This window comes from Oncorhynchus masou, chromosome 9 (genome assembly GCF_036934945.1).
Source record: "Oncorhynchus masou masou isolate Uvic2021 chromosome 9, UVic_Omas_1.1, whole genome shotgun sequence".
Taxonomy (NCBI): Eukaryota; Metazoa; Chordata; class Actinopteri; order Salmoniformes; family Salmonidae; genus Oncorhynchus; species Oncorhynchus masou.
This window is the reverse complement of record NC_088220.1, coordinates 66,764,991-66,909,169: the sequence shown is the minus strand read 5'-3', so window position 1 is coordinate 66,909,169 and position 144,179 is coordinate 66,764,991. Positions and strand designations below refer to the sequence as shown.

The 144,179-nt window shown below is 43.3% G+C and overlaps 4 protein-coding genes and 2 pseudogenes across 5 annotated transcripts; 3 read left to right on the top strand and 3 right to left on the bottom strand.

Annotated features, from left to right (window-relative positions):
- Positions 1-54,239: 54,239 nt before the first annotated feature.
- Positions 54,240-68,667, bottom strand: LOC135546517 (bromodomain and WD repeat-containing protein 3-like). Of its 2 annotated transcripts, none has more exons than XM_064975006.1 (41): positions 68,451-68,667; positions 68,290-68,348; positions 68,152-68,181; positions 67,873-67,932; positions 66,862-67,009; positions 66,642-66,740; positions 66,332-66,492; positions 66,007-66,228; positions 65,597-65,697; positions 65,446-65,516; positions 65,112-65,212; positions 64,890-64,930; positions 64,691-64,792; positions 64,448-64,601; positions 63,988-64,122; positions 63,763-63,891; positions 63,448-63,673; positions 63,039-63,206; positions 62,589-62,778; positions 62,336-62,426; positions 62,090-62,233; positions 61,920-61,990; positions 61,607-61,808; positions 61,360-61,476; positions 61,023-61,130; positions 60,750-60,874; positions 60,563-60,645; positions 60,312-60,423; positions 60,139-60,200; positions 59,894-60,049; positions 59,529-59,775; positions 59,377-59,446; positions 59,241-59,288; positions 59,029-59,154; positions 58,794-58,946; positions 58,423-58,592; positions 58,025-58,326; positions 57,779-57,934; positions 57,260-57,613; positions 56,969-57,124; positions 54,240-56,854 (listed from the first exon to the last, which is right to left on the bottom strand). In XM_064975006.1, the coding sequence occupies exons 1-41, from the start codon at positions 68,485-68,487 to the stop codon at positions 55,440-55,442; spliced, it is 6,702 nt and encodes a 2,233-aa protein (XP_064831078.1). In that variant the 5' UTR covers positions 68,488-68,667; the 3' UTR covers positions 54,240-55,439. The 2 variants fall into 2 exon arrangements, with proteins under 2 accessions (XP_064831078.1, XP_064831079.1); XM_064975007.1 differs by having other exon boundaries at positions 56,975-57,124.
- Positions 68,668-75,471: 6,804 nt separating this feature from the next.
- Positions 75,472-78,729, bottom strand: LOC135546515 (high mobility group nucleosome-binding domain-containing protein 3-like). The gene is made up of 6 exons (XM_064975005.1): positions 78,531-78,729; positions 77,160-77,183; positions 77,044-77,073; positions 76,883-76,921; positions 76,666-76,797; positions 75,472-76,452 (listed from the first exon to the last, which is right to left on the bottom strand). Exons 1-6 carry the CDS (start codon positions 78,546-78,548, stop codon positions 76,387-76,389), a joined length of 309 nt encoding a protein of 102 aa, XP_064831077.1. The 5' UTR covers positions 78,549-78,729; the 3' UTR covers positions 75,472-76,386.
- Positions 78,730-79,205: 476 nt separating this feature from the next.
- On the top strand, positions 79,206-90,759 carry LOC135546513 (guided entry of tail-anchored proteins factor 1-like). Its single transcript, XM_064975002.1, has 5 exons — positions 79,206-79,325; positions 81,025-81,190; positions 89,937-90,004; positions 90,159-90,273; positions 90,587-90,759. Exons 1-5 carry the CDS (start codon positions 79,236-79,238, stop codon positions 90,658-90,660), a joined length of 513 nt encoding a protein of 170 aa, XP_064831074.1. The 5' UTR covers positions 79,206-79,235; the 3' UTR covers positions 90,661-90,759.
- Positions 90,760-91,266: 507 nt separating this feature from the next.
- LOC135546514 (lebercilin-like protein) lies at positions 91,267-96,652 on the bottom strand. The gene is made up of 9 exons (XM_064975003.1): positions 96,377-96,652; positions 95,951-96,267; positions 94,759-95,036; positions 94,158-94,400; positions 93,794-93,931; positions 92,942-93,011; positions 92,709-92,842; positions 92,444-92,534; positions 91,267-92,151 (listed from the first exon to the last, which is right to left on the bottom strand). The coding sequence occupies exons 2-9, from the start codon at positions 96,240-96,242 to the stop codon at positions 91,538-91,540; spliced, it is 1,860 nt and encodes a 619-aa protein (XP_064831075.1). The 5' UTR covers positions 96,243-96,267; positions 96,377-96,652; the 3' UTR covers positions 91,267-91,537.
- A 650-nt stretch (positions 96,653-97,302) lies between these two features.
- On the top strand, positions 97,303-115,099 carry LOC135546512 (SH3 domain-binding glutamic acid-rich protein-like; annotated as a pseudogene).
- Positions 115,100-119,833: 4,734 nt separating this feature from the next.
- On the top strand, positions 119,834-138,830 carry LOC135545074 (uncharacterized; annotated as a pseudogene).
- Positions 138,831-144,179: the final 5,349 nt, after the last annotated feature.

Below are 144,179 nucleotides of genomic sequence, written 5' to 3'. Positions count from 1 at the left end.
CGCTACAATCGACCTGTTCACTACGTTCCTGCACCCAACCCACACAAAGTGTCAGAGCACATTGTAACAAAGGGTTGAAGGATGATCAAAACGTAGACCAATGTTCTCCAGAAGTTCCACTACATGAAGAACTAAAACGAGAAACATTTGAGAAAAGGGTAAAAGATAAGTCACAAGGACTAGACGGGGAATTACCGGACACCAGGTCCGCAGGAATTAACACCCATAGCAAGGACGTTAAAATTCAAATCTCTCCCTCTCTCACTCGAGACCCTATCCAGGGCCCGCTTGATCAAGAAACAAGCCTACAGGCTTTGTCTATAGACTCTGATACAAAGGTTGCGAAGAAAAAGGTCAAACGCTTCGTTAAAGCCAAGCCCACTCAAAATCGAAAAAGTCAAACTGCTTCCACATTGAACAGAAATGACGCATCACGTCGTTGTGAACGACCACTCCACTTTGTGGGGAATATGTCCACTAAACACGAATCGAAACGCCCATACCTGGAAACAGTCCTGGAGGACTGCTTAACTTGTCATGCGCTAATTGATTCGAATGCGACAACATCACTTATCTCTCAAACATCGTTTGATGATCTAAAAAGGGCTTTGAAGCCAACTAAACGTTGGTTAAAAGTGGAACGATGCAACACAACACTTCGAAGGGTCACCCAGACTACCTCGCCTCTCACATTGAGAGTCATGCTGAAACTACACTTCAAGGACGTATCGCTCGTCCACCCTGTGTATGTTACCAGCCTCAGAACTGTACCCCTGCTACTTGGAGCAGACTTGATGGATCGGTTACTCCCAATGATGGATTGGAAAACCAACCAGGTAGGGTCACAGGCTTCAGTGCCTTCTCCACCAACCACACTGTCTTCCCCTAACGCCAGCTGCAACGCAGTCATTCACGAGGGGTATCTGTCAAAAGCACCCCTTGGGGAAAAGACATTTAGAAACCTCTTGGTGCAGAATCCAATCCAAGGAGATATTACGATATCTCGACACATTCCATCAGCCAATCTGATTGACCATTCTTGTCATGATTTCGAGCCAGCTGTCTCTGTGAATGAGCAACTTCCTCCTCCTTGCAGTCGTGCAATACGGTAGTTGAGATGAACTTATCTTGCCCTTTGGACACTTCCGCAAACACGGCGGCCGTTTCAGCAAGAAAAACATTGATGCACAGAGTATACTCTGCTTCCGATGACACACCTTCCGCTTTGTGGGGGACTGGCAACCCTTACAATGACACTAATGGCGTCAGTCCAGCAACTGACCCGATGACTGCCACTGGTGAAACACTTTGCAATATCACAGACCGATATCCTCGTCTCAGTTCGCAGGTACTGAAGAGGTTGCCACATGCGGACGTGGTTGTGACTGACATGCCTCTACAGCCACTGAGGGTGTTGAAGCACAAACACCAGGAGATTTGGTTGAAAGGTTACAGCCACTTTCATAATAATGCAGCCATTGACAACTCGTACATAGGGTCCGAACCTTTCATTTGCGCCTCGGATACCAACACCACATACTGGTGGGGGGGATCCCGAGACAGAAATGGAGGGAATAGTAGCCCAGACCCATGATGAGCATTATCGAGGCCGGTGGGGGGGGGTTGAGACTACGGACAACACCGTATGAGGCCGCCAGAGCATAAATCAAATCTAGTTGTAAACTCCCCTTTGAGAACAGTGAGGAGCAGACATGCCCCAAGACAGGGATTATCTTAGAACACATCTAAGATAGTACTGAGGTGTACCACACTGGTCGTAAAGGAAGTCCAGTGGACTTGTCCACCTCCAAAACAAATGGCAACAATAATCATTCCTTGCCATGTGTAGTAGTCACTACAAGACAACTAGTAAAATGCCCTAATCATGTATTCCTGTAGGATAACATTTCAGAATAAATCGGTAGGACAACTGGACCCCTTGAGTACCAGTACCAATACCACAGTCAGTCCAGCAACACTCAGTAAGAGGATTAGTAACCTCACAAGTTAAATGGCTTTTGATAACAGCAACATAGGAGTCACTCAGAGTGCAACACCCTAAGCAACACCCCGCAAATTAGGAAAGCCCTAGATATGACATTAGACAATGCCATGATAAGGTCATTTTGCCAAGACCATGGACGTAGATAGAATACAGTCCAATTAGATGATTAAGGTGGCATAACTATATTTTGTTTTGTTTATGCTTTAATTCATTTTGTTTCATTTTCTTCGGCACGTAGAACGTGATAGAGCCATAAACAACTTTCCCATACAACCATCAGGTAGTGCCACAACGCCGCTCATTTGGGAGGAAATGTAATGATATATTTCATGAGTGTGTGTGCGTTGTTAACATCTGCCTAAGTTACTTCCCAGACGACATTACTACAATGTATTCAATTGACAATTGGCAACACGGCCTTCCATCTACCACCAACCTACTAAAGCGCAGCTCAGAGTAAATATTTATTGCATTTTCCTTTTCCAAATGGGCGGTAATTTAGAATGCATAAGATACTTTATTTACGATAGTACAGCTTCGCCTTTGTTCCTGTCTTCCCGCTCTTTCACTCAACCCAGGCCCTTTTCCTTTGTGTAACAAGCCGTCATATTTGTTCCGCCCGCTCCGGACATTTTCCTTTATGACGTAATTTAATCAAGTTATGAATAATTGTGTGTATGTGAATTCTGTGTGATTAGTTAGGTATTTAGTAAATAAATAATTAACCACAATTTTGTATTACTGATTCAAATTGTTAGCCAGGGTTCAGGTTATTCAAAAGATAACAGCTCTATAAATATTATTTTGTGGTGCCTGACTCTCTGGTTAATTACATTTACATGATTAGCTCAATCAGGTGATATTAATTACAGAGAAATTATTTTGTAGAATAGCATGTCTTATCAATTAATCCGGCATAGCCAAAGACACGACACCTGATTGCAAGTTGGCGTCGTAACCAACTTCAGTGGGCAAATGCTCACCTTCGATGGCCACTGGCATGCTGGAGAAGTGTGCTCATCACGGATAAATCCCGGTATCAACTGTACCGGGCAGATGGCAGACAGCAGGGCCCTTTGATGGCGGTGGGGTTAGGGTATGGGCAGGCATAAGCTACGGACAGCGAACACAATTGTATTTTATCGATGGCAATTTGAATGCAGAGAGATACCATGACGAGATCCTGAGGCCCATTGTCGTGCCATTCATCCGCCACCATCACTTCATGGTTCAGCATGATAACGCACGGCCCCATGACACGAGGATCTGTACACAATTCCTGGAAGCTGAAAATGTCCCAGTTCTTCCATGGCCTGCATATTTACCAGACATGTTACCCATTAAGCATGTTTCGGATGCCCTGGATCAACGTGTATGACAGTGTGTTCCAGTTCCCGCCAAGATCCATCAACTTCGCACAGCCATTGAAGAGGAGTGAAAAAACATTCCACAGGGCACAATCAACAGCCTGATCAACTCTATGCAAAGGAGATGTGTCGCGCTGCATGAGGCAAATGGTGGTCACACCAGATACTGACTGGTTTTCTGATCCACGCCCCTACATTTTTTAAGGTATCTGTGACCAACAGAAGCTTATCTTTATTCCCAGTCATTTGAAATCCATAGATTAGGGCCATAATGAATTTATTTCAATTGACTGATTTCTTTATATGAACTGTGACTCTTTGAAATTGAAATTGTTGCATGATGCATTAATATTGTTGTTCATTGTAAATAGCTAGAATACAAAAATTGCATAAAAAAGAAACATATGTTTACAGTGACTGCATTTGAAAGGATTAGTAATCAATTGTGGTGGGCCGTCTCTGCAGCATCCCTGTGTCACAAAGATACAGACAGTGATTGAGCAGATTGCCCTCTAAAAAAGGTTTATATGCTGTCACAGTGAAGTAAAACACTTACAATGAATTGAAGTTGAACACCGGGTGAGAATTCAAAAGCAGAATGTCCAGTTAAATAAGATATAGCCTATGGCCTGTAGTGGATGTCAGCTAACACAGAGCCAATTCTATAAAATACAAGATTACAGGGAATTGTATTAATGTACCTATAAAGTTATGCTTAAGAGTAAACACTCCTAAACTCTCATTTGTTGTTTCACCACTGCAACAGTACAAACTTCAAAAGGTGTAATATTTTGAGGGGGTAGAGTGTCTTTATACACACACATATAATCTCCTAGCTGGCCTAGTGTAGGGCAGATATAGCTCCAGTATGTTTCTAGCAGGTCATTCTGAGCAGCTCTGGGAATATCTGTCTGTGTTATGAGAGTCTGTCTGGTAGCTCATGCATGGAACGCACACTCTCTTCACAATTCCACTCCACTCTCACTTTGAAGTCAGTTCATTTCCCTTTGTGTTGCTGCCAATGTAAATAGGCACTCCCCCCTCCTTCCTGCATGGGTCACCTCCAACACACATACACAATAGACGGGCGCTAAAAATAAAATATAGATACTATTTTTTATCAAAATACAGGAACAAACACTTGCATTCACAACTACATGCAAATGGCTCCAATAATAATCACACACACCCATACACACTCATATTCATGCATGCATTCCCACGTGCACACATACAGAGCAGAGAGTTCACCTCTGAGAAGTTCCCTTCCTAAAACTGGCTGAGCAGGTGGAAACTGAGCCCTGAGTCAGCCTGGCCCTGGCCTGCAGTAAACTGGCTGCCTCCCACACTGGAGCCTTGCATGAGAAACAGACTAAGGTTCATCTTCGCCTTTACCCAGCAGTCAAAGGCACCACCACCCAGCCCATGGGCTATTGGGTGATAGGCTTCACCCTGGCCCTCCATCCATCACAACAGATAGGTAGGAGACCCAACCTCAGCACAGCCACAAGGCCTCTGAACCAAGGTAATTCTAAACCCACATGAAGGAGGTGGTTTTCAGGCTCTCGTATGATAGGGGTTTAATAAAAACTAGATCATGCTTGATGTTCTGCTTCGTGTACGCACAATGCCGTCAGGGGTACACCGGTCCATTTAGATTTCCAACGGGGCTAAACATTTGGGTGATGTTTTTTTCTCGCCTGAGTAGCCTCACTTCACTGCTAAAAATAAACTTCAACCATCTAGTGTTCAGTGAAATAACACCACAATGTCAAATACAGGTAGCCTAGTCAAATAATGAACATCCAATCGCGTTAGCCGTTACTCTAGTGGGAAACCTTCACTCTTGCGCAGACATTAAGAAACGAAACATACCAATTTGAAAAATAAGCCAAGGGAGTTTGAGCGAGAATTAAGACAACTTTCGAGTAGTAAGACATGTATAAAAGCAACAGATACCATTAATAAGAAGGGGCTAGAAGCATCTTAAATGGTGAGCTACCAACTGGCTTGGACAGACAAGCCCCATACTATTGTGGAGGACTTAATTCTTCCTGCTGCCGCGGATATGGCTCGGACAATGCTGGGGGAAAAGGCCAAAAAAAAACTATACAGACAATGTCTTCATCAAACACCCTCAATCTACACACAATACCCAATAATGACAAAGCAAAAACAGGTTTTTAGAAAAGTTTGCCAATTTATAAAAATAAATAACTGAAATATTACATTTCCATAAGTATTCAGACCCTTTACTCAGTACTTTGTTGAAGCACCTTTGGCAGCGATTAAAACCTCGAGTCTTCTTGGGTATGCCATTACAAGCTTGGCACACCTGTATTTGGGCACACCTGAGTTTCTTCCATTGTTCTCTGCAGATCCTCTCAAGCTCTGTCAGGTTGGATGGGGAGCATTGCTGCACAGCTATTTTCAGATCTCTCCAAAGATGTTCGATTGGGTTCAAGTGCGGGCTCTAGCTGGGCCACTCAAGGACATTCAGAGACTTGTCCTAAAGCCACTGCTGCGTTGTCTTGGCTGTGTGCTTAGGGTCATTGTCCTGTTGAAATGTGAACCTTCACCCCAGTCTGAGGTCCTGAGTGCTCTGGACCAGGTTTTCATCAATGATCTCTCTGCACTTTGGTCCATTCATCATTGCCTTGATCCCGACTAGTCTCTCAGTCCCTGCCACTGAAAAACATCCCAAAAGCATCATGCTGCCACCACCATGCTTCACCGTAGGGATGGTGGCAGGTTTCCTCCAGACCTGATGCCTGGCATTCAGGCCAAAGAGTTCAATCTTGGTTTCATCAGACCAGAGAATCTTGTTTCACATGATCTGAGAGTCCTTTAGGTGCCTTTTGGCAAACTCCAAGCAGGCTGTCGTGCCACATCAGACCAAAGGACAGATTTCCACCGGTCTAATGTCCATTGCTCGTGTTTCTTGGCCCAAGCAAGTCTCTTCTTATTATTGGTGTACTTTAGAAGTGGGTTCTTTGCAGCAATTCGACCCTAAAACAATGATTCCCGCAGTCTCCTCTGAACAGTTGATGGTTAAGTGGCATTCTGATGTGTCTGTTACTTGAATTCCTTGAAGCATATATTTGGGCTACAATTTCTGAGGCTGCTAACTCTAATGAACTTATCCTCTGCAGCAGAGGTAACTCTGTGTCTTCCTTTCCTGTGGAGGTCCTTAGGAGAGCCAGTTTTCATCATAGCGCTTTATGGTTTTGGGATTACACTTGAAGAAACTTTCAATGTTCTTGAAATGTTCCATATTGACTGAACTTCATGTCTTAAAGTAATGATGGACTGTCGTTTCTCTTTGCTTATTTCAGCTTTTCATGCCATAATATGGACTTGGTCTTTTACCAAATATGGCTATTTTCTGTATACCACCCCTACCTTGTCACAACACAACTGATTGACTCAAAAGCATTAAGACAGAAAGAAATTCCACAAATTAACTTTCAACAAGGCACACCTGTTAATTGAAATGTATTCATGTAAATGTATTCATGAAGCTAGTTGAGAGAATGCCAAGGGTGGGCAAAGCTGTCATCAAGGCAAAGGGTGGCTACTTTTTTGAAGAATCTCAAATTTAAAATATATTTTGATTTGTTTAACACTTTTTTGTTCGTACAAGATTCCATATGTGTTATTTCATAGCTTGATGTCGTCACTGTTATTCTACAATGTAGAAAATAGTAAGAATAAAGAAAAACCCTTGAATGAGTAGGTGTCCAAACTTTTGAATGGTACTGAATATACAGTGCATTCGGAAAGTATTCATACTCCTTGAGTTTTTGCACATTTTATTACGTTACAGCCTTATTCTAAAAGGGATAAATAAATAAACATCCTCATCAATCTACACACAATACCTCATAATGACAAAGCGAAAACAGGTTTTTAGAAATCTTTGCAAATCTATACAATTTTAAAAAACTGATATACCTTATCTACATAAGTATTCAGACCCTGTCCTATGCAATTAAGCTCAGGTGCATCCTGTTTCCATTGATCATCCTTGAAATGTTTCTACAACTTGATTGGAGTCCACCAGTGGTAACTTCAATTGATTGGACATGATATGGAAAGGCACACACCTGTCTATGTAAGGTCACACAGTTAACAGTGTATGTCAGAGCAAAAACCAAGCCATGAGGTCGAAGGATTTGACCGCAGAGCTCCGAGACAGGATTGTGTCGAGGCACAGATCTGGGGAAGGGTACCAAAACATTTCTGCAGCATTGAAGGTTCCCAAGAATACAATGGCCTCCATCATTCTTAAATGGAAGAAGTTTGGAACCACCAAGACTCTTCCTAGGGCTGGCTGCCCGGCCAAACTGAGCAATCGGAGGAGAAGGGCCTTAGTCAGGGAGGTGACCAAGAACCTGATGGTCACTCTGATAGAGCTCTAGAGTTCCTCTGTGGAGATGGGAGAACCTTCCAGAAGGACAACCATCTCTGCAGCACTCCACCAATCAGGCCTTTATGGTAGAGCGGCGATATGGAAGCCACTCCTCAGTAAAAGTAGCATGACAGCCTGCATGGAGTTTGCCAAAAGACACCTAAAAACTCTCAGACCATGAACCCTTTGGTCTCAATGTCAAGTGTCACATCTGGAGGAAACCTGGCACCATCCCTACGGTGAAGCATGGTGGTGGCAGCATCATGTTGTGGGGATGTTTTTCAGCGGCAGGGACTGGGAGACTAGTCAGGGTCAAGTTAAAGATCAATGGAGCAAAGTACAGAGAGATCCTTGATGAAAACCTGGTCCAGAGCGCTCATGACCTCAGACTGAGGTTCACCTTCCAACAGGACAACCACCCTAAGCACACAGCCAAGACAAGGCAGCAGTGGCTTCGGGACAAGTCTCTGAATGTCCTTGAGTGGTCCAGCCAGAGCCCGGATTTGAACCAAATAGAACATCCCTGGAGAGACCTGTAAATAGCTGTGCAGCAACACTCCCTATCCAACCTGACAGAGCGTGAGAGGATCTGCAGAGAAGAACACCAAAGGTGCTTCAACAAAGTACTGAGTAAAGGGTCTGAATACTTATGTAATTGTCATATTTCATTTTTTTGCAAAAATTGTGATGTCAGCTGTAAATGGTCCTGGCCCACCAAAGAAAAAGTGTCAAGGGAAGTCAGTTTGGATTTGGTTTCACACCAATCACATCAGAAGCCAAACGTGACAGAAAAAACTTTAACTGTTGCACCTCACTGTGTTGTTGTCCTATGGTGGCTAGCTAGCTAGCTAAAAATCGTCCCTTTACAAAATTAGCCATGGATGGAGATAGAGATTTGGACTTGTAAATCTCCGTACCTGCCAATGATTATAACGGCGATTCTGATCCAACCATAAATTCATACATTGTGCCCTTGGCCCAGAGAGGATGGAAGTTCAACATGTAGCTAGACATAGTAGGCTAATGTTAACTGGTTGCCTTGTCGCCTCATTGCCCATGAAAGGAAGATTGGATAGCGAGCAAGCATTTTAGCCAGGTAGGCTAGGACAACAAAAACTTAAAGCATGTAATGTATGACAAAGTCATAGACTTTTTAGGAAACATGAGAGAAGGATGGCATTGGCGTTTCTCTACAAGTAGGTTTAGTCAACGTGTTATTTTTCTACTTGAAAGTTGATTGATTACGTCATGCAACTGTTTGTTACATGCAATATGTTTTGTAGACTTCACCAGACAGATGTTGCGCTCAGGTTTTGTTATAAACAAAGAAGTTTGAATTTATTATGCCACTGTATTTTCCTATTGTCTGGGCCTATATATATTGTCTGGGCTTATATATATCACGCTGTTAAGTATGCACTAAGACGTTATAGAGCAAACAGAAATATCACAACCCATATCCTACCGTTCAAAGGTTTGGGGTCATTTACACATTTTTTGTCCATTAAAATAACATCAAATTCATCAGAAATACAGCATAGACATTGTTAATGTTGAAAATTACTATTGTAACTCGAAACGGCAGATTTTTAATGTTATATCTACATAGGCGTACAGCTGCCCATTATCAGCAACCATCACTCCTATGTTCCAATGGCACGTTGTGTTGGCTAATCCAAGTTTATCATTTTAAAAGGCTAATTGATCATTAGAAAATAATTTTGCAATTATGTTATTACAGCTGAAACATGTTGTTCTCATTAAAGAAGCAATAAAACTTGCCTTCTTTAGACTAGTTGAGTATATGGAGCATCAGCATTTGTGGGTTCGATTACAGGCTCAAAATGGTCAGAAACAAAGACTTTCTTCTGAAATTTGTCAGTCTATTCTTGTTCTGAGAAATGAAGGCTATTCCATGTGAGAAATTTCCAAGAAACTGAAGATCTCGTACAACGCTGTGTACTACTCCCTTCAAAGAACAGCGCAAACTGGCTCTAACCAGAATAGAAAGAGTGGAAGGCCCCGGTGCACAACTGAGCAAGAGGACAAGTACATTAGAGTGTCTAGTTTGAGAAACAGACACCTCACAAGTCCTCAACTGGCAGCTTCATTAAATAGTACCCACAAAACACCAGTCTCAATGTCAACAGTGAAGAGGCGACTCTGGGATGCTGGCCTTCTAGGCAGAGTTCCTCTGTCCAGTGTCTGTGTTCTTTTGCCCATCTTAATCTTTTATCTTTATTGGCCAGTTTGAGATATGGCTTTTTCTTTGCAATTCTGCCTAGCAGGCCAGCATCCCTGAGTCGCCTCTTCACTGTTTACGTTGAGACTGGTGTTTTGCAGGTACAATTTAATGAAGCTGTCATTTAATGGGTTTGAGTAAATTAGACACATACACAAACACATACGCCAAGGTTCAACACTAAACAGGGTGAGGTGAACAAGCTATTAGGTGAACAAGATTACATTTAACCAAGTTGTCTCTTGCTGAAGGTTTTTGCAAAACCTCCTTGTTACAATGCTCCCAAGACACTCCAAAATGACCATTGTGCACTGAGGATGATTTTAAAGCAAACCAGACTCATACATCAGTGGGTCTATATGGCAGTAATATATAATCCATTACTTTTGTATTCTGAAAAGGAGCAATTTGCTGGGACAGCAGAATGATTTTGTTTCAAAGGCCTTTTATCCACTGAAAGAACAATTACTTGTCAGTCTGAGCTCAAGGAGAGCTTTCAACGGAATAACATGTTACAGTATACCAGTTGAGTAGCTGTATGAAGAATTTGTTGTACAGTGATCTTTTGTCGAACAGTTGCATAACTAACGGTGCTTAAAATAAATATGGAAGAACAAACCTTTAAAAACATTACAATTATTTAGATAAAGGCTGCATTTAGGTAGTATATGCAGCTCAGTACTATTTATTTACTTTACAGAGGGTGGTGAGGGTGGAGATGTGGCTAACAGCAAAGTATCAACAGGGTAATGAGGACTTGGGGGTGGATGGAAGGGAGAGAGACTCTCTCTCAGTAAAAACTGCCTGCATCAAGGTGCCAGGCTGAGCCACATCTGTTGATCAGCCATTAATCCCACTACTTCTAGAGTGCTCCTCTGCTGTGCCATCTGGTGCTGGGGCGGCCCGGCCACACCTTGGGGTTTAGCCTGGTCCCCGACTGACTGACTGACAATGCGGAGGATTAGAACAGAGACAGACATTAGGAACTTCCTTGGCATCGCTGAGGTAAAACATTTTATGTGTTGAAGTTATTGTTGCATGTATTAGTGTCACTTTCACCAGTAGAAAGTAATATATCACTTCACTATTGCATATTTGCATATACCATATTGCCCCTCCTACTTAATAACATCATTGTGAGTACAGCTTGAAGGAATGGGAGCCTGAGGGGATGGCTGCCGTTTTGTGGGCACCTAACCAACTGTGCTATTTTGTTAGTTTTTTCACATTGTTTGTAACTTGTGTTTTTACCTATTTTATACATAATGTTGCTGCTACCGTCTCTTATGACCGAAAATAACTTCTGGACATCAACAACAGCGATTACTCACCTCAAACTGAACGAAGATCCGACGCGAAGGATATACTGCTTTCTCGGGAACGGGTCCAAATCCCTGTCATTTGAGTGAAGAAAGTCATATGAGTGAAGAAAAGATGGAGAAAAAGGGGGCGGACATCAGGCTGCCTTCTGAAAAATCATAGGCGAGTGAGTAAACCTTCACTACCATCCATTCTATTGGCCAACGTGCAATCATTGGAAAACAAAATGGATGATATACGATCCTACTATCCTACCAAGGGCACATTAAAAATTGTAATATCTTATGTTTCACAGAGTCGTGGCTGAATGATGACATGGATAATATAGAGCTGGCTGGATTTTCCATGTATCGGCAGGACAGAGAAGCTACGAGGGGCGGTGTTGTGTGTATATTTGTAAATATCAACTGGTGCACAATGTCTAATACTAAAGAAGTCTCGAGGTATTGTTCGCCTGAAGTAGAGTATCTTATGACAAGCTGTAGACCACACTATCTACCAATAGAGTTCTCATCTATATTATTCGTTGCTGTCTATTTACTACCACAAACTGATATTGGCATTAAGACCGCACTCAACCAGCTGTATAAGGCCATAAGCAAAGAAGAAAAATGCTCATCCAGCTCCTAGTGGCCTGGGACTTTAATAATGCAAGGAAACTTAAATATGTTTTACCTCATTTCTACCAGCATGTCACATGTGCAACCAGAGGGGAAAAAACTCTAGACCACCTTTACTCCACACACAGAGTCGCATACGAAGCTCTCCCTCAGCCTCCATTTGGCAAATCTGGCCATAATTCTATCCTCCTGATTTCTGCTGACAAGCAAAAACTAAAGCAGGAAGTACCAGTGACTCGCTCAATACGGAAGTGGTCAGATGACGCGGATGCTATGCTAAAGGACTGTTTTGCTAGGACAGACAGGAATATCTTCATCCAATGACATTGAGGAGTATACCACCTCAGTCATCGGCTTCGTCAATAAGTGCATTGACGATGTCGTCCCTACAGTGTCCATATGTACATATCCCAACCAGAAGCCATGGATTACAGGCATCCTCATTGAGAAAAGGCTAGAGCTGCCACTTTTAAGGAGTGGGACACCAGTCCGGATGCTTATAAGAAATCCCGCTATGCCCTCAGACGAACCATCAAACAGCAAAGCGTCAATACCGGATTAAGATTCAATCCTACTACACCAGCTCTAACACTTGTCGGATGTGGCAGGGCTTGAAAACTATTACGGACTACAAATGGAAACCCAGACTCGAGCTGCCCAGTGACGCGAGCCTACCAGATGAGCTAAATGCCTTTCATGCACGCTTCGAGGCAAGCAACACTGAAGCATGCATGAGAGCACCAGCTGTTCCGCACGACTGTGTGATAATTTTCTCGGAAGCCGATGTGATCAAGACCTTTAAACAGGTCAATACCTACATGTTTCAAGCAGACCACCATAGTCCCTGTGCCCAAGGAAGCGAAGGTAACCTGCCTAAATCATTACCGCCCCGTGGCACCCACGTCAGTAGCCATGAAGTGCTTTGAAAGGCTGGTCATGGCTCACATCAACAGCATCATCCTGGATACCCTAGACCCATTCCAATTTGCATACCGCCCCAACAGATGATGCAATCTCAATCAACACTGCCCTTTCCCACCTGGACAAAAGGAAAACCTATGTGAGAATGCTGTTTATTGACTACAGCTCAGCATTCAACCCCATAGTTCTCACAAAGCTCATCACTAAGCTAAGGGACTAAACACCTCCCCCTGGGACTAAACACCTCCCTCTGCAACTGGATCCTGGACTTCCTAACAGTCCACCCGCAGGTGGTAAGGGTAGGCAACACCTGTTGTATTCAGCACATGTGACAAATAAAGTTTGATTTGATTTGAAAAGGCTCTTTGAACAAACAGGGTTGAGCAACATTCATTCTTATACAGTTCATAACAGATTTCTGGTTTCTGTAGCACTTCACGTTTTGCTCATAACCATTTGAAACGTGTCAAGGTGTGTAAGTTATTACCTCTTTCTAACCTGGCAGCAAAGTATCTTCTCATTGCCACTATAATTATGTCTTTGAAGTTAAGGAAGCCCGTTCTTTCTTGAAACCGCATTTAAAAACAGTAAAAATAAAAAAAAATAAAAAACATGGTAAGGGTGATGACAAACATTGCAAAGAGCTGTTTGGAGGAAGATCTATTTGAGGAGGCAAATAAATTCAGAGCATTGATTTAACTTCTGATAACTTGGTATGCCTACATCAATAGTCAACTGGCACATTTGCAACTACATAAAAGTATAGTTTATTCCACACCCTTAAATATAAATTCATAGCAAGGAGTTGAATGTGACTGTAAATCAAACCCTCCTCAGTTTATAAGGACTCATTCATACTGAACTATGTTGATTAACCTCTTGAAACTCTAGGGGCCCAATTTCATTTTTGGATGAAAACGTTCCCGTTTTAAACAAGATATTTTGTCACAAAAAGATGCTCGACTATGCATATAATTGATAGCTTTGGAAAGAAAACACTGAATTTTCCAGAACTGCAAAGATATTGACTGTGAGTGCCCTAGAACGGGAGCTACAGGCAAAACCAAGATGAAACGGCAACCAGGAAACCAGCAGGATTTTTGAGGCTCCGTTTTCCATTGTCTCCTTATATGGCTGTGAATGTGAGAGGAATGAGCCTGCCCTTTCTGTTGTTTCCCCAAGGTGTCTGCAGCATTGTGACGTATTTGTAGGCATATCATTGGAAGATTGACCATAAGAGACTACATTTTCCAGGTGTCCGCCCGGTGTCCTCCGTCGAAATTGGTGCGTCTTATTCAGCTGCTGGTATTTTTCCATGCGATTCTGAGGGGAAAGCAGGCTTCCACGAACTGCATATCAATGAAGAGATATGTGAAAAAACACCTTGAGGATTGATTCTAAACAACGTTTGCCATGTTTCGGTCGATATTATGGAGTTAATTCGGAAAAAGTTTGACGTTTTGGTGACTGAATTTTCGGTTCGTTTCGGTAGCCAAATGTGATGTACAAAACGGAGCGATTTCTCCTACACAAAGATTCTTTCAGGAAAAACTGAACATTTGCTATGCAACTGAGAGTCTCCTCATTGAAAACATCCGAAACTCTTCAAAGGTAAATGATTTTATTTATTTGGTTATCTGGTTTTTGTGAAAATGTTGCGTGCTAAATGCTACTCAAAATGCTAAGCTAGCTTAGCATACTCTTACACAAATTAGTGATTTGCTATGGTTCAAAAGCATATTTTGAAAATCTGAGATGACAGTGTTGTTAAGAAAAGGCTAAGCTTGAGAGCAGGTGCATTATTTTCATTTTATTTGCGATTTTCAGAAATCGTTAACGTTGCGTTATGCTAATGAGCCTGAGGCTTTATTCACGATCCCGGATCCGGGGTGGGGAGTATCAAGAGGTTAAAGACTCATACTATACATACCGTGATCCTCTGATTAAACTAGAGCAATACAAAGGAATAACAGACTAGAACAAGGCCAAAAGAACCAGGCTCAGGAGGTTTATTCACTTCAGGACAGGGTCATTATGCCCACACCTGATTGGGGCAACTGGGCCAGACTGAGCTGAGCTGACAGGCTGGGTCCTGGGACCTGCTCCATTGCTTAGGTAGCTCCATTGTTCCATGTACCCCTCCTGATCTGTGGTGGACAGAAGAGGCTATGGGCAACAGCGGGTCCATGAAAACCCCCTCTATCGCAGCCTGGGACCAGGGACAGAGGACTTCAGTCAGCAGCGGCCGTCAGTCGATCACCTTTCACTCTCTCTGCCGCCATTTAATCCAGGTTCTACTATTCACCACCGGCTGCCTGGGAAACATCCAGGCACAGCACGGAGCAGGCAGGGAGCGACCCAGATAAAGAAACCAGGCCGGCCTCTGAGGAGCTTCTCTGGGCCTGCTCCAGTTCCCCCTTCTTCCGGTTCCCCCTCCTGCCCCTTCACCCTTCAACTCCAATCCTCCACCCCCAGGCCTTGGGCCCATACCGGACGGAACAGCAGGGAAACGTTAGACCACTTCATCGGCAAGCTTCTTTGGGAGGGTTCGGTTTGCTCAGTGTTAGTTTATGTAAGTGTTAGATGCTATTGCTATGATGCTGTGCAGATACAAAAATCATCATAGTAAACATGTCACTTCCAATGACTAATTACTGTACTCACTCAAAATGTTCCCTGATTTCTTTGCTAGGTTCTCAGAACAAGTACTACATTTCTAAAGGCTTGAACAGACACACCTAAACAATCCTTACTTTATTACTGTAACTGAAGTGGTCATGATGATATGATAAATGATGAAAATAAGATGATGTGCAAGCACTGCTATAAGGACCTGCAGTTAAGTATGTCTGCAGAAATGTAGAGTCATTAGCATGATATTCACTGTAAAGTCGGCAACAATTGTATTCGGTGCATGTGATAAATAACATTCGATTTGAAATAGGACAACTATAGTATGATTTTTTTCCGGGGCAGTTTGGCTTGCCGCTAGATAGGCAGCCAGCATACCTTATGGAGGACCATAAAAGATAATCACAGAAGTTAATATCCTTACAGTTAATTAAAGCGACCGGACCGTTTCATTAGCACAGACTGGAATATGTTCCGGAATTCATCCTATAGCATTGAAGAGTTTACCACATCAGTCACCGGCTTCATTAATAAGAGCATCGATGATGTCGTCCCCATAGTGGCCGTACATACATATCCCAACCAGAAGCCATGGATTACATACAGGAAATATCCGCACTGAGCTAAAGGCTAAAGCTGACACTTTTAAGGAGTGGGACTTAACACCTCCCTCTGTAACTGGATACTGGAGTTCCCGATGGGCCAACGCAGGTGGTGAGGGCAGGCAACAACACACCATGCTGCTTAGTCCCCTCCTGTACTCCCTGTTCACCCACGACTACTTTGGCTGTGCACGACTCTAACACAATATCATTAAGTTTGTCAACGACACACCGGTGGTAGGCCTGATCACCGCCGATCGATGAGACAGCCTATAGGGAAGAGGTCAGAGACGTGGCAGTGTGGTCGTAGGACAACATCCTCTCCCTGAACGTCAGCAAGACAAAGGAGCTGACCATGGACTACAGGAAATGGAGGGCTGGACACGCACCCCTTCACATCAAATGGGGCTGTACTGGAGTGGGGAGAGATCTTCAAGTTCCACAGTGTGCACACCTTTCATGGTCCAAACACACCAACACGGTCGTGAAGAGTACACGACAACACCTTTTCCCCCTCAGGAGGCTGGAAAGATTTTGCATGGGCCCTCAGATCCTCAAAAAGTTCTACAGCTGCACCATTGAGAGTATGACTGCATCACCGCTTGGTATGGCTTTGGTAATTGCTTGGCATCCGACAGTAAAGTGCTACAGAAGGTAGTTTGCACGGTCTAGTACATCACTGGGGCCAAGCTTCCTGCCATCCAGGACTTCTGTGCCAGGCGGTGTCAATGGAGAGCCAGCAAAGTCATATACTGTTCTCTCTGCTATCGTACAACAAATGGTACCGGAGCGCGAAGTCTGGGACCAAAAGGCTCATGAACAGCTTCCACCCCAAGCCATAAGACTGCTGAACAGTTCATCAAATGGCTACCCTGACTGCTTTTATTGACCCTTTTTATTTGCACTGACTCTCTTGCACCAGCTCTATGCACATTCACTGGAATCTACCCACATACTACACTGACACTCCAACACACACACACACGCACACACACACACGCACGCTACTCTGTTTATTATCTATCCTGATTGCCTAGTCACTTTTACCCCTACTTACATGTTCACATCAAAACCTCAACTACCTCGTACCCCTGCACATTGACTCCATACCGGTACTACTGGTATATAGTATCTTTGTTGATATTTTATTGTGTTACTATTTCCTATTTAATTTGTAGCTAATTTTTCTCACTTTTTAACTCTGCATTGTTTGGAAAGGGCTCATAAATAAGCATTTCACAGTAAAGTTTACACCTGTTGTATTCGGCGCATGTGATTCTTTTTGCTGTTGATTTGATTAAACAGCAGCTCTAATTAACAGGGAACAGTCTCCTGGGAATTGTAATTTCATTGTTACTACGCTGGCTCCCCTCCGCTCTAAGTCCACATTGCAACGCCTTCAATTTTCATGTCCGAACATGCCACAGTGAAGGCTGCAAGGAGCCGGCAGCTTTGAGGATTGCAACTAATCACGATCCAAACACAGTCGTTAATAAAACAATGGGGACGTGACTTAAGGGGTAGGGAGGGGGTCAAAGGGTAGGAGGATGATCTCCACTCATGGCGCAGTCCCTATATACAGTGCTTTCGGAAAGTATTCAGACCCATTGACTTTTTTCACATTTTGTTACATTACAGCCTTATTATAAAATGGATTAAATCGGGTTTTTTTTGTCCTCCTCAATCTACACACAATACCACATAATGACAAAGCGAAACAGTTTTTTTTAAATGTTTGCAAATGTATTAAAAAATTTCAACGGGGAAAAAACTATTAACATAACTATTCAAAACCTTTACTCAGAACTTTGTTGAAGCACCATTGGCAGTGATTACAGCCTTGAGTCGTCCTGGGTATGACCCTACAAGCTTGGCACACCTGTATTTGGGGAATTTCTTCCATTCTTCTCTGTAGGTCCTCTCAAGCTCTGTCAGGTTGGATGGGGAGCGTCTCTGCACAGCTATTATCAGGTCTCTCCAGAGATGTTCGATCGGGTTCAAGTTCGGGCTCTGGCTGGGCCACTCAAGGACATTCAGAGACTTGTCCCGAAGCCACTCCTGCGTTGTCTTGGCTGTGTGCTCAGGGTCGTTGTCCTGTTGGAAGGTGAACCTTCGCCCCAGTCTGAGGTCATGAGCACTCTGGACCAGGTTTTCATCAAGGATCTCTCTGTACTTTGCTCTGTTCATCTTTCTCTCAATCCTGACTGGTCTCCCAGTGCCTGCCGCTGAAAAACATCCCCACATCATGATGCTGCCACCACTATGCTTCACAGTAGGAATGGTGCAGGTTTCCTCCAAACGTGACGCTTGGCATTCAGGCCAATGAGTTCAATATTGGTTTCATCAGACCAGAGAATCTTGTTTCTCATGATCTGATAGTCCTTTGGGTGCTTTTTGGCAAACTCCAAGCGGGCCGTCATGTGCCTTTTACTGAGGAGTGGCTTCCATTTGGCCACTCTGCCATAAAGGCCTGATTGGTAGAGTGCTGCAGAGATGGTTGTCCTTTTGGAAGGTTCTCCCATCTCCACATAGGAACTCTGGAGCTCTTGGTCACCTCCCTGACCTCCCTTCTCCCCTGATTGCTCAGTTTGGCCGGGCAGCCAGGTCTAGGAAGAGTCTTGGTGGATCCAAACTTCTTCCTTTTAAGAATGATGGAGGCCACTGTGTTCTTGGGAACCTTCAATTCTGCTGAAAGTTTTTGGTACCCTTCCCCAGATCTGTGCCTCGACACAATCCTGTCTCGGAGCTCTACGGACAATTCCTTTGACCTCATGACTTGGTTTTTGCCCTGACGTGCCCTGTCAACTGTGGGACCTTATATAGACAGGTGTGTGCCTTTCCAAATCATGTCCAATCAATTAAATTTACCACAGGTGGACTTCAATCAAGTTGTAGAACCATCTCAAGGATGATCAATGGAAACAGGATGCACCTGAGCTCAATTTCGAGTCTCATAGCAAAAGGTCGGAATACTTAGGTAATAAGGAATTTCTGTTTACACATTGTATTGTATGTAGATTTATTTATTTTAGAATAAGGCTGTAACTTAACTTCACTTAAAAGTGAAGCAGTCTCAGTACTTTCCAAATGCACTGTATAAGGGTTTGTGTTCTGTTATAGGTTACTTGCTACCACCATACAAGACTAACCACCAGCATACGAGGGGCTATATAGCTCTATAATGATAGAGCCCCTGTAAACACAAGGTAAGAGAGGCAGTGAAGCATGCTGGAGAGCTAAATATCCTTCGCTCTGAGGCCCCTACTGCAGACCAGACTAACCACAACAGTAGCAGGTCTGAATTAAAGGAACTACTGCTGACTCGTTCGTTCTAGTTCCACCGGGTCATCAAGGGTCACCTAGAGCAGACATACCTATTCTCTTCTAAACACAATTAATTGAAATATAGTTAGAGAAGTTGGTTGGTACCTTCATTTGTGGTCTAATGGACACTCCTTAACCTTGGGACACTAAAGAGGTAAATCCGCCTGAAGTGGGCCACTACACAATCTGCCCAGAGGCTCTCAGAGAGGTGGTGAGAGTCTCTGAAAGCACAAAGTTCAAGACCATGACATACCTTCCATGAGCATGGGCTTCCCTCCCCCATGGGCCAGCATCTCCCTACTGTAGCGCTCTCCCATGTCCCTGGGGGAGAGAGAGGAGAGATATAAGATTACAGCCATATGCATTCTCCTAAAGCAGCTCTTCTTCCCCATCCTGAGAGTCCTGGGCAATGTCTCAGCTCTCCCCTCACAGGGCTGATCAATTCAATCAAATCAAGATCAAATCAAATTGTATTTGTTACATGACCCGAATACAACAGGTGTAGACCTTCTCTTAAAAAGCTTACCTACAAGCCCTTAACCAAACAAACAAAAACAACAAATCAAAGAGCAACAAAGAAATAACAGTAAGGAGGCTATATAAACGGAGGTACCGGTCCCGAGTCAATGTGCGGGAATACAGGGTAGTCGAGGTAATTTAGGTAATATGTACATGTAGGTAGGGGTAAAATGACTATGTGTGATAAAGTGATAATTAACAGCGAGTAGCAGCAGCGTAAAAAAAGTGTGTGGGGGGGTGTCAATGCAAATAGTCCGGGTAGCCATCTAACTAGCTGTTCAGTAGTCTTATGGCTTGGGGGTAGAAGCTGTGAAGAATCCTTTTGGAGCTCGACTTGGCTCTAAAAGTACCGCTTGCCGTGATGTAGCAGAGAGAACAGCGGTAGCTGGCTGGAGTCTTTGACAATTATTAGGGCCTCCTGATGCTAGGAAACAAAGGTTCAACAACCACAGGTGGAACCAAATGTCAGAGGGAAGGGAGAGAAAGGAAGACAGAGAGAGAGAGAAAAGGGCTGCGGGGCTCAAATCTCTAAGATGAATCTCTAAACAAAGCCTTTGTGGAGTCCAAGTCAGAGCAGAGCTGATACGGAGGGCTGTGGGCTATGTAATGTAGACGCTGGTGACTCTGACTGGATTACTGTACACACCTGCCAAGCTGGTGTGGGTTTTATATTGATGTCATGTTCAATGTCAGGCGGAGAGACTTCACACGACCCAGGGAAGGTTGCTTGTGAGAGAGCATTTGCCTCAGTCTTTTTGGAAATGCAAACATGTCCTTCCAGTCAAATGTACTGTAACATTTAGTGATATAACAACAGTTGTTCATTGAATTTTGAATAACGAGTTTCTGGTGTATGATCACACACAGGCAAAAAATCTCAAGGGACACACAAAAATACATCACCAAATTGTCCTGACATTAGTAAACAAAATCTTGTTTTGCATTAAAAAAACATCATTGATTTATGACTGCCTCAGAGGAAGTTCTTTGTGTTATTACAGTAAACTGTTTTTTTTCTGTAGGGACACTGCATTTAGGTTATTGATACCCTGCATTTAGTCGTACCCTACATTTAGTCATACCCTACATTTAGTCATACCCATAAAAGTCAAGTAAGTGCTGCAGACAGCCACGCCTTGATATTGTGTGTATTTCTTGATGAAGGGTTTGTGTGAGGACACACTGAATGGCTCTCAGTCTCACCTGTTTAAAGGATTGTGAACAAAGCACTGTTTTCCCACCATGGAGGCAACAGCGTGGGACATGATATAGGAGTAGTAGTTGGCTCCATAGACAATGAGGTGGTTGAATCTCAGCTGCCATGCCTGCAAATGAAAACAAAGCATTTCACAATATCACAGCATCATTAACAACACCATAAATAAATACCCAATAAATAACCCAAATGAAACGGGCTTTCAACAGGTTCCACCGCGTATAACATGATTCATAAAGACCACCACTGTAGGTATATTGACAACGAAACATTTGATCTCAATTTTTTTTAAACATAGACAGACCGATTGAATGCAATTATCTTTCCCTTTTGAAAAAAATGCTTAATTCATGACAAATAGGAAACATTAAATGAGTTTGTTTCTACTATGTATGGTGAGAGTGAAGTTTGAATAGCAAGGCCAATTCAGCTTTGAAGGTTCCTGCTCATAAATTTTGCTGAAGGAAAAGACAAGCAGAGATATTCTTCTGTCATCATCTACTTCCTCCTCAGGAAAAGATCCAAAAGTATTCTGGGCCATTAAAGAATGTCTATTGATGTTTGTTCTAGTTACTGTCTGGTCACTGTTTTGTCTGCTTCAAAATGTATGCTACTGTTCAATTGGCCAATGATTAAATCAAATACAGACTTCGGTTTAACTGTATACATTTGACTTCAAACCTTTTACTTTGCTTTTAGAGGAATATGGAAATTCCTAAAAGGGCACACCTTTCCATTTCACCTTGTTGCCTAGAGGGTCCAACTTCCTAACTATAAAGACAACGTACTCTTTTATCATGGCTGATTTGGGACTCTGGGGAATTTCATCTGGCAAACATTCAAACAGACAGTCAGTCAGTCAGTCATTCAGTCATTCAGTCAGTCAGTCAGAAGAAAGCAGTGGTGGAATAAAACTAAATTATACCCCTGTCTCCACGGTGGTTGTAAAACACAAATGCAAAGCTAAGTACTGCAAGAATTGTATCAGAGCATTAAGGCTGTAATGCATAAGGAACCTTATAAACCTTGTTAGAGTCACATGGATATCTCCAAATGAAGTAGCCCAAAGTAACATCCAAATCTGGGCCCAGATCTTTATAAATAAATGAGTGACTAGCTCTTAGAAGGGAAAAAAAGACAACATTTTTATCTTGCCCTTTTATCCCTGACTGTGCACTTTACCATACCGTCTTGGAGAGGTGAGAGAGATAAGTTGATAGGGGCTTGTCTAAAGCACCCTGTACTCTGCCTTTGAGAGGGGTGCTGCTTATTTAAACAGCGAGCATTGTGAAAGAAGATTGTCTAGCGTGAAACAGGCTTAAGCCGCCAAGTGTCTGCATGATGTGTCCCATCTGGGCCCTAATGACTTTAATAAGGGTAAACAGTACCCCTGACAGAGGCAGTACAAGGGGGAAACCAAAACATTAGGAAAGTGAAGACAAATTGTGAAGAGAGAATTCACCAGCTGTCCGGATGGCAGTACCAGAGGCCTATAGTAGATATGGCGTCACCCTCATCCTCCTGTGGCAAGATATCTCCAACCGTATAACACCTTTGAACATGAAACAGAACGACAGGTATGACCGACAGAATGGCTGAAACATTGAGGTGGACAGTAAACACACAAACTAATCAGTTCAGACACCAGTGCTCTGCTTTATTTTTTATCCCTCTGCTTGCCTCAAATGCTAGATGTCAACTTTTGAGGAGGTCATAGCCCAGTCAAGTTAACATCTCAGGGAAAGATCTCTTTTGATCCTCACACACAAAGACAAGGAAAGTCAGAGCAGCCCTTCACTCTGTTCTCCTGTGTGTTAGATAAAAGACACTCCTGTCCTTTGTAGACCAGGCTGCTAGGCCTTTGTTCTGGGTGCTAGGGATCAACACCACATTCTGGGTGAGAAAATACCATGTCTTGACTCTCTAGGGCTCCAAGAGAACTGATAAAGACAAAGAATCATCAACACAGCAGAAGGAATGTCAGGCTTTCCAAATATTATTATTGCAGTTGCAGGGCTTTCCATTTGGTCCATGTACTCAACAACAGCTGAAAGTTTCTCTCCAGTCAGAACTGATACCCCTGGTCTATAAACCATACACATGTCACAATCACCCCAGTGTTTATCATTTGGGTCTTTCTGTAACCTATTAGCCATTCAAATGTTCAGTTTAGTGTGGAAGGTTTTGCTTCACTGCTAGGGCAGGGAGAGAGAATAAAAGACCAGAAATATCATCCTTTCAGCAGAACATAAACAAATCTGTTTTCACTTGCTCCAATCCCATGACTTATCCTTTAACAACACAATTCAGATTTTTGTAAGTGGGGCTAAAAGGAGGAAAACTACTCTTCCATCATAACATGTAATTTGAGTGAAATGTTGAATTTCGGCATGGTTTTATAATCGAAGAAGAATTACCCAGACAGGAAGGAAAGTATATAACATTAACCACACTCTGTAACGGTTTTCTTGAGGTGAAGGAGAGGCGGACCAAAACGCAGCGTGGTGGTTATTCATGGTACTTTATTAAAGACACTATACATGAATAAACTAACAAAAACAATAAACGTGAGAAAACCTAAACAACCTATCTGGTGAAAACAAACACAGAGACAGGAACAATCACCCACAAACACACAGTGAAACCCAGTCTACCTAAGTATGATTCTCAATCAGAGACAACTAATGACACCTGCCTCTGATTGAGAACCATACTAGGCCGAAACATAGAAATACCCAAATCATAGAAAAACAAACAGACTGCCCACCCCAACTAATGCCCTGACCATACTAAATAATGACAAAACAAAGAAAATAAAGGTCAGAATGTGACAGTACCCCCCTGCCAAAGGTGCGGACTCCGGCCGCAAAACCTTAACCTATAGGGGATGGTCTGGGTGGGCGTCTGTCCGCGGTGGCGGCTCTGGCGCAGGACGCAGGACGCAGACCCCACTTCACCAACGTCTTAGTCCGCCTTCTTGTCCGCTTTCTGTGGCCTCCTAACCACGGTGACCCTACTAAATGACCCCACTGGACTGAGGGGCAGCTCGGGACAGAGGGGTGGAAGCTCGGGACAGAAGCTCGGGACAGAGGGGCTCTGGCGCCTCTGGGCTGAGGGGCTCTGGCGCCACTGGCGGCCCCTGGCGGCCCCTGGCTGACTGGCGGCACTGGCGGCCCCTTGCTGACTGGCGGCACCTGACTGACTGGCAGCACTGGCGGCCCCTGGCGGCACTGGCGGCCCCTTGCAGCCTGGCGCCACTGGCGGCCCCTTGCAGACTGGCGCCACTGGCGGCCCCTTGCAGACTGGCGCCACTGGCGGCCCCTTGCAGACTGGCGCCACTGGAGGCCCCTTGCAGACTGGCGCCACTGGCTGACTGGCGGCCCCTTGCTGACTGGCGGCCCCTGACTGACTGGCGGCCACTGGCGGCCCCTGGCGGCCCCTGGCTGACTGGCGGCCCCTTGCTGATTGGCGGCCCCTTGCTGACTGGCGGCACTGGCGGCCCCTTGCAGACTGGCGGCCCCTTGCAGACTGGCGGCCCCTTGCAGACTGGCGGCACTGGCGGCCCCTTGCAGACTGCTGGCACCTGACTGACTGGCAGCACTGGCAGCCCCTGACTGACTGGCGGCCCCTGGCGGCACTGGCGGCCCCTTGCAGACTGGAGGCACTGGCGGCCCCTTGCAGACTGGCGGCACTGGCGGCCCCTTGCAGACTGGCGGCACTGGCGGCCCCTTGCAGACTGGCGGCACTGGCGGCCCCTTGCAGACTGGCGGCACTGGGCAGACGGGTGGCTCAGGCGGCGCTGGGCAGACGGGTAGCTCAGGCTGGTGCTGGGAAGACGGGTAGCTCTGATGGCGCTGGGCAGACGGAAAGCTCCGGCAACGCTGGAGAGGAAGGCTCTGGCAGCGCTGGACTGAATAGCTCTGGCGCCTCAGGAATGAGGGGCTCTAGCGCCCCTGGACTGAAGGGCGGGAGCTCTGGCAGCGCCGAACAGGCGGGAGACTCCGGCAGAGCTGGAGAGGAAGAAGGCTCTAGCAGCGCTGGACTGAGGAGCTCTGGCGCCTCTGGAATGAGGGGCGGGAGCTCTGGCTGCGCTGGAGAGGAGGAAGGCTCTAGCAGCGCTGGACAGGCGGGAGACTCCGGCAGCGCTGGAGAGGAGGAAGGCTCCGGCAGCGCTGGAGAGGAGGAAGGATCTAGCAGCGCCGGAGAGGTGGGAGACTCCGGCAGCGCTGGAGAGGAGGAAGGCTCCGGCAGCACTGGAGAGGAGGAAGCACCTGTAGGGATGAGACGGAGAGACAGCCTGGTGCGGGGGCTGCCACCGGAGGGCTGGTGCGTGGAGGTGGTACCGGATAGACCGGACCGTGCAGGCGCACTGGAGCTCTTGAGCACCGAGCCTGCCCAACCTTACCCGGTTGAATGCTCCCGGTAATCATGCCAGTGCGGCAAGGTGGAATAGCCCGCACTGGGCTATGCAGGCGAACCGGGGACACCGTGGTGCCATGTAAGCCGGCCCAAGGAGACGCACTGGGGACCAGATGCTTAGAGCCGGCTTCATGGCACTTGGCTCGATGCTCACTCTAGCCCGGCCGATACGCGGAGCTGGTATGTACCACACTGGGCTATGCACCCGCACTGGGGACACCGTGCGCTCCACCGCATAACACGGTCCCTGCCCGGTCTCTCTCGCCCCTCGGTAAGCACAGGAAGTTGGCACAGGTGTCCTACCTGGCTTCGCCACACTTCCTGTGTGTCCCCTCCAAGAAATTTCTGGGGCTGACTCTCGGGCTTCCATCCACACCGCCGTGCTGCCTCCTCATACCAGCGCCTCTCCGCCTTCTGCGCCTCTCCGCCTTCTCCGCCTCCAGCTCTTCTTTGGGGCGGCGATATTCTCCTGGCTGTGCCCAGGGTCCCTTTCCGTCCAATTCGTCCTCCCATGCCCATTCCTCCTCGCGCTGCTCCTGCTGCCTCTTCTCCTGCTGCACCTTGGGGCGGCGACACTCCCCTGGCTTTGCCCAGGGTCCTCTCCCGTCGAGGATTTCTTCCCAAGTCCAGAAGTCTTTATCGCGCTGCTCCTGCTGCTGCCCGTTACCACGCCGCTTGGTCCTGTTGTGGTGGGTGATTCTGTAACGGTTTTCTTGAGGTGAAGGAGAGGCAGACCAAAACGCAGCGTGGTGGTTATTCATGGTCTTTAATAAAAACACTATACATTAATAAACTAACAAAAACAATAAACGTGAGAAAACCTAAACAGCCTATCTGGTGAAAACAAACACAGAGACAGGAACAATCACCCACAAACACACAGTGAAACCCAGGCTACCTATGTATGATTCTCAATCAGAGACAACTAATGACACCTGCCTCTGATTGAGAACCATACTAGGCCGAAACATATAAATACCCAAATCATAGAAAAACAAACATAGACTGCCCACCCCAACTCACGCCCTGACCATACTAAATAATGACAAAACAAAGGAAATAAAGGTCAGAACGTGACACACTCCACTGAGAGGTAGGTCGCTGCATGGATAAAAGTGGAAGTAGGACTTTTAGCGAGGTTAAAGCAACTGTGGCTGGTAAGCTCAATTAAAGTGAGGAGGAATATAGTTCTGACGGAGTGCTCTCTATTCCTGATGGCCCACATAATTATAGCTGAGGATAAATGCCTTATGAAGGCCATTCCTTGCTAAATGATGGCTGTGTTTTACATTCTCTATTCCCTCCTGACTTTGTACTCTTTTGTTATTTTCTTTTCATTAAAGGACCACAGAAAGAAGAGTTTCAAATATTTCCCCCAGGGAGTGCTCATTCAAAGTATACCTCTGCTTTGTTATTTGAGCAGGGCCTCCAAAAAAGCTTTAATCCCTTAAACGGTACTGCGCCTGGGTAAGACATATAAAACCACAGAGCCAGGGAAGAAAAGCCAAAAAATAACTCCCTCTACCTCGCTCTTTCTATGCTCTGAGCTGTTTTTGTCCCTCTGTTGCACGAGAAAAGGCACACACTGTGGTAAAGGTTTGGGGATTAGGCAAAGAATGCCCCCCAAACATTCATTAACTATAAAGGCTGTACTTGAGCACATAATCAAAGATCTATAGACCACCAACTCAGTGAAGGCAAAGACCATTTTGACACTGAGGTACCCATCGTGTTTGGAGTATATGGTAGGCCGTAGAATTTATGCTGCATGTCTTTTAAGATATCACTCGTTGATCAGTTTTGGGGTTTTCCATGATAAATCTGATCCAGAGCAGAGTAGAAAATCTGTCCACAGAAAAAAGAAAATATGCTGAATCATTCATGTTACTTGTTAAACCTTAGAAATGTTTCCTAATATCCCACTTGAGTCAAGCCATTTTCTGATGCCTGAAAAAGGCTGATATCTATTAAGTCTCTACACTTATCTACCATCAATTACTCAGTCAAAGCACTGACAGGACCCTTATGTCCATTGTGTTAAAGTTAGTTTTTAAAGCAACGGTAACAATATAGGATACCTTGTTAAAAAACAACTATAAAGATGAGCAGATAAGAGTTGACAGTGTTTGCTGCAGTGCAGGTACACTTGAAATAGTTTAGGAGGACATTTGTACATTTGCATGAGAGTTCAGTGTCAATGTAGCCCATGAAAGTAAACACTGTGACCGATTTAGTTCATTGTTGTTGTGTGTCAGGGGGAGTTGTCTGTAGTTGAGTGTCTGCCACACTACACAACTTATTGGACTCACACAGACGAGCCACCATTAAGACAATAATTTCTCAGCAGAAATATTGCACCATATCTTTACAATAACCCATTTACACTGAACAAAAATATAAAACGCCACATGTAAAGTGTTGATCCCATGTTTATTGAGCTGAAATAGAAGATCCTAGAAATTTTCCATACGCACAAAATCTTATTTCTCTCAAATTTTGTACACAAATTTGTTTACATCCTGTTAGAGAGCATATCTCCTTTGCCAAGATAATCCATCCACCTGACAGGTGTGGCATATCAAGAAGCTGATTAAACAGCATGATCGTTACACAGGTGCACCTTGTGCTTGGGACACTAAAAGGCCACTCTAAAATGTGCAGTTTTGTCACACAACACAATGCCACAGATGTCTCAAGATTTGAGTGAGTGTACAATTGGCATGCTAAATGCAGGAATATCCACCAGAGCTGTTGCCAAATAATATAATGTTCATTTTTCTACCATAAACAGCCTCCAACATTGTTTAAGAGAATTTGGCAGTGCGTCCACCCGGCCTCACAATCACAGACCACGTGTATGGCGTCGTGTGGGTAAGCGGTTTGCTGATGTCAATGTTGTGAAGAGAGTCCCCCATGGTGGCGGTGGGGTTATAGTATGGGGCAGGCATAAGCTATGGATAACGAACATAAATGCATTTTATCGAGGGCATTTTGAATGCACAGGTACCGTGACGAGATCCTGAGGCTCATTGTGGTGCCATACATCCACCGCCATCACCTCATGTTTCAGCATGATAATGCACAGGCCCGTGTTGCAAGGATCTGTACACAATTGCAGGAAGCTGAAAATGTCCCAGTTCTTCCATGGCCTGCATACTCACCAGACATGTCACACATTGAGTATGTTGGGGATGCTCTGGATTGACATGCTCGACAGCGTGTTCCAGTTCTCGACAATATCCAGCAGCTTCTCACAGCCATTGAAGAGGAGTGGGACAACATTCCACAGGCCACAATCAACAGCCTGGTCAACTTTATGCGAAGGGGATGTTTCGTGCTGCATGAGGCAAATGTTGGTCACACCAGATACTGACTAGTTTTCTGATCCTCGCCAATATTTATTTTTTAAAGGTATCTGTGACCAACAGATGCATATCTGTATTCCCAGTCATGTGAAATCCATAGATTAGGGCCTCATTTATTTATTTATTTCAATTGACTGATTTCCTTATATGAATTGTAATTTAGTAAAATCTTTGAACTTGCTGCATGTTGCGTTTATATTTTTGTTCACTATAGTAACACTTTAAAACAAAACTAATATATGGCTTTGTTATCAATTTTGGGTCATCAACGTGTTGCCACAGCAAAGTTTGTGAACCTGCACTGTTTGATAATGGTTGAAAAATTGTTTCACTACTCAATAATCAGTGGCCTCCGCATAGTCAGTGGCACAACCACAGTCTCAAGTTGCTACATCTATTTCATGTAAGTGGATATCTCTCTCCATGAAATTGACATTTTGAAGTATCTTGAGTTGCTTGCTAAGGCGTATCCCTAGTCTGCATCTAACAAGTAAAGGAGCATGTAATCAATCCAATGATAACCTGTGTGGATTTCCTCACCAAACAGTATCATTCTCAATAGGATTTAACAGGCCTTTTCAAGTCTCCACACCATGACTGAACACAGAATCTATGCATGCCATTCTAACCTGTGACCATCATTATCAGATGCACTGTGTGTAACATGGCATACACAACACCAACCACTACACCAGGAGATACTGAACTAACCAACCAGTAAACCATTGCTACTGAAATCAATCTTTCTCACTATTATGCCTATTGATTTGAGAGAGCTTTACATACAGTCATTTCCAAAGACTTTCCCATATTATTATTCACATTAACAGTACAAATACATAGGGGCAATTCTATGGTAACAGAGTGATGCTGAAACTCAGATGTTTCCCTTTGTAATCTATGCCAAATAAAAACCAATGATTGCGAAGTTAAACAACCCATACAACTCTATGCTCAAGGACGACTTGGACGTTTCAGCATCACTCTGTTACCATGGAATTGCCTATAAGCACAATGTCAAGCTAAGCACAAGGTTAGAGCTGCTAAAGTTAACGGTTCATCTCTGAGATCGTCAGATGAACATGGCTGACCTGTGATGTGTTGGTAGCACGTGCGCCCTACAGCATGGAGTGCATGGCATGGCCCATCTCGCGGACCAGGTTCTCCATCATGTCAGACGTGAGTACACTCTATATGCTGTTGGTTTCAAGATCAGTCCCACAGGGCCATAGAGACCTTTTCTTCTGAACATGCCAGAAACAACAGCCATGACCGCATTTTGAACTACTGAAAACATTTTTGATCTACTGAAACTCATGTCATCTTTAAAGAAAGGCAGTTGTGCTGTGGACGTGGTGTGTGATGCTCTGTCTACCTGGTGGGGTTTATTTGCTCTGTGGAAGACTTCACAGTAGATGTATCCCAGCAACGCCTCTGTCTCATGAACTACAGCCTGGGCAGGAAGTGACGAGACAAATGAGCCAAAGTAGGAGATCACACCATAGAAACACAATTTAGACACAATATAACCACAGCAAACAAACCACAACTGTAACATTGTACGGACATTGGAATAGTTATACAAGGGTTTTTACCCGTTCGCGAACATCATATTTCCACACCTCTCCTGCACTTGGATTTTTGGACATGAGAGAGACTCCATAAAGCTGGGTGAAGAGGCTGATCAGGCCCTCCATACAAGACCCCAGGGAGAAGTAGGGACTGTTGAGGCTGGGATAAATGTTGTACCAGCAACCAAAACACAACCACAAAATGTCATGAAAACATTTTAGCCAGTCCCAGTTGTGTGACAGAGACAAGCTACTGTAGATGACTGCAGGAATCTCCTGCTAAAACCAAATTGGCACCTATTAGCAAGGTCCCATAGTTAATTATGGTGCTTTACAGATTCCTCTTATTCCCCCCTAAAGCCACTTGTTGCTCTGATTAACACTTGTCATGGTGACTCTTGGAACTAACGCTCTGAGATTTGCAGACATAAGGGGCAGCCCTACCAGTTGATTTGCAAGGCTGCTGCCAATCTTGGGAAGCATGCACAATTACTCAGTTCTGGTGTGGACAACGCATTCCATTTCAAGAAAGCAGTGCCTTCCCTGGAGGCATATACAAATGTCACTTGGATTGAATTAAAACCAGTGAGAAGCCCATTTCCTAGGCCCAGTTTTGTAAACATGACTAGGCACACAGCAGCACATGATGTGGCCTCCTTGCTTGTTGTACATGGGACAAAGTGTTACTGTACATTCTGTGCTGTATTATTTAAGTGGTGTTTCACATTGAAAGAATACTCAGGTAACACCGTATACTATGCTTCACTCAAGGGGCAACAGTAAACTTTTTCACCAAATGCTAATGGAATAGTAGCAGTAATCATGTGATCTTTCCTAAAGAGTAAATGATCTTTCCTACATACTACTAAAGGGAGTCATTTATACTATTTTGCACAACGAGGGCTTCATTTACCGAACATAATCAGAAACCGATTTCAGACGCCAGGAGAACATGACAGAGTATGAGCACCAGGAGCCATGCAGTGGTGGTGGCAACTTTGGGCATCCAGCAATCCCTGGGAACCAACCGCATTCTAAACACAACTCCATATGAAACTCCTAACAACAACATAGCACAGCACGGCATAGCACACCAAGGAGATGGAGAGGGCTGAGGGGAAAGAGATTCGGAAACAGATTTTCCTCAGTTAAAAGAACGAGGAAAAAAATACTCTCAACCACCTCCCCCTCCTCAGACAGAGGTTGTGCCTAACCCCATTGTAGAAACAGCCATTAAGTCCATCCCCCAGGAACTGAAAAGTCTGCAATAAAGCTTTAATAAACTGTTATCCAGCACATTTGGCATTTAGACTTATTGGCCTCTGGTGAGCGCCTGAGAGGAAAAGCAGTTCTTTAATAATTTCCATAAAAAAAGACGATGTGAGACAGGCGCAAACTGGAGATGCTAGATGTGACCAACCACATCTCGCATTCATTCAAAATGTTCACAGCAGATCAGGCCATTCCACTTCTCCATCTGGGAATCGTAACATTTATGAATTACCCTTGGCAATAAAGATAATACACTTAACGGCCCAAAGCCCATTAATCAGCATCAAACTGCTGACATAACACATACTAGAACAAATGAGTAGGGTCTCAACAGATAATACAACATATTGTATATGCTATTGGAGAAATCCTTTCCCGACAGACTAAAATGGGATTTATTCCTGCAATGAGTTCAGATTTAGGTTGACTTGAATACTATCTGGGTCCTCACCAATGTCCCCTTTAATTTTTTTCAGCACTGAGCAAATTTCAGGTCTGCTGTGTGTCAACTTCAACATTGTGAAAATGGTGTGGAACTTCCAGCACACGTTTACTGTGAACAGAAGCTGTACCCGTTTTAAGTTACAGTTTTAACAGTGGCCAAGTAGGCTACTGTGGCTAATTGATCATATAGTAGGCCTACCAGTGGCCTACCATCAAAAACTATAGAGAAAATGCATCCCATAACATCAAACGTTTTAGAACACCTACTCATTCAAGGGTTTTTCTTTATTTTTACCTTTTTTTAAATTGTAGAATAATACCGAAGACATAAAAAAAAACACATATGGAATCATGTAGAAACCAAAAAATGATGAAACAAATCCAAGTATATTTTATATATTTTAACAGCCTGAGACAAATAAAATAAAAAGGCTTTATTGTTGTTGTATTATTTTTTGTTGTTGAACTTTTTACCCCTTTTTACTGATATCCATTTGGTAGTTACAGTCTTATCCCATCGCTGCAACTCCCGTATGGACTCGGGAGAGAGGTGAATGTCGAGACCTGTGTGTCCTCTGAAACACCACTGCTGGCTTGCTTCTGAAGCTAAGCAGGTTTGGTTCTGGTCACTCCCTGGATGGGAGGCCAGATGCTACTGGAACTGATGTTGGAAGGCCAGTAGGAGGCACTCTTTCCTCTGGTCTAAAAAATGATCCCAATCCCCCAGGGCAGTGATTAGGGACACTGCTCTGTGTAGGGTGCTGTCTTTCAGATCGGATGTTGAACGGGTGTCCTGACTCTCTGAGGTCATTAAAGATCCCATGGCACTTATCATAAGAATAGGGGTGTTAACCCTTGTGTTCTGGCTAAATTCCCAATATCACCGTCACCCAATAATCCCCAGTTTATGATTGGCTCATTCATCCCTCTCCTCTCCCCTGTAACTATTCCCCAGGTCATTGCTGTAAATGAGAATGTGTTCTCAGTCAACTTACCTGGTAAAATAATGGAAAAATAAAAACACAACCCAGGCAAACTGCATTGTTCCTTGACAACCTTAACCTGGAAGCTAGCAGTAGCAATGTGCTTGAGGAAACACTACAACTGGTGGCTGAAGTCAGTGTGCATGTGCCCAGCCAGCCACAAGGAGTTGCTAGAGCGCAATGAGACAAGGACATCCTGGCTGGCCAAGCCTTCCCCTAATGACGCTGGGCCAATTGTGCACTGCCTCATGGGTCTCCCGGTCACAGCTGGCTGCAACACGGCATGGGATTGAACCCAGGTCTGTAGTGCCTTAGAATTTTGCTCCACTGGGGAGGCCTTTATCTTCCCTCTGTGGGCTGATATTTCTGCGCCGCAGTCCCGGGGGAGCTGTGCGGCAGTCTTGGGGCTACTGCACGTGCACAATTTAGAGGGAATATTGGTCCTCACTGTATTCTGGATGGTTCTCATCTGCGTAACACATTCAAACTGTCTTTTTATACTGTGGCATGGCAACAGTGATTCAGGTTGCATATTCTAATCCATTGTTTTTTATATTTTCTATCAAATAAGTCAAAATGACAGGGTAATTAGGATAATTAGTTGATTATATAAACGCAGATGGGAAAATCTTCTGGTAAAATGAGGTGACAGCTCAACTGAGCGAAGGAAGTTGATATAGGATAAACAAAGACTTACGCAGCTCCCATATGTATCTCCTAACACTCCTTGTAACATTTAATGCCCGAGGAGGACCAGGTAAAGAATAAAATGATGAGCAACAATGAAATATGAAGTTTGTGCCCACCCACCCAAAATACACACACACAGAATTCAAACAGATGTATCTTATTGGCAGTTGGCAGAGAATAACTGTGCCAGTTGGTTTGTTTAAATATTAGATCTAAGACTGTAATACTCCCCTTTTAGCACACAACACACCACTGAAGTATGGAGGGTCCAATAGCATGAGCTCCTATGGAAGAGAAACATGATATTACTAACTGTCTTGGTCCAAACATACCAAGACAGTTGTGAAGAGGAAACAACAACACCGTTTACCCCTCAGGAGAATGAAAAGATTTGGCATGGCTCCCCAGATCCTCAAAAGGTTTTACAGCTGCACCAACGAGAACATCACCACCTGGTATGGCAACTTCTCATCTGACCATAAGGCACTACAGAGGGTAGTGCGTATGGCCCAGTACATCACTGGTGGCCAAGCTTCCTGACATCCAGGACTGATATACTCGGCAGTGTCAGAGGAAGGTCCAAAAAATAGTAAAAGCCTATTGTGGTTCTGTATGGGAAGAGATCTACATGTCCTTGTTCTGTATGTCTTGTTTTGTATTATTTGTTTTGTACCCAGAACTCTGGGTCTTGTTGTACTTGTCTGCTCTTTTATGTTTAGATAAGAATTGTATACCTGTGTTGTATAGCTATACACCATTCTTGTGTGTGTTCAATAAAAAATATTTGAAACAAAAAAACTGGAAGTCTGAAAGTTCCAGCATATAAATTATAATTCACACATTTTTATTTTGGGATTCTTCAAATATATATATTTTTCAAACATAAAAACCTTTACTTCACAAAACTTAGAAAGCTCTGAGCAATTAACTATTTCAAGGTATTATATCGTCACCTTGTGGTAGAGAGGATACATATCATCTTTTCAAAACAAAGATGGAGAAAATATATTTCCTTCCTAGAGAACAATGGAGGTTTACTCAGTAGCAGGTCATGGTACAGATACAGTGTATGGACACTCAATCATATTTTAATGGTAAGTTTACAAACATATATTATGATCAATAGAATTGAAACTTGTATGTCATTATGGTAAACGGTGAAATAAGTATAACTAGTTATAATTCTAATGGCTTAGCATATAATAAGAAAAGACCATCAGTATTTACCTGGCTAAAAGAGAAGGACTATAATATTGTTTACAGAAACTCATTCAACAATTTTAGTTGAAGTTGTGTGGAAAAGGGACTGGGTGTGAAAAATATACTTCTCCCATGGACAAAGAAACTCAAAAGGGGTGATGCTATTAATTAACAATAATTTTGATATGAATATGCAAATTGTCCAAACAGATCCGCAAGGACCATAACAGATTTGGCTCATTAATCTATACGGTCCAAATAATGATGATCCATGCTTCTTTGAAAATATATAATAATTGATTGAGCTTATAAGCAATACAAGACTCTATTATTATGGTGGGAGATTATCATTACTGTATTTAGAAAAAATAAAATAAGAAAATCACATTACAAACTATCACCCTCATGCACTAAAGGAAATCATGAATATCATGGATATATTGAAACTAGTGGATATATGGCGGCTTAAATATACTGACCTAATGAAAAATACAAGGCAGTCTCAATCAAGCTAGTCGTTGGCACCAAAAGTTTAAAGAAAAGTGGTGATAGGGGACAGACTGCGGTCGGACCATCAAATAATTGAAATATACATTACTCTTACAGAATTTCCACATGGGTGAGGATATTGGACATTTTATCAAATCCTATTAGATAGCAACTTATTTTTAACCAGGACAGAAGAATTTATAAAATATTTTTTTCAACATGGTCATGCCCTGACCTTAGAGATCCTTTTTATTCTCTATTTTGGTTAGGTCAGGGTGTGACTAGGGTGGGTAGTCTAGTTTTTTTCATTTCTATATTTACCTGGTATGGTTCCCAATCAGAGGCAGCTGTCTATTGTTGTCTCTGATTGGGGATCATATTTAGGCAGCCTTTTCCCACTGGGTTTTTGTGGGATCTTGTTTATGTATTGTTGCTTGTGAGCACTGCATAGCTTCACATTTAGTTTTGCGCTTTATTGTTTTCTGTGAGTTTCATTTAAATAAACATGTGGAACTCTATGCACGCTGCGCCTTGGTCCAGTTATTCCAACGATCGTGACAAACATAGGTGCAGCAGATCCTCCTATTGTAATGGACACTTTTAAATGTGGCTTTATAGGCCATGCAATTCAATACTCATCTCTTTTTTTTGATCCAGGGCCCGCAATTGATCCAGCAATTTAGGTCAAAAGAGAGAAAATAGAGGGACTAACAGTCCAGATAGATAGAAAACTGTACCATAGAGGCACGGAATAAGTTAGAGGAAAAATAAAAATAACTGGAGGAACTTATTCAAGAAAGATCAAGTGTAATATATTATAAAAAAAAGCAAACTGGATGGAATATGGGGCGAAATGGGAGAAATTGATATATCACGATCGTTACAATGAGTGGACCAAGATGCATCGTGGTATGGTTTATCCTCTTTATTTTGAAGTGAAACTCAAAGAAAACAATAAATTGAAAACGAAACGTGAAGTTGCTATAGTGCTCACAGGCAACTATACATAGTCAAGATCCCACAAAGCACATTGGGAAAATGGCTGCCTAAATATGATCCCCAATCAGAGACAATGATAAACAGCTGCCTCTGATTGGGAACCATACCAGGCCAACATAGATATATATTCACCTAGATAACCCACCCTTAGTCACAACCCGACCTAACCAACATAGAGAATAAAAACTCTCTATGGTCAGGGTGTGACATGATATGATATTTTCAACAGAAATGCTACAAAAAATAATTTACTGAAACTTGTAACAAATGATGAAGTCATGATTCACCAAGTAATATTTAGAAAAAGAAGCAAAGTACGTTAAGCATATGTTTTTGTATCAGTTTCCTCCATCTCCACTAACCGAAATTAATATTAAGGATTATTTTTCTATTAATAATGTAAAATTAACAGCTGTACAGAAAGACTCATGTGAAGGCCAAATTACAGAGGAGGTACTTCTTGATGCAATTAAAGCCTTTAAGTGCGGGAAAACTCCAGGGCTGGATGGCATACCAGTTGAGGTATATCAATCCTTTTTTATGTCCTCAGAGAATTGTTATTAGCATTTTTTAACCACTCCTGTAAAATGGTAGACTATCAGATACTCAACAAGGCAGTCTGCTTTCAAATATAAATATCCAGTCCATTTAAAAAATTGGAGGTCCCTTAAATTTCAGTGTTGTGACGTAAATCTTTTTGCAAAATGCATAGCGCATAGAATTAAAAAGGTATTGTCTGATATTATTCATCCTAATCAGACAGGTTTTTTACATGGACGATACATTGGTGATAATATAAGACAAGTACTGGAAACAACAAAAGACTGAAAAATCTGGGAAACTAGGCCTGGTATTCATAGCTGACTTTGAAAAGGCTTTTGATATAGTACGTTTGGAATTTATATATAAATGCCTGGAGAATCTCATACAATGGGTTAAAGTTATGTATAGTAACCCTAGGTGTAAAATAGTAAATAATGGCTACATCTCAGAAAGTATTAAACTGTCAAGAGGAGTAAAACAAGGTTGTCCACTATCGGCATAAGTATTTAGTATGGCTATCGAAATGTCAGCTATTAAAATCAGATCCAACAATAATATCAAGGGGCTAGAAATACAGGGCTTAAAATCAAAGGTGTCACAGTTTGGATCCCTCCATAGCCTCATAGATGATCTAGATAATTTTTTCTAACCTCTGGATAATGAATATGAATTCTGAGGGCTGAAATTATTAAATATTCAAGACTTAGGCCTCTTACTAAAGGCTTCAGTTACATACTGTACTTAAATCTGAACAGGTTGTCTAGCAGATTAGTAAGAAAGGCTCACCCCGTGTTCAAGAATGGCCTTTTTCCCATTCAGATTATCTTGTGACCAGAAAAAAAAGATTTATTATACTCAACTTGAGATTTAAATCAATTGTGTTTCCTTAAAAAAAGCACAACATTTAATGCTATCTGAATTGACTCAGAAAAGTAACATAATTTGGCCTACAGTGTCACAGAGAGGTCAAACAGTGGCCCGAGGCTCTTGGACTGCGACTGAATACACCCTAGCCTGACACCTGGATGTTCCTGGCCCAATCCATCTGGCCCCACTCTATCTGGTGGATGTTGCTGCCTCCACTGGCTATATCTCCTCCTCAAGTTACTTACCAGTCTCTTTCCATCTGACCAGGGCTCTGGTCAAAAGTAGTGCATTATACAGGGAAAAGTTAAAGGGAATAGGGTTCTCTTTGGGACGCATTCAGCCTGTTGTATTTGTATTTATTATGAATCCCCATTAGCTGCTGCCAACAATTAAAAACATTACATTGCATATTTCTGTATTTTAAAGGTTACATATCTTGACCGCTGAAAAGAAAAACATTTTGGAACTAGGTCAACAAGTGTCTAATGAAACCAACACAAAACGATAGTTTTTGGTTGGAATTTTTCTTTAATTGTGTGCCCTCAGGCCACTACTCTACCACATCATATCTACAACACAAACCCATGTGTATGTTATCATGTGTGTGTATGAGTGTGTCTGTGCCTGTATGTGTGTCTCTTCACAGTTCCTGCTTTTCCATAAGGTGTATTTTTTATATATATATTTTAGCTAATTTTACAGCTTGCATGAGTTACTTGATGTGGAATAGAGTTCCATGTAGTCATGGCTCAATGTTGCCATGAGCCCCACCCGGCCTATTGTAAACTATTTATTCATCCCATTCCCCCAGTTAAGCAAACGAAGGGGAGAGGCTGGGACTGTAAGTGATGTAGTAAATTACTTTTCCTGTCAATAACTTTGTTTGATAAATGCCCTTTATTGTGTATGTGTGTCTCTTTTGAAGGTTTAATAAAACCTTCATTCAGCCAAGACATATTTTCATTGATTAAATATTATACAGACTGAACAGTCATTTACCAATGAGATGAATAAGTTGCATTGCAGTTATGTGTGGTTCTTGTTGCCATTCAGCCTCATCTAGTGTTGGTATGGAATAACTGATAACTGAAAAAGTACCTCAGCCTTAGGAAATCATTGGGGAAAGAAGTCACACTTCCAGTTTGCACTAATCTGTATTTGATTTACTGTAATACAGAGATACAGACAGTATAAAAGAATACATTCAATCTAACAATGTCTTCATTTTGTTTTAATAGAAAATGAAAGCATAGTCTTCCTTTATTCACAATTTCAAAAAGGAAAGGGCAATACCAGTATTACTGGCCAGAAGGCTCAGACAATATGCATAATGACTACAGAGAAAGTACTCACACTTTAAGACCCTATGAACCGATGGCTTTTCATAAAGTCATATGGTAAGTAATGAAATACAAGTTTCTAGGTGTGTGGGGAGTGGGTCAGTGACTTGAGGAGGAGAAAGAATCAGTGGAGGAAGCAACAGGCTGGTAGAGGGGGGCAAGGTGGGATTGGGCCAGGCACGTTCAGGTGTAAGGCTGGGGTGTCCTCAGTCGCGGTCCAAGAGCCTCAGGTCCTCCGGAAAGAGAGACAGAGAAAGAGAAAAGATGAGGGTTTGTGAGCACATGCCTAAAACCATAGTACACCACATACACTGGGGGTAGAGAATAATCAAAAGTGTTGTTGTGGACACTGGACAGTCGGACTAACACACACACACACACACACACACACACACACACACACACACACACACACACACACACACACACACACACACACACACACACACATACACACCTGTTTGACCTTGTTGTGATACTGAAGGTCTACTTATGTTACTTTTTTGAGTGAATTCAGGTAGCATTTGATGTCCTGCAATTGTGTTAACAATGGCAGCCAGCATTGTAAATGAAGAGATGTGCAGAAATATAATCAGCCTCTGTGTCATTGGATCCTTTCCCCTTAATGGATCCTTTCCCCTTAATGTATTTTTTTACATCAGCCAAGCCCATCTTTTCAAAAAGCACAATTTATTTCAATATCTAGTTGAGTGAAGAGTCTATTGCTTCAGTCCTTGTATAGTTTTGACTTCTTGTTACACTATTTATATTAATCTCTAGTTGAGTAAAAGTCACAAAATTATTTTTTTAAATGTGGTAAACAGTGCCACACTCAGGCAGAAAACGGAATGTTCTATTCTCAGCCAGGCCCATATTTTCAAAGATAAACATTTATTATATCTATATTTGATCAAAATACCTAGTTTTGTTGTGATCACAATAAAATCCTAATAATTCAGGTATAGAGCCCCACAGTCAGGCAGACACATCTGAATGTTCTATCACAAAGTTTCCCTGGCTGATATGGATTCTACTTAGAAATGCTATAAAAGTACATTAATATATGGCAGTCCCTGCTATTAACCTGTCTCCAATATAATCGCATAATTTACAGAGACTCGCCGTGGACATTCGTGTGAAAAGGTGTTCCGTGGTCTGTTTTAAACAATGGGTGGGTCTAATCCTGTACGTTGAATGTTGGTTAAAAGCGCATCCCAGCCGGTGTCTATTCCACAAGCGACCGCCAGCTAAATCTATGACGTTAAAATGGTAATTTACTATGTTCCATTTGACTGTGGAATCCACTGTCTCGTCAACCCAGCCAGGCAAATTATAAACTTGATCTCCACCATAAAAACCATCTAGACATTTTATCTCATATATTTTTTTTAATAACATTTAGTTACCAACAGCAGAGATTTGATAAACCTTGCTGTCTTCTCTCCGATATTTGCAACATTGTTTCAATATTCATTCGATATACAGCTGTCCCATAGTAATGAACGAGTCGGGACGAGATAGAAGGCAGCGTTTCTCAGCCAGACGAAATCATGAATCAGCTGGCATCACCAAAAAATGTCAATTGAAAAAAGGTAAAACGAAACGAAGTGCAGCTACTGTAGTTTGCAGTCTTTCCAGCTAAAATTGGAAGTGATTGTGTTGGCTAGCTCATCTGAACAAGTGTCCTGACGAGTGAGCACATTTTCTATTCCAAGCGAAATCGTGCCTCATTAGCTCATTGTTATGGATGAATCCAAATACATGTCACTAGAAAACAGCTTAAATAAATGCAGCTACTGTTGTTATTCTGTCTGCACTGTTTGAGGTGACTGTAAATTAACTGTAGTTGGCTAGCTAGCAAGCAACCGATAAGAACGTTGCCAGTATGACAATAGAACATTTAGAATGAACGACTGTGTCGTGCGTCCGTAGATACAGAACAAAAAGACTGAACAACTTGGTCGCGTCTCTGGCAACCGAACCAATAGAACGAACGTTGCTTGGGTAGCAACCCTAGATTGGTCTCAGGACTATATCTTGTCGAAGGATGAAATGATAAATTAATAAAATATAACGTTTTGAATGAAAATATGTCAATCATCATTTGAATAGGTTGGTAACCAGTTGTATAAAAGTGATAATGCCCTCCATGCCAGTGTTTGAAATATATATTTGCACGATTTGCGGGTGTTGTGCCGGAAATCCACCCCTGCCAAAATTCCCCCCCCCCCATTGGCGTGAACGCCCACACACTAAATTGTTCATTGCTGCTACTTGCTGAGAAGCCCCTGACTGCAGGGTGCAGTTCGCGGCCGGGCTCAATGTGGGCGGAGTCAAACGGTTTAACCCAAAATCTTCCCATCTCCTTCGAGGTCAAGCAAGTTGAGGTAAAGTCAATGGTGTCAACGAAAGCGAAGCTCAATCGAACCTAACCTACATGGATAGCACTATAAACCATGGAAGTAAGTGAGACTGGTATTATGCATAATGTACTTTGTAGCGTTAATTAGCACCCATTAGCACGTGAGTTAGCTAATTGCTCACAATAAGTGACACTTATTTGGACAAATTTGCCTACTTGAGCAGTAACGTAAACTCAAGTAAACTCGTACATCGCCTTGGTCCATACAATTGCCCTTATTTTAGCACCCCAAAAACGTAATACTTCCAACATTATCAACTGTAATGTCAATACCATTGTAAAGCACAATTTCTCCCCTTTCCAACCGAATCAATGACATAACCTAAACGCTGCCCGTTTCTGCATAATTCAAGCAGGCATTTAAAAAAATGGTGGGTGGGGAAGCGAAACTAATGCCTGATAGTGAGAAGGAGAGATGTTGTGTGGGAAAATAGCTTTTTTCCACTCGATCTGTCCAACTTATCAACTTATCGCCTCTAAAATGTAAATAAAACACTATAAAGAGTTTATATAATGTCTCATTACATACCTATTTGAAGGTTTGTGTCAAATTTGAATCGGGTTTTTAGGGCAGTGCTAAAGTGATCTTAGAAGTAAACAGCGGCTTTGAGAATGATGATCGCATGCAATGATGGCGCAAAGAAAAGACTAGGTAACCCCCCCTTACCCCTGTCACTGTCCATTTCTTGCTTTTAAAGGAAGAGAGAAGTGCTACACCTGGTGGAGAGAGATTGTAAGACAGAAATAGTTGCTTTATGTGTGTTGTACGTTACGTCGTCTAGATGTAACGGAGAGTCCGTTTTTTCAACTTTTCTCCAATACCATAGAGCCATTACCATGTCGATCAACGCTTTTGAAGTCAACACAGTCGCTACAGTCCCATTAGTTTTCTTTGTAGCCTCGTTTGAATGTTGCGGTTGCGCATATTTGTACGAAATGAGGTGAGTTTACGTTAAGCCTTGGTTTACATGTACAGTTATGTAATCAATTTGATTGTTGATTTTCTGTGTTTCTTCAATGTATGCCTTGTTTTGTTTGGCTGGCTCTAAATGTCTATCGTTGATGCCATTCCCATAGTTGCACATAGCGCGTTTACACAGCCCACACAAATTCAGCAAAAAAAGAAATGTCCTCTCACTGTCAACTGCGTATATTTTTAGAAACTTAACATGTGTTAATATTTGTTTGAACATAGAAATATTCAACAACTGAGACAAACTGAACAAGTTCCACAGAGATGTGACTAACAGAAATGGAATAATGTGTCCCTGAACAAAGGAGGGGGGGGGGGGTTCAAAGGTAACAGTCAGTATCTGGTGTGGCCACCAGCTGCATTAAGTACTGCAGCGCATCTCCTCCTCATGGACTGCACCAGATGTGCCCGTTCTTGCTGTGAGATGTTACCCCACTCTTCCACCAAGGCACCTGCATGTTCTTTGACATTTCTGGGGGGAATGTCCCTAGCCCTCACCCTTCGATCCAATAGGTCCCAGACGTGCTCAATGGGATTGATATCTGGGCTCTTCGCTGGCCATGGCAGAACACTGACGTTCCTGTTTTGCAGGAAATCACGCACAGAATGAGCAGTATGGCTGGTGGCATTGTCATGCTTGAGGGTCATGTCAGGATGAGCCTGCAGGAAGGGTACCACATGAGGGAGGATGATGTCTTCCCTGTAACACACAGCTTTGAGATTGTCTGTAATGATAACAAGCTCAGTCCAATGATCCTGTGACACACCGCCCCAGACCATGGCGAACTCTCCACCTCCAAATCGATCCCGCTCCAGAGTACAGGCCTTGGTGTAATGCTCATTCCTTCGATAAACTTGAATCCGACCATCACCCATGGTGAGACAAAGAAGAGAAATTCAGTGAAAAGTAATTTTTGCCAGTCTGGTCTACTGACGGTGGATTTGTGCCCATAGGCGACGTTGTTGCCGGTGATGTCTGGTGAGGACCTGCCTTACAACAGTCCTACAAGCCCTCAGTCCAGCCTCTCTCAGCCTATTGTGGACAGTCTGAGAAATGATGGAGAGATTGTGCATTCCTGGTGTAACTCGGGCAGTTGTTGCATCCTGTACCTGTCCCGCAGGTGTGATGTACCGATCCTGTGCAGGTATTGTTACACGTGGTCTGCCACTGTGAGGACGATCAGCTGTCCGTCCTGTCTCCCTGTAGCGTTGTCTTAGGCGTTTCACAGTATGGACATTGCAATGTATTGCCCTGGCCACATCTACAGTCCTCATGCCTCCTTGCAGCATGCCTAAGGCATGTTCATGAAGATGAGCAGGGACCCTGGGCATCTTCCTTTTGGTGTTTTTCAGAATCAGTAGAAAGGCCCCTTTAGTGTCCTCAGTTTTCATAACTGTGACCTTAATTGCCTACCGTCTGTAAGCTGTTAGTGTCTTAATGACCGTTCCACAGGTGCATGTTCATTAATTGTTTATGATTCATTGAACAAGCATGGGAAACAGGGTTTAAAGATGTTATTTGGATTTTTACTAATTATCTTTGAAAGACAGGGTCCTGAAAAAGTGAGGTTTCTCTTTTTTTTGCTGAGTTTAGTATACAATAATGAAATACATGGCAAAAGTCAAGAAAAGTCATTGCAAATTGTCCACACTGCAAAGATATTTCAAAACATATTTACGAAGAAGTCATGCACAATGCTTTGAAACAGTGTCCAAGGAAACATTTTTGGCATGTGAGTGCATTGATGTGAGAAATGGTGTGTTTGCAGTCAAATACATTTTCTGGTCCAGCAAAACCCATACAGTGCCTTGCGAAAGTATTCGGCCCCCTTGAACTTTGCGACCTTTTGCCACATTTCAGGCTTCAAACATAAAGATAGAAAACTGTATTTTTTGTGAAGAATCAACAAGTGGGACACAATCATGAAGTGGAACGACATTTAATGGATATTTCAAACTTTTTTAACAAATCAAAAACTGAAAAATTGGGCGTGCAAAATTATTCAGCCCCCTTAAGTTAATACTTTGTAGCGCCACCTTTTGCTGCGATTACAGCTGTAAGTCGCTTGGGGTATGTCTCTATCAGTTTTGCACATCGAGAGACTGAATTTTTTTCCCATTCCTCCTTGCAAAACAGCTCGAGCTCAGTGAGGTTGGATGGAGAACATTTGTGAACAGCAGTTTTCAGTTCTTTCCACAGATTCTCGATTGGATTCAGGTCTGGACTTTGACTTGGCCATTCTAACACCTGGATATGTTTATTTTTGAACCATTCCATTGTAGATTTTGCTTTATGTTTTGGATCATTGTCTTGTTGGAAGACAAATCTCCATGCCAGTCTCAGGTCTTTTGCAGACTCCATCAGGTTTTCTTCCAGAATGGTCCTGTATTTGGCTCCATCCATCTTCCCATCAATTTTAACCATCTTCCCTGTACCTGCTGAAGAAAAGCAGGCCCAAACCATGATGCTGCCACCACCATGTTTGACAGTGCGGATGGTGTGTTCAGGGTGATGAGCTGTGTTGCTTTTACGCCAAACATAACGTTTTGCATTGTTGCCAAAAAGTTCAATTTTGGTTTCATCTGACCAGAGCACCTTCTTCCACATGTTTGGTGTGTCTCCCAGGTGGCTTGTGGCAAACTTTAAATGACACTTTTTATGGATATTTTTAAGAAATGGCTTTCTTCTTGCCACTCTTCCATAAAGGCCAGATTTGTGCAATATACGACTGATTGTTGTCCTATGGACAGAGTCTCCCACCTCAGCTGTAGATCTCTGCAGTTCATCCATAGTGATCATGGGCCTCTTGGCTGCATCTCTGATCAGTCTTCTCCTTGTATGGGCTGAAAGTTTAGAGGGATGGCCAGGTCTTGGTAGATTTGCAGTGGTCTGATACTCCTTCCATTTCAACATTATCGCTTGCACAGTGCTCCGTGGGATGTTTAAAGCTTGGGAAATGTTTTTGTATCCAAATCCGGCTTTAAACTTCTTCACAACAGTATCTCGGACCTGCCTGGTGTGTTCCTTGTTCTTCATGATGCTCTCTGCGCTTTTAACGGACCTCTGAGACTATCACAGTGCAGGTGCATTTATACGGAGACTTGATTACACACAGGTGGATTGTATTTATCATCATTAGTCATTTAGGTCAACATTGGATCATTCAGAGATCCTCACTGAACTTCTGGAGAGAGTTTGCTGCACTGAAAGTAAAGGGGCTGAATAATTTTGCACGCCCAATTTTTCAGTTTTTGATTTGTTAAAAAAGTTTGAAATATCCAATAAATGTCGTTCCACTTCATGATTGTGTCCCACTTGTTGTTGATTCTTCACAAAAAAATACAGTTTTATATCTTTATGTTTGAAGCCTGGAATGTGGCAAAAGGTCGCAAAGTTCAAGGGGGCCGAAAACTTTCCCAAGGCACTGTACATGTTCCAACTTTGTTCAAAACTGTTATGAATGCTGGAGTATTAAAACGCTGTTGAATTGTACTTTTTCTTTACTTTCACATACTGTGTGTACATAAGCATTGCTCGGATCTTGTCCCCTGGACCTTGGGGGACTTTTGTGGATGATGTTCAGGTTAGACATTCCTTTAAATAATTCAACTGAAATGTAATATTTGATTTACATTCCTTTATTGAAACTTGTACCTTGTTCACACCACAGGGCCTACCAAAGTAAGGTTTCTCAAGCAACTGTGAGATGTTTGTTTTGATGGTAAGATGCTATCCAGTATATTATATTTGTCCTATTTTCTGTTACAACATATGAAAAGTTATTATTTCTGTTCTTGTAGTATGTAAAGCACACTATTGTTATTGCTCATACTTTTTATTGTTTATTGTTCTTGACAGTTTTTGGGACCTGTTTTTACATGCACAATTCATACATCAAACTCCTGCAGAGCTGGATGCCGATGTAACATGCTGTGGCTGTGACTTCTTGGGGGGGAGGGGGGGGGTTGTTGTCTCCTACATCCTGAAATATATTCCCGGTGGGGGTGGTATTATCATTATTGTTATCATAACAATCAAAACTAACACCTACTCTTTCTTAACTTACACTACACTTTGTACATTGCAATGGAAGCACAGTGTGATTTCACTGAGGTATATATAAATTATGAATTTCTCATCACTAGTGGATATGTTTTTTGGGATCCCCATCCGATTGTGTGATTTTCTTTTTCAAAGGAAAACATGTGGCAAATTAGGTGATGGTGGTGACTAGTTCTCCTGCAGAACTTTCCCATGCCATAAGTCTAGTCCTCCTGCAGAACTTTCCCATGCCATAAGACGAGTTCTCCTGCAGAACTTTCCCATGCCATAAGACGAGTTCTCCTGCAGAACTTTCCCATGCCATAAGTCTAGTCCTCCTGCAGAACTTTCCCATGCCATAAGTCTAGTCCTCCTGCAGAACTTTCCCATGCCATAAGTCTAGTCCTCCTGCAGAACTTTCCCATGCCATAAGTCTAGTCCTCCTGCAGAACTTTCCCATGCCATAAGACGAGTTCTCCTGCAGAACTTTCCCATGCCATAAGTCTAGTTCTCCTGCAGAACTTTCCCATGCCATAAGTCTAGTCCTCCTGCAGAACTTTCCCATGCCATAAGACGAGTTCTCCTGCAGAACTTTCCCATGCCATAAGTCTAGTCCTCCTGCAGAACTTTCCCATGCCGTAAGTCTAGTCCTCCTGCAGAACTTTCCCATGCCGTAAGTCTAGTTCTCCTGCAGAACTTTCCCATGCCATAAGTCTAGTTCTCCTGCAGAACTTTCCCATGCCATAAGACTAGTTCTCCTGCAGAACTTTCCCATGCCATAAGTCTAGTTCTCCTGCAGAACTTTCCCATGCCATAAGTCTAGTTCTCCTGCAGAACTTTTCCATGCCATAAGTCTTGAACATTATAAAAACTTTTCATTTGAATCCTTAAAATCACTTGTTTCACTGTAGCCAGAACGACCTGAATATATTTTCGTATTTTTTTCATTCACTCACTAAGGTCTGAAGAAGAGAGGTTGAAAGATCGAAAAAGCCAGCGAAAACAAAACACACTACAGGGAGGTGTCATATGTGGTATAGGGGTAGAGTCTTAAACCAATGTTTAAAGAAGTCACAGAGCATCCAGCTCTGCAGGATCAGGTACTGTATAGGCTATTAGCTAAAGTAAGGTGCATTCTTGTACACACATCCCTAGAGGTTACATTACTTAACTTTTTTATTTAACCTTTATTTAACTAGGCAAGTGAGTTAAGAATTAATTCTTATTTACAATGACAGCCTAGGAACAGTGGGTTAACTGCCTTGTTCAGGGGCAGAACGACAGATTTTTACCTTGTCAGCTCAGGGATTTTATCCAGCAACCTTCCGGTTACTGGCCCAACACTCTAACCACCAATAGACCACTGTCTATTTTCTTTCTAGATGATACTGAAAACAAAATGCACGGCAAACTGGGAGCTGTGAACTGGGTATGTAGTCTACTGTGTGTAATGCTGAAGACTTAATGCATGGCAAGATATAATAGTTGTGATGACTTGAGTAGTTATAGATATCACTGAAAACCCCTTTAGTAATAGGGGCTTTTGTTTGCATTGTATTGTGAAAGTGGAGTATAATTTGACTTGATCACCCAATGAGGCACTACTCTTAATATTTATTCTTCCTTTTTCTTCAAGGAAACAGATGTTCTTCTAAGGGACACCCTAGAGGCAGCAAGGTGATGTGAACTCTAAACATTTAAAGGCACTGTTCCCCTCCCTAGTGTAATTGGGATGGAAGGGGAAGACCGCATTACAACCCTTAAAGAACTACAGTTGTATGATGGCCTGGATGAAGAGAAAAAATGTTCTCCTCAAGGAACCATTCATGTTACAGAGAGATTATAAGTTGTTCTATTTGGAGGCAGTTGACAACAACAAAATGATTGTCTCTTTTGAGGAGCAAAGCAATTTTTGAGGAGTGGTCAAACTTTGTCTGCTGTGTTAATTGTCTCAATTGTTAATTGTGTTATGTTTAGTAAAGATGACGTAGAAGTCACCCGAGTCTCTGATCTCTTCACTGGAGCTGGTATAACTTAATGTACAAAGCACATTCAGCTTGTCAGTATGTCTATATGGTATAGTCTGTCTCCATACTCATGAGGAAAGTAAATAACATAAATCAGGAAGGGTAGTAACTGTGTGTATATATGCTCAATTAAATAATATAATTACAAAGTTATAACATTTATCAACACAATTTTAACAGTAAATAACAAGTCTGCTGTTCACTGCAACTATCAGGAGTTTGTCTCAAATATAGCATGAAGCAAAAAGTGTTACATCTGCTGGTACTTTATATAATATTTCTTACAATCTTCAAAAATGAAATATGTTTGTATTCAACTTGTGCCTTGCGCAAATGTATGTTACTGTCAAACATCAGATGGACAAAAAAAGGTGGGCAGGGTCAAATGTGAGCAGAGTCAAACGTTTGACTCCGCCCACATTGAACCCAGCCCCGAATTGCACACTGCAGTCAGGGGTACTTGGACTTGCTTGCTGGTTGAGATTTCTGCTCTTCACTCCATTGTCAGTTTAGCCTACATTTCACTGATCATAGTAGCAGAAAGTATTTTTTATTTGTGTCCTTCAAGGCAGCTGTCAATGATCACGTTAGGCTGTGTTTCATTTGATTTGTTATGGCGGTTTGATCGCGGAGGAGACACTAGTAATGTCTGCAGTTTTCGTTTGTCATTTTGTTTCAAATGTAGTCTAATAATAAATCTCTTCGCCAAAATTAATCTCTCCCATGTCTTATTCGACTAGTAGTTAATCTGAAATGTTTGCTTGCCTACATTTTACTCTGTTTAATATAACACACATTAAGTCAGAGGCAAGACCGAGACCGGAGGGGGGATAGACCGAGAGGTGGACAAGGGGTTCGAGACGAGTGAAGGCCGAGAGTCCAATTCAAGCCCATGATTGTCATTTTGTCAAATCACTACCATAAACAAGAGTCCAGTATTTCTGTGTTCATATTTCAGAACAACATATATATTCTTTAGACATTCAAAATAGTGGCAGGGAGGCCTGGGGGTCCTCCCCATCATTTTGGGGGGCATCTAAAGCTAATTTCCTAACTTTTTACACAATCCACAGTCTCTATTTACCAAAAATGCCCACAGTCATCAAGCTAGGTAAGAGATCATTACAAAATATGTTTCAGGGGTTAATAAGACTGAACTAGATAAAAGGTCATTTATTAATAAATATTGTGTTGCACCTTTAACCAATCGCCTAACAAATGAACAACTCTTGAAAAAATACAGTCTTTTGATTGTCTTTAATAAGACATCCTCTATATAACATTTCAGCCAGACCGACCAGCCAGCCCACATACACCACATACTGTGCCTTGCAAAAGTATTCACCCCCCTTGGCATTTTTTACTCATTTTTTCTAATCTTTACAGGAAAATGCCACGGGCACTATCCGATGTGTGGAGACATTTCACTGCAGCTAATGTAGAAAGAAAAGCTGTGTGAATTTTAGGGCTGGATGGAATCCTGTGGCGTACGGCATTAGCATAAAATAGTCTCCGCGATATGCAACTTTTCAGGGAAGTTACTAACCAATATACACAGGCAGTTAGGAAAGCAAAGGCTAGCTTTTTCAAACAGAAATGTGCATCCTGCAGTAAAGTCCATGGAGAATAAGAGCACCTCCTCCCAGCTGCCCACTGCACTGAGGCTAGGAAACACTGTCACCACCGATAAAGCCACAATAATTGAGAATTTCAATAAGCGTTTTTCTACAGCTGGCCATGCTTTCCACATGACCACCCCTGCCCTGGTTAACAGCCCTGCACCCACCACAGCAACTTGCCCAAGCCTCCCCCATTTCTCCTTCACACAAATCCAGACAGCTGATGTTCTGAAAGAACTGCAAAATCTGGACCCCTACAAATCAGCAGGGCTAGACAATCTGGATCCTATCTTTCTAAAATTATCAGCCGAAATTGTTGCAATCCCTATTACTAGACTGTTCAACCTTTCTTTCGTATTGTCTGAGATCCCCAAAGATTGGAAAGCTGCTGCGGTCATCCCCCTCTTCAAAGGGGGAGACACTCTAGACCCAAACTGCTACAGACCTATATCTATCCTACCCTGCATTTCTAAGGTCTTTCGAAAGCCAAGTTAACAAACAGATCACCGACCATTTCGAATCTCACCGTACCTTCTCCGCTATGCAATCTGGTTTCCGAGCTGGTCATGGGTGCACCTCAGCCACGCTCAAGGTCCTAAACAATATTATAACCGCCATTTTCTCTGCATATATCAATGATGTCGCTCTTGCTGCTGGTGATTCTCTGATCCACCTTTACGCAGACAACACCATTCTGTATACTTCTGGCCCTTCTTTGGACACTGTGTTAACTAACCTCCAGACGAGCTTCAATGCCATACAACTCTCCTTCTGTGGCCTCCAACTGCTCTTAAACGCAAGTAAAACTAAATGTATGCTCTTCAACCGATCGCTACCCGCACCTGCCCGCCCATCCAGCATCACTACTCTGGACAGTTCTGACTTAGAATATGTGGACAACTACAAATACCTAGGTGTCTGGTTAGACTGTAAACTCTCCTTCCAGACTCACATTAAGCATCTCCAATCCAAAATTACACCTAGAATTGGCTTCCTATTTCGCAACAAAGCATCCTTCACTCATGTGATGTCATTTACAATATCGCCTCCAACACTCTACTCAGCAAATTGGATGCAGTCTATCACAGTGCCACCCGTTTTGTCACCAAAAATGCTCTCGTTGGCTGTCCCTCGCTTCATATTCGTCGCCAAACCCACTGGCTCCAGGTCATCTATAAGTCTTTGCTAGGTAAAGCCCCGCCTTATCTCAGCTCACTGGTCACCATAGCAGTGCCCACCCATAGCACGCACTCCAGCAGGTATATTTCACTGGTCACCACCAAAAGCCAATTCCTACTTTGCCCGCCTTTCCTTCCAGTTCTCTGCTGCCAATGACTGGAACGAATTGCAAAAATCACTGAAGCTGGAGACTCATATCTCCCTCACTAACTTTAAGCACCAGCTGTCAGAACAGCTCACAGATCACTGCATCTGTACATAGCCCATCTGTAAATAGCCCATCCAACTACCTCATCCCCATACTGTTATTTTTTTTCTCCTTTGCACCTCAGTATCTCTACTTGCACATTCATCTTCTGCACATCTACCATTCCAGTGTTTAATTGCTAAATTGTAATTATTTCGCCACTATGGCCAATTTATTGCCTTACCTCCCTTATCTTACCTCATTTGCACACACTGTATATAGACTTCTTTCTACTATGTTATTGACTGTATTGTTTGTTTATTTCCATGTGTAACTCTGTGTTGTTGTTTGTTGTTGTTCCATGTGTAACACCCGCCAGCTTAACCCAGAAGCTAGCCGCACCAATGTGTCGGAGGAAACACCGTTCAACTGGCGACCGGGGTCAGCCCGCAAGCACCCGGCCCACCACAAGGAGTCACTAGGGCGCGATGAGCCAAGTAAGCCTCACTGGCCAAACCCTCCCCTAACCCAGACAGTGCTGGGCCAATTGTGCTCTGTCCTATGGTAAAGCCAGACATGGCCAGTTGTGGCACAACCCGGGAAATGAACCCAGGTCTGTAGTAACGCCTCTAGCACTGAATGTGATGCTGTGCCTTAGACCGCTGCACCACTCAGAAGGCTGCTGCCCTTGCTACTTTCATTATATTGCCATTCTCATGCTTAGTTACATTTGTAAATTTTTGTCCAGAATATTGAGTCATTGAAACTCTACCAGAGCATCCCGAAAGGAGGAAGCAATCCATTTACTTGGCCAGATAGCAATATTTTTTGGACTAGCAAGAAATGTATTGTTGAATTATATTAATCATGCATTGAACTGCATCTATCTATTCTGCCAACAATGCCTTAGTTTACGCTGATTCAAATAAAACCTATTTTTAAAACCTCTTATAAAGTTGGTTTTGTAGCATAAACTGTGTATTTAATATTGGCTGATATTACGATTGTCTGTTTTATATCTGCAAAGTAGTTCAAATTAATGCTGTCAGATCCACTTTCAACAGTTACTTTGTGTGCTAAACTTAATTTTTTTTTTACAATGGGAAGTAATAGTTGTACATTTCAATTGGGAAATGCTTAATGGTTGTGTTTTGTATTCTTATGATTGGGACCTACTGGCTTAGTATGTCTGAGTTTATGGATTGCTTAACTTTTAACATCATGCTGTATGTGACTGCTGTCTTTCCATTGGCTCTATGCAGTTGTGTAGTGGAGCCTGAAGAAGTGGGTATACTCAGATTTAGCCAAAGTTCCCCTGCGGCCACCAAGTGAAGGAAAAGCAACCTGTATGAAAAAATCCTGTTTTCCTATTATTTTTTTTAATTTAGTTTTCCTATAGATTTCTCAGACTTTCACTCTCAAAAGCACACTTTTTAAAATATAAAAAAATACAAAAATGTGTTGGTCTAAGTACACAACAATGTTAAACCACATAAATCTGATTGGGTGGGCCTGTCAGGGCATTGCTCCCCAGTGGGTGGGCCTCTGTCCACCCAGACCCGAACCAACACTTTGGACTAAACTTTTTCAATAGCTGGTTTGCATACCCATTGTTGCCTTATTTAGCATTTACTGGTAGATGAAACGTCTTTCCTACCCTACCGATGTCATTCTTCTGTGAGCTGCTCCATGCCAAAACCAGTTGAGAGCTGCACACTGGCTGCCTGCAGATGATATTCCGCTGAAACTGTGCGCGGCGGGCATGTGAATAGAGTTCACGTGCTTTGCGATTTCGTATGCTACAGGGATTAAGAAGTAATTATAAACGGGGTGGTTCAAATCCTGAATGCTGATTGACTGACAGCTGAGGTATATCAGACGTATACCACGGGTATGACAAAACATTTATTTTTACTGCTCCAATTACATTGGTATCCAGGTACATCGCGATGCGTCGTGCGTAAGAACAGCCCTAAACTGTGGTATATTAGCCATATACCACACCCCCTTATGCCTTAAGTATACGCAATAGCCACTGAAAATAAGTGGGTATACGGTTTATACTTGCGTATAAACTCCACTACACCAACGGGCCTGTGTTATACAGAGTGCACTCTCCTACATGAGTGCACTAGTATTAGGTTCCCACTGCGAACAAAAAAAAAAAACACGTATATAATAATAAATATGCTGTTAAGATACTGTATTAATGTTTCAAGGCAGAATTGTATAGGCAAAGCGGTTTTATGCAGTGACAATGGAAGCTGATCATTTGTTTCTTTACTCTGCTCTTTTCAACTGGTCTCGGGAAGAAATTACATGTCCTCACTGTCAGACTGAGCACAAATGTATCAGTACAAAATTTATCCGACAGAGACACTTAATTACGTGGTCTCGAGACCCACACTGAAATTGATAACACATACAAAATTAGCCTTGAATTGATGTCTTTATTAACCAGAAAAAAACAGCCCTCTTGCACTCCACAACCATACTGAGTACCAGGAACTTTTCCCTGTGAAATCTGTTTGTATCAAAGTATGAAAAACATTAAGCAAAAATGTCAATGCAATTGCAGTTCAAGACCCCCCCACACACACACACACACACACACACACACAACTGGCAAAAATCTCAGAAAAGGAATTTAATACTGAGCGTACATAATACAGAACAACACTAGAATGTCTTCCCAATATGAGAAATCACAGTATTTTGCAATAAGTACTTTTTGGTTTCCTGTACTTGGCAAAAGGGTACCAATTTGTGACATGTGGCAAGACAATGCATTGTAATGTCATACAAAAGGAAAATGAATACTCAAATTTAAATAAGCAATGGTTTGCTACAGAGTGATCCCCAAACCACATCACTCAATCTCATATTTACACCTCAATCAATGACTAGAATACACAACGAAATATTGCAAAATAAACAATGAAAAAATGAAGACAAAACAGAGGAAAACTAGGAATTCAAAGTTGTACATTTTGGCTCATATCAACAAGTCACCACACCATACATTAAAGGATAATTCGTGTGGATTTACAAAGGAGTGTTGAAGTCAAAAGGAGGGTGAAGAAGATTAGTTGTCTCAGCGAGTGTGCTTGGACTGAATCCGCCATCCTGGAAATGTTTATCCCTACCTACTCTAACTCCCAAGACTGCATTTCTGAGACTACGGTAAACTTAGTTGACCCCTGAGTTCCTAATGCAAAACTAGTGTATGAAATACCTCTTTACAGTGTGTTTCTTAGTGCAAACCAGCAAAATATGCTTGATTAAACAGAGGTATATTAAGATAGCACCCAAGCGGACAATGCTCCCCCGAACGGTTATTTAGCTGGCCAAATCACAAAAGCAGAATGGGAGGTGGTTTGCTCTATATATACACACACACACACTTGTGAAAACCAGCTTTTCAAATGCTTGCATTCATACATTTTTTACCTTTTTTTTCTCTCCATTTATTATGATTTTTTCATAGAAAATATAAATATCCCTGAATGAAACAGATTCACAGCATTTCCTTTTGAAAGGGCTCCAGTGCTACTACCTTAATGTGGCGATCAAGTGTCTTCAAGGTGTCCAGTTAGTCTCGCTCTGGCTAAGCCTGCTGCGCCAAGTCCTTCATTCGCTGTCGTGATATGTCACCGTCCGTTTGCCACGGTTTCGGGTCTTGATACGTGTTCCACTCTGGGGTTCGTTGTACGACTGGTCGGTGTCTGCCTCAGATGCATCCCTCCTGCGTTGTCGAGAGTGGCGGACGGCACCCTTTTCGCTGAACCTTGACCTCTTGTGGCTTTTTCTCTTTGTACTGTTCTGGGAACCTGAGCTAGCAGAGGACTTCTCAGAGGCAGAGGACTCTTCCTCCTCTTCGCTTTCAGAGGCAGAACTGTGGGCACTGCTGCTGCAGCTTTCTTTTCGCTTGCGTTTCTGTCGCTCCAAACGTCTCTTCCATCTCGGACACTCAACCTCCTTCTCATCCTCTGACCCTTGAGAAGAGGCATCTTCCTGACTATTACAGTCCTCAGGTTCTGACTTGGATCGAGATTCCTTCTTGGGATGTTTTGAGTTGGATCTTTTTGCCTCCCTCTCGTCCTTGTCACAGTAGCTCTTAGCTTTAGCCTTGCGCATGCACTGTTTCTTTTCATCAGGGTTCTCTGAGGAGTCTGAGGTGTAAATGCGTTTTCTTTTGGAAGAGGACTGTCGTTTTGTAGCAGCTGGGGAGGCTTTTCTTCGGTTGCGTTGATATCCTTTATGTGAAACAGTTTTGCTCTTCCCATTCTTACAACTGCCTTGCATCTCAGAGTTTAAGTCCTCCTCAGAGTCTTCACTGATATATTTCTTTTTTGGTTGGGCTCGAAGGCAAGGCCGCATGCTAGGGCTATGCTTCTCCTTCCCATCAGATTCTTCCTCTGAGGAAGCATGCAGTTTCCTCCTTGCTCTCCTGTTGGGTACAACTTCCTCCTCGCTCTCTGAAGCAGAGTCATTGCGACTCTGCCTTTTGTTTCGCAATGGAGTTTTTTTATTGGATTCTACCTCAGATTCATCGTATGAATGGTTGCTGTCTGCTTCGTCTTCCTCCCCATCTTCCTCCTCTTCAGATTTCAGTATTTTCTTGCGAGAGCTTGATCTCTTTGGAGTGTCACTGAGTTCCTCTGATTCAGGGCCATCCTGTTTGTGGGTTGAGGCAGATGTTTGCTCTTGGCTTTTTGATGGTAACTTACAATTTTTCTCAGAGTCTTTAGGATGTTCTTTCTCCACCCTCCTCCCGTTTTTGTGAGGGTGCTTTTGAGCATTGTGGTCTTGTGTTGTGTGTTGTCTCTTTCTGGAGCCAGACTTCTCTTCTGCCACATAACTGGTAATGCAAGTTCTACTTTTGCTCACTGCAGCAGTTGCAGTGCTTCTGGAGGACTTCTGAGACACAATAGTTTCTTCCTCCTCCCCTTCTTCACCATCAGAGCTCTCCTCATCCTCTTTCTCAGAGTTACTATCAGCCGGTTGATGTTTTGTGCTGTAGCCATTTACATGAGACAAATTATCTGAAAGAGATAGAAACATTAACACTACAGCAACAAATGAATGCAATTGGAGTAAAGGCAGAGAGAAAGTAGCCTTGACTGTGAAAGCATCTACAGTATGCCTGTAGCTCTTACCCTTACCCCCCGTCACTGCAGCTTGTCTGGTCGTCCTGCGGCTGCTGGAGTTCTTACTCTCTCCATTCTGATGGCAACGAGAGGATGAAGCTTCACTCTCAATACTGTCCTCATTGTTCTCCCAATCACCCGATGAATCCTTGCCTTTTTTAGAACCTAGGTGAGAGAAAGAATGTTACCCAATAGTGTTGAAATTTGTTCTCAAAGAATGCCCCCTTTTGTAGTTCTGGTACAGTAGATCCTTGAAAACAAAAGTCGATCCAAACCGGTCTAAACTGACTGTGTGCTTACTCTGTGCTGATGACGGATCCTCGGATCCTGAGGCTGATGACTGATCCTCGGATTCAGAGCTGCTCTGGATCACGGCAGTGCGTTTGCTGAGTCGGGTCGCATGGCGACTGCTTTTCCGCCTATGTTTGTCCTCATCCTCAGAGGCTGAACCATCGTCTTCCTCAGAGGCTTCCAGAAGCTTCATCTTGTTAACGGCTGCCCTGGCAGTCTTCCTTTTCAATGTCCTGCGGCCCACATTTTCCTCCTCATCCCGGTAAGTGTCTGTACCCTGGGATGGTGATCTCTCAGAGTCGTTCCCTCGTCGCCTCTCTCGCCCAAATGTTCTGCTATGACCGTTCATCTGGGAACCCCTCTCTGGACACAGTGCAGCAACAACATTTTAATGGCTAATAATCATATAATAACTTAAAAAAATATCTGCTCTGTACAGACCTTTGACCAGAAGGACAGTTATCTGCTCTCTACTCCCTGCTCTAGTTACCTCTCATTTTCCTTGCTCTGTGGTGTGATGGTGTTTACCTGGCCGTTTGGTATGCTTCCTATGGGTAACAGCATTGTTCCTGGTTAGCCTGGTGCTGGACCTGCTGGGGAATCGGTGAGACATTGAGTTGGACAACTTCTCACCGTCCTCACTCTCCTCCCGCTCATTGGAGGACTCACTCTCGCTCTCAGCAACTGAAATAAAACATCAAAAATAGGGATTTTATTAGAAGGACAGCTAATAAGAGCTAGCTGCCTTCTGCCGGATTTGTGTGAAATACTCACTTTTCTTCTTTGCCCCATTGTTCCTGGTGACTCTTCTGGTTCCCATGGTTCCCCTGGTCTCTGTGCTGTGATGGTGCTGTGAGGACCTCGGGCGTTTCTCTTCTTCAGAGTCACTCATATATAACTCACTGTAAATCTCAGAGTCTGACCTTGAGGAAGCTTCAGAAGAGCTGTGGCCTGAGCTGTCACTGCTGTGGCTCCTCCTCCTGGTTCTCTCAGGAGCAGACACTTTGGCTGAGGTAGATTTGGTTGTCGACGCCGCTTCCACCTTTTCCTGAGTTTTTAGAGCAGTCCTCTTTTGACTGCAGGGAAAGAACAATATAATTAGAAGTGCTGTACGTCATGTGGACATTTCCTTAAGCCCAATGAGGTCCGTGGGCAGTAGAAATGAAGCCTACCTTGTGGTGTCAGTGCTGGGTGCAGCAGACTCGTGGTGCTGAAGCTTCTTTCGGAACCTCTGGCTGCGGCGGAGCTTCTCGCTGCTCTTGACGGCAGTTTTGTATTGCGATATGATTGTTCTGATTCGCTCTTCGAAGAATGCAGAGAGCCGCAAAGTCATACTGTAGATCTGGGGACATAGGAGATTAAAAAAAAATATGTAGAGCACACCAATTTGGCATCAGGTCCTAATCACTAGATTAGGTCAGGTTCAGGATTGTCATCAATGTAAAATTGTAAATGAAAAATCAACTCAATAAGTTTTTGATCAAGGTAGGATTTTTTACACTGGAATAACTTGTATGGTTTGGAAATGCAAGAGCTGGAATACCTTTGAGCGTTTGTTTGGCGTGAAGGCTTTAGCATTGGCAAATATCAGCAGTGTGTCTTTGCAGAGCTCCATGGGGTTTTCATAGCGGTCCTCCTCAAGGGTCCCCTTCACCATTTCAAAGTCCATGGGAGTGTCAATGATGCTAAGGTAGTCCTGCAAACAGACATGAGTCCCATTCGATCAACAGTTCTGTCAAAGCCAGAGTCATTATTACAGAAGAACTCTCTTCTCTTACTGGGTAGGAGGTAGGATCCACAGGCTTCCTGAAGGGCTCAGAGTCCTCACACTCAAAGACATAGTTCATCAGGCGTTTGCACTGCCCCTTCCAGGAGTCTGGGTCAGGTACCGTCTCCGAAGAGCGCTGGGATGAAGGAAGACACAAGATAACTGAGGGAAGTGGCTGGGAATGTTTTCATTGATGATTTTACATAATCTTTCATGACTTACCTGGCACAGTCTGTGTCCAGAAGAGGTGCCTGGTGCCTCTTCCAGGTCCTGGGAAAGACATTCAAATCAACATCAGTTCATTCCAAACATTTCAGAGCAAGGTTTGAATGACTTGCCACATCAAAACCTGATTTACCTCATCATCCGTGTAGTCCATGTCTTCAATTGCATTGTAGATCTCCATGATATCTGTACAGCTCGGTCGACTGAGAAAATTAAAAGGCAACATAAGTTGTTAAAAATGTATCTGTATAAAAGTTTGAGATCAATAACACTTGGAAAACTCACTTGATAAACTTTAGCAGGACATCTGTGATAAGTTTTGCTGAATGGGCTATCTTGCTCCTTGGCTCATTGAAGGTCCGGGCATTGTGCACAATGTATCTGGCATCCCAAACTACAGCGGACAGTCGCCTGTAGAACCTACTCAACAGTCTCAGTCTGATGGTGCTCAGGTCTGTGGGGAAGGCTATCACCGTGCAGTAAGTTGGGTATTGAACTATGTCCACCGGGCCAGAGAATGGGGCTACAATATCTGTCAATGAGAAGGAAAAGAACATTTTAAATTCAAAACCTCACTAGCCCATCTAGGAATGGTATACAATGAAGGGTCTGTTGAGGAGGAAGTAGTACCAAAATGCAGTGGTGCTTACCGACAGTGATGAGTTGGTCAATGCCTGCTATGATGCGTTCACACTCGTCATCTCTGCTCCTCTCACCCCACTCTCCTGTCTGGGGTTTATACATGACCTCTCTCATCTCCTCTGCTGTCACTGGAACCCCTCCACCTATACACTCAGGTTGCTGGGCTGAAGAGCACACACCATTGTTGCCATATAGTCCATTACCAAATACTGTACTAGAATGTCCCATTTACAACAGAGTCTGTTAAAATTACCATCCTCTGGAATAGCTTCCACATCCCAAGGACTTAGCTTCTCCGTTTCGCCATTGTCCCATCTGGCAACAAAACAAAGACAAGCAGGTTAGAAGCATCAACCGTTGGGGACCATTTTGACTGGTTTCCAACATTGCAGACCCAATCATACTAGCACTTTAATACATTCTCACCGGACTTTGAAGCACTGGAAATGACTGTCTGGATATTCAGGCTGATATGGCTCCTGACAAACAATAATCCCAAACCACCAGGCATCATCTATTACGGACCGGAATCTGTCATCTGCAGTGAGGAATGTTACCATTTTAGGTGGGGGAATGCAGAAAACATTGTATCGAAATGTTGACCTGTTCATCTCATACCGTTACTGGACCTTGAGTAGTGTGAGGGACCCCTGAGGAGAGATGTATTGTTAACTTACTTGGCTGCCAGACTCTACTGCGTGCTTCGTCATAACTCTGCCGAAGCACGAGGAAGTCAATCACATCTGGCATGTCATGATACCTGAGGGGAGGCGTACAGAAGTCCAAAGTTACCAAATGGCTCTGGTAATATCTGTGTACATTCATCTTTAAAGTTAGACACTTTGAAGCGGTTGCATCACTTACTTGACATAAAATGATTTGTCTGTGATTTTGCGCGTGCCGTGGTCAATGAGCGTCAGTTTCAGGCGGCAGAGTGTCGGAGGGCACACTTCATACTTGATCCCAGTTATTTTAACAAATTCTTGGTCCTGTAGAGAGAAGGAGAGCGTCAAGTTACTCTTCAACAATGTCCTTTTAAACACAGGCCCTCTCAACACACTAGCCCGTTTTCTACCGCATCAGTGGAAGACAGATTCATCCGTTTCCTAGTATGGAGCAGAGTGGATATGTTCTTACCCTCAGCTCCATCTTCCTCCAGGGCTGTTTCTCCATGTTAATGGGGTACAGGTTGTTCCTGTTCACCGCCTCCACATACGCCTCGTGACCCTGGCGGAAATAGATTACCTGAGGGAGAGAGACGGTAACCGTAATTAGATCAGAGGAGGCTGGTGGGAGGAGCTATAGGAGGACCGGCTCATTGAAATTGCTAGAATGGAAATGTGGTTTCCATTTGTTTGACACCGTTCCATTCCAGCCATTCCTATAGCTCCTCCCACAAGCCTCCTCTGATGTAGACATCAGAGATGCACACAACACAGTAGGGGAGACATATGGTCCAGACCGAGCCACGTACCTCATCACCCATCTGGGGAACGAAGGGAGACTTCCTGGGAATGACATCAGTGATCCACGTTGAGGGTCTGAACTCGTTGGAGACTTCTCTGTTGATCGACGGCTTGGCTTTAGGCCGCTGTGATACAAATGAACAATTACGTAAGATTTATTTAATATTCAATAGAGAAGTGTGAAAGTACTTTTTGTCATACCATAACAGGATGCAAGCACTGACAGAAAATATGCAGGTTAGTACAGTGGCTAACCTTGGGCTTCTTGGATTTCTGCTTGCTAGTCTGAGGTGGTCGTTCCTCATCCTCGCTTTGCTGCTTCTCTTCCTCCTCGATCTCTTCCTCCTCCGAGCTGCTAAGCTGGCGGCGAACTCGTTTCCGTGATGACACGGGAGTGGAGGGCTGCAGGTTAATCCCAGCGTCTGCAGTCCAGTCAGAGTACTCACTGGACGAGTGGCTGTCATGGGAAACGCAAGTTATATTAGCATTAAACCAAGGGAAACAACAATGTGACATACGTCATGTACCTCTTGCAAGGAATCAAGAGAAGCAAGGAGCTTATCTGTACCTTGAACTGTCACTTTTCCATTCCTCTTCCTCATTGGATGAATCCAGTTCACTGCCCTCCATCTCGTGGTCCTAGAGGAGGGATAGGAGATGGCAAGATTGACCTCTTTCACCCATATTCCAAAATAGCTTGATATTCTCTAACGGACACGTCAAAAGCATAGAATGTACCTCTGATGTTGTGGTCCCCTCTCCCTCCTCACAGGAGAACTCAATTAATTCCTCCACAATTCCATCTCTGCTCTGCTGGAAGACTTTTTGCTTTTTGCGGGACTGTGCTCGTTTGATGCAAGGCAGTTCATCTTCAGAATCATCCTGAGGCAGAAGCAAAGCAGAAATGTAGGTATGACGTCAGTATCATTTAAAAATTCCTGTGGTCAGTCATGATTTTTAAAAGTAATAAATATGTCTACTTACTCTACAACTGCCGTATGTCACACGGCGTTTCTTTGCATTGTATAAGGCAATCTCCTCCTCTCCTTTTGTAATTCGGAAGTCATCCTGGTAACTAAGATCATTTACACATTTAATTTAAACTTGCATTTCAGGAATAATGTTCTAGCGATGAACCATTCAGGAGTAGGCTTGTTTATATACATGACATCCTTTGTGTTATATAACCAACTATACAGATTATCTACCCCTGTTGTTTGAGGGATGCCGGTCTCACCTGTAACTGCTGGATGAGAGCTCAGGTACCACCACCCTGCGTCTCCAGGCCTGCAGGTCCCTCTCCGTGGCCATCTGGCTACGAGGGGCATTCTGGTGCATCTGTCTCACCCCCTCCACCTGCCCACTGCGCCGCAGACCCACGTTAGGGGATGACTGCACCTCAGCTGCACCTCGCTCATTCACCGATGCTGGGAACAGAGTGGGAGAGAAGGGAACACAACATCACTGCTTGTCCAGGACCCAATCATTCATTCAACCATAATGGATGAGAAATTATTTTCCATTTCCAATAGAGTCCTTGACCATTAACATGTAGGAATACAAAGTTTTTGAGCATGCCCCAGAGCAATGGTAGCTTATAGAAAGTAAAAGAGCTAGGAATATGTTATCTTGCACGCCACCCCACAATACTGCTAGTAGAACTGACAGTATGGGTGTGTTCCGGTACCTCTGCGTGGGGTGCTGGGGGCTGGGGCCAGTGTCCCTGGTCTGCTTTGCCTGTCCTGCTGCTCCTGCAGCTGCCTGATGGTGTCGTCCAGAATGCTGCGTCTGGCCGTGGCCTCCTCGTGGTCTGTAGTCAGCTGACTGATCACCTGCTCCATCACCTCGCCATCACCTGAGGGGGACAACATGGACAATCTTAAGTAACAGGGTCTTAAGTAACAACCACTTTCTCAAACAGATTAACACATCCAGCCACTCACAAACTCTCAGAGAAACAGATGGTAGTTGCACTGGTCAAACAAAATCCACCCATCCACACATGCCCAACTGCTATTTTAGTGTGATTGTACTGGTCCAATAAACAAAAGGATCATATTGCCTTACAACTGTCTCGTAAATGCTAGTTTACATACTTGTGGCAACATATCCCAGCTGAGGCACCAGGTGTTCGTCTGCAATGTTCTCCCTCCCAGGGACCAGCCGCTGGTATCTAGGGGGGTGGGGGTTCCCATCCACATCCACCAGGAAGGGAGGGGGCATGAGGTGGGGTGCCTGCTGGGTCTGCTCATCCAAAACAAAGCCGTTGGCATCCCGGATCAGTGGCCGATAGTCGGTGTGGAAAAACACCTGATCTGGAAGCTGGACAAAGACAGACAGGCAGTCAACCTCAAACCATTGAATAAATGACTCTTTCCTATGCATAGATATAGTAGGAGCTCCAGCCTTACCTTCTCGTATGGCTTGGAGCTCCCAAAGCCGAAAATGACCAGATGACCGTGGGAGTCTGTGCAGGCAAAGCGCTGGCCGTCGGGAGTGAATTTGCAGTCAAAGACAGCACCATGACCCTGGCCCTCAATCTGTAGGGCAGACAGAGCAACCAAGATGGAGTCAGTCATAGTTGGAGAGAATGGATGTTACTGTTAAGTCTTCTATGGTGCGTGGCTCCTCCTCACCATGTTGAAGTAGTGCTGTGTCTTTGTGCCCCGGACGATGTCCCAGATGAAGACGTTTCCGTCGTGGCCAGCAGACAGCATGATCCTGGGATCTGAGGGGTGCGGCTCCAGGACAAACACCTCAGCCTCATGGCCCTGCACAGAGCATCACACAGCTGTCAGGTCAAATCACTGTCTGATGCTATTTTGCCAAGTCACTGGACAAAATGTTTTGAGGAAATGCTCCTGAAAAGCATTCTTACAGTGACAAGCAGTTGCAAGGGGGAAAACAGTAGAACTATACTGTCCTCCTGACTAAAGAATCTAGGACTATCCCTCAACAGTTATTTATATACAAATAGTTGAAGGATGGAAATTCATCTACACTACTAGTAGTCATAGATACAACATGTCCTCAGCTATCTTTGTGAGACAGCACTGTTCATGAAAATAGAATGTAAGACAATGCAGTTGCTCCTACTTTAAGGATATGTAGCAGCTGGCCTGTATAGGAGTTCCACACTTTGAGGATATGGTTGTTGACCGCTGTGATTACTGAGTTGTCATGGCGATCCCACGCTACCATGGTGACCTTGGGCTTGAAAAAGCTTTCCTCACAGGTTGCGTGTTCTGAGCTGCGGAGAAAGTTGATATGAAAGGATAAAAACAGATACAAGCATGTGTAGGTGTTTGTAATGGTGCCGGCAAGCTGTTCATTCCTTACCCTGGTAGAGTGGCATTCATGTTGAGAAGAAGGCTCCTCCACTGCTGACGCTGAGTCAGCCTCCAGATGCGTGCTGTGCCATCTCGACTGCCACTCGCAAACCTACGAGACGAGGCAAACCAAGACAATGGACTCTAGGCGATCCTCATGAAAACGGTTGGGCTAAGGTGAGTGCTTCAACTAATCACATTGATCATACCTTTCTCCTGAGTGGCAAAATTGGATGCTGTCGACCTTGTCCTAAAAATTAGAACATATATTGACAACAATGATGATTAGAATATTACATCAACATTGTTTGTATTCGTTGTAAATTAAAGCTTCAATGGATTTTATGATTATTTGTTTTAGGAACTCATTTTCTTGTGTTCAGCTTTTCGCTGCTATGTGATGGTTTATCTGCTCTTCAAAAGGATCTTACCGTGTGTTCATGAAGCTCTGATATTTTTTCAGGGTTCCCACCTCCCAGGTAATATATTCTGATGACATCGTCAGTACTTCCCGTCGCTAAGAACATACCACCTAAAATGTTTTATAAAACAAAAAAACTACTATCAATTTATCCCAGTTTTGTTAAGCCTTTACATACCCATGTTAGAATAACTTGTAACAGTTGGTGAGGTAAAAAGTTGACTCAATACTTCTGTTAAAATCGTATCAGCTATGGTTAGTGTAATAGTATGATCAATTTGTAGAAATGTATTTAATGAGCCAAAGCATTATTTTACACAAAACTGCTATCTTGACATCGTTACCTGGACTGAATGATGAGCACACCATCTGAACTCCCGGCCTGGGTCGCTCTGTAAACTTCTGCGGGCGATCACTTTATAAACAGAGTGTAAATGTTTCAGATTTCAGGATGCAATTACTATCTAAATCAAATGACCAGTAGTTGAAACTCACCTGAAATTGATGTTATTGACATCCCACTGCCAAAAGCAGATTGTTGCATCAGTTCCAGTGGACACCAGGTATCTCTTTGAGCCCTTGGCAAACGGTGAGAACTGAGAGAGATGTAATTCAAAGTTAAATGCTGTTCCAGATACTTATGTAGACATCCCCTATACTGAGGAATGTCTACGGTACAGACAGCAAATCACACTAGAAGTCCAATGTGAGCTGCTGAAGCAATCAGGTTTAGTATGTACATTATGAGTTAAAAAGTGCTGTGTGCAGTTAACGCATTGCACTGTTGCATGGTGTCCTACATTTGCAAAACTGTGGACAGCATTAGCTTACATACTATTTGCCCAGCTAACATTACAGTCGATCGAAACATAATAAGGGTGTTGGAGGAATATGGAAGCTCCTACCTGTAGGGAGGTAATGGATCCACTGTGCCCCTGTAGGACAGCCATAGGGGCACAGGTACGAAGGCACCACACTCGGATGGTTTTGTCACAGCTGCCAGCTGCCATCAAGGTATTCTCAAAGCTGACAGCCAGGTCTGAGATCTCAGCAGAATGTCCTCGCAGGGTGGAGTGAAGCCTCCCGTCAAACGAAGACCATATCTTCACCAAGCAGTCGTCCGAGCCCTTGAAAGTAGGGTTTGATAAGGTAGATAAAGTGATGAGCCTCAGGTATACCACCTAACATGATTTCCCCCAAGAACATGATCTTTATGATGACAAAACTCACGGTGAAAATCCTGAGACCGGTCCGATCAAAAGCAATGCAGTAGACTGCAGACAGATGACCCAAAATCCTCCTGTGCATCCGCATGTGCTGATAGTTGCTCACAGGGTTCACAGTGCTGAACCGTTGAGTACCTGTTAGCTCCCTCCCTCTGTACACCTCCACTGTGAAGGACAAAACACTATGATTCAAACATGATAACAGAATAATTTTAACAGAAAACAACACAGAATGCGTTAAGTTGAATTTACAGCACCGGCATGAATAGAAAATAATGTGTGAACGTGTCAATCCTGTGTCAGGGAATACCCACCTAGATTTGGAGGATCCTTGTAGGTCAAAGGCATCTCTGGTGGTCTCCCTCTGTGCAGGGCAGCAAATGATGAGCCTTTCCTCCGAACATTGCCGTAACCTGGAAGAGATGGAAAGAAATAAGTAATTGAATCATTTCACAATTCGATTTCAGAACAAATAGTTGCTGATGTATACATTTAGAATGCACGCTCAATCAAGATGCATGTAAAGCTTTGAACCTTTTGAAGTTCTGAGTAAGGACTGCCTCCCAGTTCCCAGTAGGGAATGTACGCCTGGAACACATGGCACTTCTTTGTCCAGAATCGGCCCAATCTTCTTACAGATCTGCAGCAAATGGTCAGGTGCAATGTGTCTGTTGGCTGCAACCTATGGGATCAAAAATAGTGTTGATAATGAGCAGAATGACTAATCTAGCTTTCATTGTGAAACCATTATGCATGCTTTGTTCTTTCTTCAATCAAGCCATCACAACATTTGTATATTTATATTTGGGTAGCTGTTAAGTGCGTTGGGCCAGTAACCGAAATGGTCGCCGTTTCAAATCCACGAGCCGAATAGGTTAAGTCGTTCTGGAGCGTCTGCTAAATGAAAAAATAAAAATACAAATGACACCAGGAATCGTGAAACTACAGTACTGCAACCACACTGTCTATATATTATTATTTAGATCATCATAGTCTTTCTGTCTAATAGACTGTCAGCCAGTGGTACTGTAATAAAATTGCATTTATTTTTCTAGGGGGTAAAAAAAGAATCACTAACATAACTTGGGTTCTTCATGTACATCGGATCTCATTCCACCAGTGTGCTTGTATTCTTTGTGGGCAGAACGTTTTATGTAAAACACATTCATCAACCGACGAATCACAACACAGGTCACAAGGAAAATAACGCAACTACAGCCTTTCTAGGACGTGGATTGGTCAACAGTGGTGTCCTGACGTAGCCAGAACCCAAAGAGTCCCCACCCTATCTGCAGTACAACAGATACATTTAAATGTGTTAAATGTGTTTCTATACTACAGCGTTAAGCTTTCGAAACATACAAAAATAAGTAATCCTACATACCGGTAAAAGTTTAAATCAGGTTATTATGTAACAAGAATGTAACAACGAATAAAGCTGAATAGAACAAAGAGTTAATGGCCTATGCATGGACACAACGTGGCTGTCATTCAACAATAACAGATATTCGACATTTAATTTACATCTATAGATTATAGACTTACCAAATCTTCGTAAGATCTTGGATGTTCATTTCCTTGCCAGTCTAATCTGCAAGGCAAAAGCTATCCAAAAAGGTGCCTGTTAGTGTACATCACAACACTCAAGATGCTAGAAATACTGCCAGAAATTAAGTTAGTAAAAACATGTGATGTCAAACGAGTGAAGCGGTCAGGGAAGCATTAAAACTCGTGAGTGAGACAAGTTCTACGTTCCAGTCCAATCGGGATAGCTAGTAGCTACATACACCGACGGCAGAACGCCGCTGCTACCGGAATACACACCTGATATTCTTCTAGTTCGCTCGCTAGAACCTGCAATAGATACAAAAATAGATTTTTCGAATGTGTTGCTTTCATTAACTTTTCGCAAACAATTTTGAATAGTAAGAAAAATGATGTCAATAAGGCACGCCAATTTACCTCAGCCGCGCTCTGACATGGACCCGTTGTTAGAAAACGTGAAATTAGGTAATATAGCTCTGTAAGTGAATATAATAAAATAGTGAGCACAATTGGATATCAATTAAATCAAGATTTATATATAATTTAAGCAATGAATTAGGCAACTATATTCGCCTTACCTGATTCAAGGAGCGAAATATTCCGACTTTTGGCCATTGAATCGGCCGTGATTTGGTGGGTCTACAATTTTAAACTAACTTTATGACTAGTGAGAGTATGATATATTTATTTAATTTCGGTTACACTGCTCTGACCCCCTCCACAGTTGCTCCCGCTTTCTAATCAGCCTGTTTTCAGTCGCCATTGGAAGGATGAGGCCTCAGCAATACGAGTTACTTCCGCCACAGCAGAGGAAATAGGGGGTGGGGAACAACTCTTTATTTTTTGTTCGACTACAACAAAGACAAAGCGAAGCTCGCCCTCTAAATGAACTGATATTCTACTTGAATACATTAGAAAGCTTTGGGTCAATGTAACGAAATAAAGCTATGTATATATGCGAAACTATAGTATAAAGACGCATTGTTGTTGTCTTCGACAAGGTCGAGTGTCTTGTTGATGACGTCATATGTGATGGCAAAACAAAAATGTCAATCTGTCACATTTTATTTTACCCGATGCAATTTGTCTTTGATACACTCACTTAGCTACACTATTTAGGCTTTTGTTTCAATATCTCAACTAAATAAAGAAACATATCCATGCATCCATTTATATAGACAAGTAGGCTATGCTATGCAATGCTGATGAGAACAATGCAGTATTAGCCTGTGCAGTGCACGATAGGCTTCAATTGCGTTGGCGAAATATTAGTGCTATGACAATAATAGGAATATTATCTTTTTATTTTTAGACATTTGTCTAGAGATATGGCATGATAGACCCACATGTCTTACATCATGTAAATACACTACATGACACAAAGTATGTGGACACCTGCTTGTGGAACATCTCAATCCGAAATCATGGGCATTCATATGGAGTTGGTCCCCCCTTTGCTGCTGTAACAGCCTCCACTCTTCTGGGAAGGCTTTCCACTAGGTTTTGGAACATTGCTGTGTGCTTCCATTCAGCCACAAGGGCATTAGTGAGGTCGGGCTCTGATGTTCGCAGTCAGGGTTCCAATTCACCCCAAAGGCGTTTGTTGGGTTTGAGGTCAGTGCTCTGTGCAGACCAGTCAAGTTCTTTCACACCGATCTCAACAAACTATTTCTGTATGTGCCTCGCTTTGTGCACGGGGCATTGTCACGCTGAAACAGAAAAGAGCCTTCCCCAAACTGTTGCCACAAAGTTGGAAGCACAGAATCGTCTAGAATGTCATTGTATGCTGTAGCGTTACGATTTCCCTTCACTGGAAATAACGGATCGAGCCTGAACCATGAAAAACAGCCACAGACCATTATTCCTACTCCACCAAACTTTACAGTTGGCACTATGCATTCCGTCAGGAAGCGTTCTCCTAGGCTTCAATTGAAGTAGGCAAAATATTAGTGCTATGAAAATTTCAGGAATACTTATTTTTAGACATTTGTCTGGAGACATGACATGATATACCCACATTTCTTACATCATGTAAATACTGTATATTGTTTTCAGTCTCCATGTGGTGTCTATCCTGCACTTGCATTTGAGGGATCTTGACTAGATGGGATATGCAGCTAATGTCAGAAGTGACTTTTCGTAGCAGGTCAGGACAATTTACGCTCAGGTTTGGAGAATTATGTTAAAGGTGTCACGCCCTGACCATAGAGAGTTTTTATTCTCTATGTTGGTTGGGTCGGGTGTGATTTAAGGGTGGGTTATCTAGGTGAATTATATTTCTATGTTGGCCTAGTATGGTTCCCAATCACAGGCAGCTGTTTATCATTGTCTCTGATTGGGGATCATATTTAGGTAGCCTGTCACGCGGGACTAGGTGGGTGAGGAAGGAGTCAGGCACAGAGAGTTCCACTGGGAAAAAAATGCTCTTTAATAAGGCACACAAAATTAGAAAAGCCCAACAACACAGGGCCCACCCGGACAGTAAAAGTGACTACCCAAGACACAGGGTGCCAAAGTCCAGAAAATACACACCTATACCTAAAACGCACACACGTAACATAAAGACAATCCTGCACAAAACAACGGTGGGTACACATACTTTAAATAAGGAAGCTCATTAAGCACATACAGAACACAGGTGAAACTAATAAGACAAAACAAACAGACAAATGAAAAAGGGATCAGTGGCGGGTAGTAGGCCGGTGACGACCACCGCCGAGTGTAACGGGTGTGAAACGGCTAGCTTAGTTAGCGGTGGTGCGCGCTAAATAGCGTTTCAATCGGTGATGTCACTTGCTCTGAGACCTTGAAGTAGTTGTTCCCCTTGCACTGCAAGGGCTGTGGCTTTTGTGGAGCGATGGGTAACAATGCTTCGTGGGTGTCAGTTGTTGATGTGTGCAGAGGGTCCCTGGTTCGCGCCCGGGTATGAGCGAGGGGACGGTCTAAAGTTATACTGTTATATTGACTGTTATACAGCCAGCTCTAAGCTCCAGACCTCCAGTGCGCCTCCACGGCCCAGTATAACCTGTGCTGGTCATACCTACTGTGTCTCTAGTGCGCCTCCACAGTCCTGTGCCTCCTCACCACACTCAAATCAAATGTATTTATATAATTTATTTATATAGCCCTTCGTACATCAGCTGATATCTCAAAGTGCTGTACAGAAACCCAGCCTAAAACCCCAAACAGCAAGCAATGCAGGTGTAGAAGCACGGTGGCTGGGTGTTAATGTAATTTCATAATTCCAATATGTTTTCATTAATTGAATTAACTTAGTCTATTTTATGAGAATATGTAAGATTCTTATTTGCATAAAATAGACGGAGACCAGTCTTATCAAAATTAGATAATAGTTTATTCTCAGAGCGCGCTCCAATTTAACCACAAACAATAGTTTATATACAAAATATGACATCATAGGTTATAAAATGTTCTTCCTCCTATCAACCAGGACCCAACAAAAGTTTAAAGTTTATTCCCACCCCATCGCTCTCTCACTCCAGACACACAGTTAAATCAAGATAAAACTTAAAGTTTTCATCCATCACCATTCAGCAGATAGTTTCAGCTAATGGAAAACCTAAGAAAACACACACTGCCTTATCTAAACATCCCAGAGTTAAGTTGAGTCGGTTCAACCATAGGTTAACAACCCTTTCTGCTTACTTAAAAACCCACAATTCCAGTCTTCTCCAACCTTGCTGGAATGGTATTTATTTTGTTTAATTACCCCCTGTCTCATGCTCCACAATCCCTCCCTTATGAATTAATATTATTAATCAGATATAATAAAACAGAGTATAAGTTTCATTAGTTATAGTTCTATTTAAAATGTAGATATTGTTTAGTCATTATTCATAAAACTCCTAACACTGGGAAAAACTTCCTAGAAAGGCCAAAACCTAGGAAGAAACCTAGAGAGGAACCAGGCTATGAGGGGTGGCCAGTCCTCTTCTGGCTGTGCCAGGTGGAGATTATAACAGAACATGGCCAAGATGTTCAAATGTTCATAAATGACCAGCATGGTCAAATAATAATAATCACATTAGTTGTTGAGGGTGCAGCAAGTCAGCACCTCAGGAGTAAATGTCAGTTGTCTTTTTATAGCCGATCATTAGGAGTATCTCTACCGCTCCTGCTGTCTCTAGAGAGTTGAAAACAGCAGGTCTGGGACAGGTAGCACGTCGGGTGAACAGGTCAGGGTTCCATAGCTGTAGGCAGAACAGTTGAAACTGGAGCAGCAGCACGGCCAAGTGGACTGGGGACAGCAAGGAGTCATCATGCCAGGTAGTCCTGAGGCATGGTCCTATAGCTCAGGTCCTCAGAGAGAGAGAAAGAAAGAGAGAATTAGAGAGAGCATACTTAAATTTACACAGGACACCAGATAAGACAGGAGAAGTACTCCAGATATAACAAACTGACCCTAGACCCCCAACACATAAACTACTGCAGCCTAAATACTGGAGGCTGAGACAGGAGGGGTCAGGAGAAACTGTGGCCCCATCCGATGATACCCCCGGACAGGGCCAAACAGGAAGGATATAACCCCACCCACTTTGCCAAAGCACAGCCCCCACACCAGTAGAGGGATATCTTCAACCACCAACTTACCATCCTGAGACAAGGCCGAGTATAGCCCACAAAGATCTCCGCCACAGCACAACCAAAGGGGGGGGCGTCAACCCAGTCAGGAAGATCACGTCAGTGACTCAACCCACTCAAGTGACGCACCCCTCCTAGGGATGGCATGAAAGAGCACCAGTAAGCCAGTGACTCAGCCCCTGTAATAGGGTTAGAGGCAGAGAATCCCAGTGGAGAGGGGGAACCGGCCAGGCAGAGACAGCAAGGACAGTTCGTTGTTCCAGAGCCTTTCCATTCACCTTCACACTCCTGGGACAGACTACACTCAATCATATGACCCACTGAAGAGATGAGTCTTCAGTAAAGCCCTGCCTCCAGCTGTTTGCTTAGAAATTCTACGGACAATTAGGAGGCCTGCATCGTGTGACCGTACCATACGTATAGGTATGTACGGCAGGACCAAGTCAGAAAGATAGGTAGGAACAAGCTCATGTAATGCTTTGAGGTTAGCAGTAAAACCTTGAAATCAGCTCTTGCCTTAACAGAAAGCCAGTGTAGGGAGGCTAGCACTGGAGTAATATGATCAACATTTTTGGTTCTAGTCAGGATTCTAGCAGCCGTATTTAGCACTAACTGAAGTTTATTTAGTGCTTTATCCAGGTAGCCGGAAAGTAAAGCATTGCAGTCGTCTAACCTAGAAGTAACAAAAGCATGGTTTAATTTTTCTGCATCATCTTTGGACAGAAAGTTTCTGATTTTTGCAATGTTACGTAGATTGAAAAAAGCTGTCCTTGAAACAGTCTTGATATGTTCGTCAAAAGAAAGATTATTAAGGTCCAGAGTAACGCCAAGGTCCTTCACAGTTTTACAGTGGGGCAAAAAAGTATTTAGTCAACCACCAATTGTGCAAGTTCTCCCACTTAAAAAGATGACAGAGGCTTGTAATTTTCATCATAATTTGCAAATAAATTAATTAAAAATCCTACAATGTGATTTTCTGGATTTTCTTTTCTCATTTTGTCTGTCATAGTTGAAGTGTACCTATGATGAACATTACAGGCCTCTCTCATCTTTTTAAGTGGGAGAACTTGCACAATTGGTGGCTGACTAAATACTTTCTTGTCCCACTGTATTTGAGACCACTGTACAACCATCAAGATTAATTGTCAGAATCAACAGATGATCTCTTTGTTTCTTGGGACCTAAAACAAGCATCTCTGTTTTGTTCTAGTTTAAAAGTAGAACGTTTGCAGTCATCCACTTCCTTATGTTTGAAACACAGGCTTCTATTTAGGGCAATTATGGGGCTTCACCATGTTTCATTGAAATGTACAGCTGTGTGTCATCCGCATAGCAGTTAAAGTTAACATGATGTTTTCGAATGACATCCCCAAGAGGTAAAATATATAGTGAAAACAATAGATGTCCTAAAACGGAACCTTGAGGAACACCGAAATTTACAGTTGCTTTGTAGGAGGACAAACCATTCACAGAGACAAGATAAGATCTAAACCAGGCCAGAACTTGTCCGTGTAGACCAATTTGGGTTTCCAAAATTCGCCCTGAAGTGCGTGTCATCAGCCCGGTGCCACCTGTACCGGTCCCACGCATCAGGCCTCCAGTGCGCCTCCACAGTCCAGAGCGTCCGGTGACGTTTCAGTCCGGAACCTCCGACGACAGTCGTCGGCGGTCCGGAGCCTCCTGAGACGGTCGGCGGTTTGGAGCCTCCGGCGACGACCCGCTGACCGGCTCCTCCGGCAGCGACCCGCGGCCCGGTTCCTCCGGCGACAACCCACGGTCCGGTTCCTCCGGCGACGACCCGCGGTCCGGTACTTCCAACGACGTGTCCACTAGCGGAGTGGGTACTTCGCCCCGCACCGGAGCCGCCCCCGACGGTAGATACCCACCCGGACCATCCCCTATTGAGTCAGGTTTTGTGGCCGGAGTCCGCACCTTTGGGGGGGGGGGGGATACTGTCACGCCCTGACCAGAAAGCTTTTATTCTCTATGTTGGTTAGGTCGGGGTGTGATTTAAGGGTGGGTTATCTAGGTGAATTATATTTCTAAGTTGGCCTGGTATGGTTCCCAATCAGAGGCAGCTGTTTATCGTTGTCTCTGATTGGGGATCATATTTAGGTAGCCATTTCCCATTGTGCTTTGTGGGATCTTGTCTATGTATAGTTGCCTGTGAGCATTATAGTAGCTTCACGTTTCGTTTGTTCGTTTTGTTGTCTAAAGTTTTCTATTCCAAAATAAAGGATTGAAACATACCACGCTGCATCTTGGTCCACTCCTTATAACGATCGTGTCATAAGGTCAGTTAAAACGCTAAAATGAAAGTTTTGAGGTCAGTTATTAGCGGCATCCCTTCAAGACACGACCCATTCTAGGCTATGTATTTACGGTACAACAAATGTAATTTGAGTTTTAAAAAAAATCGTATTGAAAAAAGAATGACATATGCAACAGATATGAAAGCTTCATAAGTAGGTATAACTGAGTAGTTACAACTGTTATTAATAGGTAGCTAATTGGTTGAAATCGTTAATGGGCCATTAACTAGATTCAGCTAATTTTTTTGGACAATTTTTTTTCTGCGCGGATGATGGGGACCAGAACATAAATATAAATAATGTGCACTCTGCAAATTTACACAAGAAGCACAACGGATCATTGTAGGCTATGAGAATTTATTCTGAAAACTTGGGGGCGGGGATAAAATCAATAACGGGACTAATTCGGGCCACAAGTTGACAATCCCTGAAATATTGTGATTGTCATGCAGCTACTTGTCGAATAGCCTGAGGTGGTGTATGGCTACACTGGCCTAATAGAATTAGACATATGCTCAATATATGGCAAGCACCAAAAAACAATCACACATTTCCATCAATATGGTATAAGAGATATTACAGAGTATTTAATCAATGTATACATAGTAAGTGTCTGTGAATTAGAATATCACACGTATACAGGTTTTATTTCACTTGTGATCAATAAGAGAACAGAGAAAACAGAGAAATTACAACCATTTAATTAAATTGGCACGCTTATATCAATCATAACACAGATACAGCTACAAAAAAAGGAGAAATACTGTACATAAAATCCTAAAACCACATGTAAATCTTGCTACAGCTGCTATGTTCACTTGAAAGATTAAGTGAAATTACAGTCATGTTTATCAGTATCCCCAAAAGGAGAAGCTACAACCAGTATGTTTAACACTGTAATGCATTTCATGTTACTAGCTTGGCTAAAAACACATGAACCATCCCCATTCCTCACAACGTACCATTACATACTGCATAGAAATTATGAAAAAACCTTAGTTTTACAGCAGCCATATCAAATGTTATTGCAATGCCATCACCAAACAGAGTCAAACAACATTTAACATAATGCACAGGCCTGACGGAAAATCCAGTACATGTACTAGGGAGGATGATGATGAATCAGAACTGTGGATTCATAAAACAGTTCATATTCATAGAGCACAGCTTAAACAGTCACCACATGCCTACCCATTATAAACAAAAATGAAACAAGTATTATTGTGTATAACCCCCCCCCCATACAATACAGGCTAAATAAACTGTCCCTCATAAAGCCTATGGAATGTTAGTGTCAGACAAGCTCTCCCAGTTGAATAACAAATTCCTGATATTGACATGATTGCATGTCATTGCTGCAAACCTGCCCCCCTCCCCCTGACAACTGCCCCAGACTACAAAAGAAAAGGGAAACACACAATGACCATAACTTTTCTTCCAGAGGTGTAAAAAAATAAAAATAAACGGGGGGGGAAATAAGTGTTTCTACAATCTTACTACTACACAACCTGCCTTTTCTTAAGAAAATAGTTGATAAAAATATTCCTCTGCATTGTACAAGAAAGGAGGTACGGGGAGCACTGGCAAAAGTGTAAGCTTATTATTCTGCCTCATCCTCCTCTTTCTCAGGCTCATCTGCATCAGCATCTGCCTCTTCTGCTGCCTCCTGGAGGATAAAAAAAACAACAAGTCTCATATTATAGGAGTTATTTTAGGTCTTGTTGGTTACACAATATTTTTGTGTGTGGGGGACAAACAGCTGTCAATGCCAATTATAATAGTTGGCCTGTTTGCAATACCTAATACTCCTGATTTTGAATGCTGTATATATCAGTGGCATGGCATATCGTATAATTTAAACTAAACCAACAAGTCTTGCCTCCTCATCTTTGGTCTCTCCATTTTCTGCCGATGCTGTTTTTTCCTCCGGAGCTTCTTTCTTCTCCTCAGACTTGACCTTCTCTACTACCTCCTTTACTTTTTTGGCCTTGGCTGCTGCCTTGACTGGTGTCTACAAAAAACAGACAAACATGAGATACATAATTGGGTTCTTTTTGGTTTCAGCAAAAGCTGACAACTACAACATTTGTTTTTACCTTTGTCTTAGGCTCTGGTTTAACCGGAGTAGCGGGTTTCTGCAAAATAATTAATATTTAATAATTAGTCCAATTACAAATAGACAATAGCATCTATTAACCGAATAGATCATAAACAGGCTATACAACATATAAATATTATGATATATAAGTAAACTTACTGATGACAACCTCGTGGATCGCCTTTTTGGCTGGTGAGAAAAACAAAAAAGATATCAGTTATTGCAGAAAAAGTATTTATTTATAATGAACAAATATAACAGCATGAAATACTAACCTCGACTTCAGTGTCATTACTTGCCTGTGGGGGTGGGGAGAGAGAGAAAATAAAATGTTAGCAAATACCAAGAACAACAATCCCACATTCATGGATCGGGAGCTGCCGGGAGAAGTGAGAGTGTAATGCTTGGAGAGGGGGATGGGCTCACATGCTGTACCCCCGCCGCTCCACCCCCAAATTAACGAGGATTATGTAATCTGAAACTGTGTGGGGGAGGGTAGGCTAACGTATTTACATTACTATGCCATTTGACTTTTCCCATTGTCACGATGCAAAAACAGAGCATTTGTGGTACCAGTTACTGGGAGAGCGAAAGTAAAAACAGTATGTTATAGTCAGGCTTTAGTAGCCTGTAAACATAAAGGCCAAATAGCAGCCCCCTCAATCCACTAGCAACACACAGAGGCATCCACCCACACGCCATGTCAACCAGTCTACTGTATGTTCCCGCCATTAGTAATATCTATAATTCCCTGAACCACCCCTATACGATCCCGTATGCGCCTTCGTGCATGTCCAGAGAAATTCAATGTAATGCAACATTGTTAGGGAAGCAAAGACAGGAAATACGCACGAACAAATAGCAAAACATTTTTTTTATTACCGTGACCACCTATAATTCAGGTGGTCTTTTTCTTAAAAAAATATATATATATGACCCCATTTAAGTGATATATAACGATGAGTTGTCGATGACTTTCGTATTTGCAAGGGCTGCCATGACACTCCAAAGACTGTACCTTTCCATGCCATAGGGTGTCGCGCATTACACTACGCTTTACTGCACACAGGACACAAAGTGATAATATAGGATGCCACAAGCGTCTGTTTTTTTAGGATTAAAACGGGGCTATTAAAAGTATTTGAATACAAACGTGAACGTACTATGTAGGCGATATAAAGCACTTCCAATATTCACAAAATATCCTATAGTTCATGCCCGCATTTCTGCAATGGCAACATGTAGCTTACTTACATTGCTGTTGGGTTACACCCCTTTGTCTGATCTCATTGCTGAGAAGGCTTTTAAACTACTTTACATTAATGAAATACCCAATATACGCGTCAAATTAAATTAGATGATTGCTTATACAAAAAGCACTAGCTGTGATAGTTTATTATGTACGGATTATTAACAGGAGAAAGTGAGATCGAATGGAAAATGCTACCACACTAAGTAAAAAGGCGCCACTTCCATATCAACAAGACAGACACACAAAGACACATTCAGACTTTGGAGCAAAAGTGTTACATTGTATCAAGCATATTTTAGCGTACATGCAATTGTTGCAGGTATTTATAAAACACTTCCTGTGTTAAATTATATTGTAAAATAAGGTTTAAATTAAGGTACACAATCCAACTTACTTTGCTTCTTTTCGGCATGGCTGCTTTACTTGTATTGTCTAGATAACAAATTAGCCTTCTCAGTTACTGAACATTCAGTGCAGGCTTCTGAAAGTGTTCGATGTAACTCAGTCAGTACCTTCAGAACACACTGTAACTAACATAAATGTCCCATCAGTAGGCCTACGTACAGAAACGAGCTGAAACCGGATTGGATCCCCCTCTCTATATTATTTCCCTTATCCTACCAACCTGACGGCCAACGCATTCTCCGCCCCTTGTTGCCATTGATTGGCTTTAAGGTCCAGGCAACATATTTTTAAACCATAGCAAGTTACCTGTGTGGGTATGTCTGTATGCCAATCAGTCGTTCCAACTTTCGATTTTTATTAAAGGGGTGGGAATAGCTCGATTCAAAATTGTGTTATTTTCGTTGATATTATATTAGAATAATGTATACATACTGTAAATGACCCTTATAGAATTGTCAATATTTTTTTATTGAATAAAGCAATTTTGTACATTTAGCCTATGTGGATAATTAATTTGTATATTACATCTTCTTTATGCATATATTTTGCACATTCTCATAATGATTTGAAGTTAATAAAATATGCTGTATTTGAATAAATAAGAGTTTCTAATGTGAAAATCAGCCCGTGGTTCAGACTGGATGTGTCTTCCATTTATGATAAGCGCAGCAGCAACAAAGGTTGATAAGAAGAAATGGCTGACGGGTGCGCTTGGTTCCTGGTGCTGGGGTCTGTCTTTTTGTGCAATCTCTTCAAAATACTGTTGCCGACCATTTCCTCTTTCGTAAGTAGGGGTTATTTAGGCATTTGTCGTGTGAGAAATGCAGGGTTGGCTTGTAAATCATGTAATGTTTTGTCAGATTTGCCCAGGTTAAATTAGCTAGCTTGCTATTTCACCTCTCGCGCCCCTCAAACAACGAAGCTAACCAACCATTCCGCCCTGTTGGCAAATTGTTACATTAGATCATGGAAGGTTTGTTAGGCTGATAATATTGCCGGGTAGATAATGCCGTGTAGTTAACTATTGGCTACAGATTCAAATAGCAACCATGACATGTCAATACATCTGAGGTCCTATGGTATTTCTAGCCTATAGGCATAGAATATGGGTTGTTATAAACTGGGTGGGTCGAGCCCTGAATGCTGATTGGCTGAAAGCCATGGTATATAAGACCATTGGGATGACAAAACATGTATTTTTATTGTTCTAATTAATTTTGTAACCAGTTTATAATAGCAATAAAGCACCTCTGGGGTTTGTGGTATATGACACATATACCATGGCTAAGGGCTGTATCCAGGCACTCCGCATTGCATCGTGCTTAAGAACAGCTCATAGATGTGATGTTTTGGCCATATACCACACCTCCTTGTGACTTATTAAGCAATATACTCCTAAACCATGTGTTGCATGTTCCGATGCAATAAACCACAAATGACCCATGGCCAATTGCCAAGGCAATTTCATTACATAGAAAATACTTTTAAATGAGTAAAACATTTGGTATCCTACATGTGAATGCAATTCATGAACGTCATTGACTATCAGACAACACATTTAACAGGATGACGTACAGTGTTTATCGGACATAATACAACTTTCCAATACTTTAGCACTTTTGTTGCAGTAACATACTGGTAACTAACTCTCGAACTCTAGGTGACATTCTGCCTTCTCCCTACAGTTTTCAGCCATTAGCTTCGTTCACGACTACCTCATGTGAACTACAATCCTGAAGCTGTGTTTTAATGTTTAGGAACATCAATAATCATCACTTGCGATTCGGCTTTCGAAACATATGGCCCTTATCTTTCACCAGGGAGAAGGAATGTTTCAAATAAAAAATCTACACTCACTGTAGCAGTTTTGCATAGATCCATACAGCTATGGGGGCAACCATCCGAAGAAACTACACTTCCGCCACACTTCCCGAGTTACACTTACACACAGGTGTTCGGAGCATGCTAATTAGCACTGGTGGGCGCCTCTTGGCTTCCATAAACAAGCGCTGTAATATGGAGATATGGCCGCATGGGAACACTAACCCTAAACCTATCAAGGTGTGTTTAAATTTACCTTTATTTGTCGCTGATATAAAAGATAAGGTCCTTTCTTATGCTTCCAAAACCGTACAAGCGATGCGTGTTAATGTTCAGATTGAGCGTCGGGGCTCTTAATTAACAAAGTTCCACTGTATAGAAGACGCCTTCGTCCAATTAATTATGTGTAATGAAACTGAGTCATGATCAAGGGAAAACTGGTAACCATCCCAAAGTTATCTCCTATCAGAAACCAGACTAAACCTGTAGTGTATTAGCCCTGCTGCAGCAGATGATGCTTTTATTCCTTACGTATTTTGTAATTTCCCATTGAAAATGACAAAAACATATGGAACAATAGCGCCATCTGTTGGCCTAGTAGTGTGTGTTTGCTATGTTCGAGCAAAATATAAAATTAAATGTTTTTCTGTTGGGATGTGAAGCTGTCGAAGGTCCTTCAGAACGATGTTGAGCAGGAGAGGGATATGAGGGCTGAGATCCAGGAGATGAAGAAGGAGCACAACTCCGTTAGCATGATGGATGAGTTTGCCAGATACGCCAGACTAGAGCGCAAAATCAACAAGATGACTGACAAGCTGAAGACGCATGGTAAGAGAGACACACAATTTAAAGTTGGTTTAGGTGGTCGGTGTGGAAGAGGGTGTGGCAATGGGCGTGGTCGGGCCAGTTGGCTCTGCTGAATTTCTCTACACCCCTATCTTGGCCATATAGAGACATTTCCTGCAGTTCTACACATTTTCTCCATGGAGCTGAGATACATTTTTGCAGTTTTAAAGTTAATTTCATGCAATTCCACATTCTGCAATAGAGCTAAGAGAATTGTTTTAAAGCTTATTTCTTGCAATTTGTCATTGCTAATACTGCTAAATTCATTGCTTTTGGAATTTTCAATTCTCCCTGATATTCTAGCTTTTATAAAGGTTATTTAATTAAAAAAGATATGTCTTAAAAATGTTCTACATACTTTATAGCTGGTTTTAGTTGTTTAAGTTTACACTGAAAGTGTTTTTCCACTCCAAAAATGTATTGTATTGTTATAATTGTTTAAATTTAACACTGTTTGGAATTATGTGGCCGGAAAAAATGCTTCGGCTGCCCACCCAGAGATTGCAATGGGAGAAAAATCCCTTATAGTGAGTAGGGTTGCACATTTTGGGGAATATTCAGAGGTGGAAGCTTTCCAAGGGAATATATGGAAATTAATGGAAATACATGCAAATGAATATAATTTAAATGTAGATGTTTTTTGCATTGGATATATTTACCATATCATATGGAGACAGAAACATAAACATTTTACCTTATCATAAGTAGACATAATTGCAAATTATGACATCCTTCCAATAGAAATAACAAAAACTATTTAGTTATGAATTAAACTTTAATTAAATGAGTTGACTCTTCACGTGGGATGATTTCACTGAACAACAAAAGGGAATATTGAACGATCCCCAATGATCCATCGCATCACCCAAAAACGTTTTCAACATACATCTGTAAAATGATAACCAAAGCTTTAGTTTCTAGACTCTTCTTCTCAGGCTTGTCTTCTCCCTGGACCTCCTTAATGTCCACCTCTTGAACATCAGACTCTGAGGCCTCATCTTCACTGTCACTTTCCAACCTTGTTGAGGATGGCTCGTTGTCAGGCTCAAAAAGCCTCAAATTTTACAGAATGGCCATCAATTTTTCAACCCTTGTATTGGTCAGCCTGTTGCATGCTTTGGTGTGTGTGTTCCCAAACAAGGCCCAGTTGCGCTCTGAGGTGGCTGATGTTGGTGGGATTTGAAGGATGATGGAGGCAACAAGGGAAAGAGCCTCAGATCCACAAAGTCCTTTCCACCAGGTGGCTGATGAGATATGTTGGCATGACTGCCATATTGCATCTCCATCCCAAAGCCCTTGCTTGGAAGTGTACTTTGCCAAACTGTCAAAAACCTTGCCCTCATCCAGGCCAAGGTGGTGAGACACGGTAGTGGTGACAATATAGGCCTGGTTGATCTCTGCATCAGACAGGATGCTCTTGCCAGCATACTTGGGGTCCACCATGTACGCTGCGGCGTGTATGAGATTCAGGCAGAAGTCTTCACGCTTTTTTATGTATTTCAGAACTGCAGTTTCCTCTGCATGAATCAACAGTGAAGTGGGCAGGGCAGTACAGATTTCTTATCTTACATCTGCAAGCAGAGTCAACATCAGACAGGATGGCATTGTCTCCCTCAATCCGTGCAATGGCTACAGGTTTCAGGAGTTTCAGGCTGTTTACCACTCTCTCCCACAATACATAATCTAGGAGGATCCTCTTGATGGGGCTGTCCATATTGGCAGACTGTGATATGGCAATTTCTTAGAGAGACTCCTTCCCCCCCAGGAGACTGTCAAACACGATGACAACACCACCCCAACTGGTGTAACTGGGCAGCTTCAATGTGGTGTTCTTATTCTTCTCAATTTGCTTGGTGAGGTAGATTGCTGCTATAACTTGCTATAACTTGATGACCCTTCACATAGCCAGAGCAGCACAGCCAATGGGTGTGATGTGAGGGTAGTACTCCTCCACTTTAGACCAAGCAGCCTACATGTTCGCTGCATTGTCTGTCACCAGTGCAAATGCCTTCTGTGGTCCAAGGTCATTGATGACTGCCTTCAGCTCATCTGCGATGTAGAGACCGGTGTGTCTGTTGTCCCTGTCACACCCTGATCAGTTTCACCTGTCCTTGTTATTGTCTCCACCCTATCCAGGTGTCACTTGTTATCACTGGTGTATATATCCCTGTGTTTCCTGTCTCTCTGTGCCAGTTTGTTTTGTATGTTTCAAGTCAACCAGTGTGTTTTTCCTGTGCGCCTGCCTTTTCTATTCTCTTTTACTAGTCCTCCCGGTTTTGACCCTTTCCTGTTTTCTGGACGTTACCTGCCTGCCTGACAATTCTGCCTGCCCTGACCTTGAGCTTGCCTGCCACACTGTACCTCCTGGACTCTGAATTGGTTTTGACTTTTTGCCTGTCCACGACCCTTCTCTTGCCTACCCCTTTTGGATATAATAAATATCAAAGACTCCATCTGCCTCCCGTGTCTGCATCTGAGTCTCACCTTGTGCCTTTATAGTACGAACTGGCCATGACAGACCCAGCAGACTTGGACCAGCTCCACCATGCTATCTCCTTGCAGGGAGCCACCATTGGGCGGCATGAGGATCTACTGCTGGACCTTTTGGAAGGGCTTCGTTCCCTGACAGAATGTCACGACCAAGGGTTCAAGGCTATCATGGTGCGAATCAGTGAGTTAGCTCTTATAGGCAACCTGCCACCTCAGACCTCCCAACTACCCAGTAACCTGTCTACTACCAGTGGTGGGTTTGTACAGCCTACCCCGGCTCCCCGAGAACCCCTGCTTACCACCTCCGGAGGGATATTCTGGGGATCCTGGAACCAGCCGGGGTTATCTTTCTCAATGCTCCCTTATTTTTTTTGGGGGGGGAATATCTCCGTACAGCCAAGCGCCTTAACTCCAGGCAGGCTGGGTGGGCTCTATTGTTTACTAGATTCAACTTCACCGTTTCCTACCGCCCAGGGTCCAAAAATGTTAAACCTGACGCTCTCTCCCGCCTATACAGTTCCTCTGCCACACCCTCGGTCTCCGAAACCATTATCCCTACCTCATGCCTTGCGGTATTGAGACAGCAAGCAATTTAGATGCAGATGCTATAGCTCCCTCATTTAACTTCTATATAAGATAAGGGGAAAAAGGCGGGAAACCAAAATGATCCATACCTCTAGGTTTTTCAAACTGCTTTCTGAAGCCTATAGGGAACTTGCATTGTTTAGCCCTGGCCTACTAACTGTTAGCTTGTTAGCACAGGCCTGCTAACTGTCTGAATCGCCGCGTCCCCAGCCAGCCCAACCACTAACTGAATCCATATTTACTTTCAATCTCTTTTCGATTTTTAATTCGATTATACCTTCCGGTAACCTGCCTCACCCAATGTGATACGGAATCGCTATTATTTTTAATCTTTAGAACACATTCAATAACCTCCAGAATCTAACCAGCTAACTAGCTACAAGCTATTTAGTCATTGTTAGCCACTGCTAGCGGCTTTTACCTTCTGCACAGCCAGACAGTTTTTTTTGTTGCCTGGATAATACTCGCCAGTCTAGCTTCCCTGTCCCATCCACCGCTGCCCCCTGGACACTGTGATCACTTGGCTACATAGCTGATGCCTGCTGGACTGTCCATTAATCACGGTACTCCATTCTGCTTGTTTATGTTTTATCTGTCGGCCCCAGCCGCACTCAGGCTCTGTGTGTCGTCAATCCGACCCTTTCTGCCTATTCAACGCCATTTTACCTGCTGTTGTTGTGCTAGTTGATTAGCTGTTGTTGTCTCACCTACTGTTTTAGCTAGCTCTCCCAATCAACAACTGTGACTACTGTATGTCTCTCTCAAATGTCAATATGCCTTGTATACTGTTGTTCAGGTTAGTTATCATTGTTTTAGTTTACAATGGAGCCTCTAGTTCCACTCTTCATGCCCCTGATACCTCCTTTGTCCCACCTCCCACACATGCGGTGACCTCACCCATTACAACCAGCATGTCCAGAGATACAACCTCTCTTATCATCACCCAGTGCCTGGGCTTACCTCCGATGTACCCGCACCCCACCATACCCCTATCTGCGCATTATGCCCTGAATATATTCTACCATGCCCAGAAATCTGCTCCTTTTATTCTTTGTCCCCAACGCTCTAGGCGACCAGTTTTGATAGCCTTTAGCCGCACCCTCATACTACTCCTCCTCTGTTCCGCGGGTGATGTGTAGATAAACCCAGGCCCTGCATGTCCACAGGCACCCTCATTTGTTGACTTCTGTGATCGAAAAGCCTTGGTTTCATGCATGTCAACATCAGAAGCCTCCTCCCTAAGTTTGTTTTACTCACTGCTTTAGCACACTCTGCTAACCCTGATGTCCTTGCCGTGTCTGAATCCTGGCTTAGGAAGGCCACCAAAAATTCTGAGATTTCCATACCCAACTATAACATTTTCCATCAAGATAGAACTGCAAAAGGGGGAGGAGTTGCAGTCTACTGCAGAGATGTAATACTTTCCAGGTCCATACCCAAACAGTTCGAACTACTAATTTTAAAAAGTACTCTCTCCAGAAATAAGTCTCTCACTGTTGCCGCCTGCTACCTACAGACCCCACTCAGCTCCCAGCTGTGCCCTGGACACCATTTGTGAATTGATCGCCCCCCATCTAGCTTCAGAGTTTGTTCTGTTAGGTGACCTAAACTGGGATATGCTTAACACCCCGGCAGTCCTACAATCTAAGCTAGATGCCCTCAATCTCACACAAATCATCAAGGAACCCACCAGGTACAACCCTAAATCTGTAAACAAGGGCACCCTCATAGACGTCATCCTGACCAACTGGCCCTCCAAATACACCTCCGTTGTCTTCAACCAGGATCTCAGCGATCACTGCCTCATTGCCTGTATCCCCTACGGATCCGCAGTCAAACGATCACCCCTCATCACTGTCAAACGCTCCCTAAAACACTTCTGTGAGCAGGCCTTTCTAATTGACCTGGCCCGGGTATCCTGGAAGGACATTGACCTCATCCCGTCAGTTGAGGATGCCTGGTCATTCTTCAAAAGTAACTTCCTCACCATTTTAGATAAGCATGCTCCGTTCAAAAAATGCAGAACTAAGAACAGATACAGCCCTTGGTTCACTCCAGACCTGACTGCCCTCGACCAGCACAAAAACATCCTGTGGCGGACTGCAATAGCATCGAATAGTCCCCGCGATATGCAACTGTTCAGGGAAGTCAGGAACCAATACACGCAGTCAGTCAGGAAAGCTAAGGCCAGCTTCTTCAGGCAGAAATTTGCATCCTGTAGCTCCAACTCCAAAAACTTCTGGGACACTGTGAAGTCCATGGAGAACAAGAGCACCTCCTCCCAGCTGCCCACTGCACTGAGGCTAGGTAACACGGTCACCACCGATAAATCCATGATTATCGAAAACTTCAACAAGCATTTCTCAACGGCTGGCCATGCCTTCCGCCTGGCTACTCCAACCTCGGCCAACAGCCCCCCCCGCAGCTACTCGCCCAAGCCTCTCCAGGTTCTCCTTTACCCAAATAGCAGATGTCATGAAAGAGCTGCAAAACCTGGACCCGTACAAATCAGCTGGGTGGGCTTGACAATCTGGACCCTCTATTTCTGAAACTATCCGCCGCCATTGTCGCAACCCCTATCACCAGCCTGTTCAACCTCTGTCATATCGTCTGAGATCCCCAAGGATTGGAAAGCTGCCGCAGTCATCCCCCTCTTCAAAGGGGGAGACACCTTGGACCCAAACTGTTACAGACCTATATCCATCCTGCCCTGCCTATCTAAGGTCTTAGAAAGCCAAGTCAACAAACAGGTCACTGATCATCTCGAATCCCACCGGACCTTCTCCGCTGTGCAATCTGGTTTCCGAGCTGGTCACGGGTGCACCTCAGCCACGCTCAAGGTACTAAATGATATCATAACCGCCATCGATAAAAGAAAGTACTGTGCAGCCGTCTTCATCGACCTTGCCAAGGCTTTCGACTTTGTCAATCACCATATTCTTATCGGCAGACTCAGTAGCCTCGGTTTTTCTGATGACTGCCTTGCCTGGTTCACCAACTACTTTGCAGACAGAGTTCAGTGTGTCAAATCGGAGGGCATGCTGTCCGGTCCTCTGGCAGTCTCTATGGGGGTGCCACAGGGTTCAATTCTCGGGCCGACTCTTTTCTCTGTATATATCAATGATGTTGCTCTTTCTGCGGGCGATTCCCTGATCCACCTCTACGCAGACGACACCATTCTGTATACTTCCGGCCCATCCTTGGACACTGTGCTATCTAACCTCCAAACGAGCTTCAATGCCATACAACACTCCTTCTCTGGCCTCCAACTGCTCTTAAACGCTAGTAAAACCAAATGCATGCTTTTCAACCGTTCGCTGCCTGCGCCCGCACGCCCGACTAGCATCACCACCCTGGATGGTTCCGACCTTGAATATGTGGACATCTATAAGTACCTAGGTGTCTGGCTTGACTGTAAACTCTCCTTCCAGACTCATATCAAGCATCTCCAATTGAAAATAAAATCTAGAGTCGGCCTTCTATTCCGCAACAAAGCCTCCTTCACTCACACCGCCAAACTTACACTAGTAAAACTGACTATCCTACCGATCCTCGACTTCGGCGATGTTATCTAGAAAATAGCTTCCAACACTCTACTCAGCAAACTGGATGCAGTTTATCACAATGCCATCCGTTTTGTCACTAAAGCACCTTATACCACCCACCACTGCGACCTGTATGCTCTAGTCGGCCTGCCCTCGCCACATATTCGTCACCAGACCCACTGGCTCCAGGTCATCTACAAGTCCATGCTAGGTAAAGCTCCGCCTTATCTCAGTTCACTGGTCACGATGGCAACACCCACCCGTAGCACGCGCTCCAGCAGGTGTATCTCACTGATCATCCCTAAAGCCAACACCTCATTTGGCCGCCTTTCGTTCCAGTACTCTGCTGCCTGTGACTGGAACGAATTGCAAAAATCGCTGAAGTTGGAGACTTTTATCTCCTTCACCAACTTCAAACATCTGCCATCTGAGCAGCTAACCGATCGCTGCAGCTGTACATAGTTCATCAGTATATAGCCCACCCATTTTTACCTACCTCATCCCCATACTGTATTTATTTACTTTTCTGCTCTTTTGCACACCTATATCTCTACCTGTACATGACCATCTGATCATTTATCACTCCAGTGTTAATCTGTAAAATTGTAATTATTTGCCTACCTCCTCATTCCTTTTGCACACAATGTATAGACTCTTTTTTTTCTCTTTTTTTCTACTGTGTTATTGACTTGTTAATTGTTTACTCCATGTGTAACTCTGTGTTGTCTGTTCACACTGCTATGCTTTATCTTGGCCAGGTCGCAGTTGCAAATGAGATCTTGTTCTCAACTAGCCTACCTGGTTAAATAAAGGTAAAATAAAAAAATAAATAAAACAAATGTTAATGCACCATGTGTGGGAGGTGGGGTTTAGATAACAGACTGAGTGTGTACTGGGGGGCCTGTTGTTGCAGTTGCTGCCTGTTGCTCTCCTTCATGTCCAGGCCATAGCTCTGAACCATACAGAGGCAGGAAGCATAGTATAGAGCTCCATTCCGACTGTGTCATACAGACACACACACCATTGACTATCAGACAACAACCACATGTCTCCAACAGCCATTTGACGAGTTAATGTCATATGAATGACAGCCTTTGCATTACACTATGGTGCCTGCCCTGTAACTGTAAGGGCTATGACCGAGCCAACAAGGAAATACTATACTATATATTTAATTTTTTTGTTATGGAAAAACTATTATGGACAAATTCTCAGGAATGAGAATGGTTTGTTTGGAAAACATTCCTCAGTGGATTTTGTTACACAATTTTTTTGTTTTCTACAGGGGCAAATGCAGGTTGTGACAAAAACCCAAAGGCTATTTTTGGGGGTTTTGTTTGAAGAGATCTAGTTTTGAATTTGTAAAAATGGCCAAAAACGTCCACACGTTCACTCTTTACCACATTGTTCAAATGAGTCACAACGCAGGTGACCTTGATATATGGTGTTTTATATGTTGTCTCAGTTCAGGGCCACTGCCTATCAACCAACATGCCTTCACGTTCAAATCCTGTTGTTCAATGACAGGAATATTTCACTATTTTGGAATCAAAAGCATTTTCACATTGAAATGCACCACATGTATGTCTCCAGTAATTCTCCAGTCTCAGACACTGCATCTCAGTGCTAGAGGTGTCACTACAGAGCCTGGTTCAATTCCAGGCTGTATCACAACTGGCTGTGATTGGGAGTTCCATAGGGTGGCGCACAATTGGCCCAACGCCGCCTGGTTTAGGGTTTGGCCCGGGGTAGGCTGTCATTGTAAATAAGAATTTGTTCTTAAATGACTTGCCTAGTTAAATAAAGATACTTTTTTTTATTGAAATGCACTGTATACACTGGTCACACATGAGTCTTATTTGTCCCTGCCAACCCCTCCCTTACGCCATACCATAAAAAGCAGGTTCTATTCCAATGCATGTTGAGTAGTATACACTGAAATGAATTGTGAAGAACACACAAAAGGCAAGTGTTATTAGATCTGCCAAAATTCCTAACATTTAATGTATGTCTGTAGGCATTTTAGTGGATATTTAGAGAATGGATGCCAATAATTAATTTAGATGGATCCTGTGCAGATTTGGTCATTTAGTTTTTTCTTCTTACAGTCAAGTCAAGAACTGCTCAACAAGCCAAAATGAAATGGATGGTGAATATAGGTTTTTATATCCTGCAGGTAAGTTAAACATTTAAGTGAGAAATATGTCCTATATTCTTTAATAGGTACAAAATACACATACCGTTTTTTTAAATGTCAGTTGTCACCACAAGGAGACATGCACAAGTAATTCTGATGCACTGAATCAGGCTGTTTTCTCTTGTCTCTTTAGGCTGCTCTGATGATCTCCCTGATTTGGAAGTATTATGCTGACCCAGTGACTGTTGTACCCAGTAAGTGGATTGCCCCCCTGGAGCAGATGGTGGCTTTCCCATCTAGAGTAGCAGGTAAATTGTGTGATTTCAACACCTGAGAATTGAGGCCCACACTCTCTTTCAAAGTGGGAAAATTCATTTTAAACAAGTTTAGTGTTTAATGTGTAAAATACTTAATTATAGACGACTACTGAATGTCCCTTTTATTCGGTCTCTTTAAATACTGAAGATAGAATCACATGACCCTTTTCCATCTTAACATGGAATTCAAAACTCTGTGTTGTCTCTAAATTCAACTTTATTTTCTTTTGAAAATTGTCATCAAATACTGCTAACCGACAACTCTGACGAAACCTATTTGAAACCAGTCTTTTTATCCTTTCAGGTGGTGTTGGAATCACATGCTGGCTGGTGGTGTGCAACAAAGTGGTATCTATTGGTCTACATGCTGTTAGCTAAGGAATGGTATCTTCTCATGTCTTATTTATTCCCCAAATGTTCTGAGAATGAAGTCAGGCAGTGTTACTCAGCGCTTTGATATTAAAGTTTAAACCGGTACTGTTGGTAAGCATCTTTTTTACAAAGCACCCCATATTCAAACGTTGCCTTACATTGCCAGTGTTATTGCACATATTTGACGGTCTCTCATGTTGGCTTTGGAATTGTATGTTATTTCACAGGTTGCTACTCTGCGAAATGATTGTATGAGCATGTTTTAATGAGCATGTATTAAATCTCATTCCAAATGATTGAGATGAGTTGAGCAAGAAGTGTTAAAATTGTTTAATTGTTATGTCATTTTGTTAATTTGTTATTCATGTTAATTGTAGGCATGGTCTGTGGCAACATTTTCATTTTGCTGAACTAATATCACAAAGTTTACTGTTTGGGTTTTGGAAGTGTTGAAGTATGCATAAGAAAATATGCGTACTTCAACACAATAAAGAATTTGAAATCCGAAGGCCTCAAGTGTTGGTTGTTCTTAGCATCTTGGGTATTTTACAGAAGCTGTTACAAAATTGTACAATGTACCATTGTGGCATAGGAATGGTCTTCATTGAATGTTGCTTTCATTACAATCTGATTTCAAGGGAGTAAAGGAATTTGTCATGAGCAATAGTGTCAGAGAATGTTTGATGCACTAATCACAAACATATAGCTTAATATTACCTCTGTAACAAATAGTTAAACAATACTTTCCAGGTAAATAACTCACTATAAATATCACGTATACAAATACTCCATTTAGTAATGCGTTGAGTTGCCATGGCAGATTAAAGATTTATTAAAATAATCAACTTGTGAAAATAGATTATAATTTTGTATTGTTCTTGGGTCAATCAAAAATGATCTTGGTCTCTCTCCCAGGTGAGACTGGGCGAGCATCTCCTGTATGGTGAGATGACATTCTGTCCAGGTCTGTACTTTGAACTCTGGATCTGCCTGTCTGCATGGCAATTGGATCAGTGATTGGGGCTTGGCCGAAAAGCTCTTTCATCAAGCTGCTCTTCTTGCTGCGGACGACACCATCCTCCGGTTGAGGGCCCCTGGTGTCACGCCTTTGCCACTTCTCTGCTGGTAGAGTGACAAAGGAGGGCTCATATGCCCCAGACCCAAGGTTCTCCACCCTGGCCTGGCTCTTGATGTATCTAGGAGGGCTCTTTCTCAGGCTGTGGGTATGGCTGGTATAGGCAGGCTTTCCACTGTGTAGGTTCTGGATGGTTTCTTTGAATTTGTAGAGGCGTTTGGTCCTGGGAGAGGATTCAAGGGCCTTGTTGGCACGTTCTGTATTCAGAAAATCCTCCAGAGTGTACCGGACCTGGCTTTCAAACGGTTCTGTTTGCTCTCCTGAAGCCTTCGGGGAACTCGCTGCCTTCTCTGCAAGGCAATCCTCCTCACCCTGAAGCTGAGGATTCTCCTTGTCAGAATCACCATCCAACTCTCCATCCTCTGTGGATAAATATGATAGTTGCTTGCATTTGCAGTTGACATTCCCTCAGATTTTTTCAGGACATAACATGACACAGGAAAGGTTATTTCAGTCCTGTTAATTACTATGGCACGTGAGCTTTAATTATTCCCAATATCGGAGTTTTTTGTGTTTGCATATACTGTGACTGGAGAGTACATACAAGCCTCTTCAGAATGTAATTTAACCATTTATTTCCTCAATATCCCCTTCGCTTTGCAGCTGTTCATTGGTTCTCCCAATAGTCTGTAGTAAAGTTTTTTTAATCCTTACCCGCAAAGTCTTCATTATTGTTTGATCCTCTGTCATCCACCAACGTGTCTGCTGTGTCACTTCTGTCTGTGAAGTCGATGGCAAAGGACTCCTGAAAAAAACAACCAGATATCAACTTTACACTGGAACTCACTACACAAACTTTTATCAAAGAGTTACACTCTTGCTTTTATCGGTCAATATTGAATAAATGTTTTATTGACCATTACCCATTTAAACAGCTTTCTGCACAGAATGTGAGAGAGAACGAAATCCATTTACGTACCCAGCTCAAGCTCTTCTGCTTCTCCAACTCCAGATGCTGGAGTGAACAGGCATATTCTAGTTCAAGTTGGCACGGAGCCTCAATGGGGAGAGAGGACAAGTCATCTGTTTGAACAGATTTAGTTTCTCTTGCCCCTGTAAATGTGAAAAGATATTCAGCCTCAAGTAAAAACAAATAGTCTGATCTGGATCATGGGTTGAACATGTTAAAAGTAGCTCATAATGTCTTTGTACCTTTTCCGTTCCAGCCATTTGGAAATCTATGTGAGTAGATATTGTGGATCTCCAATTCTCTCTCTTTTTCCTATATTTCATGTTAAATGCGTCAGTAAACCATTTCTCAAGAATGCAATATGTACAATAAATGTTACTTTCTCAAATGTAGTGTAATCATCCTGATATCTATTACCAGGCTGGTTTGTTGCCAGTTGCTTGACGACGACAAACTGAATTCAAACTGAATTAGTCCGCTTCTCTGATTACTTTGTTTTGTTGAACAAAACAAAGTAATCAGCGATTGGATCATTTCTAACCAATTAGATTAGAGTATCAAAGCCAATTACACATTTTCAAAACGCTGCCTTACCCATGTGTGTTCTGGCTCTGGCCCAACCCATCGGTTTCTGGGACTAATCAGAAGGGTTAGAATGTGTTTGCGTTCTAGAAATCGTCTGGGAGGTACTCAGATCCAGGTTCATTGTGGAGAAGAAACTAACGTCTGTGGGCGTGGCATAGCGTTTGGATAGCCAGGCAAGTTTACGAGAGGGAAATGGGTATTTCGCTTCATTCAATTATGGCTTTTGAAATACAGCTGTATTAGACACCCTCTTGTGTTTACATTGCAGTACTGCAAGTTAAATTACTCACTCTTTCAAACAACAGTACTGTTCCAAATCTACTCAGATCTGGAACAGTTTACCTACACTGATTGTACAAAACATTATGAACACCTGCTCTTTCCATGATATAGACTGACCAGGTTGAGGGTGGGGTGGGGTAGGGTAGGGTGCAACTCAATATTAGGAAGGTGTTCCTAAAGTTTTTTACACTCTGTATGTTGCTGCTCTCAAGTACTTATAAACTTACCTTGATTTTTTGGGTCAACAGACTGATCTGTGCCTGGAGGTAATCAGACATCTCTCTGGCCTCATTGGTCTTCCTTGTTTCTGTGGCAAGATGGCGATTGAAGGATATCTGGCTCAGCTCAAAATTTCTTTCCAAGTCCTGCAACATTCAATATATGTAAGTTTCACTACAGATATAACATTGTGATACTATGTGTACAGTATCAATCTAGCATAACTGTATTGACCCTGTCCACCTATATTGGTCTCCCAGTAGAAGACCAATACAGATGGACAGATTTGAAAACCCAATCAGTTTCAATACAGACATCCACCTGGCCTGTGAACATGGAGTCAGCCCTGCCTTGTGAGTGCATGTATTGTACCTGTATCCTCTTGTTCTTCCTGTTCAGGTCCACACTGATCAGGGCCAGCCTGTGGCTAAGCTCTTCCCTCTCTTTCAGGCTGCGGTCCTCGCTGAGCAGCTGCAGCCTGTGCAGAACGTCCTTGGTACGCAGCAGCTCCTCCTCCGTTCCACGCAGACGCCTGGACAGACTGTTGCGGCGGATGCGGGCTTTGCGCAGGAGCTCCTGCAGACCACGCACCTCATTGCCGTGCTTGGCCAGGACCTGAGGGTGTGGGTGGGTGCAAAACATTATGATCTTAGCCAATGCTACAAGATCAGATTATTGTTGTTAGCTGATGAGTTTGTTATAGCTGTGTTTCAGATCAGAGTTTGTTATAGCTGTGATACAGATCAGAGTTTGTTATAGCTGTGTTACAGATCAGAGTTTGTTATAGCTGTGTTACAGATCAGAGTTTTTTTTATAGCTGTGCTACAGATCAGTTTGTTATAGCTGTGTTACAGATCAGAGTTTGTTATAGCTGTGTTACAGATCAGAGTTTGTTATAGCTGTGTTACAGATCAGTTTGTTATAGCTGTGTTACAGATCAGTTATTAAAGCCCCCAGAAAAACTGCAGCGTACCTGGGGAAGGCCACTCTGTGAGTCTTGGAAGCGCTGTAGCGCCACTGTGTGGCGGACCTGGAGCTGCTTTAGCAGTTTGTTCTCTGTGGCGACACCACTCAACTGCTGCTGTAGCTCCCACACTTGGCTGTTGAGCTCCTTGATGCGGTGCCTGTGGGCAGACCTAATGCGCTGGTTTGGGCCCTCCAGGGGCTTGATTGGAGGGACGAGAGAGGCCTTGCGGTTCCTTAAATTAGTGTTTTTCTTCTTTTTGGACCACTGCCCTCCCTTGTTTTGCGCTGAGAGGAAAAATGTGCCTAAGTGTGATGTGTACATGGGAATATGCTGCAAACATCTCTGCCTATAGGCCTACACTTACGGTACATTCGGAAAGTATTCAGACCCCTTGACTTTTTCCACATTTTGTTACGTTATTGAACTCATTGGCCTGAATGCCAAGTGTCACATCTGGAGGAAACTTGGCACCATCCCTAAGGTGAAGCATGGTAGTGGCAGAATCATGCTGTGGGGATGTTTTTCAGCGGCAGGGACTGGGAGACCAGTCAGGATCGAGGGAAAGATGAACGGCGCAAAGTACAGAGAGATCCTTGATGAAAACCTGCTCCAGAGCACTTAGGACCTCAGACTGGGGCGAAGATTCACCTTCCAACAGGACAACGACCCTGAGCACATAGCCAAGACAGCTCAGGAGTGGCTTCGGGACAAGTCTCTGAATGTCCTTGAGTTGCCTAGCCAGAGCCCGGACTTGAACCCAATTGAACATCTCTGGAGAGACCTGATAATAGCTGTGCAGCAACGCTCCCCATCCAACCCGACAGAGCTTGAGAGGATCTGCAGAGAATGGGAGAAACTCCCAAAATACAGGTGTGCCAAGCTTGTAGGCTGTAATCGCTACCAAAGGTGCTTCAACAAAGTACTGAGTAAAGGTTCAGAAAACATATGTACATTTTTTCCCCCGTTTTTTTATTTTTAATACATTTGCAAAAAATCTGTTTTCGCTTTGTCATTGTGGGGTATTGTGTGTAGATTGATGAGGAATAAAACAGATTTAATCCATTTTAGAATAAGGCTGTAACGTAACAAAATGTGGAGAAGGTCAAGGGATCTGAATACTTTCCAAATGCACTGTGTGTCATTAAAGCTAGGCTGTCCTGTAGTAATGAGAAGATATGAAATATCAGATATCACATACTTCGTGTTTTAGCTGTCTTCGTGCCTAGACCTGGCTTCTTGTTTGGCGAGAGGGCAAAGGTCCTATTTGCAGTAGTGTCAGCCTCCTCCTCGTAGTCTGACTGGGTGCATGACCCCTGAGAGTCTACCCTGCTGCCTGTCGTACTGCTGTATCCCCTGCTTGACCTGGAGGGGGTGGACTGGCCTGAGGAGCAGCTTGAGTCTACATCCCCTGCTCCAACTTGAGAGTTAGCATCGTCCTGCTGCACTATGCCTCTGGTGTGGTGTCTCAGACTCAGAGACATGTCTCCCATGCAAAAGATGAGCCTACACCAGTTTCTGTAATATAGCAGAAAGATATCCAATTAGTTGAAGTAGTTCATTTAGCAACACTATGTTAAATCATAAGAATCAAAGCAATCTATACTTCCAACCATAGCGTACTTACATTATTTAATAGTATAATCCGTTTAGCTATCTATCTAACGTTATCTAGCTAGGTCTAGCCAATTGAAGACAGAGTGATTGAAAACAATCATTAGCTCGATTGAAAACCTTTCCTGACCTCAACTATTCTACATAACTAACAACCAAGCCTAATTATTCTCCATGCCAAGGCTATCCCTACATTCAATTATTACAATATCTCAATGTTTTTTTCCCCTACTCGCATTCAGTTGAGTTATTATTTATCTTCAATAGCAAGAGACAATCATTGACGATTATGTTGCTGGCTGGCTGTCTCTGAAAATGTATTTCTGGTTGCCCTAGAAACCAGCGTTCTCATAGAATAGGACAATGGGAAATGTAGTTATCGGTCTACTGAACCTCTTTGGAATACGTTCTAATTATATGGTTAAATCACAGCTCATATGACATTTATTTGAACTGACAGCTTTTGGGAGAATTAAAAAACACACCATCCTAATTTGTAAATAAAGTCAAACTGCTTTCAACTAAACCAATTATATTAGACTTAGTACAAGTTAGTACATAGTACAATTGTTGTTTTGATAAACTTTCAGGATATACTACAATAAAAAAACGATACATTAGCCTAAAATAAACATGCACAATGTAGATCTACAAAAATGACTGTTAGGCTTATAGATAATCATGGTCCAACAGCATACATTTCACCTGCCGCTTTAACTCTTGGTTTTGTTTCACGAGTTGCTCTGTTGGGCAGTGGCTATTTCTGTCCATATATGCACTATGCATGTAGCTGCGAACTAACATTGTGGTCCCCATGCCGACAGACAGCTGAAGTTGCCAATCACTCGGTCAGCGCTGCACCCCTAAAACCTGGCCCACCAATCCTGCGGTGATGAAGAGTTTGGGGACAAAAATAGCCTCAGTGGTGTGTGTGGCTTGGGTGTGCTCTACTATTAGGGGAGGCAGCCTTTATTTTTACTAGCCTACGTTAGTACCTCATTCTACAGAACACATTGTAACAAAATGGTTATAAAAGTATTTCTAGCTTCTTCATCAGGATCGACAGCGGTAAGCACTGACCCGAGTCTTTGTTTTTAAATGCTATTAACTTTGTGGCCGGTTTACCACGACTATTGTTCAGCTCTTAATTCATGCGTTTATGTGACTGGCAAACAGATTCAAATCGCTTGAAGTTATGATAGGCCTAGGCAATTTAGCGGTTTGTCAACTTTTAGTACCGTTATTTGCGTCTAACTTCTCATTTGAGGAGCACTAGGACTACCCGAGTTCCATATATATCTCTACCGTCGCTGAGATCATATTCCTAACCTGCAACAGCAATCTGTTGAAGATGAATCACCATGCACTCACTTGCAGAACCTTCTGGAATATATTTGGATTACCTCAAATCTAATCTACAATATCAAAGGAAATGTACACTACATGACCAAAAGTGTGTGGACACCTGCTTGTCGAACATCTCATTCCAAAATCATGGGCATTAACATAGAGTTGGTCCCCCCTTTGTTTCTATAACAGTCTTCACTTTTCTGGGAAGGCTTTCCACTAGATGTTGGAACATTGCAACTGGGACTTGCTTCCATTCAGCCACAAGAGCATTAGTGAAGGGTCTGTGCAGGCCAGTCAAGTTCTTCTGTACGGATTTCGACAAACCTTTTCTGTATGGACCTTGCTTTGTGCACGAGGGTATTGTCATGCTAAAACAGGAATGGGCCTTCCTCAAACTGTTACCACAAAATTGGAAGCACAGAATCATCCAGAATGTCATTGTATGGTGTAGCGTTACGATTTCCCCTCACTGGAACTAAGGAGCCTAGCCCGACCCATGAAACACAGCCCCAGACCATTATTCCTCCTCCATCAAAAGTTACAGTTGGCACTATGCCTTGGGGCAGGTAGCGTTCTCCTGACATCTGCCAAACCCAGATTCATCCCTAGGAATGTCAGATGGTGAAGCGTAATTCATCACTCCATAGAACATGTTTCCAAGTCCAATGGCGGCGAGCTTTACACCACTCCAGCCGATGCTTGACATTGCACATGATGATCTTAGGCTTGTGTGCAGCTGCTCAGTCACGGAAACCCATTTAATGAAGTTCCCGACTAAACAGTTATTGTGCTGACGCTGCTTGCAGAGACAGTTTGGATCTCGGTAGTGAGTGTTGCAACCGAGGACAGGCCATTTTTGTGAGTTTTTGTGGCCTACCACTTCACTGCAGAGCCCTTGTTGCTCCTAGATGTTTCCACTTCACAATGACAGCCCTTACAGTAAACTAAGGCCATTCTACTGCTAATGTTTGTCTATGGACATTGCATGGCTGTGTGCTCGATTTTATACACCTGTCAACAACAGGTGTGGCTAAAATGGCCAAGTTCACTAATTTGAAGGGGGTGTACACATGGTTTTGTATACAGGAAGTCGGACGTTTACATACAGCATAGCCAAGTTCATGTAAACTCAGTTTTGCACAATTCCTTACATTTAATCCAAGTAAAAATTCCCTGTCTTATGTCAGTAAGGGTCACCTCTTTATTTTAAGAATGTGAAATATCAGAATAATAGTAGAGAGTATGATTTGTTTCAGCTTTTATTTCATCACATTCTCAGTGGGTCAGAAGTTTACATACACTCAATTAGTATTTGGTAGCCATGCCTTAAACAATTTAAACTTAGGTCAAATGTTTCGGGTAGCCTTCCACAAGCTTCCCACAATAAGTTGAGTGAATTCCAGTCCATTCCTCCTGACAGAGCTGGTGTAACTGAGTCAAGTTTGTAGGCCTCCTTGCTCGCACCCACTTTTTCAGTTCTGCCCCCAAAATGTCTATAGCATTGAGGTCAGGGCTTTGTGATGGCCACTCCAATACCTTGACTTTGTTGTCCTTAAGCCATTTTGCCACAACTTTGGAAGTATGCTTGGGGTCATTGTCCATTTGGAAGACCCATTTGCGACCAAGCTTTAACTTCCTGACTGATGTCTTGAGATGTTGCTTCAATATATCCACATAATTTTCCTCCCTCATAATGCCATCTATTTTGTGAAGTGCACCAGTCCCTTCTGCCGCAAAGCACCCCCACAACATGATGTTGCCACCCCCGAGCTTAACAGTTGGGATGGTGTTCTTCGGCTTGCAAGCTTCCCCCTTTTTCCTCCAAACATAACGATGGTCATTATGGCCAAACCGTTCCATTTTTGTTTCATCAGACCAGAGGACATTTCTCCAAAAAGTACAATCTTTGTCCTCATGTGCAGTTGCAAACCATAGTCTGGCTTTTTATGGTGGTTGTGGAGCAGTGGCCTCTTCCTTGCTGAGTGGCCTTTCAGGTTATGTCAATATAGGACTCGTTTTACTGTGGATATAGATACTTTTGTACCTGTTTCCTCCAGCATCTTCACAAGGTCCTTTGCTGTTGTTCTGGTATTGATTTGCACTTTTTGCACCAAAGTACGTTCATCTCTAGAAGACAGAACGCATCTCCTCCCTGAGCGGTATGGCGGTTACATGGTCCCATGGTGTTTATACTTGCGTACTATGGTTTGTACAGATGAACGTGGTATTTTCAGGCATTTGGAAATTGCTCCCAAGGATGAACCAGACTTATGGTCTACATTTTTTTCTGAGGTCTTGGCTGAGTTCTTTTGATTTTCCCATGATGTCAAGCAAAGAGGCATGAGTTTGAAGGTAGACCTTGAAATACATCCACAGGTACACCTCCGATAGGCTAATTGACATAATTTGAGTCAATCAGAAGCTTCTAAAGCCATGACATAATTTTCTGGAATTTTCCAAGCTGTTTATAGGCACAGTCAACTTAGTGTATGTAAACTTCTGACCCACTGGAATTGTGATACAGTGAAATAATCTGTCTGTAAACAATTGTTGGAAAAATGACGTGTCATGCGCAAAGTAGATGTCCTAACCGACTTGCCGAAACTATAGTTTGCGAACAATACATTTGTGGAATGGTTGAAAAACGAGTTTTAATGACTCCAACCTAGGTGTATGTAAACTTCCGTCATCAACTGCATATAGTGTATGATATATGAATAGATTATTTGTCAAACTATAAAGCAAAAAGTTAAAAGCTTTCATTAATGTATTAGCCTTCTACTCTGTTCTCCCCAACCTAGTGATAGAAAAAAAATCTTCCAAACATGATCTCATGAAAAAGAAGCCTATCTATACTGTGTTTGTTGTCTGTCTGTACACCTGTGTGATGGTCCAGATCAAAAAGAAGCAACAGGATGTGCTTGGGTTCCTGGAGGCCCTGAAAGTGGACTACGCTCCATTGGACATTGCCTGCAATGAAGACAACCGCATGTGGATGAGGGAAAATGTCCCTGTGGAGAAAAAGCCCAGCAACGGGATCCCCTGCCCCCTCAGATCTTCAACGAAGAGAGCTACTGTGGGGTGAGCATAACAACATCATATAGAAGGTGTGGTGACCAATAAGCCTACTCCCTACTGAATGGTTCAGGTAAAGGTGGGGAGAAGTGTCCATTCAAATGCTGAGAGAACGATTGGAGACTAAACAGAAATGTCTCATTTGCCTTTTACCACAGGACTACGAGACATTCTTTGATGCCAAAGAAGACAATGCGGTATATGCCTTCCTGGGTCTGCCACCTCCTCCAGGTTCCAAGGTTGGAATTCAAATTTCACTTAATTTTCTAAAATATAAATTGTGTTTATATAGCTTTTTAGCTATAGAATTCAACCACAAAATGTGTTTTCCACTCCAGGGATTTTATAATGCAAATAAACTCACCCCAATATTGTTGCTGTCAGAGACAGGCTGTTTTAATGTTTGTTTAGCTGAAATGCTCAGGCATGTATTGTCCTCCTAATTTGTTTTCGCTCAGGTTGAGACGTGCCTGAGTGCTCGCCACATAACATATTTCTTTGGAAGGCAAATGGGAGTTAGTGAGGTTAATTGTGTGAGAGGGATACGATGTGACATGGAGGCTAACGTAGTTGAGCATGTTGCAAATTTGTTAAACAACGTGCCAATTTTCCTTGGTGCAGGAAGCGAAAGAGGCATATCTCCTTGAAAATGGGCCTGTTGAGAATGGAACCATTGTAAATGGAACTGATGATGCTGAGGATGAAGAGAACCTTGAAGCTGAGGAGGAGAACATTGATGATGACACACTAGTAATGTCTTTCTCTTATCCCTCAGTCCCTGTCTCACCTTTACCATTTCTCCCTTGGTTTCCCCCCACCAGCATAACCTTAACCATTTCTTCCCTGGTTTCCTCCCATCCAGCATAACCTTAACCATTTCTTCCCTGGTTTCCTCCCATCCAGCATAATCTTAACCATTTCTCCCCTGGTTTTATCCCATCCAGCATAACCTGAACCATTTCTCCCCTGGTTTCCTCCCATCCAGTATAACCTTTTTCTCCCCTGGTTTCCTCCCATCCAGCATAACCTTAACCATTTCTCCCCTGGTTTCCTCCCATCCAGCATAACCTTAACCATTTCTCCCCTGGTTTCCTCCCATCCAGCATAACCTTTACCATTTCTCCCCTGGTTTCCTCCCATCCAGCATAACCTGAACCATTTCTCCCCTGGTTTCCTCCCATCCAGCATAACCTGAACCATTTCTCCCCTGGTTTCCTCCCATCCAGCATAACCTTAACCATTTCTCCCCTGGTTTCCTCCCATCCAGCATAACCTGAACCATTTCTCCCCTGGTTTCCTCCCATCCAGCATAACCTGAACCATTTCTCCCCTGGTTTCCTCCCATCCAGCATAACCTGAACCATTTCTCCCATGGTTTCCTCCCATCCAGCATAACCTTAACCATTTCTCCCCTGGTTTCCTCCCATCCAGCATAACCTGAACCATTTCTCCCATGGTTTCCTCCCATCCAGCATAACCTTAACCATTTCTCCCCTGGTTTCCTCCCATCCAGCATAACCTGAACCATTTCTCCCCTGGTTTCCTCCCATCCAGCATAACCTTAACCATTTCTCCCCTGGTTTCCTCCCATCCAGCATAACCTGAACCATTTCTCCCCTGGTTTCCTCCCATCCAGCATAACCTGAACCATTTCTCCCCTGGTTTCCTCCCATCCAGCATAACCTGAACCATTTCTCCCATGGTTTCCTCCCATCCAGCATAACCTTAACCATTTCTCCCCTGGTTTCCTCCCATCCAGCATAACCTGAACCATTTCTCCCCTGGTTTCCTCCCATCCAGCATAACCTTAACCATTTCTCCCCTGGTTTCCTCCCATCCAGCATAACCTGAACCATTTCTCCCCTGGTTTCCTCCCATCCAGCATAACCTTAACCATTTCTCCCCTGGTTTCCTCCCATCCAGTATAACCTTAACCATTTCTCCCCTGGTTTCCTCCCATCCAGTATAACCTTTTTCTCCCCTGGTTTCCTCCCATCCAGCATAACCTTAACCATTTCTCCCATGGTTTCCTCCCATCCAGCATAACCTTAACCATTTCTCCCATGGTTTCCTCCCATCCAGCATAACCTTAACCATTTCTCCCCTGGTTTCCTCCCATCCAGCATAACCTTAACCATTTCTCCCCTGGTTTCCTCCCATCCAGCATAACCTTAACCATTTCTCCCATGGTTTCCTCCCATCCAGCATAACCTTAACCATTTCTCCCATGGTTTCCTCCCATCCAGCATAACCTTAACCATTTCTCCCCTGGTTTCCTCCCATCCAGCATAACCTTAACCATTTCTCCAGTTAAATCTTGTTGGTTTAATTTTCCATGGATGATTACCAAGTTTTATTTTTATTTAACTAGGCAAGCCAGTTAAGAACAAATTCTTATTTACAATGACGGCCTAGGAACAGTGGGCTAACTGCCTTGTTCGGGGGCAGAACGACAGATTTTTTTACCTTGTCATCTCTGGGATTCGATCTAGCAACCTTTTGGTTACTGGCCCAACGCTCTAACCACTAACTAGGCTACCTGCCGCCCCAAGTAACCAGTAATGTTGCTAATCCACTCATTGCATGGATGAGTGGCAATTTAGAGTTGGTTTAAAAACAGTGTACCTGTCTCTCATGTGTTAACATGTGTTCATTTTTCAGTTTTTATAGTGTTTCATTGTGTTTATATTGCATCTGTAGTTTTTGCAAAGCATATAAAGTATTTATAATAATTATATGATATTATATAGGATTTATACTCAATAGAAAGCAGATGATTGGGAGTCAGTTTATTATTTTTCTAATTCATTATTTGTATAATATGACTATTCTTATAGAAGAACATGCTGATGCTGTTGTAAAAAATGATCTGAACATTTATACGTAGATATATTAAGAAAAATCTTAAACTTCTCAACTCACTTTGGGATGCTGCCAAACCGTAGAGATTGACCTGGTGCATGAGCATCACAGAGAAATTATTTGTATATTTTTTTCCAAAAAGGTGGCAAGGGACAGCAGAGAAATTATTGCCCAGCTGAACCTGTGATCATCTTATAACAAATCCCACAGGCTTTTAGAGGATGCTGTTTCGAGAAGGGTGCAAATTGAGTTAATTTTACTGGACCAGCTTCATGGGTATTTCTGGGAAAAGAGTTCAGACGCCCTCTGTTTTCGCTGCTCTCCAGAGTACCAGGCTGGTTTATTTTCCATTTAAGTTGCAATGTTGGAATGACAGTTTTTTTTATTGATACTGTTGACTGGACTCCTGTCCTGTTGGCTGGCTCCCGGCAGTGTGATAATATGCAGTCTTTTTCGCTACAGCATACATCTTTGAAAACCTCTAATTTTTCTCCGCAGCACCACTATGCTGCTATTCATCACCTTGCAACCATATGTAATTGCCCTTAATTTATTCATGCATTTTTCTTTACTCAAAGGAGCTGCTGATGCTGAGGCCTTACTCTGTGAGGGGGCTGCCCCCCTCCTGGTGTTTGATGTGTGCCCATGACAGCTGCTGTGTCATTATTATTCTAACACATCGTTTTTTCCCCCTTGATGGCACATTGTTGTTTTCACTCTAGAAAAGAGAGGTTCCGATGGAGGAGTGCAATGGAGATGAACACACAGAGGAGGTGGAAGCAGAGGTGGGAGGAGAAACAGGAGAGGAAGCAGCAGAAGAGAAGGTGGCAGAGGAGGAGGCAGTCGAAGACACAGAGGAATCCTTAGAGAACACTGTAATTGGCTCCCAGAATCCCATGCTGTGTCCTCCCGTGATGTCTCCTCTCTCCATCTCTTTAACGTTGTCTTTTTCTCGACCTCAGGGTTTTGTTTCCCTCGAGCTGCTGTTATTCCCATCTCCTCCTCAACTCTGGACCATACTAACCCACCTGTATTCTGTTATATTGACTGTCCCATAACTGTTTCAATTGACTGTTCTATAACTGTTTCTATTGACTGTTGACTGTTCTGTTTGTTCCTTAGATCTGTTGGATGTTCAACCACTTCTCTGTTCTGTAGCAGTTAACTGTAATGTCGTCTCAATGACTACATATTCGTTGGTCTTGATTTTCTTTGATATGTACTATGTCCTTTGTTCTACAACTATGTCAAGGTGTGTATATGTCGTTCCGCTGTCCATCCATGTCTAGGTGTGTATGTGTCGTTCCGCTGTCCATCCATGTCTAGGTGTGTGTGTGTCGTTCCGCTGTCCATCCATGTCTAGGTGTGTGTGTGTCGTTCCGCTGTCCATCCATGTCTAGGTGTGTGTGCGTCGTTCCGCTGTCCATCCATGTCTAGGTGTGTATGCGTCGTTCCGCTGTCCATCCATGTCTAGGTGTGTATGTGTCGTTCCGCTGTCCATCCATGTCTAGGTGTGTATGTGTCGTTCCGCTGTCCATCCATGTCAAGGTGTGTATGTGTCGTTCCGCTGTCCATCCATGTCTAGGTGTGTGTGTGTCGTTGCGCTGTCCATCCATGTCAAGGTGTGTGTGTGTCGTTCCGCTGTCCATCCATGTCTAGGTGTGTGTGTGTCGTTCCGCTGTCCATCCATGTCTAGGTGTGTGTGTCGTTCCACTGTCCATCCATGTCTAGGTGTGTATGTGTCGTTCCGCTGTCCATCCATGTCTAGGTGTGTGTGTGTCGTTCCGCTGTCCATCCATGTCTAGGTGTGTGTGTGTCGTTCCGCTGTCCATCCATGTCTAGGTGTGTGTGCGTCGTTCCGCTGTCCATCCATGTCTAGGTGTGTGTGCGTCGTTCCGCTGTCCATCCATGTCTAGGTGTGTGTGTGTCGTTCCGCTGTCCATCCATGTCTAGGTGTGTGTGTGTCGTTCCGCTGTCCATCCATGTCTAGGTGTGTGTGTGTCGTTCCGCTGTCCAACCAATGTCTAGGTGTGTGTGTGTCGTTCCGCTGTCCATCCATGTCTAGGTGTGTGTGTGTCGTTCCGCTGTCCATCCATGTCTAGGTGTGTGTGTGTCGTTCCGCTGTCCATCCATGTCTAGGTGTGTGTGTGTCGTTCCGCTGTCCATCCATGTCTAGGTGTGTGTGTGTCGTTCCGCTGTCCATCCATGTCTAGGTGTGTGTGTGTCGTTCCGCTGTCCATCCATGTCTAGGTGTGTGTGTTAGTGGGGGTCCTCTGGAAATCCCACCATGTTGTTCAATGTGCGTGATCTGTTCAAGTTGCATGACCTCCAATGTAGAAGTGTCTCATTCATGTTTGAGGAGAGGTTCTCTATTTCCTATATGCCTCCTTGAGGTCATGCTATCATTCTAATAATCCTGATACACAATCTTTTCTACTTTCTCCTTTTTCTGCCAGAAGGCCCCCGTGAAGGAGGAAGAAGCCCAGGTAAATTGTTTTTACATTTCTGAAAAGTATTGAAATCAAATAGAAATTTGGGAGTCATGTCCCAGTCTCACTGTTTGTCTCTCTTATTCTAAATAGGAGGAAGCAGAGGATGAAGAGGCTAAGGTAACAGGCGACACTGTGTCCACTGGAGTAGTTCCTGATATGAAGGGCATTGTCATTAATAACAACAACAGCCACTGCTCGCTGCATTGTGCCATCTGCCCCGCTAAGAAACGATCTTAGCCTGGATCTCATAGACCTGACACACGGTTCCATACTACATTGTGCCTTTGTTGAGCTCTCTAATATTCTGGAATTAAGTCAATTATTAACTTGTAGATATTTTAGCCATCCAACTATTCTAAACAAAGCATATACATGTACGTCTAAAAGGGACATACAGATCTTAGGTCTATGTTTTCCTGGCCATAGTCACTGATCATCAGTACTATGACGTTTCTCTTCCAATGCCCAGGCACAGCTATGTCTGCTAGCTATTGTATCAAAATATGATTACATCATACATGCTTAATAACATGCTATATACATTTGTAAAGTTTCACAACTCACCAGTAGCTTAATTCATTAATAAATGCTTTTATTGTGACTTGAAAGCTGTATTGAGAATGGTAAAGGTTAAAGGAAGGCAAAAGCCTGACTGATCAGCAAAGGTCAAATATTTACATTTACATTTAAGTCATTTAGCAGACGCTCTTATCCAGAGCGACTTACAAATTGGTGAATTCACCTTCTGACATCCAGTGGAACAGCCAAATATCACATTGTTTTAATGTCTCATACCACTGTTGTGTTCTGTTGGGCTCAGAAGTGCACAGAAGCTAGCTAATGCTGGTGTTGAATACAAAATGCTGTGGTACAAACAAACAACGCAGAGTAAACCGAGACGTGTTAGTGTTACCCGGGGCACTGTTGTTCATTACTATGAACTCTTAATAGATAAGATATAAAGTTATGAACTTCTGTTCAACTGAATATATCCATCAGACTTATGTGCAATGTGTCAATAGATATCAAAGCACTTGTGATGTTATTGGAATGTAGTAATGGTCAATTTGTTAAAATCTCTATTTCTTAGTTACAGTAACCTGGTGAAAGCTAGTGAGTTGATCCGAAGCTAATCATTGCTATTCGTTGTTTTAGGGAGAAGATGATCAGCCGGTTTCTGAGGTAGATCTACTTATTTTTGAATGTTGTTTTTTTTACCCCTTTTTCTCCCCAACTTCGTGATATTAAATTGGTAGTTACAGTCTTATCCCATCGCTGCAACTCCCTAGCGGACTCTAGAGAGGCAAAGGTCAATAGGCATGCGTCCTCCGAAACAAGACCCCGCCAAGCTGCACTGCTTCTTGACACGCTACTCATTCAACCCGGAAGCCAGCCGCACCAATGTGTCGGAGGAATCACCATAGGGCTGGCGACCGAAGCCAGTGTGCATGCACCTGGCCGCCACAAGGAGTCGCTAGAGCGCAATGGGACAAGGTTATCCCAGCCGGCCAAACCCTCCCCTAACCTGGACGACGCTGGGCCAATTATGTGCCGCCTCATGGGTCTCCCGGTCGCGGTCGGATGCAACACAACCCGGGATCGAATCCGGATCTGTAGTGACATTCTCTTAGACATTGCCTTAGACCACTGCGCCACTCGGGAGGCCGAGGTAGATCTACTTTGAATTGCGTTCCATGTTCTATAGCTGTAGTGTTCAGTCCTTAAATCGAATTCATTACATAATGTTTTCTCAGTTTCTGTGCTAAGGGCCTTGGGTGTTCAGTTTTAATGTGTGGTTTGTTTGCATCCTTGTGATTGTGGTCTGTGTCTGATTGTCCAGACTACTAACCTCACACATTCTTCTTTGTTGTAGCTCTTCTTGTGCAGTATTGAATGCTTGAAACCCCTCTTCCTTCGTAATATCATGACTTGCAACTCAGACCCACTTTTGTCGTTTTTTGCCCCCTTCTCATTTTCCTCAGGTCTCCTATGGAGGGATTTCTGTATGTTTGGATGCATTTCATCTTCGTCCTTGACACAGTTTTAGAACACTACTGATCTCTTCTATGGCATGCCACCTTAAAGATATAATCATTAGATACCCCAGTCATCAACATTCATACAGTGCCTTCAGAAAGTATTTAGACCCCTTGACTTTTTTCACATTTTGTTACGTTACAGCCTTATTTTAAAAACAAATCTAAAATCTACACACAATACCCCATAATGGCAAATTGAAAACAGGTTTTTTGAAATGTTTGCGAATGTATTAAAAATATAAAAACTTAAATATCTTATTTACATAAGTATTCACACCCTTTGCTATGAGACTCGAAATTGAGCTCAGGTGCATCCTGTTTCCATTGATCATCCTTGAGATGTTTCTACAACTTGGAGTCCACCTGTGGTAAATTCAATTGATTGGACATGATTTGGAAAGGCACACACCTGTCTAATATATGGTCGCACAGTTGACACTGCATGTCAGAGCAAAAACCAAGCCATGAGGTTGAAGGAATTGTCCGTATAGCACCGAGACAGGATTGTGTCGAGGCACAGATCTGGGGAAGGGTGCAAAAAACGTCTGCAGCATTGAAGGTCCCCAAGAACACAGTGGCCTCCATCATTCTTAAGTGGAAGAAGTTTGGAACCACCAAGACTCTTCCTAGAGCTGGCCAACCGGCCAACTGAGCAATCGGGGGAGAAGCGCCTTGGTCAGGGAGGTGACCAAGAACCCAATGGTAACTCTGACAGAGCTCTGGAGTTCCTCTGTGGATATGGGAGAACCTTCCAGTAGGACAACCATCTCAGCAGCACTCCACCAATCGGGCACCTAAAGACTCTCAGGCCATGAGAAACTAGATTATCTGGTCTGATGAAACCAAGATTAAACTCTTTGGCCTGAATGCCAAGCGTCACATCTGGAGGAAACCTGGCACTATTGCTACAGTGAAGCATGGTGGTGGCAGCATCATGCTGTGGGGGATGGTTTTCAGCGGCAAGGACTGAAAGACTACTCAGGATTGAGACAAAGATGAAAGGAGCAAAGTACAGAGAGATCCTTGATGAAAATTTGCTACAGTGCTCCGGACCTCAGACTGGGGCAAAGGTTCACCTTCCAACAGCACAACAACCCTAAGCACACAGCCAAGACAATGCAAGAGTGGCTTCAGGAAAAGTCTGAATGTCCTTGAGTAGCCCAGCCAGAGCCCGGACTTGAACCTGATCGAAACATCTCTGGAGAGACCTGAAAATAGCTGTACAGCGATGCACCCCATCCAACCTGACAGCGCTTGAGAGGATCTGCAGAGAAGAATGGGAGAAACTCCCCAAATACAGGTGTGCCAAGCTTGTAGTGTCATACCCAAGAATACTCAAGGCTGTAATCGCTGCCAAAGGTACTTCAACAAAGTACTGAGTAAAGGGTTTGAATACTTATGTAAATGTGATATTTCAGTGCTTTGTTTTTTATAAATTAGCAGGAACCTGTTTTTGCTTTGTCATTATGGGGTATTGTGAGGGGGAAAAAACATTTCATCCATCTTAGAATAAGGCTGTAACCTAACAAAATGTGGAAAAAGTCAAGTGAGCTGAATGCTTTCCGAAGGCGCTGTATTTGTCATTTGATAAGATAGTTTGATGATTTGATTTTGAAAAATGACTTGCTACTTTAGCTGCTACTGTGTCTACATTGAAATATATATTGTATAAGTAGTTAACACCAGACACAGTAAAAATATTTTAAGTCTAAATAAATCCAATAAAGATAATTAAGTTTAACAAAGTATTTTAGGGCTCCATGTTGAATCATGCATGAAAAGCTATTTGCAAGAGGGTCTCCTCACATTGACCTCTCTCACCTTTGCCCTTTTCCCCCATCTCTTGGTTTGGTTTTCCAGGGATAAGAGGATTTGGGGTCGGAGGTAACTGGATGTCTGCGGCTGTGAATTTCTGTGGTTGTTCCCTTAGTCACGAGCTGTGTGGGTTTGTCTGGCGGAGATCAGAAGGCTTTGTGTTGTAGGACGGAAGAGCTTGTCTTGTGATCTATCTGCCGTTCGTTCCCTCATCAGTAGTCCATGTTCACTCTCTCTGAACCTCTCTTTCTCCCCTCTCTCTTAGCCTTCCTCCTCCTCATTTCTTCCCTAGTCCGGTAGCTGCTTCCTTTCTGTCAGCCTGAACTATCCCTGAAGATAAACATTTTAAGACTTGTCCTATCGCGCATGCTTCTGGTGTCACCTCTGACCAGACCATCCACACCACTGACACTCAATCTCATCCTATCTAGGAGGAAGAAGAGCTGCGACAGCTTGAGGTAGATTGATAAGTGTTTTTATCCAAATACACTCGTCCCCCCTCTACCTCTTCACCATTCTATCAATGCTGCTTTTCTTGATTCCACATCTTGCACAGTTTATTCAGCATTCCTTCAATTTCCTCCTTCACTACTTTTTGTGTCGCTGGAACAGACCCTATCTCACCTATGGCATCTCAACAGACTGTATCCCTTTACTATATTTCTTTAGCCCTCTGTCTCATGTCAGATAATGATATCTCAATCACATAGTTGGATGAGCAACATGGTAACTCTGGTAGCCATCAGAACACAGACCATGATAGAGAAACCCAGCACTGTCATTCAACCTGATTTTAGAATCTCACTCACTCACTCACTCACTCACTCACTCACTCACTCACTCACTCACTCACTCACTCACATAGAGCCTCTCCAACATTCCTTACTGCCCCTGCCTGCCCTCTCTTCTCTTCCACACAAGCTTCACTGCTTTTGCTCTCTCTGCTCTTATTCTTTCTCCCCTTTCTTGCTCTCCTCCACCTCCTGATATACTTTCTTTCTCTCCTCCTATACTTTCTTTCTCTCCTCTACCTCCTGCTATACTTTCTTTCTCTCCTCCTATACTTTCTTTCTCTCCTCTACCTCCTCCTATACTTTCTTGCTCTCTTCCACCTCCTCCTATACTTTCATTGCAGGAGCAAGAAGAGTCAATCAGTGGGGTTGAAATAGTTTCCTCTGGTTGCAATTTGTGGTGTCTTCTGTGGATCTTAGATTAGAAAGACCCTCTCTCTGTCTCTCTCTCTGCTGCACGGGTGGTGGTCTCTGTGGTACAGATAACTGATGGTGTGCAGCATGGCAGACACAACATCGCCCACACAATCATTCAGTTCACTTATGGTAATAATAATGGGAACATTAAGTAACACAGGGTTTTCCTCCCTATTGTAGTCTCCTTAGTGACATGCAGATTCGCTTATCTCAAATATAGGCTGTTGTATCTCTTGCGTTCGTTCCCTCTTTGACATTGAAATACTCAAAACCCCTGATATCCCCTACCTTAGGAAGAAGAGGCCCCAGAGGTAAGAGGTATATTCTGGCTGTGCTCCAAGCCCATTGCATGGTGTGGCCCCTGACGTGGAGTTAATGGATCTTATGCATGACCCTACTCCTTCATATGTGGATTTAGTGTGGGTTGGTTTGTGAAGAGCTCTCTACCCTCTTATTCTTCAAGGCTGCCAGCATCCCTCCTGTGGTATGCTGTCTTTAATTTGAGGAAATGATTGAGCTCTCTCTGGACTCTGGTTGTGGTTCTGATGCTGTGTGACTCTGGGATGAGGTCATCACCCGTTGGTTTACTCGGAGGCTTGAGGATTCTGCAGCATTGTGCCAGTGGATGTTTCATAACAGGTGACATTCATCGTTTGGTGTCCAGATCTGCCTCTGCGCACATGAGTACAAGTCTGACACATAGACATGCTTGTGAATTGGATCTGACAGTGTTGCATAGGGATCCCTAGTGACTTGACCAGAACTCCATGACAACCAGGATGTTTAAATAGCAATTGGTATGGCTTCACTTTGCGAGGAGAGTCTTGAGACTGAGTGTGGACAGGACAAGCACAGCAGAAGATTAATGGACTGTTTGTTATTGTGCACTGCTCCCCCACAACAAGATCTTGGCAGTGTCCGATACGTTGCACCAAACTACACTGCTTTAAATAATGTGTTACTGTGGACATCATTCATCAAATCTTGAATACACAGCAAGCACTATATCCACAAGCAAGTTTTCTGTAAAACTTAGTCATTAAAAACAGTGAATGAATTGGTCACAGGACCAATTAATTGCACTTCACCCCCTGTTTTAAGTGTAGCATATAGGGTAAAGGCTTTTTACAGTTGTAGAAATGTAGTTAATTGCAACACCATGCTCAACCCAACAGATGCACCTCGGAGTGAATGTGGTCTGATGATTTGTGAAGTATGCAGTGCCTTGCAGTTTCACGTCATATGATACCACCTCATAGAGGGCCTTGCTTAAAGGCCCACACTAATCTTACTACTTCACTAGCAGTTAAGGGAATGGTGCACTATCCCTGTGGCTAACTTGTTCCATTGGCCTAAGTAATGGTGATATTCCTAGTGTTCCTAGTGTCTTCCCAGTCTCATATCTGCTACCTGTTTTCTTGATGCCTCCCCTGGATGGTTTAACTCCCTTTTAACCCAACTATACACTCTACTTTTTCCTTTCCCCCTATGCTGGACTCATCCCTTCACAAAAAAAACACAAACAAATCTTTTTTTTCTATGCCAAGGAGGAAGAAGAAGAAGAAGTGACAGAGGAAGCAGAGGTAGTATATCAACCAGCAAACACACGGATGTTCTCACCAGTGTTCTTTGATGCAAAGACAAATTGCCTTATCTGAATGAAATCAGTTTCTCCACTCCTCAGTAATCTTGTTCAACTGTAATCAAGCACAGCTGAAAGAACACTTAATTGAAGAGGAAAGCTTTGTTCTGGCTGCTCTCTTTATTAAACTAGCACTATAAGATGAGTCATCTGTGCTCTTTTTTTAAAAGAAACTAATATGGATTTAAACTACGGTCTGCTCTTATATTCTTATATTGATAGGACTGAGTGGGAAATCTTGGTTCTCCTCTCTTCTGTTGTCTTGCTTTACTTTGTCATCAACGTTGTCATTACTCAGTTTTATTTTCTCAGCAGGAAGAAGCGGATGAGTAGTTACAGCCAAGAAAGGTTTAGGATGTGATTTACTACTGCCCAGGTAAAATACACTACTCTATTACTTGATCATAATTCTCTTCTCTGCCACTGGGTGGCAGTATTAGAGCATTTAATTTGCCATGAGCTGATGGCTGCATCGTAATACTCGTTAACATGTCTTCTTGTTACTGAATATCTTTCTAGAGTCTTTTAAAAATAAAACTATTCAGTACATGTATTACTTTGTGCCTTTTTGACCCCTTTATCAAATGTCTCCTCATACTGGCATTATTAAACCATTGTATTGTTTAGTGCCCTACATGCACCCAGATTACAGATACAAATCCTAAAAAACGCATAACCCAACCAGTGTAAAGTGAGGATATAATCCCTGTATTTAATGTACAATGTGTTGCTGTTCTGTATTGGTAGCTGTGTGTTTTCAAGTGTTTTATCAGAGAAGCGAGAGAGAACAGAGCATTGGGCTATTTAACAGGGACTGTCTCTTTACACCGAAAGCTTTAGTGAGCACAAAATGCCTGAAGGATCAAGTGAACAGCCATATAAAACGATATCTCATGAATTGTCTTTTATTTTCCTGCGGCAGTGATGATGATGATGATGATGATGATAATAACCGTAATCTTCAAAGCTGCACTCATCGCCCCTCTCCAGTAGTGTAGAAAAAGGCTCTGCTCGCTGCAGGAGATATTTGGGTTGAGGAGAGGGAACAGCCTGAGACTTTGATCGGATGGCACAGCCCCCCAAATAAAAAAAACTAACCTGTCACGCCCAGTTAGAGAAAGCAGCTAAGTGAGCTACTGAAGGGCCTGGAGAGGGACTGGCACTCAGGGTGGCATGGGCAGTTTGGGCACAGTGGTGACTAGAAGCTTAGGACCCACAGCCACTAGCAGAGGCGCATTGGTGACTTTTTTTTGTCTTCCAGCCTAGAGAGACCCCTTGTTCCGGCCCTGCCTGACCCCTCTGATCTCTCAGACCGTCCCCCACCGGACTACCCACATTGCCCCCAACTGCTCACTGGGAACGCACATGTCCCCCTGCTGGAACCTGCTGGCTGAAACCTGCCAATCACACACTGTCTGTACGGCCCACCCAGAGATAACCCCCTGTTTTACCAGATGTTTATATTGCATTCAGTGTGTAGCTCAATTAAATAGTGTTATCAGTTTGTAGTTTTTAGCAGCTTTTTAATTGTACATACACAGTCATATGTTAAGCATTTAAATATTTCAGACATACTTCTCATGTTTCACATTGAGAAGGTTAGTTTTATACCATAGTTTGTATAGGATGATGAGCATCTTACCATCAACACCTTAGCAGTCAATGACCGACAGCTTTAACCCTGTGAGTATCTGAGTGAAGATCACTCTACTGTGAACTGCAACCAGTGAATGGACTCTCGGACTGAAACCGATCTATCAATGCAGTGCCTCTCACTCGATGCCGGCAAAGATGTTAGATTTATATGTGTGAATGCAACCCAGTGACTCTCAATGCCTCAGTCCAACATGAGAAAGACCCTCATGTAGGGTTTCCACTAGCTTCTATAGCCACAACGTCAGATTCCACAGCCACAAAGTCACATATGACAAAAACAAATTGCCTTTTGGTCTTACTTTAATGTTAGGGTGAAGGATAAGGTTAGCAGTGTGATTAGGGTTAGGTTTAAAATAAAATGTTAAGAAATTGTAGAAATGGGCGGGGTTTAGCCATAATTATGACTTTGTGGCTATGGATACTAGTGACGACCCTCATTGTAGCGTGCCTTATGACAGCCCCTGGACACCATTCACTGAACATTACTGTTTGCTGATTTACTCTGCAGTTTGTTGAATGTAAAAAGAAGTGGATGACTAAGAGATCCTCCCTCGATGTAAGAGAGGTGAAATGCCAATAAAGTTACATGGCCTATTATGTTCTATTTTCAATTCATTGGGTTTTGTTTATAGATCTGTGTGCAATTTTAGGGTGGGGCAGAGCAAGGTCAAGTCAACAGGATGTAGCTCAGTGTAAAGCCTTTCTCTGGGGGACTCCAGACAGAGGTTCCTGAGGAGGGTATTGCACAGTGAAAATATATAGGTGAAAAAGTACATTTATGTGTACATTTTGATAAGAGTATTATTCGTTTCGAGAATTTGTCATGAAATGTGATATTTGGTGCTCTCCTTTGAAAACAAACCTATATTGAAAGATATATGCATTTGAATGGAAGAGACCTGAGAAATCAATATCGTCTGTGGTCTCTCCCTTGGAACACAGCATACTTTTGGTCGGTTGGCATTACAGTGATCAATGCTGTCCCTCTAAATTCACACACAGGTCATCATGTCTGTCCAGACCCATTCTCCTGAAGAGGGAGGGGAGCTGCCATGAAGCCCCTGTAGAGTAGGGGAATTTGAATGGCATTGTTCTCTCTGGGACTGTGGGAGTGAATCATGATGTACAGTTTAAGTCGGAAATTTACATACACCTTTGCCAAATACATTTAAACTCAGTTTTTCACAATTCCTGACATTTAATCCTAGTAAAAAATGCTTTGTTTTAGGTCAGTTAGGAGCACCATTTTATTTTAAGAATGTGAAATGTCAAAATAATAGTTTAGAGAATTATTTTTTCAGCTTTTATTTCTTTCATCACATTCCCAGTGGGTCAGAAGTTTACATACACTCAATTAGTATTTGGTTGCATTGCCTTTAAATTGTTTAACTTAGGTTAATGTTTCGGGTAGCCTTCCACAAGCTTCCCACAATAAGTTGGGTTAATTCCAGTCCATTCCTCCTGACAGAGCTGGTGTAACTGAGTCAGGTTTGTAGGCCTCCTTGCTCGCACCCACTTTTTCAGTTCTTCCCACAAAATTTCTATAGGATTGAGGTCAGGGCTTTGTGATGGCCACTCCAATACCTTGACTTTGTTGTCCTTAAGCCATTTTGCCACAACTTTGGAAGTTTGCTTGGGGTCATTGTCCATTTGGAAGACTCATTTGCGACCAAGCAAATATATCCACATAATTTTCCTCCCTCATAATGCCATCTATTTTGTGAAGTGCACCAGTCCCTCCTGCAGCAAAGCACCCCCACAACATGATGCTGCCACCCCCATGCTTCACGGTTGGGGTGGTATTCTACAGTTTGCAAGCATCCCCCTTTTTCCTCCGAACACAATGATGGTCATTATGGCCAAACAGTTCTATTTTTGTTTCATCAGACCAGAGGACATTTCTCCAATAAGTACAATATTTGTCCCCATGTGCAGTTGCAAACCGTAGTCTGGCTTTTTTATGTCGGTTTTGGAGCAGTGGCTATTTCCTTGCTGAGTTGCCTTTCAGGTTATGTTGATATAAGACTTGTTTTACTGTGGATATAGATACTTTTGTACCTGTTTCCTCCAGCATCTTCACAAGGTCCTTTGCTGTTGTTCTGGGATTGATTTACACTTTTTGCACCAAACTACGTTCATCTCTAGGAATCAGAACGCGTCTCCTTCCTGAGGGGTATGACAGCTGCGTGGTCCCATGGGGTTTATATTTGCGTACTATTGTTTGTACAGATGAACGTGGTACCTTCAGGCGTTTGGAAATTGCTCCCAAGGATGAACCAGACTTTTTTTCTGAGGTCTTGGCTGATTTCTTTTGATTTTACCATGATGTCAAGCAAAGAGGCATTGAATTTGAAGGTAGGCCTTGAAATACATCCACAGGTACAGTACACCTCCAATTGACTCAAATTATGTCAATTAGCCTATCAGAAGCTTCTAAAGCCATGACATCATTTTCTGGAATTTTCCAAGCTGTTTAAGAGTACAGTCAACTTAGTGTAGTAAACTTCTGACCCACTGGAATTGTGATACAGTGAATTATAAGTGAAATAATCTGTATGTCAACAATTTTTGGAGAAATTACTTGTGTCATGCACAAAGTAGATGTTCTAACCGACTTGCCAAAACTATAGGTTGTTAACAAGAAATTTGTGGAGTGGTTGAAAAACGAGTTTTAATGACTCCAACCTAAGTGTATGTAAACTTCCGACTTCAACTGTATGTTTGTCGCCATTTGTTCGAGGCAGGGAGCAAATTTGCCACTGGTCTATGGTAATGTTTAACAGGCTGGTTTTGGGTGATATGGTAGCCACAGTACACAACCGCCACAATAGAGGAAATAGCAGCAGCGTCAATAGTGCTCCTTAGCTGACAGCCTGTGGTGCAATACCTGTCAGAAATCCCCAAAGTCACCCTGAGGTAAGTGAAATAGATACTGTAAAAAAAAGAGCTGTATTTTGTTCAACAATAAATTCACCCAGTCAACATATTTCTGTGGTATCTACCATATACAGTACAATAGGAGGACCAACATAGCATATTACCATAAAGATCCTGTAATTAATGAATAGTAGGATATTTATGATTAAAACAAAATATAAGTTTGAGAAGTTGCATCGAGATTACATTTAAAACATGTTATAGTACCAGTGGCGTAAAGTACTTAAGTATAAATACTTTAAAGTACTACTTAAGTAGTTTTTTTGGGTATCTGTACCTCACTATGTATATTTTTACTATTTTACTTCACTATATTCCTAAAGAAAATATTGTACTTTTTCCTCCATACATTTCCCCTGACACCCAAAACTACTTTTGAATGCTTAGCAGGACAGGAAAATGGTCCAATTCACTCACTAATGCCTGGTCATTCTGACTGCCTCTTATCTGGGGGACTCACTAAACACACATGCTTTGTATGGTGCCGTCTGGTTTGCTTAATATAAGGAATTTGAAATGATTTATACTTTAACCTTAACTCTTGATACTTAAGTATAAAATCCAAATACTTTTTGACTTTTACTCAAGTAGTATTTTACTGGATGACTTTCACTTTTACTTGAGTCATTTTCTATTAAGGTATCTTTACATTTACTGAAGTACTAGAATTGGATACTTTTTCCACCACTGTATGGGAAATATTGGTGTGTATCTCTTGGGACTTACTGTACCTATTTTACTAAGATTGTTTCTTCTTGAGCTATACCATAGGGAAATGTTTGTTTAATCCTTGTCAGTGCACTTAAATTCAGGTTGGTTGAAATATAGCTATTCAAAGGAACAATTAGAAAACAACATTTTGCGATCTGTTTTTCTTATTTGAGATAATTAAGTCAATTTAATTGATATGCAATGAATATACTCTGAAGTGGAAAAACTGTTTGAATTACCTTGATTTTTGTCTTGGTTCATTTAATCGAGGTAGTAGGTGTTTACATTTGAATAACATTCATTACACAAAATAAATTCTGTTTTACCTGCCAATTTAGAAAAGAAAGCAAATCAAGATTACTGCCAAAACGGTGGGCATAAGCGTAAATGTAACACACTCCTACATTCCTGTAATGAGTGTGGGTTTACCATCAACACACATTGAAGGTTCACCATCAACACACCCACCCACCACCACCACAATGTGCTTGGTCATTGTACCCCTTGGTATTAAACCCACAGCCACACTAATTAACTTCCTAGTGATCTATGTGCTCTGCATAATTAATTTCCTCAAATTCCTCAAATTAGTGGGAGGATATAGTGGTCAGGAACAAGAGTGTCACTGAATCCCATCTCAAATTAGAGCAGGAACATGTTCATTACTTCATTCATTCTCCCATTTGGAGGAAAAGCATGAGCTACATAAGCTGCCCTAGATATTTCTCAGACCTAATTTCCTAAACGGATACATCATTTATGACTCCACACAGGCCATATCGGCTAACACAGTTAGCACTGCACAAACAATTTATAGATCACCCAGATTACTTGGAAATGAGCATATTACTATATTATATTCCAAAGTCGCACCTGACCCACAAATATTCTCCCCTTTCACCTCCATCTATCAATGGAATTCAATTGGGGAATGACTTTTCTAAAGGAGGGGTGTAATGTAAATGCCTCACAACAGGGTATAGATCTTCTCTCCTCACAGACTATACCGTCTATCTATTCTTAATCAGGTACATGGTCTTGTGGGCTATTAAATCTAACATGGCACTTCAGCTGTTAATGTGTTTGTTTACCCATCCCAGCGCAGTGCTACTTAAAGAGCGCCCACCCGCTGCCTGCTGCTGCTATGGGCCCTAATTTACTCTACCCTTTTGGTCTGTACTCTACTCTGTAAGTCCTGGTTCCCGGGCCAGATCCTGCTTGCCATCTGGACAGCTCAGCATAGATTTATAGTTGCTCTCCTCATTTGGACCCACTGGTTTAACATCTGTTTGTCTCACTGGTTTGACATGTGTTTGTCTGGAGCTGACAAGCACGTGACTCATGTTTTACCTCTGTCGGCAATCAAAACAGATTTCTACACAGATTTGGGGTAAGACGGAGAGAGATAAGCTTGAGTAGGTCACATTTCAAAAGCCTTCTTGACTCAGTTTTATGTATTGTTTTTTAGAGGATGAATCTTACAGTCAGATCGTGCATGTTTCTTACAGCTTCCCAATCAACAAAGACGGTCACACCTCATGTACCATACCAGAGAATAATTCAGTGGAATTCAAACACTTTACTACTCCTTTAGGTTAAATGGAAATGTGTCATTGGTTTCCATTATAACCCAATCACGATTGTATCACAACACCCCAATGTCACCCACATTCCCCGACCACCATGCTTCTGACGCCCATGTCTCTATGTCTGTCCTTGCCAGTGCTGGAGGCCTGGGTGCAGCTGAAGCCCAGAACCATCACGGTGCTGCGAGATTTGGATCCTCAATAGTGGCTCTGTGTTGACCATTTCAGCCCAGTACGGTATTCTCTCAAACAACCCCAATGCGACTGCCATAAACCGCTCCACCAATCAAGTCTTTAGCTGGGAATTTGTCCTGAGGAGAGTCCAGCACAGCCACCAGGGACAGGTGACCTGTGACCTCCAAAACATCCAGAGGCAAACTGCCGATCTGTTTGTTCAAGTTTTGTGTGCTTTTCTCATTTGGCTGTCCTTGAGCTGGCTGCCTACTGGCAGGCTGACAGTGTTCAGTAAGGCTGAGCAACAAAGGATAACAGAAAGGAAAACGCGACACTGCTGCTCATGCTCCCAGGTGATATTTATTTATAACGGTCTTCATCAGGCATCCATATCCCAGGTGGGGGTGGAAGGTCCTATATATAGGGGCAGTACTTAGTGACAAAATGTCAAAATTATTGTGTGCCCTAATTGAATATTGTTTGCGTATATACAGTATGTATTACTGTAAATATGAATCACATTCCTTCTGTATGATCATATATTTTGATGAATTGAATGTTAATAATGTGAACCTAAGTTAGATCTTTTTTACCTCCTGTTTCAGGAAGTGATGTCACTAAGTCACTTTCTTCTTGTAGCCCTGGTGTGTGTGTGTGTGTGTGTGTGTGTGTGTGTGTGTGTGTGTGTGTGTGTGTGTGTGTGTGTGTGTGTGTGTGTGTGTGTGTGTGTGTGTGTGTGTGTGTGTGTGTGTGACTGAATTTTAACAATGAGAAGTTTGGACACAATGTTCCTTTCTGGGTCGATGAGTGGAAATGTTGAATGAATGATTTTCCAGCATCTTTTTCATCTATCTATCTATCTATCTAAAAATTCTATCCAAGATGGTATAGTAGTTCAGACGTCTTTTGGCCTCGTCTTGTCGTGTCCCGTATATATATATTTACAACTTTATTCGCATACCTTTTTACATATATTTTTTTATTTTCCATAAACACATCTTCAAAACACTCTCCTACAACCCGCCTCACCAATTTATATTTATAATTTTTTTTTTAATGTTTATTCGTGTGACTATCGGCTTTCGTCGATTTCGGAGCAAACATAAATTATTCCGAAGCTAGCCAGCTGAAGAGTTCCATCAATCACTCCTGGGGTACAATCACCTATCCGGACCCGTTTTACTGCCAACGCAGAGCCCCACTGGGCCTTCACAACTGGACTACTGACGTTATCTACCCGAAGGAGTTATCCAGCTGGCTCCTCTGTCGAGACGTTACCTGAACGCCCATCTGCGGCCCGCTAACCGTTAGCTGTCTTATCGGCTGCTATCTGAATAGACCTATCGGACAATTTTTTCTTTTTTCTTTTTCTTTTTTTCTTGGGCCTCTATAACTATATCTATTGGTTTTTTTGTGTGATTTGGAATCATCCCCTCTACCACACGGAACCCCACTAATCCTACCAACGGAAATGCACTAGGTGGCTAATAACAGACCTCCATCCTATGCTAGCTTGCTACCGATGGCCCTGCTAGCTGTCTAAATCGCCGTGACCCCAACCAACCTCTCTACTCATTGGACCCTTTTGATCACTCGACTAAGCATGCCTCTCCTTAATGTCAATATGCCTTGTCCATTGCTGTTCTGGTTAGTGTTTATTGGCTTATTTCACTGTAGAGCCTCTAGTCCTGCTCACTATACCTTATCCAACCTATTAGTTCCACCACCCACACATGCGATGACATCTCCTGGTTTCAATGATGTCTCTAGAGACAATATCTCTCTCTTCATCACTCAATACCTAGGTTTACCTCCACTGTATTCACATCCTACCATACCTTTGTCTGTACATTATACCTTGAAGCTATTTTATCGCCCCCAGAAACGTCCTTTTACTCTCTGTTCCAGACGTTCTAGACGACCAATTCTTATTGCTTTTAGCCATACCCTTATCCTACTCCTCCTCTGTTCCTCTGGCGATGTAGAGGTGAATCCAGGCCCTGCAGTGCCTAGCTCCACTCCTATTCCCCAGGCACTCTCTTTTGATGACTTCTGTAACCATAATAGCCTTTGTTTCATGCATGTTAACATTAGAAGCCTCCTCCCTAAGTTTGTTCTATTCACTGCTTTAGCACACTCTGCCAACCCGGATGTTCTAGCTGTGTCTGAATCCTGGCTTAGGAAGACCACCATAAATTCTGAATTTTTTATCCCAAACTACAACATTTTCAGACAAGATAGAACTGCCAAAGGAGGTGGTGTTGCAATCTACTGCAAAGATAGCCTGCAGAGTTCTGTCCTACTATCCAGGTCTGTACCCAAACAATTTGAACTTCTACTTTTAAAAATCCACCTCTCTAAAAACAAGTCTCTCACCGTTGCCGCCTGCTATAGACCACCTTCTGCCCCCAGCTGTGCTCTGGACACCATATGTGAACTGATTGCCCCCCATCTATCTTCAGAGCTCGTGCTGCTAGGCGACCTAAACTGGAACATGCTTAACACCCCAGCCATCCTAATATCTAAGCTTGATGCCCTCAATCTCACACAAATTATCAATGAACCTACCAGGTACCTCCCCAAAGCCTTAAACACGGGCACCCTCATAGATATCATCCTAACCAACTTGCCCTCTAAATACACCTCTGCTTTCTTCAACCAAGATCTCAGCGATCACTGCCTCATTGTCTGCATCCGTAATGGGTCAGCGGTCAAACGACCTCCACTCATCACTGTCAAACGCTCCCTGAAACTTCAACGAGCAGGCCTTTCTAATCAACCTGGCCGGGGTATCCTGGAAGGATATTGATCTCATCCCATCAGTAGAGGATGCCTGGGTATTTTTTTTAAATGCCTTCCTAACCATCTTAAATAAGCATGCCCTATTCAAGAAATTTAGAACCAGGAACAGATATACAGTGCCTTGTGAAAGTATTCGGCCCCCTTGAACTTTGCGACCTTTTGACACATTTCAGGCTTCAAACATAAAGATATAAAACTGTATTTTTTTGTGAAGAATCAACAACAAGTGGGACACAATCATGAAGTGGAACGACATTTATTGGATATTTCAAACCTTTTTAACAAATCAAAAACTGAAAAATTGGGCGTGCAAAATTATTCAGCCCCCTTAAGTTAATACTTTGTAGCGCCACCTTTTGCTGCGATTACAGCTGTAAGTCGCTTGGGGTATGTCTCTATCAGTTTTGCACATTGAGAGACTGACATTTTTTCCCATTCCCCCTTGCAAAACAGCTCGAGCTCAGTGAGGCTGGATGGAGAGCATTTGTGAACAGCAGTTTTCAGTTCTTTCCACAGATTCTCGATTGGATTCAGGTCTGGACTTTGACTTGGCCATTCTAACACCTGGATATGTTTATTTGTGAACCATTCCATTGTAGATTTTGCTTTATGTTTTGGATCATTGTCTTGTTGGAAGACAAATCTCCGTCCCAGTCTCAGGTCTTTTGCAGACTCAATCAGGTTTTCTTCCAGAATGGTCCTGTATTTGGCTCCATCCATCTTCCCATCAATTTTAACCATCTTCCCTGTCCCTGCTGAAGAAAAGCAGGCCCAAACCATGATGCTGCCACCACCATGTTTGACAGTGGGTATGGTGTCTTCAGGGTGATGAGCTGTGTTGCTTTTGCGCCAAACATAACGTTTTGCATTGTTGCCAAAGAGTTCAATTTTGGTTTCATCTGACCAGAGCACCTTCTTCCACATGTTTGGTGTGTCTCCCAGGTGGCTTGTGGCAAACTTTAAACAACACTTTTTATGGATATCTTTAAGAAATGTCTTTCTTCTTGCCACTCTTCCATAAAGGCCAGATTTGTGCAATATACGACTGATTGTTGTCCTATGGACAGAGTCTCCCACCTCAGCTGTAGATCTCTGCAGTTCATCCAGAGTGATCATGGGCCTCTTGGCTGCATCTCTGATCAGTCTTCTCCTTGTATGAGCTGAAAGTTTAGAGGGACGGCCAGGTCTTGGTAGATTTGCAGTGGTCTGATACTCCTTCCATTTCAATATTATCGCTTGCACAGTGCTCCTTGGGATGTTTAAAGCTTGGGAAATCTTTTTGTATCCAAACTTTAAACTTCTTCACAACAGTATCTCGGACCTGCCTGGTGTGTTCCTTGTTCTTCATGATGCTCTCTGCTCTTTTAACGGACCTCTGAGACTATCACAGTGCAGGTGCATTTATACGGAGACTTGATTATACACAGGTGGATTGTATTTATCATCATTAGTCATTTAGGTCAACATTGGATCATTCAGAGATCCTCACTGAACTTCTGGAGAGAGTTTGCTGCACTGAAAGTAAAGGGGCTGAATAATTTTGCACGCCCAATTTTTCAGTTTTTGATTTGTTAAAAAAGTTTGAAATATCCAATAAATGTCTTTCCACTTCATGATTGTGTCCCACTTGTTGTTGATTCTTCACAAAAAATACAGTTTTATATCTTTATGTTTGAAGCCTGAAATGTGGCAAAAGGTCGCAAAGTTCAAGGAGGCCGAATACTTTCGCAAGGCACTGTAGCCCTTGGTTCTCCCCAGACCTGACTGCGCTTAACCAACACAAAAACATCCTATGGCGTTCTGCATTAGCATCAAACAGCCCCTGTGATATGCAGCTGTTCAGGGAAGCTAGAAACCATTATACACAGGCAGTTAGAAAAGCCAAGGCTAGCTTTTTCAAGCAGAAATTTGCTTCCTGCAACACTAACTCAAAAAAGTTCTGGAACACTGTAAAGTCCATGGAGAATAAGAACACCTACTCCCAGCTGCCCACTACACTGAAGATAGGAAACACTGTCACCACTGATAAATCCACCATAATTGAGAATTTCAATAAGCATTTTTCTACGGCTGGCCATGTTTTCCACCTGGCTACTCCTACCCCGGTCAATAGCACTGCACTCCCCACAGCAACTCGCCCAAGCCTTCCCCATTTCTCCTTCTCCCCAATCCAGTCAGCTGATGTTCTGAAAGAGCTGCAAAATCTGGACCCCTACAAATCAGCCGGGCTAGACAATCTGGAAACTTTCTTTCTAAAATTATCTGCCGAAATTGTTGCCACCCCTATTACTAGCCTGTTCAACCTCTCTTTCGTGTCGTCTGAGATTCCCAAAGATTGGAAAGCAGTTGCGGTCATCCCCTTCTTCAAAGGGGGGGACACTCTTGACCCAAACTGCTACAGACCTATATCGATCCTACCCTGCCTTTCTAAGGTCTTCGAAAGTCAAGTCAACAAACAGATTACCGACCATTTCGAATCTCACCATACCTTCTCTGCTATGCAATTTTGTTTCAGAGCTGGTCATGGGTGCACCTCAGCCACGCTCAAGGTCCTAAACGATATCTTAACCGCCATCGATAAGAAACATTACTGTGCAGCCGTATTCATTGATCTGGCCAAGGCTTTCGACTCTGTCAATCACCACATCCTCATCGGCAGACTCGACAGCCTTGGTTTCTCAAATGATTGCCTCGCCTGGTCCCCCAACTACTTGTCTGATAGAGTTCAGTGTGTCAAATCGGAGGGTCTGCTGTCCGGACCTCTGGCAGTCTCTATGGGGGTGCCACAGGGTTCAATTCTTGGACCGACTCTCTTCTCTGTTTACATCAATGATGTCGCTCTTGCTGCTGGTGAGTCTCTGATCCACCTTAACGCAGACGACACCATTCTGTATACTTCTGGCCCTTCTTTGCACACTGTGTTAACAACCCTCCAGGCAAGCTTCAATGCCATACAACTCTCCTTCCGTGGCCTCCAATTGCTCTTAAATACAAGTAAAACTAAATGCATGCTCTTCAACCGATCGCTGCCTGCACCTGCCCGCCTGTCCAACATCACTACTCTGGACGACTCTGACTTAGAATACGTGGACCATTACAAATACCTAGGTGTCTGGTTAGACTGTAAACACTCCTTCCAGACCCACATCAAACATCTCCAATCCAAAGTTAAATCTAGAATTGGCTTCCTATTTTGCAACAAAGCATCCTTCACTCATGCTGCCAAACATACCCTTGTAAAACTGACCATCCTACCAATCCTCGACTTCGGCGATGTCATTTACAAAATAGCCTCCAATACCCTACTCAACAAATTGGATGCAGTCTATCACAGTGCAATCCGTTTTGTCACCAAAGCCCCATATACTACCCACCATTGCAACCTGTAAGCTCTCGTTGGCTGGACCTCGCTTCATACTCGTCGCCAAACCCACTGGCTCCATGTCATCTACAAGACCCTGCTGGGTAAAGTCCCCCCTTATCTCAGCTCGCTGGTCACCATAGCATCTCCCAACCGTAGCACACGCTCCAGCAGGTACAGTGCCTTGTGAAAGTATTCGGCCCCCTTGAACTTTGCGACCTTTTGACACATTTCAGGCTTCAAACATAAAGATATAAAACTGTATTTTTTTGTGAAGAATCAACAACAAGTGGGACACAATCATGAAGTGGAACGACATTTATTGGATATTTCAAACTTTTTTAACAAATCAAAAACTGAAAAATTGGGCGTGCAAAATTATTCAGCCCCCTTAAGTTAATACATTGTAGCGCCACCTTTTGCTGCGATTACAGCTGTAAGTCGCTTGGGGTATGTCTCTATCAGTTTTGCACATTGAGAGACTGACATTTTTTCCCATTCCCCCTTGCAAAACAGCTCGAGCTCAGTGAGGCTGGATGGAGAGCATTTGTGAACAGCAGTTTTCAGTTCTTTCCACAGATTCTCGATTGGATTCAGGTCTGGACTTTGACTTGGCCATTCTAACACCTGGATATGTTTATTTGTGAACCATTCCATTGTAGATTTTGCTTTATGTTTTGGATCATTGTCTTGTTGGAAGACAAATCTCCGTCCCAGTCTCAGGTCTTTTGCAGACTCAATCAGGTTTTCTTCCAGAATGGTCCTGTATTTGGCTCCATCCATCTTCCCATCAATTTTAACCATCTTCCCTGTCCCTGCTGAAGAAAAGCAGGCCCAAACCATGATGCTGCCACCACCATGTTTGACAGTGGGTATGGTGTCTTCAGGGTGATGAGCTGTGTTGCTTTTGCGCCAAACATAACGTTTTGCATTGTTGCCAAAAAGTTCAATTTTGGTTTCATCTGACCAGAGCACCTTCTTCCACATGTTTGGTGTGTCTCCCAGGTGGCTTGTGGCAAACTTTAAACAACACTTTTTATGGATATCTTTAAGAAATGTCTTTCTTCTTGCCACTCTTCCATAAAGGCCAGATTTGTGCAATATACGACTGATTGTTGTCCTATGGACAGAGTCTCCCACCTCAGCTGTAGATCTCTGCAGTTCATCCAGAGTGATCATGGGCCTCTTGGCTGCATCTCTGATCAGTCTTCTCCTTGTATGAGCTGAACGTTTAGAGGGACGGCCAGGTCTTGGTAGATTTGCAGTGGTCTGATACTCCTTCCATTTCAATATTATTGCTTGCACAGTGCTCCTTGGGATGTTTAAAGCTTGGGAAATCTTTTTGTATCCAAATCCGGCTTTAAACTTCTTCACAACAGTATCTCGGACCTGCCTGGTGTGTTCCTTGTTCTTCATGATGCTCTCTGTGCTTTTAACGGACCTCTGAGACTATCACAGTGCAGGTGCATTTATACGGAGACTTGATTATACACAGGTGGATTGTATTTATCATCATTAGTCATTTAGGTCAACATTGGATCATTCAGAGATCCTCACTGAACTTCTGGAGAGAGTTTGCTGCACTGAAAGTAAAGGGGCTGAATAATTTTGCACGCCCAATTTTTCAGTTTTTGATTTGTTAAAAAAGTTTGAAATATCCAATAAATGTCTTTCCACTTCATGATTGTGTCCCACTTGTTGTTGATTCTTCACAAAAAATACAGTTTTATATCTTTATGTTTGAAGCCTGAAATGTGGCAAAAGGTCGCAAAGTTCAAGGAGGCCGAATACTTTCGCAAGGCACTGTATATCTCTCTAGTCATCCCTAAAACCAATTCTTTCTTTGGCCGCCTCTCCTTCCAGTTCTCTGCTGCCAATGACTGGAACGAACTACAAAAATCTATGAAACTGGAAACACTTATCTCCCTCACTCGCTTTAAGCACCAACTGTCAGAGCAGCTCACAGATTACTGCACCTGTACATAGCCCACCTATAATTTAGCCCAAACAACTACCTCTTTCCCTACTGTATTTATTTTATTTATTTATTTATTTATTTTGCTCCTTTGCACCCCATTATTTTTATTTCTACTTTGCACATTCCTCCACTGCAAAACTACCATTCCAGTGTTTTACTTGCTATATTGTATTTACTTTGCCACCATGGCCTTTTTTTTGCCTTTACCTCCCTTATCTCACCTCATTTGCTCACATCGTATATAGACTTGTTTATACTGTATTATTGACTGTATGTTTGTTTTACTCCATGTGTAACTCTGTGTCGTTGTATGTGTCGAACTGCTTTGCTTTATCTTGGCCAGGTCGCAATTGTAAATGAGAACTTGTTCTCAACTTGCCTACCTGGTTAAATAAAGGTGAAATAAAATGAATAAATAAATAAAAGAACTGCCCCTATATAAAGGACCTTCCATCCCCACCTGCGATATGGATGCCTGCTGAAGACCTAAATATCACCTGGGAGCATGAGCAGCATGCAGCATTTTCCTTTCTTTTGTCCATGAGTTTGCCTACAACTCCAGCACCTGCAGACAGTACCTGGATATGCGTGTGGTTCAGCTTTTGTAGAGAAACAAAGGAGCCACAGTTACAGTACTGCAGAGGTTTTTCAAGAGAGGATTTCAAATGCCAGCTGGGAAGTGGGATTTTTGTTTTCTTATGGGTTCTCTCTCTCTCTCTCTCCTTGTCTCTCACACATGTATGCACACTCACATGTACACGTGCATACACACACAAAGACACCAAAACAGGTGGAACCCCTTTTGAAAACAATGGCAGAATGAAAGAACACAAAAAGGGGGAATTTAACCTTGACTAGGAGAAGAAAAGCAGAATAAACAAAAGTTGAACCTAATCCTTGATGATGCCACCCACACACTCCCTGACACTAGAGACAAAAACTCAATGTTTTCCTAAGCCATATTGGCTTTTTGCTTTAATTTAAAACCTTTGTTTAAATTTGTTTGAGGTTTCATGCATGCAGCAGATCTTCTCAATTTTTTCTCAAAGCAGCTGATTTAGTTGTTGGGCATCGATCCAGGTGTATATCAAAGAGGAGGACTGCTGCAGTGGCTATTTTGATGGGCTGTATGACATTGTTGATGCCAGGGTTGAAGGGTGTGGGATGGGAATCGATTGGGCCAGGTATAAATACAAGGTGGCGGGAACTCTCCTGAGCACCAATCATACACCACCCGGGATTTAGAGTCTGTGATCCCTCACCTGATATGCCCTCCCTCTATCCCTGTATTCCTCTATTGCTCTATCCCTGCTTCCCTTTCCCCCCTCTATCTCTCTTTCCATATCTTCGACTTGGATGCCGATTAAGGCAGCCCCCCGCACCTCTCTGATTCAGAGGGGTTTGGGTTAAATGCGGAAGACACATTTTGATTGAGTGCATTCAGTTGTACAACTGACTTTCCCTTTTCCCCTCTATCCCTCTGTCCATGTTTCCCTTTTCCCCTCTGTCCCTCTGTCCATGTTTCCCTTTTCCCCTCTATCCCTCTGTCCATGTTTCCCTTTTCCCCTCTATCCCTCTGTCCATGTTTCCCTTTTCCCCTCTGTCCCTCTGTCCATGTTTCCCTTTTCCCCTCTGTCCCTCTGTCCATGTTTCCCTTTTCCCCTCTATCCCTCTGTCCATGTTTCCCTTTTCCCCTCTATCCCTCTGTCCATGTTTCACTTTTCCCCTCTGTCCCTCTGTCCATGTTTCCCTTTTCCCCTCTGTCCCTCTGTCCCTCTGTCCATGTTTCCCTTTTCCCCTCTGTCCCTCTGTCCATGTTTCACTTTTCCCCTCTGTCCCTCTGTCCATGTTTCCCTTTTCCCCTCTATCCCTCTGTCCATGTTTCACTTTTCCCCTCTGTCCCCCTGTCCATGTTTCCCTTTTCCCCTCTATCCCTCTGTCCATGTTTCCCTTTTCCCCTCTGTCCCTCTGTCCATGTTTCCCTTTTCCCCTCTATCCCTCTGTCCATGTTTCCATTTTCCCCTCTATCCCTCTGTCCATGTTTCCATTTTTCCCTCTATCCCTCTGTCCATGTTTCCCTTTTCCCCTCTATCCCTCTGTCCATGGTTCCCTTTTCCCCTCTATCCCTCTGTCCATGTTTCCCTTTGACCCTGTCTCCCTCTGTCCATATTTCCCTGTGACCCTGTCTCCAGTATGCAGATAAACTCTGTTCCACAGGGGCTAAAGGTGTGGAGAGATTCAGTGTCAAAATAGTTATCTCTATCCCAGTGAATCATCTCCGAGAGTTTGCTGGGGATACCCTGCATGCCACAAAGAATTCTCAACTAGAAATGAAGAAAGATGAAGAATGATAAGCTGTTATGGACAGTAGCAATGCTAGGAGGTATTGCTCATATCTCTTCTACATTTTTCATATAATCTTATTATAAACTCCACTCATATTGGAAAGTTGGACCAAAGACAAATGGGTTGTAAACAACACAAGCTGAGAAATGTATAATTCATTTTTTGATAAAAACATAAGTATTGTATTAATGATGTTTACTCTGGAATGTTTTAGCATAAAAATGAATGAGATGGTTATGATGATGATGTGTAAAAAAAATAGCACGATGATGACATATCAGGTGATGAATCTTTATTACACCATAGAGGATATTCATGTATTCCCCTTTCCTCTCTCATTATTCAGCTAATTTCACCCTGCTGCAAACTGAGAGCTCAGCTAAACGCCTGAGCAACGTCCTCCATGCAAAAAGGAAGGAACAAAGCAATGACCCATTGCCTTCAATATAATACAGGAGGAGACCTCCTGTATTGCCAGAGCTACACATTATCACTGACGTACACTGAGTATACCAAACATTAGGAACATCTTCCTAATATTGAGTTGTGCCCATTTTTCCATCAGAACAGCCTCAATTTGTCTGTGCATTGTCTGTGGGCTCTACAAGGTATCGAAAGCGTTCCACAGGGATTCTGGCCCATGTTGACTCCAATGCTTCCCACAGTTGTGTCAAGATGGCTCAATGTCCTTTGGCTGGTGAAGCATTCTTGGTACACATAGGAAACGGTTGAGCTTCAAAAACACAGCGGCATTGCAGTTCTTGACACAAACCGTTGTGCCTGGCACCTATTACCATACCCCTTTCAAAGGCATTTAAATCTTTTGTCTTGCACATTCAACTTCTGAATGGCATACATGCATTAATCCATGTCTCAATTGTCAGAAGGCTTAAAAATCTTTCTTTAACCTGTCTCCTTCCCTTAGGGCTCCCAAGTGGTGCAGTGGTCTAAGGCACTGCATCTCAGTGCTAGAGGTGTCACTACAGACACCCCGTTTTGAATCCAGGCTGTATCACAACCGGCCATAATTGGGAGTCCCATAGGGCGGTGCACAATTGTCCCAGCGTTGTGCGGGTTTGGCCGGTGTATGCCGTTGTAAATAAGATTTTGCCTAGTTAAATAAAGGTTACATTTTACGTGGATTTAACAAATGACATCAATAAGGGATCATAGATTTCACCTGGATTCACCTGGACAGTCTATGTGATGGAAAGAGCAGGTGTTCTTAATGTTTTATATACTCAGTGTATGTAACCACTACCCATTAACAATAGTGCATGGTGGATCAAGCCCTGCAGTGTGGATGCAAAGGATCTCAGAGCCTTTGAATTAATTGTGCATCTCGGCCTTTTCCAGTTACCCATCAGCAACTCTGCTGGTGATTTGTGGCCCGTTGGTCCATTGGAGGAGAGCTACAAATCTCCACTGGAGACTGGTCTCACCCCTTATGAATATGATGCAAACACGCCCACACAGAACATACATACTGCTGGCAGACACACAAACATACATGTATGAACATAGTGTACACACGCACACTTTTTTTACATGAAGAAATCAATATGCCTGTATGGGGTTGTTGAATATGAACAGAATGTGCTGTAAGGGCTGCAGCCGAGGATGAGGCCACTTTGATGTAAATCAGAGACGAGTGAGCGTGCCTTTGGTGATTGGGCTGGAGAGAGAGAGAGAGAGAGAGAGAGAGAGAGAGAGAGAGAGAGAGAGAGAGAGAGAGAGAGGCAGGCAGGCAGGCAGGCAGGCAGGCAGGCAGGCAGGCAGGCAGGCAGGCAGGCAGGCAGGCAGGGCTACTAGTGCTGTTGGAGAGAGACAAAACTGCTCATCCGAGCAGAAGGCGCCCATACTTCTTCCAGATTAAAGGCTGTCCCTCAGAGTGGCAATTTCACTGCCAAGGGCCCTGTTGAAAAATCACAGGAATTAAAAAGAGTTGTACTCCTCACCAGCATCATCTCAGGGAACAGTCACAAAGCCTGTCTTAGATGGCTAGGCTTACTGTGATTAATGAACCTTATAAAACGTTATTTAAGAGATCACTTAGATTGGAATGATGGGGGAGGAGCCTCATGTTGTAACTTTCCTCAAATGTATCAGTCTTCCATCCATAATTAGTTGTAGTAGTTTATTAGTCCATGGAAGTGAGACACTGTTTTCTTCTTCTGATCCTCTTTATTTTATTGCACTGCTGAGATTTTCAATGGGGAGACAGCATAATAAAAGTTATATATCAACTCATATGATACCAAATCAAATATCAAGACGCAGCCTATAAGGAACAGGGGAAGCCATCATTGTGTACAGAACATTGAGAGCTTTGATCGTGAATCAACATAGACATGTAATTCAGTTAGACAAAGCGACAAAGCTTCAGTAATTATCAGTCTATCTATAGCAACTCTCTGCTGCACCCTCTGCCTTTCACTCTGCCAGACAATAGACTTCACAGAAGATAATGCCCAGTCTAAGTGGCTTATTTGGCTGCCAGAGGCGGAGATAGGGGGAAAGAGGCATTCTCCCATCAGTCTCTTGAGACCTCGAGGCACACGATTGGTCATTTAGGAAGAGTAAGAAGCCTCTAAGTGAGCAGGTCAATTGCGATCAGAGAATCCCTATCCGTCTCAGGATACACTTGGCATGCATACAGTACACACACATATGGCGTACTACACACAGCGCCTTCCTCTATTCCAGAAACACACAGTTATGCATGTGACCGAACCAGTTAAATAGTACAATGGACTAGAATGATCTGGCAAACTGTAAGAAATACATACAGTACCCCAAAACGCTTTATCTTTTATTTCCAGAGAAGGGTAACGTGACTGTGCTGAAGGGGAAGAGGTCTTGTTCCAGGCAGAGGTCCTGTTGTAGGCTGGTACCCAGAGCTCAGTCTGACTTGGCTGGTGAATGGCAGAGAAGTGGACCAGGGTCAGTACAACATCAGCACAGAAGGGACTGTTGATGTGGAGTGCCCCCACAGCCTGACCAGTAACTTCAGTGTCCAGGCAGCAGAGAGCTCTCATGTGGAGTGCCTAGCCTCTGTGTCTGCCCTCCCCATGCCTCAGGCCAACAATGTGCATCTGACTGTGGGTGAGAAACACAAAATCACTCGCTCTCTCTCTTTCCCTCTACTCAGAGCTGAGATTAGTCTACATCCTCATATTCATCAGTGAAAGCAGACTGTGGGGGTTTGTTATTGTTGATGAGAGGAATGACAAGAAAGGCATTGCAGGACAGACACATATTTTATCACCATTGAAGTCATCCTACATAAATAGAGACTTGGGAGCTACAGGATTTGGTATGCTCACTGTGTTATGTTGCATACTGAGTTTCCCCTCTGTGGTTTAGGTAATCTTGAATTACATTCAATAGTGTAAACAAAAGACAAGACACTCTCCCTTCCACAATCACAGCAAATGCTGATAATAGATTGTATCAATTAAAATATTAAATGAAGAATTACATTTCTTGGCTTCTTTGGGACTAAACCTCATAAATGACCTTCTTAGTTTAGTTGCAGAGGTGCTGGTGGAGAATGTATGCGACGACTGCACTGTTCTAATTGAGGATGACAAAAGAGATGATTGTGGACTACAGGAAAAAGAGGACCGAGCACACCCCCATTCTCATCGATGGGGCTGCAGTGAAGCAGGTTGAGAGCTTCAAGTTCCTTGGTGTCCACATCACCAATGAACTATCATGGTCAAAGCACACCAAGACAGTCGTGAAGAGGGCACGACAAAACCTATTCCCCCTCAGGAGACTGAAAAGATTTGGCACGGGTCCTCAGATCCTCAAAAGGTTCTACAGCTGCACCATCGAGAGCATCCTGGTATGGCAACTGCTCGGGTAGGGTAGTGCAAACGGCCCAGTACGTCACTGGGGCGAAGCTGCCTGCCATCCAGGACCTCTATACCAGACGGTGTGAGAGGAAGGCCCTAAAAATTGTGAAAGACTCCAGCCACTCTAGTCATAGACTGTTCTCTCTGCTACCGTACGGCAAACGATACCGGAGCGCAAAGTCTAGGTCCAAGAGGCTTCTAAACAGCTTCTACCCCCAAACCATAAGAGTCCTGAACATCTAATCAAATGGCTACCCAGACTATTTCCATTTACCCCCCCCCCCCTTTACACTGCTGCTACTCTCTGTTGTTATCATCTATGCATAGTCACTTCAATAATTCTACTTGCATGTACATAATATTGACTCTGTACTGGTACCCGCCTCTCACTATTGTTGTTTTAACTGCTCTTTAATTACTTGTTACTTTTATCTCTTATTCTTATCCATATTTTTTATAACTGCATTGTTGGTTGGGAGCTCGTGAGTAAGCATTTCACTGTAAGGTCTACAGCGGTTGTATTCGGTGCATGTGACTAATACATGTGATTTGATTTGAGTTGCCTCAGTGTCCGCCGTCCTGCTCCTGTGGATGAGCATCTGCACTGTCCTCTGTTACAGACGGAGGAGAAGAGCAAGTAAGTGCCTTTCTTTTCTTTTTGTATCGCTCAGTGAAAAATGTCCATCCCCCCACCCTCACGGGAACAATGATTAAAGTATAATGAAGGAGTTAGGCGGTCACGCGCAGTGATTCTGCAATGTGTTCCACGCCTGCATCGGCAAGGGCATAGGGTTTTTGAACGTATACAGAACTTCCGCTGTCAGCAGAATGCTCCAGTTCTAAAGTGCTGGCTTTGGCTATGTATTGGCCTAACCCCCCACCTGTCCACAAAACACAGGAGCACCATCATGGAGAGACAGTTGTCCAGGAGAGACACACACCTGGTGGTCACTATGTGGAAATGCAGTTATTCTGTCACTAAGTAACACAGTTAAACATACTCATGAATATGGGCGAGAATGTCATTAGGCAGGAATTAGCATATTCTGAGAGTTATGTCAATCATCAAACAGTCTTATGATCTGGTGTTACAAATAACAAGACAGATTCATAATGACTCTAATAGGGGCCACAACCCACAAACATGTCTCTGAAGTGACCCCCAAAAATCTTAAACTTCCCACCTCTGGGATTAATGTCTTACTGGGTTACCAGCAGACAGTGAATAGAAGGTTTTGTGAGTCTTTGGTGGCTTTCAGAGTAGAGACGGATGGTGAGGAGTTTCTGGAGAGCCATCTCAGAGGGGATCGTTGTTGTGTGCGACGAGGCGTCCGTCTGGCTGTTTGTGTACGATAACAAAACCTGCCCCTGAGTCATGCATTAGACTGCTCTAATCCCTGTGACTGATTTCAGACCAGTTCAAACCAGGGCCATGATTTGGGAGCTGTAGGATTATCTTAATAAAGCAGGTGTGCCCTCCTTAGTACATTTACAGTATTCACCCAATAGTCTGATATCTTTTTCACTGTCCTTGATTTGGTCCAGTTCCTTTCCCCGCTTTCCTTACTATAACTCCCATAACTCAGGATTTTTCACATTTAACAAAATGGCATAACTCCAAGTCAGTACTGCTCTCAGTTGGCAAATCCAACACCCTGAAGAGTAATGCATGCATTGCAATTATTCAGACAGAATGGGGATTAAATATATTCACCTTCATAACGTTGGACAGTATGGGTTTAAAACATCAAGACAGAGGCAATTTCTCCTCCTGTAAAGAGTCTGGTTTATCCTTCTCCTGGGCCAGTACCATCTGTACCACCATTGTTATAGAATTGTTTTCTCTCTGGCCAGGACCTTGGGCTAAGAAAGGTAATGATGCTGTGTGATAAGATTCATTAACAATCAGCTCAGGCTTTCACTCTAACATTTCTAAAGTGACCTCAGGCTTGAGTGAGTGTGTGCTGGCCCAAAACTAATTAACGCTGCGTTTACAGCTGACATACATACACTCTTATAAAAAAGGTTCTATCTAGAACCTTAAAGGAACACTTTTTGGTTGTAGGTAGAACCCTTTCTAAATGTAACCCAAAAGGGTTCTACCTGTAACCAAAAAGGGTTCTCCTGTGTGGACAGTCGATGCTGTGGTCTATGCAGCCACAAGCAAGGTCAGGATTACTGTATTAATCTAGAGTGAGCATTGAGACAGTGAAAATCCTGTACGATAGCTGTAATATAAATTCACATAAGATATTGACTGTTGTAATTTTCTGTATTTGGTTGTCTTTCAGAATCAAGCCAACTGGAGACTATAAAGTGAGCGTTTGACGCTCTTTGGGCCATTCTTTCCAACCTCTCAACCTGCTTGTTAATGTCGGATTATACAATATTTGAGAAGGTACGGACCTTGGCATTTCTTTATTGGCAAGAGCTGCCGAATGAAGATCCAGGATCAAGTATGGCTACTTTAGAGGATATGACTAACCATCCATGAACTGATTTATTGGAAACATTTGTGAGAAGGTACTAATATAGTGTCATCCTATTCATTCAAAATTCCATTAGTCCTTTACACAAGTTACTGCTGGCACTCTGCATAAATCTTAGTAAATAAGTCTACCCAAAGGCATGTACCGTAATTGCTGGACTATTAAGCGCGATTTACACTGATGTCGAGTGGCTGCAAATATTTTGGGCCATCTGCTTTTCTTCCCTCTGAAAGCTTTTGTTGTCTTTTTGCACTTAGTCAGTTCCTCACGCTGCTGTTTCCAATGTCTTAGCATCAACTCATTAAGGCCAAGCTCCCATGCAGCAGCTCTATTTCCTTTTCCAACAGCCAGATCGATCGCCTTCAACTTGAAAGCTGCATCATATGCATTTCTCCGTGTCTTTGCCACGATGAGGGTGACAAAATTACTACCGTAATCAGAATGATGGGAAGTTTGAGCGCGCTCGATTTACATCACATTATGTGACGGTGCTCAGTTTTTTGGCGGCATGAATCTTGTGAAAGCGGGAAAAATCCATAAATTAGCCGTGTCATTGTATAAACCGCGAGGTTCAAAGTGTGGGAATAAAGTAGCGGCTTATAGTCCGGAAATTACGGTATTTAAATGTCTCTGAGTCTGCCTTGTGTCTGAGAAAGATACTGGGATTTTATAGTTAATTAAAATAAAGAATTGAGAATAATTATTTGGAACATTAGATGGTTATTAGATTATAACATCCACATTAAGATTGAAACTCTAGTTTACCCCCCCAAAGAATATTTCAACTTGAATGTGTTACTGTGTATGTATTGCAATATCCATGTATTTCTGTTTCATTGACTGCATTGACTTCCATGTGGATATCAGTACAAACAAGTGAAATTCATGACAATATGTACAGTACATTCAGAAGACTCATTCAGAAGACTTTGTACAGGTATGGAATGGGACACTTTCTATATTTCTCAGTCCTGGCCTGTGGAATTGAAAGCAGGTGTGTGCTGTGGGTGGAACTTCCTAACACTTGTCCCCAGCAGGCAGGTTACCAGTCTCTCAAGGGGAACTTGAAACAAAGTCCAGTCACAGTTTATCTCTTCTCTCATGAAGTGAGGGCAATCATAGTGATGTCAAAGCATTGTTGTATCCAGGATATGCCGTGCCAACGATGATTCTGAAAGTACGCTTCTGTATGTTCTTGAGTTGTTCAGAGAGGACTTGAGCCAATGAGCTGTGCCAAGCTGGTGCGGCATATTCTAGGCAGGGTCAAGCATAGCTAGTAGATCTAGTTTTATACCATTTGTCAGCAGTTTTAATGTCCCTCATGATATGATTTTACTACTGAAGCAGTGAACACGCTGACTTAAGAGTGGTTAAGTCTAAATTAATTGAATAATGATATTGGATTTTTCGTAGGTATCAGCTTGTATACCGGCAAGACAATTGATAGTACCAACGTAAAGCCCACAAAACTGTTGATTCTTTCAAGGTTGCACCATTTTCCTTTTGTAGGGTAGGAATTGGTCACATTTTCTATTGGGCTGTTACTCTGGGTATCCACAGGATAGACGAATCACAGAGTAGGAGAAGCTCTGTTGCCAAGGCAACAGGGGGGGAAGGTCAACCTGGGATACACCACAGAGGGCCACTCAGGTGAGAGTCAGTGTGACAAATACCCCTGCTCCTCATTAGGACACATTATCTTCAACATCTAATGAGATCAGTGAGGTATGTTGGCATAGAAAATCAGATTGGATAGGCTATTTTATTTGATATGTGATTTTTGTTTGTTGTTAAAAGTATTATAGGCTACTAACAGCATTAGAGGCTATAATTGACTATGATGTCATCAGAATGCCATGTTCTATGTTGGAGCCGCTGTACTATACTTCCTCCCCTGAGTTTACAGTGTGGTACAGTGAAATGGTCAGGTCAGATGATGTCAGGTCAGTTAAACAACTATTTCTCTCTCGACAGAAGCTGGCCGCAGTGACCTCATCGTCACTGGGGGAACCCACAGCCAGATTAGCTCCATCAGCACTCACAAGTTAAGGAGAGGGAGAGAGCAAATTACCGCAGTTGAATAATGCAGTCAGTCTCCATACTGCAGCCGGAGCCCTTGACACCTCCCAGGCTCTCACATTGACAGGGACTGCAGGGATTACCAACATCCTCCCCTGGCCGGGGGACAGTTGACTCTCAATGGCTGTATTCGAAATTACATCCTATTCACTATGTAGTGCACTAGTTTTGGCCAGGGCCCATGAGTCACTCATAATGCTGAACTTGACACATTTATGAAATTGCTTCTTCCAGTTACTAATAAGCACCCATTCCGAAAATTACTGTAAAAACTGTTAAATCCACTTGGATTGATGAGGAATGGAAAAATTGCATGGTTGAATTGGAATGAGCAAAGGGTATGGCAAATAAGTCTGGCAGCACAACCGACTTGCATGCGTACTGCAAATTGAGATATCATGTGACTAAATAAAAATAAACTATGCTATGAATCAAAAATAAATCATATAACGAATTATAGTAAAAAGCTTTGGAGCACCTTAAATGAAATTTTGGGCAAAAGGCAAACTTGGCTCCTTCATTCATTGAATCAGATGGCTCATTCTTCACAAAACCCATTGATATTGCCAACTCATTTAATGTTTTTTTTTATTGCCAAGATTAGTAAACTTAGTTATGACATGCCAGCAACAAATGCTGACACTACACATCCAAGTATATCTGACCAAATTATGAAAGACAAGCATTGTACTTTTGAATTCCGTAAAGTGACTGTGGAAGAGGTGTCAATCAACACTGACAAGCCACTGGGGACTGACAACCTGGATGGAAAATTACTGAGGATAATAACGGACGATATTGCCACTTCTTTTTGCCATATCTTCAATTAAGCCTACTATAAAGTGTGTGCCCTCAGGCCTGGAGGGAAGCAAAAGTCATGCCGCTACCCAAGAATAGTTTACTGCCTCAAATAGCTGACCTGTCACGAGTCCGACTGATGGTGGTTTCCCTTCCCGGTCGGGTGGCGCTCGGCGGTCATCGTCACCGGCCTATTAGCTGCCACTGATTGTCTTTCCTCCCCCTCCTTGTATGTTTATTGGTAGCACCTGTGTGTATGATTAGTTTGTCTTTATTAGACAGCCGGCCCGCCTGGTTGTTGTGCGGGATTATTCTTTGTAACCTTCTGCTCTGTATCAGAGGAACGTGTTAGTTCCTAGTCGTGCATTTTTCAATCGTCATTTTGTCATTCCCTGTGTTTTGGGGCCGTGATCATTGTTAGCACCCTGTGGTGCGTAGTGCAATTAAAGAGCACAGCATTGTACTCTCTGTCTCCTGCCTTTGACTCCACACCCACGATACCCGGATTGTTACAGAATCCCGCACCTAAATTGAATGGAGTCAGCAGGAGCAGCAGCCAACCCCCTCCCATCGATGGAGGAACGGGTTCTTCACCACACCACCGTCCTCCATCGGATCGGATCTGCGATGGATCAAGTAATGGAGAGAATGGACCGATGGGAGAGGAGTGGTCTCCTCTCTCCACCTTCGGCACCTACTGTTCCGGACTCTCCATCTCCCGACTCCAACACCCTCCGTCTGACGCTACCAAGTGCTTATGATGGAGTGGCGGCGGGTTGCCAGGGGTTTTTGCTTTAGCTGGAGCTATACCTGGCCACCATCAGACCCACTCCCTCGGGAGCGGAGAGGGTGAGTGTCCTCATCTCCTGCCCCAGACTCAGCACGGGAGCACTACCCAGAGTTTTCCCGCCGCTTCCGTGCCGTGTTTGATCACCCTCCAGACGGCCGAGCGGTGGGAGAACGACTTTTCCATCTCAGGCAGGAGAGGAGGCGCGCCCAGGATTACGCGCTGGAGTTCTGGACCTTGGCAGCAGGATCTGGGTGGAACGACAGGGCTCTTATTGACCACTACAGGTGTAGTCTCCGGGAGGACGTCCGCAGGGAGTTAGCGTGTCGGTACACCGCTCTGTCAATGGATGAGCTGATTGACATGTCTATTCGACTGGACAATCTGCTGGCTGCCCGCGGGCGTTCGGAGAGGGTCCTGTGCGTTCCACCACCCAGCCCCTCCGCTCCCATTCCGATAGTGTTGGGAGGGGCTGTGCCGAGGGGTACCGGAGGAGGAGGCCTTCCCTGCACCAACTGTGGTCGGAGAGGACACACGTCTGATCGGTGCTGGGGGGTCCGTCTGGGAGTAGAGATGGCAGGCGGAACGCTTCTCGATCACCCCAGGTGAGTCAGCATCAAACTCACCCAGAACCCCTTGTTTGCCACCTGTTTGTCTTAACCGTTTTCCTTCACTTTTTTCCCTCTTCCCAGCATAGGGCGGCTAGTCGATTCAGGCGCAGCTGGGAACTTTATGGATCACGGACTCGCCCTTACGTTAGGGGTTCCGCTTGTGCCGATAGATTCTCCCTTTCCCGTGCACTCCCTAGATAGCCGGCCATTAGGGTCAGGGGTGGTCAGGGAGACCACGGTCCCACTGGACATGGTGACGCATGGGAATCATAGGGAGCGTATCAGTCTTTTTATTATTTATTCACCTGCGTTTCCAGTGGTGCTGGGGATTCCCTGGCTGGCCCGGCACAATCCTAAAATTTTGTGGAGACAGGGGGTTCTCCAGGGGTGGTCAGAGGAGTGTTCTGGAAGGTGTTTGGGAGTTTCCATCGGTGCCACGTCGGTGGAGAGTCCAGACCAGGGTTCCACCGTGTGCATTCCCCCGTGTATGCCGATTTGGTAATCGCTTTCAGTAAAGTGAAAGCGACTAAATTACCACCTTATCGACCGGGAAGGGATTGTACGATAGATCTCCAGGTAAACGCTGCGCTTCCCAAGAGTCACGTGTACCCGTTGTCCCAGGAGGAGACGTTGGCGATGGAGACATATGTCACGGAGTCGCTGGGACAGGGGTACATTCGGCCCTCCATCTCACCCGTCTCCTCGAGTTTCTTTTTTGTGAGGAAAAAGGAGGGAGGCTTGCGTCCGTGTATTGATTATAGAGGTCTAAACGCCATCACAGTGGGGTATAGTTACCCTCTACCTCTCATCGCTACGGCGGTGGAATCATTCCACGGAGCGCAGTTCTTCACAAAACTGGATCTCAGGAGCGCATATAGTCTGGTGCGTATTCGGAAGGGAGATGAGTGGAAAACCGCATTTAGTACCACATCAGGCCACTATGAGTACCTTGTCATGCCATATGGGTTAAAGAATGCTCCAGCCGTTTTTCAATCCTTTGCAGGCGAGATTCTCAGGGACCTGTGCGGGCAGGGAGTGGTTGTTTATATTGATGACATTCTGATCTACTCGGCCACTTACCCCGCGCATGTGTCTCTGGTACGCAAGGTGCTTGGGAGACTGCTGGAGCATGACCTATATGTGAAGGCTGAGAAATGCGTGTTCTCTAAACGTCTCTTTTCTAGGTTATCGCATTTCCACCTCGGGGGTGGTGATGGAGGGCGACCGCATTAGGGCCGTGCGTAATTGGCCGACTCCGACCACGGTAAAGGAGGTGCAGCGGTTTTTGGGTTTTGCCAACTACTACCGGAGGTTTATCCGTTACATGACCAATCAGTCTGTTACCAGCCCTTAGTAAACTCTTCTACAACTTCTAATGATGGTAAGTAGAGGAGTCAAGCGCAGAGAGCAGGTAATTCAGAACGTGGATATTTTATTCCATAGACTGTGACTCCACGACATGCAAAACACCAGGGCGCATGAAACGTCCCAAAAATACACCGGACTAAAAACTGTCTGGAAAAATACTGATAACACTCATACATAGATAACAGGAAACAAGCCCGCACAAAAACCCAGCGGGCCTAGTGCCCTTAAATAGCCTACAAACAAAACCTAACTCAAAACAGGTGTACCCAATTAAACCCAATAAACAGAAACAAACGGAAAGGGAATCGATGGCAGCTAATAGGCCGGCGACAATGACCGCCGAGCGCCGCCCGAACAGGAAGAGGCACCATCTTCGGCGAGAGTCGTGACAGTACCACCCCCCTGACACGCGGCTCCCGCAGCCCGCCGACCCCGGCCTTGAGGATGACCCGGAGGATGAGGTGCAGGGTGATCCGGGTGGAGGCGGTGGAAATCCCTCAAGAGGGAAGGTTCTAAAATGTCCCTCCCCGGTACCCAGCACCTCTCCTCCGGACCGTACCGTTCCCAGTCCACGAGGTACTGCAGGCCCCTCACCCGGTGTCTCGAGTCCAAAATCGCTCTTACTGTGTACGCCGGGGACCCCTCGATGTCCAGAGGGGGTGGAGGGTCCTCCGGTACCTCACCGTCTTGTAGGGGACCAGCTACCACTGGCCTGAGGAGAGACACATGAAACGAGGGGTTAATGCGATAGTAAGAGGGAAGTTGCAATCTATAACACACCTCGTTTATCCTCCTCAGGACTTTAAATGGTCCCACACACTGCGGCCCCAGCTTCCGGCAGGGCAGGCGGAGGGGCAGGTTTCGGGTCGAGAGCCAGACCCTGTCCCCTGGTGCGAACACCCGGGCCTCACTGCGGTGGCGGTCAGCGTCTCTCTTCTGCCGTTCACTGGCCTGATGCCACGGAGCCAGGACCGGTTGGTAGCCCAGTATGCATTCGAATGGCGACATATTTGTGGATGAATGGCGAAGTGAGTTCTGGGCCAACTCTGCCCACGGGACGTACCTCGCCCATTCTCCTGGCCGGTCCTGGCAATACGACCTCAGAAACCTACCCACTTCCTGGTTTACTCTCTCCACCTGCCCATTACTTTCGGGGTGATAACCAGAGGTAAGGCTGACCGAGATCCCCAGACGCTCCATAAACGCCTTCCAAACCCGGGACGTGAACTGGGGACCCCGATCAGATACGATGTCCTCTGGAACCCCATAGTGCCGGAAGACGTGGGTAAATAGAGCCTCTGCAGTCTGTAGGGCTGTAGGGAGACCAGGCAATGGGAGGAGACGGCAGGACTTAGAGAACCGATCCACAACGACCAGAACGGTAGTGTTCCCCTGAGATGGGGGAAGATCAGTAAGGAAATCTACCGAGAGATGGGACCATGGCCGTTGTGGAACCGGGAGGGGTTGTAACTTCCCTCCATGCAGATGCCTAAGAGCCTTACTCTGAGCGCATACCGAACAGGAAGAGACATAGAGCTTCACATCCTTAGCTAAGGTGGACCACCAGTATTTCCCCCTAAGACTCCGTACTGTCCTATCAATCGCCGGATGACCCGAAGACGGTAGTGTGTGAGCCCACCGAAACAATTTATCACGGACACCAAGTGGCACGTACCTACAACCGGTCATACACTGTGTAGGCGCAGGTTCAACCCTCAACGCCCGCTCGATGTCCGCGTCCACCTCCCATACCACCGGGGCCACCAGCCAAGAGGCTGGAAGGATGGGAG

Bases quoted from the DNA above. Each gene is read 5' to 3' on its own strand.
- LOC135546517 (XM_064975006.1), bottom strand. From the start codon at position 68,487: ATGGCCAAAAGTCGGAATATTTCGCTCCTTGAATCAG. The intron at 68,349-68,450 runs GTAAGGCGAATA...ATTCACTTACAG, and splicing joins TATTTCGCTCCTTGAATCAG to AGCTATATTACCTAATTTCA. The intron at 60,201-60,311 runs GTGAGAATGTAT...TTTTGTTGCCAG, and splicing joins TTCCAGTGCTTCAAAGTCCG to ATGGGACAATGGCGAAACGG.
- LOC135546515 (XM_064975005.1), bottom strand. The intron at 77,074-77,159 runs GTTAGTATTTCA...TTTTCTCACCAG, and splicing joins GTAATGACACTGAAGTCGAG to CCAAAAAGGCGATCCACGAG. The intron at 76,922-77,043 runs GTAAGTTTACTT...ATTATTTTGCAG, and splicing joins GATCCACGAGGTTGTCATCA to AAACCCGCTACTCCGGTTAA.
- LOC135546513 (XM_064975002.1), top strand. From the start codon at position 79,236: ATGGCTGACGGGTGCGCTTGGTTCCTGGTGCTGGGGTCTGTCTTTTTG. The intron at 81,191-89,936 runs GTAAGAGAGACA...TTCTTCTTACAG, and splicing joins TGACAAGCTGAAGACGCATG to TCAAGTCAAGAACTGCTCAA. The intron at 90,274-90,586 runs GTAAATTGTGTG...TTATCCTTTCAG, and splicing joins TTTCCCATCTAGAGTAGCAG to GTGGTGTTGGAATCACATGC.
- LOC135546514 (XM_064975003.1), bottom strand. From the start codon at position 96,242: ATGGGAGACATGTCTCTGAGTCTGAGACACCACACCAGAGGCATAGTG. The intron at 94,401-94,758 runs GTACGCTGCAGT...CCACACCCTCAG, and splicing joins CACAGAGTGGCCTTCCCCAG to GTCCTGGCCAAGCACGGCAA. The intron at 92,152-92,443 runs GTAAGGATTAAA...ATTTATCCACAG, and splicing joins CAATAATGAAGACTTTGCGG to AGGATGGAGAGTTGGATGGT.